We start from the raw sequence: 143,853 nt of genomic DNA on the forward strand, positions 1-143,853 counted from the left end.
AAACTTTCAAAGAAGAACTAATACCTCTACTTTTAAAAGTCTTCCAGAAGATTAAAGACACTGGAATACTCCCTGCCAGCATCTATGAAGCCAACAACACCCTGATACCAAAAGCAGACAGGGACACAACCAAAAAAGAAAACTACAGACCAATATCTCTGATGAACATAGATGCGAAAATATTGAAAAAAATTCTAGCCAACCGGATACAGCAGTATATCAAAAAGATTGTTCATCATGACCAAGTGGGGTTTATCCCAGGCATGCAAGGTTGGTTTAATATACATAAATCAATCAATGTGATCCACCACATCAACAAAAGCAAGACCAAAACCACATGGTCATATCAATAGATGCAGAGAAAGCCTTTGACAAAATACAACATCCCTTTATGATCAAAACACTACAAAAAATGGGAATAGATGGAAAATTCCTGAAGATAGTGGAGTCTATATATAGCAAACCTACAGCCAACATCATACTCAATGGTGAAAAACTGGAAGCATTTCCCCTCAGATCAGGTACTAGACAGGGATGCCCACTATCACCATTACTATTCAACATAGTGTTGGAAGTTCTTGCCATAGCAATCAGGCAGGTGCAAGGAATAAAAGGCATACAGATTGGAAGAGAAGAAGTCAAACTCTCCTTATTTGCAGATGACATGATAGTATACATGGAAAAACCTAAGGAATCCAGCAAGAAGCTTTTGGAAATCATCAGGCAATACAGTAATGTGTCAGGCTATAAAATTAACATTCAAAAGTCAGTGGCATTCCTCTATGCAAACACTAAGTTAGAAGAAATTGAAATCCAGAAATCAGTTCCTTTTTCTATAGCAACAAAAACAATAAAATATCTAGGAGTAAACCTAACCAAAGAAGTGAAAGACTTGTATACTGAAAATTATGAGTCACTACTCAAAGAAATTGAAAAAGACACAAAGAAGTGGAAAGATATTCCATGTTCATGGGTTGGAAGAATTAACATCATCAAAATGAATATATTACCCAGAGCCATCTACAAATTTAATGCTATCCCCATCAAGATCCCAAGCACATTTTTTAGGAGAATAGAAAAAATGCGACAAATGTTTATCTGGAACCAGAAAAGACCTAGAATTGCCAAAACAATCTTGAGAAAAAAGAACAGAACCGGAGGCATCACACTCCCAGATCTCAAACTGTATTATAGGGCCATTGTCATCAAAACTGCTTGGTACTGGAACATGAACAGACACACTGACCAGACACACTGACCAGTGGAATAGAATTGAGAGCCCAGAAATGAGGCCCCACACCTATGGACATCTAATCTTTGACAAAGGGGCCCAGACTATTACATGGGGAAAGCAGAGTCTCTTCAACAAATGGTGTTGGAAACAATGGGTTGAAACATGCAGAAGAATGAAACTGAATTACTGTATTTCACCAAATACAAAAGTAAACTCCAAGTGGATCAAGGACTTGGATGTTAGACCAGAAACTATCAGATACTTAGAGGAAAATATTGGCAGAACTTTTTTCCACATAAATTTTAAAGACATTTTCAATGAAACGAATCCAATTACAAGGAAGACTAAGGCAAGTATAAACCTATGGGACTACATCAAATTAAAAAGCTTCTTCACAGCAAAAGAAACCACTACCCAAACCAAGAGACCCCTCACAGAATGGGAGAAGATCTTTACATGCCATACATCAGATACGAGTTTAATAACCAACATATATAAAGAGCTTGCCAGACTCAACAACAAGACAACAAATAACCCCATCCAAAAATGGGGGGAGGACTTGGACAGAATATTCACCACAGAAGAGATCCAAAAGGCCGAGAAACACATGAAAAAATGCTCCAAGTCTCTGATTGTCAGAGAAATGCAAATCAAGACAACAATGAGATATCACTTCACTCCTGTGAGAATGTCATACATCAGAAAAGGTAACAGCAGCAAATGCTGGAAAGGGTGTGGGGTCAAAGGAATCCTCCTGCACTGCTGGTGGGAATGTCAATTGGTCCAACCTCTGTGGAGAACAGTCTGGAGAACTCTCAGAAGGCTAGAAATGGACCTACCCTATGACCCTGCAATTTCCCTCCTGGGGATACATCCTAAGGAACCCAACACATCCATCCAAAAAGATCTGTATACACATATGTTCTTGGCAGCACAATTTGTAATAGCCAAAACCTGGAAGCAACCCAGGTGTCCAACAACAGATGAGTGGCTGAGCAAGTTGTGGTCTATATACACAATGGAATACTACTCAGCTGTAAAAAATGGTGACTTCACCGTTTTCAGCCGATCTTGGATGGGCCTTGAAAAAATCATGTTGAGTGAAATAAGTCAGAAACAGAAGGATGAATATGGGATGATCTCACTCTCAGGCCGAAGTTGAAAAACAAGATTAGAAAAGAAAACACAAGTCGAACCTGAAATGGAATTGGAGTATTACACCAAAGTAAAAGACTCTGGGGAAAAAAAAAAAAAAAAGACTCTGGGGTAGGTGGGTGGGTGGGGAGAATACAGGTCCATGAAAGATGATGAATGACATAGTGGGGGTTGTACTGTTAAATGGGAATCTGGGGAATGTTATGCATGTACAAACTATTGTATTTACTGTTGAATGTAAAACATTAATTCCCCAATAATAATAAAAAAAAAACAGGAAAGCTACCAGGGGAGAGAATGGGATATGGAGTTCAGGTGGTGGGAATTGTGTGGAATTGTACCCCTCTTATCTTATGGTCTTGTCAGTGTTTCCATTTTATAAATAAAAACTTAAAAAATATATAGTCTGGGAGTATGGATCAACCTGCCAATGGCCAGATCCAGCGGAGAAGCAATTACAGAAGCCAGACATTCCACCTTCGGCTCCCCATAATGATCCTGGGTCCATGCTCTCAGAGGGATGATGAGTGGGAAGGCTTCGAATAGAGGGGAGGGATGTGGAATTCTGGTGGTAGGAATTGTGTGGAATTGTACCCCTCTTATCCTACAGTATTGTCAATCATTATTAAATTAATAATAATAATAATAATAATCAGTACAATAATCAGTTAGAGTACAGCTTCATGCCTGCAGCTCCAGAGGTCGCAAGTTCAATCCTAGCACCATCTTATGCCAGAGCTGAGCAGTATTCCTTCCTACCCTCCACTCTCATTCTCTCATGATAAATACAATTTTAAGAAAGAACCAGTAGTGCTTCTTGAAACTTTTATTACCACCTTTATGTGTGTATGTATAAATGCACATGTCCTTATAGTGATGTAAAATTAACTGATAAGTGAATTACATCTTCCCATCCATCCATCCATCCACCCACCCACCCACCCAACAAGTATTTATTAAGCAATCACCACAGAACAAATCTAATGACAACTGCTTCTAGAGTGGGAGTTCTTGAGGGGGGTGACATTCATTTGCACAATCCAAAACACAGCCTAACCTCATTCTAGTCTAAGCTAGAATGGTAATAAATTGTATTATTATGAACAAAGAAATCAGACAAGGATCAGGAATACAAAACACACCTCCTGGGCAGGGTGGTGATGCACCTGGTTGAGCACACATGTTACAGTGCTCAAGGAACCAGGTTTGAGTCCCCAGTCCCCACTTGCAAGGAGAAAGCTTCACAAGCGGTGAAGCAGGTCTACAGGTGCCTCTCTTTCTCTCTGTATCTCCCCTACCCTCTAAATTAAATAAATAAAGATAATAAAACACACCTCCTAGCTTTGAATCACAACCCGTGATTTATGAGACTGATGTATAATATACTTAAGTACCCTTCAAGCAGTAAAAGTTAAGGGAGTAATTATGACAGAGAAATAATATAGTTGAACTATTGAAAACGAACATGTTCACTGCCATCTAAAAGGAAAATGCCTAATTTGAAGCCCAGGATACATTACAACCCACCTAAATGTATCCTCCTTACTTTATCTAAATTGTTCCTACAAAAAAAAAAAAAAAAAAAAAAGCAAGGGGGAGAAACTATATTTAGGAAAATCATTTGTCAAGGAATATTCTGCATGTTAGTTTTTACTCTCTGACCAAAAATGAGTGTGCAGCCCATGTGGTGGCATGATGATCAAAACACTGAAGATAACAAGCATGAGGTCCTAAGTTTGATCCCAGGCATTGCACATGCCAGAGGGATATGCCGGTTCACTTTCTGTCCTACCAATGATAAACAAATCTAAATTAAACAAACAAACAAAAGATATAAAAATTCCATTTTTAAAAAAGTAGTTGTTCATAAGATTAGAGCCTTGTTTCATCAAAAGTTCTCTACCTCAGTATTTCAAAAGTTATTGTAAAGAGCCCGTGCTCGTGGTCTGGGAGGTGGCGCAGTAGATAAAGCACTGGACTCTCAAGCATGAGGTCTTGAGTTCAATCCCTGGCAATACATGTACCAGAGTGATGTCTGGTTCTTTCTCTCTCTCCTCCAATCTTTCTCATTAATAAATAAATAAAATCTTTATTAAAAAAAAAAAGAGCTCATGCTCTTGGAACATACCTAAAATAGACTTCCTAGCTTCTTCCTGCACAAATACCCCTAACTTCATCTGCTCTATTCCTACCATTGGATTCCTGTTTATTAATTTGTCCTGCCTGTATATCTTACTGCTTTTCAGACACCATGCTACAGATGATTCCATCCTGACATCCCTGGGCAGGCAACCTCACCGATGTGTCACGGAACCCCACCTCTCCAGAGCCCTGCCCCACTAGGGAAAGATAGAAACAGACTGGGGCGTATGGAATGACCTGCCAACATCCAAGTCAGGTGAAGAAGCCATTACAGAAGCCAGACCTTCCACCTTTTGCATCCCATGAAGAATTTTGGTCCAGACTTTCAGGAGTCCAAGATAAATTCTAAACTGAGGGGAGTAGGGCAGTAGCGCAGCGCGGGTTAAGTGCATGTGGCGCAAAGCACAAGGACCAGCATAAGGATCCCAGTTCGAGCCCTCGGCTCCCCACCTGGGGGGGGGGGCACTTCACAAGCAGTGAAGCAGGTCTGCAGGTGTCTATATTTCTCTTCCCCTCCTCTCTCCATTTCTCTCTGACCTATCTAACAACGACTACATCAATAACAACAATAACTACAACAACAATAAAAAACAACAAGGGCAACAAAAGGGAAAAATACATAAAGGAAGAGGGTTGTGTGTTTTTTGTTTACCAGAGCACTGTTCAGCTCTGGATAGTGGTGGTGGAGGGGGTCTAATCTGGGACCTTTTGCATGTAAATCCTGTGTACTCGGGCTAAGCTATCTCCCTGGTCAGTTAAAAAAAAAGGGGGGGGGGAGTGCAGGGTCTGACACACATGCAATTTCATTGCTCCCAGGCCACTTTTTAATTTAGATAGAAACACAGAGGGAGAAATACCATACACCAGATGTCAATGGTTCTACTACATGTTGCCAGTGACTCAAACCTAGGATTCATGTGGCAAGGCAGGCACCTTATCCAATGAGGTATCTCTGCAGCCCACAAATCATGTATGCTGAGTCATTAATCCCTACACTGAATTTTAAAATAGTCACTTGGGCCAGTGAAATAGCATAATGAGTTATGAAAGAGACTTTCATGCCCGAGGCTTCTAGATCCCAGTTCAAGTCACAACACCATCATAAACCAGAGCCAAAGAGTGCTCTGGTAAAGGGGGAAAAGAAAAATTTACATACATAGATAGATGCATGTATGCCTATGGTCTTAAAAAAAAAAAGATGGTTTCATTCATGTGGAATCTTGAGATCTGATTTACATGAACTTACAAAAAAATTACAAACAAAAACAGAAGCAAGCAAACAGTAAGACTTGTGAGAACTTGGTGGTTATCTTTGGGAGGTGAGAGGGTGGGGACACAGAATTTAGGTGGGTGGGTATAGTGTGGAGCTATACAATGTAATCTTACACTCTTGTAACAAACTACCACTAATAAATATTATTCAAAAATAAGTAAAATATAGTCATTATATTTTGTTAATTCCTCTAATGTGTCAGATGCTTATGTTCATATTTCAAAAAACAAGAATCTTAAAATTCATGTCTTTTTTTAAAATATTTTTATTATCTTTATTTATTGGATACAGACAGCCAGAAATCAAGAGGGAAGGGGGAGATAGAGAGGGTAAAAGACAAAGAGATAGAGGGAGTCGGGCGGTAGCACAGCGGGTTAAGCGCACATGGCACAAAGCCCAAGGACCTGTGTAAGGGTCCCAGTTCGAGTCCCCAGCTCCCCACCTGCAGTGAAGTCGCTTCACAGGCGGTGAAGTAGGTCTGCAGGTGTCTATCTTTCTCTTCCTCTCTCTGTCTTCTCCTCCTCTCTCCATTTCTCTCTGTCCTATCCAACAACAAGGACATCAACAACAACAACAACAATAACCACAACAATAAAAAACAAGGGCAACAAAAGGGAAAAATAAATAAACATAAAAAATTTAAAAAAGAGAGACAGCAACACCTTCAGCCCTGCTTCACCACTTGTGAAGATTTCCCCATGCTGGTGGGGGCCGGGGGATTGAACCCGGGCCCTTGCGCATTGTGGTGTGTGTGCTCAACCAGGTGCGCCACCACCTGGCCCCTTAAAATTTAGTTCTATATAGTACACTTACTTCAGTCCTTCTTCCCTAGAAGCATCCAAGGAAGCACGTCTAAGTCTACAATCTGAAGAACAAACTAAGAAAGATCTTTTGCTACCTGGCCCTCTTACTCACCCCCTTCCCCTAGTATTTTCTCTGTCTTTCTCTATCCAATAAATTAACCGAAAAGAAGAATAGAGCAGGGCAGTGCTCTGGTAAAGAGGGAGGAGGGACCAGGTGGTGGCACACCTGGTTAAGCACGCACACATTACAGAGCACAAGGATCCAGGTTCAAGCCCCTGGACACCACCTGTAGGGGAGAAGCTGCACAAGTGGTGAAGCAGGGATGCAGGTGTCTCTCTGTCTTCCTCTCCCCTCTCAGTTTCTATCTCTATGCAATAATATGTAAAATATGAAAAGGGGGAGGGAAGAAAGCAACTGTGAACTGTGATAAAATATTGACAATTACTGAATTTAAGTAAAATGTATATGGGTTATAATGAAGCGGAGGTTGTTCAGCAGATAAAGTACACGACTCCTGTGCACAAAGCACTAGTCCCTCTCATTCTATGTCTTTATATGTACACACACACACACACACACACACACACAGTTATGGCTACTGTATTCTTGCAACTTTTTTTTTTTTAATCTATTTTATTTTATTTTATTTATTCCCTTTTGTTGCCCTTGTTTTATTGTTGTAGTTATTATTGTTGTTGTCATTGTTGGATAGGACAGAGGGAAATGGAGAGAGGAGGGGAAGACAGAGAGGAGGAGAGAAAGATAGACACCTGCAGACCTGCTGAATTCACCGCCTGTGAAGCGACTCCCCTGCAGGTGGGGAGCCGGGGTTCGAACAGGGATCCTTATGCCGGTCCTTGTGCTTTGCGCCACGTGTGCTTAACCCGCTGCGCTACAGCCCGACTCCCTCTTGCAACTTCTTATTTGTGAAATCTTTCAAAAATAAACCATTGTAAAAAAATTACTTCTAAATTTCAAGAGATTTTAAAGTATGCAAATAAAGCACATAACACAGTACTGGTATTAGGTGAGTCATTATTATCATAACTGGCATTATTGTTACCTTTCTACTTTTTATTTTTTCTTTTTAAAAAAATTTTTTTTAATATTTTTTATTTTATTTATTTATTCCCTTTTGTTGCCCTTGTTGTTTTATTGTTGTAGTTATTATTGTTGTTGTCGTCGTTGTTGGATAGGACAGAGAGAAATGGAGAGAGGAGGGAAGACAGAGGGGGAGAGAAAGATAGACACCTGCAGACCTGCTTCACTGCCTGTGAAGCGACTCCCCTGCAGGTGGGGAGCCGGGGTTCGAACCGGGATCCTTATGCCGGTCCTTGCGCTTTGCGCCACCTGCGCTTAACCCGCTGCGCTACAGCCCGACTCCCTTTTTTAAAATTTTTATTTACTTATTACTGAATAGAGACAGAGAGAAATTGAGAGGGATGGGGAGATAGAGACGGAGAGAGACAGAGAGACAGACACCTGCAGCCCTGCATCAACACTAGTGAAGCTTTCCCCCTGCATGTGGGGGGGACCAGGGGCTTGAACCCGGGTCCTAGTGTGTGCCCGCGCTTAACCAGGTGCGCCACCGCCTGGACCCTATTGTTACCTTTCCAAAACAGTGTCAGTGATACTGCTCTCTCTAGAACTGGGCTAGAAATGTGTGCGGGGGCGGCAGGGGAGAAGGCGCACATTTTCATGAAAGTGGACTGTGTTCTAACAATGACCATCCGTAATCCTATAGTCTTAGAATACCTTAATGATTTCTTGGGACCAGGCAGTGGAGCACGTGGTTAAGTGCACACATCACAGTGTGCAAGGGCCCAAGTTCGAGCTCACGGTACCCACCACAGCAGGAGGAAAGTTTCACGAGTGGTGAAGCAGGGCTGCAAATGTCTCTCTCAGTCTCCCCTTCCCCTCTCACTTTGTCTCTATCCAATAATAAATAAAGACATTAAAAAAAAAAAAAAAGGATTTCTTGGGGCCGGGTGGTGGCGTACCTGGTTGAGCACACATGTTATAATGCACAAGGACCCAGGTTTGAGCCCCCGATCAAACACGTGCCGGGGGAAAGCTTTCCAAGTGGTGAAGCAATGTTGCAGGTATCTTTCTCCCTCTCTATCCCCCACCCCGATTTCTGATTGCCTCTATTCAACAAGTAAATATATATATATATATATATATATATATATTTAGAATTTTTAAATCTTTATTGGAGAGAGAGAGCCAGAAATTGAGAGGGAAGGGGATGTTAGAGCGGGATAGAGACAGAGAGACACCTGCAGCTCTGCTTCACCACTTGTGAAGCTTTCCCCCTGTAGGTGGGGAGCCGGGGGCTCGAACTTGGATCCTTACGCCAGTCCTTGTGCTTTGTGCCACCTGCGCTTAACCTGCTGCGCTAACACCCGACTCCCAATAAATATAATTTTTAAAGAAATGTAAAAAGGATTTATTTAAGCAAGCACTTGGTGGACGGAGGGTAGATAGCATAATGGTTATGCAGAAAGACTCTCATGCCTGAGGCTCCAAAGCCCCAGGTTCAGTCCCCCACACCACCATAAACCAGAGCTGAGCAGTGCTCTGGTAAAAACAAACAAAAAACAAACAAACAAAAAAAAAAAAAACGGGAGTTGGGCGGTAGTGTGGTGGGTTAAGCGCAGGTGGCGCAAAGCACAAGGACCAGCATAAGGATCCCGGTTCAAGCCCCATGCTCCCCACCTGCGGGGGCGTCGCTTCACAGGCGGTGAAGCAGGTCTGCAGGTGTGTCTGTCTTTCCTTTCCCCTCCTCTCTTTCTCTCTGTCCTATCTAACAACGACATCAATAACAACTACAACAACAACAATTAAATTTTTAAAAAATGCACGTAGTGAGCTTCTACCATATGCCAAAGCTTGTTCTAGACTCCAAGCAGAAGAGGGGCAGAAAAAGACACCTGCTTACATGATACTTCAGGATTACCAGTGAAGCAAGACGTCTTAGCAAGTAAATGGAGTATGGAGACTGCTGTACCAAAAAGTCCTAAGTGCAATGGAATAAAATTAAGCAGGCAAAGCCAAAGAGAGTGGAGAGGGATTACAGTCCAGCGGAGGGAGATCGCGGGCGAGTTCAGGGAAGAGAATACTAGGAATTCAGAATCAACTGAGAGCACTGGGGAAGCTGGCAGGCAAGGTCAAGGTCTGGCGTGGCTACCAGCTGCGAACCTGGAGGAATGAGCTGCGGGAAGCGGGGGGAGTCGAGTTGAAATGGGGCGAGGGGCTGCCCACACATCACAGAAAGGGTTTTGCCCTTTAGCCCGAGGGTTGTGGGGAGCCACCGCAGGTTTCATCCTGGGATGAGAGCATCTGAGACACCTTGCCCAGCCGACTCACCTGAACGGCTGTTGCCAATGCCACCCCCCCCCCCACACACACACACACACTGTGCGGATAACCTTGCAGCTGGAGTCGACCATGGTAGGGGACAGCTGCAGCAAGGAGCGTCCCTTCTCTCCCGGCCCCCCAACCTGCGCAGAGACCCCGCAACACAGAGAGATCAAACCCGACACGCCAACACACGCCTTCCCGCAGCCGCGCTCCGCACACGCTCCAGACAAGCACCTGCCGGACCAGACTGTGGCCGACGTCGGCTCCCCGGCAGGCCGGACCATCGCCAGCACACTCACCCTCAGGTTCCCCTTAGTCCGCTGCTTGTTCTTCCCGCCCATGGTTGCGGGTCGCCGCCGCACTTCCAGCCCGCAAGCCCCCGGCTGACTCCTCCGGGCCACAACTTCCGGCCCCTGGCACCGGATGTGGGTCCACTAGAACAATTTTCCCCGGGACCCTCCCCTTCCGCCACCCGCCCCGCCCTCCAGTAACCCTACTTCCGCTCCCGCCTCCCAGCAGTATCTTTAAGCAGCCAGCCAGCCACCAGCCGCCGCAGACTTCATAATTAGAATCACGCCTGTCCGAGTGATGTCATCCCTGACCAATAGGAAGCTAGGCATTGACCAATAGGAACCTGGGCATTGGACCCCTGGACTCAAAAACTGCCTCCTGAGCTTTTGGGGGAGCGAAATATAGTCCCTTCCAACAAGACAAGAAAGAGGCTGGGAAGCAGTTTCACTCAAGCAAAGTCATACAGTACTACATCTTTTAAAATTCAACCTCTCTGGCCAGCAGAGAATTTTGCTCAGTGGGTAGAACATGTACCTAGGCCCTGGGTTTGATTCCATCCAGCACCATGGACAGCATCAAAGCCATTGTAGGCACTTCATCTCTCTCTTTATATTTCCTGTCTCCCTCCATCTCTGGATCTCTTAGAAATATAGAATAGTGGCCGAGGAGGTGGCGCAGTGAATAGGGTGTTGGCTTCACAAGCATGAGGTCCCAAGTCTAATCCATGACATTGCATGTGCGAGTGATACTTTGGTTTTCACCACCCCACCCCTCCCCCAATAATAACCAACTCTTTTTTAAATTAAAAATATAGAATAGGGTGAGGACGGTAACATAATGGTTATTTTAAATACTTTCATGGACTCTGAGGTCCCAGATTCAATCTACCTTACCGCCAGAGCTATGTAGTGCTCTGGTTAATAATAATAGTAGCATGAAGAAATCATGTTAAGTGAAATAAGTCAGAAACAGAAGGATGAATATGGGATGATCTCACTCACAGGCAGAAGTTGAAAAACAAGATCAGAAGGGAAAACACTATGCAGAACTTGGAATGGAGTCGGTGTATTACATCAAAGTAAAAGACTGGGGTGGGTGAGGAGAGAGTTCAGGTCCTGTAACAGGATGGCAGAGGAGGACCTCATGGGGGTTGTATTGTTGTGTGGAAAGCTGAGAAATGTTATACATGTACAAATTACTGTATTTACTGGAAACTGTAAAACATTAATCCTCCAATAAAGAAACAAAAAAGAAAAATAATAATATAAAATTGGAGGGCAGGGATAGATAGCATAATGGTTATGCAAAAAGACTCTCATGCCTGAGGCTCTGAAGTCCCAGGTTCAATCCCCTGCACCACCATAAGCCAGAGCTGAGCTCTGGTTTATTAAAAAAATAATAATAATAGGGAGTTGGGTTAAGCGCAGGTGGGGCAAAACGCAAGGACCCGCTGCGTAAGGATCCTGGTTCAAGCCACCGGCTCCCCACCTGCAGGGGAGTCCCTTCACAGGCGGTGAAGCAGGTCTGCAGGTGTCTATCTTTTTCTCCCCCTCTCTGTCATCCCCTCCTCTCTCTATTTCTCTCTGTCCTATCCAACGACGACGACGACAGTAATAACTACAACAATAAAACAAGGACCAAAAAAGGGAATAAATAGTTTTAAATAATAAAATAATAATAACAAAAATAAATTAACAAAATTGGACCAGGTATGCATGAGGCATGTACATGAAAGGCCCTGGGTTCATTCTCCAACACTGCAAATATATACATGCAGACTCTCAGACCCAAGGCAGAACTAATGAATCAGATTTTGCACCTTAATAAGATTCCCAAGTCTTTTTAAAAGATAAATTTTGGGGGAAGCAGGTAGTGGAACACCTGGTTAAGTGCACACATTACAGTGTGCAAGGACCCAGTTTCAAGCCACTGTTCCCCACCTGGATGGGGAAAGCCTCATGAGTGATGAAGTAGTTCTGCAGGTGTCTCTCTCCCTCTCTACCTCCTCCTCTCTCTCAATTTCTCGATGTTTATATCCGATAGTAGATAAATAAAAAATGTATTTTTTTCATTAGTGAGAGAACTAGCACATGCAATACCAGGGATTGAACTTAGAGCCTCATGCTTGTAAGTCTAGCACTTTAACCACTGTACCACCTTCCCAAGTCTAATGAAAGTCTGAAATTTCTTCTCTAAATTCCCCCATCCAAACACCCCCTCCCTGCCCCTATAGCAAATGTTAGGTGCAGGGTTTCTTTTTGGGGGGGAGGGAGGAAATGAGGCAGTTTCTGTTAAAGATTGAAATGTGCAACTCTGTCATTGTCTGGACCTTTTATCTTTTACTGTTCAGCTCTGAGTTATGGTACTGCTAGAGATTGAAGCTGGAATTTAAGCACTTCAGGCATGAAAGTCTTTTTTTATTTAATTTTTTGATATTTATTTATTTATTCCCTCTTGTTGCCCTTGTTGTTTTTTTTATTGAAGTAGTTATTGATGTCATAGTTGTTGGATAGGACAGAGAGAAATGGAGAGAGGAGGGGAAGACAGAGATGAGGAGAGAAAGATCTGCAGACCTGCTTCACTGCCTGTGAAGCGACTCCCCTGCAGGTGGGGAGCCGGGGGCTCAAACCGGGATCCTTCCGCTGGTCCTTGCACTTTGTGCCACATGTGCTTAACCCGGTGCACTACCGCCTGCCTCCCTATGAAAGTTTTTTTACATAATCATTATTATATCTCCTCAGGCATGAACCTTTAAACTTTTAAATATTATTTGATTTGGAAATAATATCTTTCCAGGTTCGTTATCGCTATCTATTGATGGCTCCAGTTAAAGCTATGTATCAAAACCATACACTGACATTATCACTGTGCAATACGTATCTATAGGATCATACTGATGTGCATAATTATTGGTTGAACTCTAAGATAGCTCTATCAACCACATATGTAATATTTAACTACATATCTTAGTCTTTAACGTCTCTCACATTACACAATGTAGGCAAGTCCATCTCACTGCTGTATATTTGTGTGTTGGTTTGTTTCTTGGTTTTTGTTTTTTTTTTAAGATTTTATTTATTTATGAGAAAGACAGAAGAAGAGAGAAAGAACCAGACATCACTCTGGCACATGTGCTGCAAGGGATCAAACTCAGGACCTCATGCTTGAGAGTCCAAAGCTATACCACTGTGCCACCTCCTGGACGACATTGTTTCTTGTTTTTAAACTAAAGCACAGCTCGGGTCTGATTTATGTTGGTATTGGGAATTGAACTTGGGACTTCAAATCCTCAGGCATAACAGTCAGCTGCATAAGCAGAATGTTAACTCCCCTGTCTCTGCTGTGTGCTCTTCTGATGAATCATACATTTGCATCCATTTTAATAGGAATTTATTAATCAAGAGGTTGGAAAGTTCTGTATTATTTTGTTTACTAGGTCTTCATAATCTAATACTTAAATTTGGAAGGAATACCTGAGGGATGGGGAATCTATTTAGCTATGTCACTACCGTCTCTTTGTTGTTGTTGTTGTTGTTGTTGTTTTTAGACAGAGACAGAGATAGAAGAGTGAAAGAAACCACAGCACTGAAGGATCCTTCAATGCAAAGGGGGCCTGGATCAAACCTGGATTGTGCACATGGCAAAACCACACTATCCAAGTGAGCTAGTCTGCCATCCCTGTCTGTGTATTTATATTAGACTCAAGAGCTGTGTATCTCTACACATCAATATGTATTTTTAATGTATAAATGTTGAAAGGGATTATTAAGCAGTTTAGTCCTGATAAAGGTAGTGTGGACAACACCTGGCCCATCTGAGAGCCTCTTGAGACAGGCCTCTGATAGTCAGGCCTCATGCTCTGTGTAGTATTTCAGTCAAATCTGGAATAGTCAGGGCTTCTGGATAAATAGATGATCCATCTGCTTTGTGATGGCATCAGAGAAAGGATTAGCAGCTCCAGGGCAACTGACAGCATGGCGAGGTGGCAGTAGTGATGGAGTCTGGGGATATCCAAGATTCATATCCAGAGGCTGGGGAAAGAACTCAAGCTGGTTGAGCTCAGGACTCAGGTGCCTGAAACTCTTACTTCCATCCTTCATACCACAGTGGTGCTCTGGTCATGTCATATGAAATAAATAAAATAAATCCTGGGGCCAAAGAGTTGTCACTATTGGTAGTGCAACAGATTTTAATGACTTAAGCCCCTGAGGGTCCATATTCAGTCCTTGATACCACCATAAGCCAGAGCTGAGAAAGGAGATGAAGGAGAAGGAGAAAGTGGTTTTGTAACCCAGAAAGTGGCAGAATAGGTACTATCTTGGACTTTACATGCATGAGGCCCCAGGTTCAGCCTCTCACTCTCTCTATCTCATTAATAAATAATTAAAAGGGAGTCGGTGGTAGTACAACAGGTTAAGCGCACGTGGCACAAAATGCAAGGACCCGGGTTTGAGGCCCCAGCTCCCCACCTGCAGGGGAGTCGCTTCACAGGTGGTGAAGCAGGTTTGCAGGTGTCTGTCTTTCTCTCCTCCTCTCTGTCTTCCCCTCCTCTCTCCATTTCTCTCGGTCCTATCTAACGACATAAATAACAACAACAATAATAACTACAACAACAATAAAAAAAAGACAACAAGGGCAACAAAAGGGAAAATAAATAAATAAATAAATATTTAAAATTTTAAAAATAAATAAATAATTAAAAAACAAAATAAGTCTTTTAAAAATATTTATTCATTTATGAGAGAACCATATGAATATGACTCTGGTACATACAATGCTTGCGGCTGAATTTAACAATCCAGTGTTATGCTACCTCCCCAACACACACACACACACACACACACACACACAAAATCTTTCCTCCCTTCCTCCCCTTTCCTTGTTTCTTTCTTTATCCTTTGCCAGAGCACTGCTCAACTCTGGCTTACGGTGGTGCTGAAGATTGAACCTGGGAACTAAAAGCCTAAGACATGCATCAAAGTATTGCTGTATAACCATTATTCTATCACTCCAGCCCAATAACATAACTTAAGAAAAAACAAAAGTTCTGGTAGACAAAATGGTTCATTTGGGGTGATGCCTGCTGTGCAGGCTACCCATGTTTAAGACTCAGCTCCTGACACTGGACAAACATTTGGTGCTGTGGCTCTGTCCCTCTCTCCCTCTGTCTCTCCCTCCCTTTCTATCTGAAAAAATTCAATCGGGAGCAGTAAAACTCCTGCAAATCATCAGAGCTGAAAAAAGAAAAAGGGAGTCCGGCGGTAGCGCAGTGGGTTAAGCGCGAAGTGCAAGGACGGGCGGAAGGATCCCGGTTCGAGTCCCCGGCTCTCCACCTGCAGGGGAGTAGCTTCACAGGCGGTGAAGCAGGTCTGCAGGTGTCTGTCTTTCTCTCCTCCTGTCTTCCTCTCTCCATTTCTCTCTGTCTTATCCAACAACAACAACACCAGTAACTACAACAATAAAACAACAAGGGCAACAAAAGGGAATAAATAATAAAATATTTTTTAAAATAGGTTCTTTTTTATCTCTAGGGTTATCTCTGGGGTGCTGGCAATTTGAATCCACTGCTCCTGGTAGCCTTTTGTTCCCATTTTATTTGATAGGAAGTTGAAAGAGGAGAGGGAGATAGAGAGGAAGACAGAAAGATAGACACCTGAAGACCTGCTTCACCACTTGTGAAGTGTCCCCCCCCCCCCCCCGCAAGTGGGGAACTGAGGGCTCGAACCCAGATCCTTGAGCCAGTCTTTGCACTTAGTATTATGTGTATTTAACCAGATGAGCCACTGCCTGACCCCTGACATATTAAATGTTATTGACACATTTCAAATGTCGCAGATACTTTGCCTCCCCCACCCACCCAAATGTTCTGGAATGGGACAAAAGTAAAGTCATGGGTGGGCAGATAGCATAATGGTTATGCAAAAGGACTCTCAAGCCTCAGGCTCCAGAGTCCCAGGTCCAATTCCCCAACAATAAGTAAAATCACTTAATATTTTAGGGAAGAGTTGGGGAAATCATAAGGCCAAGACACACAAGTTACTTTTCACTACTCCTCTTGTTCATTGTCCTTCCACACCAAAGAACATCTGAAAAACATCTGCACACCCTTTAAGATTTAAAAACTGATACAGCTGACCAAAGTCCATGTGGTTTCCTCTGGCTCCGTTGACACTGAAGACTTTTTCTTCAAACATTGAAAACTTTTTATGTCTTTCCATCTCATCATTCACACCATCAAAAGGAATATCCTCTCGGTGGCGGATTAAAATTCTCTTCCAGTTTAATTTTCTGAGCCTGGAAAACATTGAAGTAGAAAATTTAAGAAATAGGTTGTACTTTCTAGACAGCTACAAATAGAAGTCATAAAACAGGTTCCCCCATTCCATGTCCTACTAGTAAATAAACGTACCTTTTAAACATTTTTTTTATTTATTTATTTTCCCTTTTGTTGCCCTTTTTTATTATTGTAGTTATGATTGCTGTTGTTGTTGATGTTGAACAGGACAGAGAGAAATGGAGAGAGGAGGGGAAGACGGGGGGGGGGGGGGGGGGGGGGCGGGGAGAAAGATAGACACCTGCAGACCTGCTTCACCGCCTGTGAAACAACTTCCCTGCAGGTGGGGAGCCGGGGGCTCCAACCGGGATCCTTCTGCCTGTCCTTGCGCTTAGCGCCACATGCGGTTAACCTGCTGCACTACCGCCCGACTCCCAATAAACGTACTTTTATCTCACAAGGATTTAATCAAATTGGAGTCTCTCCATAGCCTCATCCCAAACTCACTGATTGCCATTATCACTGTCTTGTGATCCGAATGTTGGAAAGGTGGAATTCACTGAGTCTCTACTCCCAAAAGGAAATCAGAAATTAGAAATCTTATCTCGGGAGTCGGGCGGTAGCTCAGCGGGTTAAGCGCATGCAGCACAAAGAGCAAGGACCATTGCACCAAAGTAAAAGACTCTGGGGTGGGTGGCTGGGGACAATAGAGGTCCATGAAGGATGATAAATGACATAGTGGGGGTTGTATTGTTAAACGGGAAACTGGGGAATGTTATGCATGTGCAAACTATTGTATTTACTGTTGAATGTAAAACATGAATTCCCCAATAAAGAAATAAAAAAAAAAAAAAAAGAGCAAGGACCGGCATAAGGATCCCGGTTCGAGCTCCGGCTTTCCACCCGCAGGGGAGTCACTTTACAGGCGGTGAAGCAGGTCTGCAGGTGTCTATCTTTCTCTCCTCCTCTCTGTCTTCCCCTCCTCTCTCCATTACTCTCTGTCCTACCCAACAACACCAACATCAACAACAATAAAAACAAGGGCAACAAAGAGAAAATAAATATTTAAAAAAGAAAGAAAGAAATCTTATCTCAAGCTGATGAGGAGCTCACTTAGATAGTGTGGTGACCCACATTCAAACCTGGTCCCCAGCACTGAAGCAAGTTCAGGGCTGTGTTCTCTCTCCCTCTCTCTCTTTTTCTCTGTCTCTGTCTCTGTCTGGAAAAAAAAAAGGAAGGAGAAAAAAAAGGAGAAAAAAGAACTAAAGACAAAAATGAATCGGGTGGGGGCAGATAGCATAATGGTTACGAAGAGACTCTCATGCCTGAGGTTCCAAAGTCCCAGGTTCAATCCCCTACACCACCATAAGCCAGAGCTGTGCAGTGCTCTGGTTTAAAAGAGGGGTGATGGTGGGGGAGAAGAAATCTCATTTCACAGGATAAATTTAGCTTACAGCATCACAAAGATGATGGAAGATTCAGATTCATGGGGATGGAGTGGACTGTAGATAACATCTTAGCAGGGGCTCAGTTCAGTACCTATAAGCAATCTTCAGTTTACACTGTCAGGTGAAGAAAGGGAGACTGGTAATACTTGAATCCTGTTTTGACCACTGACTTGAGACTGAATCCCCTTAAGTTCCAGGGCTATCCTCATTTCCCCACCTCAAGTATCTTCTATCTTCCTAAAATAATTGACTCAGCACACAACATTAATGAAAGCAAACCTTGACCAAAATTCTTCACAGGCACTTTGTGGGCCTTCGACACAAACCACACCAGGTTTACCAGGCATGCTGAACCCAGTGAGGGAAAGCTCCTTGGCCCACTCGACAATGCTCTTTCTTTTGCATTTGTTATATATGTGATGGCTGTAGATCCAGAGTCGCGTGAGAAAGAGGTCGCCTGGCTGGACTGCAGTGGCCGTGACGGGGGAAGGCGTGGTGTCTCTGCTGATGTAGTCAGAGCCATGTTCTCTCACCCACTCGGTGGCATTCAATATGCAGACATCACCGAGACAAGTCTTTTGCAGGTATTCTGTCAGATCTGTGTTTAGCTGATTCTGTTGTGATCTACTCAGTAATACCGATCTAATGGAAAAAATACGGGATTAAAAAAAAAAATCAAATCAGTAGCCTGGGAAGTGATCCAGTGGATAAACTGTTAGCCTTTTAAGCATGAGGTCCCAAGTTTGATCCCTAGTATTGCACTTGCCAGATTGGTGCTCTGTTCATATATATATATATATAATAAAATCTTTTTTTTCCTTGCAACAAAAAAACAAACATAGGACTTTAAGTCTCAATTAAATTAAAAAAGAAATTTTAATATTTATTTATTCCCTTTTGTTGCCCTTGTTTTTTATTGTTGTACTTATTATTGTTGTCATCATTGTTGGATAGGACAGAGTGAAATGGAGAGAAGAGGGGAAGATAGGGGAGAGAAAGATAGACACCTGCAGACTTGCTTCACCACTTGTGATGCGACTCCCCTGCAGGTGGGGAGCGGGAGCTCGAACCGGGATCCTTACACCGGTCCCTGCACTTTGTGCCACCTGCGCTTAACCCACTGCCCTACCGCCCAACTCTCAATTAATTCTTTAAATATTTATTTATTTATTTATTTTCCCTTTTGTTGCCCTTTTTTAAAAGATTTTTTAATATTTATTTATTCCTTTTCGTTGCCCTTATTTTATTGTTGTTGTTATTGATACAGTTGTTGGATAGGACAGTGAGAAATGAAGAGAGGAGGGCAAGACAGAAAGGGGGAGAGAAAGATAGACACCTGCAGACCTGCTTCACCGCCTGTGAAGGGACTCCCCTGCAGGTGGGGAGCCAGGAGCTCGAACCGGGATCCTTACACGCCAGTCCTTGCGCTTTGCACCACCTATGCTTAACCCGCTGCACTTCGTCTGACTCCCTACCCTTGTTGTTTTTTATTGTTGTTGTTATTGATGTCGTCGTTATTGTTGTTGTTATTTATGTTGTCATTGTTAGACAGGACAAAGAGAAATGGAGAGAGGAGGAGAAGAAGAGAGGGGGAAGAAAGATAGACACCTGCAGACCTGCTTCACTACTTGTGATGCAACTCCCCTGCAGGGGGGGAGCCAGGGCCTTGAACCGGGATCCTTACACTGGTCCTTGAGCTTTGCGACACCTGCACTTAACCTGCTGCACTACCACCCGACTCCCAATTAATTTTTTTTTTAAGTATACATATTCAGAGTCAGGAGATAACTCAGCAGGTAGAGTGCATACCTAGGTTAGAGCCTGGCAGCAATGGGAGTGTCATGGCATTGAAGAAGCTCCAGTGCTGTGATATCTTTTCCTCTTTGTGTGTTTGTCTCTACCTGAAATAAAAATGACTAAAAATCTGGCCTCTGAGAAGTGAAATCATATATGCAAGGGCTAGGCACCACCAAAAATCAGTTACTCAATTAATAAGAGAGAGACAGAGACAGAGAGACAGGGGAGAGAGAGAAAGAGAATGAACACAGGTCACTCCAGCACATACAATGCTGGGAATCAAACCTATGGCTTACTTTAAAATTAATTAATTAATTATTTATTTATTTATTTTAACCAAAGCACTCCTCAGCTCTTTCCAGTTTATGGTGGTGCTGGAGATTGAACCTGAGGTCTTGAAGCCTCAGGCATTAGAGCCTGTTTAGATAACTATTATGCTCTGTCCCCCACCATATGGCTTATACATATATGCCCTGCACTCTACTGCTGATACACCTCCCTAGTCACTCTCAGGGTTTTTGTTTGTTTTGAATTTATTTGTTTGTTTATTTATTTATTTATTCATTCATTCATAAGAAAGATAGGAGGAGAGAAAGAACCAGCCATCACTCTGGTATATGTGCTGCTGGGGATTGAACCTGGGACCTCATGGTTGAGAATCCAATGCTTTATCCACTGTGCCACCTCCTGGACCACTTGTTTTGTTTTTGATTTTTCACCAGAGCACTGCTCAGCTCTGGCTTATGGTGGTGCTGGGGATTGAACCTGAGGCCTTGGAGGACCTGGCATGAAAGCTTTTTGAATAACCATTATGCTATCTCCCTAGCCAAAACTCTCAAGTTAATTTTAACTTCTACAGTGGACCCGTGTCTATAGCCTACCTGACTGTAATCTCAGGCAGGACTTCAGGGTATTTGAAGGGAAGGATACAAGCCAGTGAAAACATCACCTGATTAAAAAACAAAGAAAGAAATGAAATGCCCTAAGTACTGTTTTAAACTTTAACATGTTTCAATTCTTCCAAAAACCAATTTGTATTACCATTGCCTCCTCAGACATATCCAGGCTTATGTTGATTGTAAAGTACACTTTGGAAGATCGTCCCTCCATTGACCTCTTTTCAATACAATCTTTCAGTTCCGCTAGAGCCAGCTGGTCATTCATTAGGAGTTCATTCTCACCTGGGAACATACTGGCTAGCAGGTCTAACTCGGAGAGCTGGGCCTCGGCCTGTTCAATCTCGGTCATTTTCAGATATCCCTGAGCTTCTACAGAGGTAAGGACAAGAGAGACATGAGCATGGACTTCAAGTTGCTTTCCCCTCAATTATAAGATAATTCTTCCAGGTGGAGCTAGATAGCATAATGGTTATGCAAACAGACTGTCATGCCTGAGGCTCTGAAGTCCCAGCTTCAATCCCCCACACCACCATAAACCAGAGCTGACTAGTGCTCTGGTAAAATATATATATATATATATACACAAGAGGATACACAGATAGCCATTGGGGAAATGAAAAAAAATGGCCAAATCCATTTGTTATTAAGATTATTATTGGGAGTCGGTAGCGCAGTGGGTTAAGCGCATGTGGTGCAAAGCGCAAGGACCTGCGTAAGGAACCCGGTTTGAGCCCCCGGCTCCCCACCTGCAGGGGAGTCACTTCACAAGTCGTGAAGCAGGTCTGCAGGTGTCTATCTTTCTCTCCCCCCCCCTCTGTCTTCCCTTTCTCTCTCCATTTCTTTCTGTCCTATCTAACAATGACGACATCAATAACAACAACAACAATAATAGCTACAATAAAACAAGGGCAACAAAAGGGAATAAATTCTAAAAAAAAGATTATTATTATTGGGCAGTAGTGCACCAGGTTAAGCGCTGATGGCGCAAAGCCCAAGGACCGGCATAAGGATCCCGGGTTGAGCCCCCGGCTCTCCACCTGCAAGGGAGTCGCTTCACAGGCGGTGAAGCAGGTCTGCAGGTGTCTATCTTTCTCTCCCCCTCTGTCTTCCCCTCCTCTCTCCATTTCTCTCTGTCCTATCCAACAACAACAACAATAATAACTACAACAATAAAAAAGGGCAACAAAAGGAAATAAATAAGTATTTTTTAAAAAGAGTATTATTATCATGCTGCTGCTGCTGATTTCAATTTCACTATTAGGGTAAAGCTAATCAAAACCACGAGGAGTTATTACTTCACACCTCTAAGAATGACACACCTCAGAAAGACCGGAAATACGTCTTATTAAAAGTGCAAAGCAAAAGGATCTCTTGTACATTGCTGATAAGGATGTGTATGTAAGCAGCCATCTGGGGGACAGTAAGGAGATTCCTTACAAATTAAAAAGAGAAATCCCATATAATCCAGCAATTCTACTCATAGGTCCTATTTATTCAAAGGCTACACCGTAGCACTGCTCCATGTCCCTTGGAGCTTTTCCAGAGCTTCAGTGCTATTATATGATGCCAGCACTCAGACCTAGCACTTTGGGCAACACATCTGGCCAGTGAACGCTCTCCTAGTCCTTAGTATTCGTTTTTTATATATATATTTATTCATTCCCTTTTTTTGCCCTTGTAGTCATTATTGTTGTTATTGATGTCGTTGTTGGATAGGACAGAGAGAAATGGAGAAAGGAGGGGAAGACAGAGAGGGGAGAGAAAGATAGACACCAGCAGACCTGCTTCACGGCTTGTGAAGCGACGCCCCTGCAGGTGGGGAGCTGGGGGCTCAAACTGGGATCCTTATGCCTGTCCTTGTGCTTTGCACCACGTGTGCTTAACCCGTTGCGCTACAGCCCAACTCCCCTTAGTATTCATTCTTTTTTTTTTTTTAATTTATTTAGTTTTTATTTATTCCCTTTTGTTGCCCTTGTTGTTTTATTGTTGTAGTTATTATTGTTGTTGTCGTTGTTGGATAGGACAGAGAGAAATGGAGAAGAGGGAAAGACAGAGAGGAGGAGAGAAAGACAGACACCTGCAGACCTGCTTCACCGCCTGTGAAGCGACTCCCCTGCAGGTGGGGAGCCGGGGTTCGAACCGGGATCCTTATGCCCATCCTTGTGCTTTGCGCCACCTGCGCTTAACCCGCTGCGCTACAGCCCGACTCCCAGTATTCATTCTTATACTATTCACAAGTGTATGCAGAGGGAAAGAGAATTCACCAAATTATTCACCACTGGCTAAGTATACAGAGAGGGAAGAAAGGAAGGACTCCCACCTTCTAATTCACATTGTAGCACTTTTTAAATAACGTGGAAAGCTGCGTGGTGTCATACCTGGCTAAGTGCACACATTACAATGGGAAAGGAACGGGGGTTCAAACACCTGGTTTCCACCTGCAGGGGGTAAACTTCAGGAACAGTGAAATAGTACTACAGGTGCCTCTTCTCTCTCTCAAGTGGTACTATAAGTGTTCTCTCTCTCTCTCTCCAGCTCCCCCCCTTTCCTCTTGATTTCTTCCTGTCTCTAGAAAATAAATAAATAAATAATAAATGTGATTTTTTTTTTTTTTACAAGAGCACTGATCACCTCTGGTTTAGGGTGTTGTGGGGGATTGAACCTGGGACTTTGGAGCCTCAGGGATGAGAGTCTTTTTGCATAAACATTATGCTATCTACCCCTGCCCAAAATGATTTTTTTTTTCCTAAATAAGGGCTAATATTTACGGAGGGAGAAAAAAAAAAAAGAACAGAACTCGGCCTTCCTTGCTATAAAGGAGAATTTGCCTTACCTTCTCAAAGACAATTTACTTTGTGGAATCAAATCCCATCACTTAGGTTAGTGGTGTCTTGGGATTTATTTTCTTCTTTGGCAAAGATGTATTGAGCAGCTACTATAAGGAGAACTTCAGCATTCCTTCCCATAGGTTTCTAATTCTTTTGACAATCAGCAAATTCATCTAGTAAGATCTAAAACAATAAAAATATGACAGAGGACCTAGTGGGGGTTGCACTGTTATGTGGAAAACTGAGAAATGTTATGCATGCACAAACTGTTGTATTTACTGTTGACTGTAAAACATTAATCCCCCAATAAAGAAATTATAAAAATAAAAAATAAAATAAAACAGTAAAAAAAATAAAAGACTAAGTGCTAAATGGCCAGCGTAGATAGTTACTCTCAAGGAGATTGAGAGTGTGATCATTGAGTAGCACTCTGGCATTTGTAAAGCCAGGGATTAAACTTGGGACCTCATGCTAGAGAGTTCAACACTTTATACACTGTGCCATCTTTCAGGCCATAATTTGGAATCATCTAAGAGGGAGGCAAGGTCTGTATTAAAGGGAAGGTAAATTTTACATAAGAGGGAAGCACAGTGAGGAGAGAAAAAGAAATGTTAACCAGGCAGAAAAGTTTCAGAAAAGATCTGATCCTGCATCTTTGCATAATCCAAGCTCCAGGCTAGTCCCGTCATCTGAGTTACTTCCGCTTGTGCTAGTTTCTTTTTGGTATAGCCCCTAAGTCCACTGTTGGTTCTTCTTGTCCCTGGGTCGTTATAACTTACAGCAGTTGATTCTTTTCATTTTTTTTTTTTTTATACAAATTTTATTATCGGGAGTCGAGCTGTGGGTTAAGTGCAGGTGGCCCAAAGCGCAAGGACCCGGCATAAGGATCCCGGTTCGAACCCCGGCTCCCCACCTGCAGGGGAGTCGCTTCACAGGCGGTGAAGCAGGTCTGCAGTTGTCTATCTTTCTCTCCTCCTCTCTGTCTTCCCTCCTCTCTCCATTTCTCTCTGTCCTATCTAACAACGACAACAACAATAATAATAACTACAAAAATAAAAAAACAAGGGCAACAAAAGGGAATAAATAATAAAATTTAAAAAAAATTATTATCTTTATTTATTGATTGGATAGAGACAGAAATCAAGAGGGAAGGGAGGGGTAGAGAGGGTGAGAAACAGAGAGACACCTGCAGCACTTCATCACTTGTGAAGCTTTTCCCCTGCAGGTGGGGACTGGGGGCTTAAACCCAGGTCCTTGTGCATTGTAACATGTGTGCTCAACCAGGTGTGCCACCACCTGCCTCCTTCATTTATTTTTCTTAATTCTATTTTATTTATTTATTTATTTACTTATTTTCTTTCCAGAATACTTCTTAGTTCTGGCTTATGGTGATGTGTGGGACTGAACATGAGACTTTAGGGGGCCGGGTGGTGTTGCAGCTGGTTAAGTGCACGTTACAATGCACAAGGACCTAGGTTCAAGCACCTGGTCCCCACCTACAGGGGGAAAGCTTTGCAAGTGGCGAAGCGGTGCTGCAGGTGTCCCTCTTTATTTTCATTATTTATTTTGGACAGAAGTAGAGGACAGCTGAGAAGGAAGGAGGATATCGAAGGAGAGTAAGACATTTGCAGCACAGTTTCACTGCTCGTGAAGCTCCCCTGCCCCTGCAGGTGGGCGCCAGGAGCTTGAACTTGAGTCTTCATGAAGTGCCCTGGAATGTGTGTGCTTAAGCAGATGCGCCACTGCTTGGCTCTCTATTTTAATTGTTTTCCCATGATCAAGGTGAGAGAGGTAGAGAGGCAGAAGGAGAGGGAGAAAGAGAAGAGATTCTGCTGCTTGTGAAGCCTTCCCACTACAGATGGGGACCAGAGGCTCCAACTTGGGAATTCACATATGGTAACATGTGCTTTTATTAGGCACACCACCACTCAGTCCCCCCAGGGACAGGTATTTCCTGTCTACCTTATCTCTACTTTCAGGGGATTCTGACAAGGACTATGATCCTCTAAGCCCAGAGCTTCTAGGCTAGATATTCATCCTCAGCTCCAGCATTTGTTTTACAGACAGGAATAGTTAAGATGCCTTTAAGCCTGGCTACATCTCTATCCTTATCTTTAAAAGTCTCTTTGAAATTTCAAAGTTCTAGTATCTCTAATCTTTCTTATTTGGATGCTGCCTCTAACATCAACCCAACATTATACTGATTGTATAACAGAAGTATACAGAAAACAGATAAGAGAATAGTTTACCCAAAAGGATTCACCTAGTTGGTGAATTGAAAATGGTGGTATGGGGGGGGGGGGGTCAAGTGGCAGTGCAATGGGTTAAGAGCACATAGTGCCAAGTGCAAGGGCCAGCTTAAGGATCTGGGTTCAAGCCCCCAGTTCCCCACCTACAGTGGGGTTGCTTCACAAGTGGTAAAGCAGGTCTGCAGGTGTCTGTCTTTCTCTCCTCTCTCTTTTCCTCTCCTCTCTCAATTTCTCTCTGTCCTATTCAACAACAACAATAATAACAAGGGCAACAAAAATTGGGGGAAAAAATGGTCTCTAGGAGCAGTGGATTTGTAGTGTAGGCACCGATAACCCTGCGATAACCCTGGAGGCAAAAAGAAAAAAGAAAATTGGTGGTCTGGAGGTGGCTTCGTACTGTGTGGATAAAGCACTGCACACTCAAGCATGAGGTCCTGAGTTCAATCCCAGGCAGCACATGTACCAGAGTGATGTCTGACTCTTTCTCCTCCTATCTTTCTCATTAACAAATAAAATATTTTTTTAAAAATGGTGGTATTGTGGTCCAGGAGGTGGCGTAGTGGATAAAGCATTGAACTTTCAAATGTGAGGTCTCAAGTTCAATCCCTCGCAGCACATGTATCAGAGTGACGTCTGGTTATTTCTCTTTCCTCCTATCTTTCTCATGAATAAATAAAATCTTTTAAAAAATTAAAAATGGTGGTATTGCAGCCATAGGAGGAGGAGTATAATGTTAGATTACCACAGGGAAGGCCATCTAGTTGATGACCCTGATTGCTAGTGGGGTCAAGACTGACTTTATCCCAGTTTATAATTTGGTTTAGCTTTTGCTGACTTTGGTAGCACGAAATTAGGCAAGCACTCTGAGTGGATCCACTTCAAAAAGGTTTCCTTATCAAGCCCTTTTTGTCATGTCTTCTTTATTTTATCCAATAAGCTGAGTCACTTCTTTCATGTCAGAAAGTGGATTTATGTGGTCTGGAAGGTGGCACAGTGATAAAGCTTTGGACTCTCAAACATGAGGTCCTGAGTTCGATCCCAGCATCACATGTGCCAGAGTGATGTCTGGTTCTTTTTTTCTATCTTTCTCATAAATAAATAAAATCTTAAAAAAAAAAAAAAAGAGGGGAGTCAGGCTGTAGCGCAGCGGGTTAAGCACAGGTGGCGCAAAGCACAAGGACCGGCATAAGGATCCCGGTTCGAACCCTGGCTCCCCACCTGCAGGGGAGTCGCTTCACAGGCGGTGAAGCAGGTCTGCAGGTGTCTATCTTTCTCTCCTCCTCTCTGTCTTCCCCTCCTCTCTCCATTTCTCTCTGTCCTATCCAACAACCACGACAACAACAATAATAACTACAACAATAACACAACAAGGGCAACAAAAGGGAATAAATAAATAAAATTAAATATTAAAAAAAAACTATAAAAAAAAGAAAAAAAAGAAAGTGGATTTACTTGACAATTGAACTAGTTCACTGTATGTTTCTTTAAAAGAACACATAAATAGATATCCAGTGTGTGATGGAGTGATGTTTTGGTGTATCTCCTTCTTCTATTTCTTTCTCCAGTTATGCAGGGGAAAAAAAAAAAAGTTGGGCTGTGCAATATATTAACAGTAACACAATCATAGTAGGGGACTTCAACACCCCATTCTCTCAACTTGACAGATCATCCAGGCAGAAAATCAATAAAGACATAAGGGAGCTAAATGAAGAGATAGATAAACTATAACTACTGGACATTTTCAGAGTCATTCATCCCAAGAAACTGGAATACACATTTTACTCAAATCCACATGGGTCATTCTCAAAGACAGACCATGTTAGGCCACAAAGACAGCATCAGCCAATTCAAGAGCATTGGAATCATCCCAAGCATCTTCTCAGACCACAGCAGAATTAAACTAACACTTAACAATCAACAAAAGATTAGTAACAGTCCCAAAATGTGGAAGCTCAACAGTACACTTCTTAACAACTTCTGGGTCAAAGAGGAAATCAAGGAAGAAATCAAAATGTTTCTAGAATTCAATGAAAATGAAGACACAAGCTATCAAAATATTTGGGACACAGCTAAAGCAGTCCTAAGAAGGAAGTTCATAGCTATACAAGCACACATTAGGAAACAAGAAAAAGCACAAATAAACAGCCTGATTGCACTTCTTAAAGACCTAGAAGAAGAACAACGAAGGAATCCAAAAGCAACCAGAAGGACAGAAATCACTAAAGTTAGGGCAGAACTAAATAACATTGAGAATAGGAAAACCATACAAAAGATCAACGAAAGTAAATGTTGGTTCTTCGAAAGAGTAAACAAAATCGACAAACCTTTAGCCAGACTCACAAAACAAAAAAGGGAGAAGACCCAAATAAATTGGATAGTAAATGAAAGAGGAGATATCACAACAGACACCACAGAAATTCAACATATCATGCGAGGCTTCTATGAACAACTATATGCCACCAAGCTAGAGAACCTGGAAGAAATGGACGATTTCCTAGATACCTACCAACTTCCAAAACTAAGTAAAGAGGAAGTGGATAATATGAATAGGCCCATCACAGCTAATGAAATTGAAACAGTTATCAAAATCTCCTCAAAAATAAAAGTCCTGGACCAGATGGTTTTACAAATGAATTCTACAAAACTTTCAAAGAAGAACTAATACCTCTACTTTTAAAAGTCTTCCAGAAGATTGAAGACACTGGAATACTCCCTGCCAGCTTCTATGAAGCCAACATCACTCTGATACCAAAAGCAGACAGGGACACAACCAAAAAAGAAAACTACAGACCAATATCTCTGATGAACATAGATGCGAAAATATTGAAAAAAATTCTAGCCAACCGGATACAGCAGTATATCAAAAAGATCGTTCATCATGACCAAGTGATGGTTTATCCCAGGCATGCAAGGTTGGTTTTATATACGTAAATCAATCAATGTGATCCACCACATCAACAAAAGTAAGGCCAAAACCACATGGTCATATCAATAGATGCAGAGAAAGCCTTTGACAAAATACAACATCCCTTTATGATCAAAACACTACAAAAAATGGGAATAGATGGAAAATTCCTGAAGATAGTGAAGTCTATATATAGCAAACCTACAGCCAACATCATACTCAATGGTGAAAAACTGGAAGCATTTCCCCTCAGATCAGGTACTAGACAGGGCTGCCCACTATCACCATTACTATTCAACATAGTGTTGGATGTTCTTGCCATAGCAATCAGGCAGGAGCAAGGAATTAAAGGGATACAAATTGGAAGAGAAGAAGTCATACTCTCCCTATCTGTAGATGACATGATACTATACATAGAAAAACCTAAGGAATCCAGCAAGAAGCTTTTGGAAATCATCAGGCAATACAGTAATGTGTCAGGCTATAAAATTAACATTCAAAACTCAGTGGCATTCCTCTATGCAAACACTAAGTTAGAAGAAATTGAAATCCAGAAATCAGTTCCTTTTTCTATAGCAACAAAAACAATAAAATATCTAGGAGTAAACCTAACCAAAGAAGTGAAAGACTTGTATACTGAAAATTATGAGTCACTACTCAAAGAAATTGAAAAAGACACAAAGAAGTGGAAAGATATTCCATGTTCATGGGTTGGAAGAATTAACATCATCAAAATGAATATATTACCCAGAGCCATCTACAAATTTAATGCTATCCCCATCAAGATCCCAAGCACATTTTTTAGGAGAATAGAAAAAATGCGACAAATGTTTATCTGGAACCAGAAAAGACCTAGAATTGCCAAAACCATCTTGAGAAAAAAGAACAGAACCGGAGGCATCACACTCCCAGATCTCAAACTGTATTATAGGGCCATTGTCATCAAAACTGCTTGGTACTGGAACATGAACAGACACACTGACCAGTGGAATAGAATTGAGAGCCCAGAAATGAGGCCTCACACGTATGGACATCTAATCTTTGACAAAGGGGCCCAGACTATTACATGGGGAAAGCAGAGTCTCTTCAACAAATGGTGTTGGAAACAATGGGTTGAAACATGCAGAAGAATGAAACTGAATCACTGTATTTCACCAAATACAAAAGTAAATTCCAAGTGGATCAAGGACTTGGATGTTAGACCAGAAACTATCAGATACTTAGAGGAAAATATTGGCAGAACTTTTTTCCACATAAATTTTAAAGACATTTTCAATGAAACGAATCCAATTACAAGGAAGACTAAGGCAAGTATAAACCTATGGGACTACATCAAATTAAAAAGCTTCTTCACAGCAAAAGAAACCACTACCCAAACCAAGAGACCCCTCACAGAATGGGAGAAGATCTTTACATGCCATACATCAGATAAGAGTTTAATAACCAACATATATAAAGAGCTTGCCAGACTCAACAACAAGACAACAAATAACCCCATCCAAAAATGGGGGGAGGACTTGGACAGAATATTCACCACAGAAGAGATCCAAAAGGCCGAGAAACACATGAAAAAATGCTCCAAGTCTCTGATTGTCAGAGAAATGCAAATCAAGACAACAGTGAGATATCATTTCACTCCTGTGAGAATGTCATACATCAGAAAAGGTAACAGCAGCAAATGCTGGAAAGGGTGTGGGATCAAAGGAACCGTCCTGCACTGCTGGTGGGAATGTCAATTGGTCCAACCTCTGGAGAACAGTCTGGAGAACTCTCAGAAGGCTAGAAATGGACCTACCCTATGACCCTGCAATTTCCCTCCTGGGGATATATCCTAAGGAACCCAACACATCCATCCAAAAAGATCTGTATACACATATGTTCTTGGCAGCACAATTTGTAATAGCCAAAACCTGGAAGCAACCCAGGTGTCCAACAACAGATGAGTGGCTGAGCAAGTTGTGGTATATATACACAATGGAATACTACTCAGCTGTAAAAAATGGTGACTTCACCATTTTCAGCCGATCTTGGATGGACCTTGAAAAAATCATGTTGAGTGAAATAAGTCAGAAACAGAAGGATGAATATGGGATGATCTCACTCTTAGGCCGAAGCTGAAAAACAAGATCAGAAAAGAAAACACAAGTAGAACCTGAAATTAAATTGGTGTATTGCACCAAAACAGGTCCATGAAGGATGATAAATGACATAGTGGGGGTTTTATTGTTAAATGGGAAACTGGGGAATGATATGCATGTACAAACTATTGTATTTACTGTTGAATGTAAAACATTAATTCCCCAATAAAGAAATAAAAATAAATAATAATAATAATAATAATAATAAAAGTTGTGCTGTGGAGACAGCTAGTTACTATGGTGTATGCACAAGGTCCTAGGCTTATTCCACAATGTGGTATTAAAGAAAAGGCTAGGGGTGCACGGATCCCGGTAGGAGCACTCAGCTCCCCACCTGCAGGGGAGTCAGGCGGTGAAGCAGGTCTGCAGGTGTCTATCTTTCTCTCCCCCTGTTTTCCCCTTCTCTCTCCATTTCTCTCTGTCCTATCCAACAAGGACGACATCAATAACAATAATAACCACAACAATAAAACAACAAGGGCAACAAAAGGGAAAATAAATAAATTTTTTTTTTAAAAAGGGCTGGGAAGATAACATCATGGTTATGCAACAACTTTCATTCCTGATACTCTAAGGTCCTAGGTACAATCCCCAGCAAGACTGTATGCCAAAATAGAGCAGTGCTCTGGTTAAAAAAAAAAAAAAGGAGTGGGGTTGGGGGGGGCAGGAAGGAAGAGAAAACAAAGAAAGGAGAAACAGACAGACAGACTAAAAGAAAAAGAAAGCAGTGACCTGGCAATCAGTAGAGATAGAACTTTAGACTTTTTTTAAAAAAAGATTCTATTCATTTATTGATGAGAAAGATAGGAGGAAAGAGAGAAAGAACCAGACATCACTCTGGCACATGGTGCTGCCGGGGCCTGAACTCAGGACCTCACGCTTGAGAGTCAAGCATTTTACCGAATGCGTCACCTCCCGGACCACAGAACTTGAGACTTTTTAGCATGAGATCCTGAGTTGAATTCCAGGCACCACACATAAGCCAGTGTGCTATTCTGCTCCTTTTCTCTCCTCTTTCTTTCTTTCTTTTTTAATGTTTACTTATTCCCTTTGGTTGCCCTTGTTATTATTATTGTTGTTATTGATGTCATTGTTGTTGGATAGGACAGAGAAATAGAGAGAGGAGGGGAAGACAGAGAGAGGGAGAGAAAGATAGACACCTGCAGACCTGCTTCACTGCCTGTGAAGCAACTCCCCTGCAGGTGGGGAGCCGGGGGCTCAAACCGGTTCATTACAGGGTCCTTGTGCTTTGCACCATGTGCGCTTAACCTGCTGCGCTACTGCCTGACTCCCCTTCTCTTCTCTTTCTTACTGATAAAATGAATAAAATCAAATCTTTGGAGGGCAAAAGCAGCCAGTAGCACGTACTGATGATGCTTTATATGCCAGGGCAGTTATTGGAGGATGTATTTGCCAATCATTCTGTGTTCCTGTTTTTATCAAATACTCTATTTAATTTAACGAGATACAGAAAGAGAGAAACCAGGGCCAGCAGCAGCACCGGGTTAAACACACACAGTACGAAGCACAAGCACCGGTGTAAGGATCCTGATTCAAGCCGGGGCTCTTCACCCGCACCGGGGTTGTTTCACAAGCAGTGAAGCAGGTCTCCAGCTGTCTTATCTTTTTCTCCCCCCTCTGCCTTTCCTCCTCTCTCAATTTATTTCAGTCCTGTCCAGCAGTAACAACAATGGGGGGAAAAAAAGGCTCCTAGGAGCAGTGGATTTGTAGTGCAGGCATCTAGCCTCAGTGATAACCCTGGAGGCAAGAGAAAGAGAGAAAGAGAGAGAGACAGACAGACAGATAATTATACTGCTTATCTTTGACGTGTGGTGGTGCTGGGGATAGATGCTGGGACCTCAGAGCCAGAGGCATGAAAATATTTTGCATCACCATGATGGTTTCTCTTCAGCTAATTCATTCATTCTAACAAGGAAATCTGAAGCTTGAGTTTAGACATACCAAGACACTAAATACAGTAGTTGTGCCATTTCTGAGATATTCAGTTGGGAATGTAATTTGGGGAGCAATTATTACTCATTTTTTGAACAGATTTATTCCTTTATTTGAGGTGGGGGCAAGAGCCAGAGCATCACTCTGGCACATTTGATACCATGGTTCAAACTCCAATCGTGCAGCAGAGGCCAGGGCTTTATACACTTCACCATCTCCCAGGGCCGAAATCACCAATTTTTAAAAATCACTTTTTATTTTTTTACATGACATGCAAAGGTATTTCATTTTATTGTTTCAATTCCAATAAAACTTTATTGAGAAAATGTTGATTTATACGATTTCGTTATGAGAAAACCATCATTTACGTAGTTGCTTAGCCACCCAGGGAGGATGTGACACTGGGTAGAACGCCACCGTTGATTTTGGAGGTCTGGAAGATGAAATAAAAACCGGACAGGGTGATGTCACAAGGAAGTCATTTATCAGCCAAGTATCTTCAGAAAAGAGATTTCTGTCTTTAAATGAAAAAGGGGTCGGGTGGTGGCATACTCGTTTAGCACATATATTATCATGTGCAAAGACCCAGATTCATGCCCCTGATGCCCGCCTGCAGGGGAAAAACTTCACACACAGTGAAGCAGTACTGCAAGTGTCCTATGAAAGATAAAATAATAATAATAATAAAGTAAAAAAAAATGTCATGAGTAGTTTTAACAAGAGAATGAAACTCTTGAGTGGAATCACATTCTTAGCTCCGTAAATTTTTCTTTCACAGAAATATTTTTTCAAATTTATTTTGCCTCTCAATTTCTTTCGTTTTCTATCCAAAATAAAATGTTAAAAAAACAAAACATGTGGTCCAGGAGGTGGCGCAGTTGGATAAGGCTTTGGACTCTCAAGCATGAGGAGGACCCAAGTTCAATCCCCGGCAGCACATATACCAGAGTGATGTCTGGTTCTTTCTTTCTCTCCTATCATTTCTCATGAATAAATAAGTAGAACTTAAAAAAAAAAAAAAAAAAAAAAGGAGCAGAATCTGAACTACCTACTGGAGGCCAGCCCCGCCTATTGCGCAGGCGCCGTCGCCCTTAGCAACCAACTCACCCCCCCCCACAAAGAGAGGGCCTTGGGTGTGGGCGGGGTCAGTAAACGTCACGCCAGTTCTAGCCAATGAGCAAGCGCGTACCCGGGGGAAGGCGGTGTTTTCACCTCGCTAAGCGCCAGACGGGAAAAATGGCTCCTGCAGTGAAGAGAACCCCTAGGTCCACTCCGCCTTCTTAGGCGGAGCACTCACCTGAAACCATGAGCACTTTTATTGTCGTCCCCTTCGGCTTTCTGGCTGTAGGAGCAGCTCACCTGTCACCGGAAAGTAACCCCACAATTCCAGCTCGGGGAGACTGAATGCTCACCGGCGGCAGTGGCGCTGAGGCCCAGCGGAAGTGAGCGGGCGCTCCCGGCAGTGCCCGCGCGCCCCGGAAGCTGGCGTGGCCCGGGAATGGGGCGCAGCACGGGGCTCCACCAGCGGCCTGGGCCTTCTGTGCTGCGGCATGTTTATTCTGCTCCATTGGCATTTCCAGGCGCTGACACTACCAAGAAATAGAGCTGGAGGGGGAGAGAGAGCTCACAGGGTAGGGTGTCTGTCTTGAGCCCAGGCTCCAAGAGAGCTGTCAAAAGCTTTTGGTGCCTGGCACTGAAAGGAAATTGTCTTTTTTTTCTTTTTTTCCCCCTCCTCCTGTTTCTCTGAGTGAGATGAGAACACGTGGTGGCGCTCCTGGTTGAGCGCACACACCACAGTTTACAAGAACTCAAACTCAAGCGTATTTCCCCCACTTGCAGGGAGAAGACTTCACAACACAGGGTCAAACAGGGCAGCAGGTGCCTCTCTCTTCCCCTTCTCTACTTCTCTTTCCCTCTCAATTTCTGTCTCTATCCAAAATAAATAAAAATATTTAAACTAAAAAAAAAAGAGGGAGGAGAAAAGTAGCTTTAAGAGATGTGTGAAGTGCACGAGGCGCAAAGCGCAAGGACCACGGTAAGGATCCCTGTTCGAGCCCCTGGCTCCTCACCTGCAGGGGAGTCGCTTCATAGGCGATGAAGCAGGTCTGCAGGTGTCTTTATCTCCCCCTCTCTGTCTCCCCTCCTCTCTCCATTTCTCTCTATCCTATCAAACGACGACGACATCAATAACAACAGCAATAATAACTAACTACAACAATAAAACAACAAGGGCAACAAAAGAGAATAAATAAATATTTTTAAAAAACCTGTGAGACCCCTGTTGTACCAATGGAGAAAGAGAAACAACAACAAAGCCTACAGCCAGTGCAGCTTGTTGGGTCACGGGATGCTCTATTCAGATAGTGCAGTTGTTCTTCTTCTAGTGTTTGCCCTTCTTCCATAGCCAGTCAACAGCGTTAGGTTGAACCTGATGTAAAGTTTCGAGACCTCCTTTGAATCTGGAGAGGTGGCAGTCGTTGACTATGTGGGTCATAGTCTGTCTGTAGCCGCAGGGGCAGTTCGGGTCGTCTCTGGCTCCCCAGCGATGGAACATAGCGGCGCACCGGCCATGGCCTGTTCGATAGCGATTGAGGAGGGCCCAATCATAACGTGCTAGGTCAAAGCCGGGTTGACGCTCGCAGGGGTCTGTGATGAGGTGTTTGTTCTTGACCTCAGCTGACTGCCAACTCTGTTTCCAAGAGACTGGAACAGAGAAGTTCAGTGTAGGCGTAGGGGACCAGATTGGGTGACGAGATGTCAAGCGTTGGACAGGGTGGGCGAAGATATCTGCGTATATTGGCAGGTCCAGTCGAGCGTAGACGTGGGAAATGAACTTAGATGATGCCGCATCCCGACGAATATCTGGCGGGGCGATGTTGCTGAGAACTGGCAGCCATGGAACCGGGGTGGAACGGATGGGGTTCCAGAAATTATCCTCATGGAGGAATATAATTTGGAATCGACCAAGTGGACATGGGGGCTACAGAACCATCCTGGGGCACAGTATTCTGCAGTGGAATAGCATAATGCCAGAGAGGATGATCGTAGTGTGGAAGCGCTCGCACCCCATGAGGAGCTGGCCAGTCTTGCAAAGATGTTATTCCTCGTGCCCACCTTTGCTGCAGTTTTTATGAGATGTTCGTGAAATGACAGAGTGCGATCGAGAGTAACGCCAAGATAGACTGGCTGGGCTTCATGCCGGATTCTCGCATCGCCAAGCTGCACATTAAGCTCACGCGAGGCCGAGGCATGGTGTAGATGGAAAACAGATGATACCGTTTTTGCAGTGCTAGGGATTAGTCGCCATTTTTTACAGTAATCAGATATCAGAGACATGTCTTTCGTGAGTGTTTCCTCGAGGATGTCAAACTTTGATGCCTGAGTTGCACAGCAGATGTCATCAGCGTAGATGAACTTCCTTGAAGAAGTTTCTGGGAGGTCATTGATGTAAATATTAAATAGCGTAGGAGCCAGAATACAGTGTTATTCCAATCTGAACATGCCTTAGAATTTTTAAAAAGATTTTATTTATTTATTAATGAGAAAGATAGGAAAGAGAGAGAAAGAACCAGACATCACTCTGGTACATGTGCTGCCGAGGATTGAACTCAGGACCTCATGCTTGAGAGTCTACTGCCTTAGCCAGTGCGCCAGGACCACACCTCAGGAATTTTATGATATAATACAGACTAGGCTTCCAGAGATCTCGGTGGAAGGAAACCTAGAGTCTGCCTTCCTGAGATTACCCGCAAACTACTGCAGTTCTGTTTCCTGAACTAGAGCTAGTGCCTGGTATGTATCAGTCTGGAGACAGCTGGATTCCTCCCTTGTCATCTTTACCTTTTAGCACCTTTGTCTCAGGCCTGTTAGTTTAGCAACGTGGAGGAGAGGTGCGCTAGCAACTACAGCCACTGTTTTAATTGCCAGGAGAGCAAACACAGGAAATGTAAATGAGGTCTTGGGCTATGTCTCCATATCAGAGAGGAAAGCATGTCTCCACCAGGCACGTAGATTAAAATATCCACACAGGGTAAATCAGGAGAGTATGCACTCTGTGTTCATCTATTCTCTATAAAAACGTGTTCTTTCTTCTAAGATTGATTTCTTTTTTTTTAATATTTATTTTCCCTTCTTGTTGCCCTAGTTTTTTATTGTTGTTGTAGTTCTTATTGTTTGTTGTTCTTGATGTAGTCGTTGTTGGATAGGACAGAGAGAAATAGAGGACAAGACAGAGAGGGGGAGAGGAAGAGAGACACCTGCAGACCTGCTTCACAGCCTGTGAAGTGACTCCCCTGCAGGTGGGGAGCTGGGGGCTCAAACCGGGATCCTTACACCCGTCCTTGTGCTTCGCGCTATATGCGCTTAACCCACTGTGCTACCGGCCGACTCCCTAAGATTGATTGATTTCTTTTTTTTTTTTTTTAAAGATTTTATTTATTAAGGAGAAAGAGAAAGAGCCAGACATCACTCTGGTACATGTGCTGTTGGGGATTGAACTCAGGACCTCATGCTTCGAGAGTCTAGTTCCTTAGCCACTGCACCACCTCCCACACCACTAAGATTGATTTCTTAACAGAAGAGGGTGAGCCATAGGATGCCAAGGTTCATCTTGTCAAGTTCGGCACTGTAGCCACTGTGCCATATCTCTGGCGGATGCATTTACTTATTTATTATATAGTGGTGCGTATTTTATAAGTTTCATCAATTTGGCTTTTTGTAAATACTGATGTTCATTGATCTCCGGTATTACTGGTAACTTATACAACTATCCCCCCGCTGTCAGGGGCTTCATGTCAGCACATTGAACCTCTTCCAGTGGTGAGAGGCAGAGAGAGGAAGACACCACAGCACCTAGTAACTGCTCCCGAAGTTCATTTTTTGCATAACCACTATGCTAACTCGCCAGCCTGACGTTTCCTCTTGGTGTGGTGCTTAGAGGCTTGATCCTGAGTTCTCATGCATGGCAAAGTATGAACTCTTATGTGTGAGCTTTCACTAGCCCCTTCTATGACTTTTAAACAAAAAATAATACGGGCATATAGGTTTTCATAACTGCATTTTCTATATCTTATTTATGGTATTTACCTTTTTTTTTTGCAGCTGTCAGGAATAGGAAAACTATGCATACAGCAAATGGAAAGGTTTTTTTTGTTTGTTTTTTTTTTTGTCTCCAGGGTTATCACTGGGTTGGGTGCCTGCACCACGAATCCACTGCTCCTGTGGCCATTTTTCCCCCCAAATATTTGGATAGGAAAGGATTTGAGAGAAGAGGGGGAGACAAATACACCTACAAACCTGCTTCACAGCTTGTGAAGAGACTCCCCCTTGCAGGTGGGGAGCCAGGGGCTCCAACCGGGTTCCTTATGTGGGCCCTTGCTCTTCTTAGCATATGCGCTTAGCCCAGTGTGCCACCACCCCGGCCCCCTAAATTGTGAGAAATTTTACAGGGAAGTAGCCCTTACAGGACAGAGAAAGGGGACATTTTAGCCCCGCGATGGGACATCTGCTAATGTTTAAGAACAGTTGGGTTTCTCTTACAGATTTATGAGAGACAACACCAAAGCGTCACTCTGTCATATGGGATGCCAGGGATCAAACGGTGGAACCTCATGCTTGAGAGCTCAATGCTTTTTCACTGTGCCACCTCCCAGGCCACTTCTGTCACCTATAAAGCTGCTACTGGGGAGACTGCGTGGTGATGTAGTAGGTCACAAAAGTTACACTGCACAAGGACCTGGGTTTAAGACCCCAGTCCCCACCTGTAAGGAAGGGGGGGGGCAGCCTCCAGAGCAGTGAAGTAATATAGTAGGTGTCTTCTCTCTCTCTTCCTCCCTCCCCTTCTTTATCCAATTAAAAAAAAAAAAAAAAGATGGGGAGGGAGACAACCTAATGGTTACACAGAAGAACTCTCATGCCCGGGAAATGAACAGTCTGTAGGCTCCTGATGGACCCCCACTTCTGCCTTCCAACGTCCAGAGTGGCGGTCTCTGATGGTAGCCCACCTGCTCTCACCTTTATTGTCAGCGCCTTGCTGGACTTTGTTTCTAACCAATCAGTTTGTGCCCCACCCAGTTGGAAACTGATACAAGCTGGGTGCTGCCGGACAAGCGTGTGCAGGTCTGGTGGGAATCATCCTGACGGCCGTTAACACAAAATAAACCTAGCTCCCTGCCCTCCACGTGGCCTCGGGTCTCATTCTTTGGTTACTTTTGAGCTATAATATGGATTTTTTTTTTTTTTACTATTACACCTGAGGATCCAAAGTCCAAGATTCACCCCCCCCCCACCCCTGCACCATCGTAAGCCGGAGCTGAGCAGTGCTCTGGTAATAAATAAATAAATAAATAAATAACAGAATAAACTAAATAAAATGCTACTGACATCTAATGACTATATAGTGCCTCGGTGCTGCTCAACTACCTACAAAAGCAAGTCGTGTAGTGGATGCTGAGATCCAACCTGAGCAGCGCACTCGCCAAGTGAGCAATTTGGTCACACCCATTTCAGAGGCATGTAAAATGTGTCCCTAAAACAACCTTACTATAACCACAACAAAACTTCTCCCTCGTGGTCACGGAGGTGGCACAATGGATAAAGCACTGGATTTTTAAAAAAATATATTTATTGATTCCCTTTTGTTGCCCTTGTTTTATTGTTGTTGTTACTGATGTCGTCGTTGTTGGATAGGACAGAGAGAAATGGAGAGAGGAGGGGAAGACAGAGAGGAGGAAAGACAGACACCTGCAGCCCTGTTTCACCACCTGTGAAGTGACTCCCTGCAGGTGGGGAGCCGGGGGCTGGAACCGCGAGCATTGGATTCTCAAGCATGAGGTCCCGAGTTCAATCCCCGGCAGCACATGTACCAGAGTGATATCTGGGTGTTTTTTTTTTTTTTTTTTCGCTCTCTCTCTGCCTTTCTTTCTTATTAATAAATAAATAAAATCTAAAAAAAAAACCATCTTAGTCCACGTTCAGGTAGAAGCTCCAGGAGGTCGGATCACCACCAACAGGCATTTCAGAAACGTGGAAAATTATAACTCCAAAGTTACAGCTGCAGGTGGGAAACTCGGGACTGTCCACCTTCTGGCAAGAGCCCAACCACGTGGTGACGTGATCCCTGGACTTCCGGCGCGGGGGCGCCGAGTTAACAAGTGTCGGAGCCCGGAGCCCACTTCCCAGAATGCCGCGTTCCGGAAGTTGCTGCTTTCCAGGAGCCTTTCGGGCTTCGCTTCTGTCGCTCTCAAATCGTCACCCAGAGGAAGTCGGAGGTGACCGTCTAGCTCAAAGGCACACGGGGAGATGCAGTTATGGGCGCTGTTGCCGTGGGTGAGTTCTGGGCTCATGGCCCCGCGGTTCACCGCCCACACCCTGCCGCTGCCTGAGCCTGAATGTCTGGCCTCTGCCCCAGTTCTTGTCGCTCTGATCCCCCTCATCCACGGGCACGTTACTCGGCCTCTGCCCAGTGCCGCCTTCTGATTGGTTCCTCGTCCTGTCAATTCCAGGGACTGGCCAATGACCTATCGGTGTTGGTGCCCTGCTCGGCACCCCTCCACCCACCCAGGGTTCGCGGGTGGGTGCAAAGCAGTTGGAAGGGGACAGGGAAGGGGTGGCGGGGTGTCGCGGCACCTGGGAGCGGGGGCCACCCCACGGATCGGGGCGGGTGTGCATCGTCACATCCCTGTGGCGGTGGGTAGGAAAAACACCTAACAAACGTCCCTAGGTGAGGACAAATCTTCGCAAGACCTGAAAAGCCTGCTTGAGATTCGCTGATAAAAAGTTTTGCAGATGCTTCCAGTTTTTACGGGGGAGGGTGAGACTGGAAGGGAGACCTGGCTTAGAAGGAGTCAGCAAGAGTACCTTTGATTTGCGATGCGTGTGGAGGCCTGCCAAGAGGGCTCCTTTTCATCTGAAAGATTCGCTTGAGAAACTCCCTAGATCGGAGCGATGCACCGCCCTCTTGGGGGCTCATTAGATGCACTTGAGTCATCGTTGTTTCTCGGGTTTCTGTCCACAGCACTGAAGTGTCACCCCCCCTCCCCAAACACATACTCTATATTGTCCTCTGCCTGCAGCCATTCTTCCAAGTTTTCCTTTGGAGCCTGGGCTACTGCAGTCGCCAATCCCGACGTGGTAGTGCTGTCTGCCCCTACAGACTTTTTTTTCCTTTTCCCCCTCAAGGGTTATTGCAGGGGCTGGTGCCTTCACTATGAATCCCCTGCTCCTGGAGGCTATTTTCCCCTTTTGTTACCCTTGTTTACCGTTGTTGTTCTTATTGCTGTCGTTGGTGTTGGATAGGACAGAGAGGGGGAGAGAAAGACAGACACCTGCAGACCTGCTTCAGTGCCTGTGACGCGACTCCCCTGCAGGTGGCGAGCCAGGGACTGGAACCCTGCTCCTTGTGCTTTATGCCACGTGCGCTTAACCCGCTGAGCTCTATCCCCCTCCCCACCCACTTCTTCATTCTTTACCTTTCCCCCCCTTTCCACCGGGAACTTGTTTGCCTCATTCTTACCTTCCTACTTTTACACCTTTATAACCATCCTTTATGACTCAGGTACAATTTCCCCCCTTTTCTATTTTGACTTACGAGGTATTTCTGGAGGATCTAGCCTGTTGTTAAACTGTATCCGGCGTTATAGGCCATTCAGAAGTCATGCCTCGGTATATTTCACTTGTTCTTAGAGCCTTGGATTCCCGATGGAGAAGTAACAGGTGATCAGGTTAGAAATGCAGACATCTCTAACAACGACGAACATCGATAACTTACAACAACAGCGAAAAACAAGGGCGGCAAAAGAGAAAATAAATAAATGTTAAAAAATTTAAAAAAATAAAAGCAGATCTTATTGTATCAGACCAGGGTACACGATAAATAAATCGTCCACACTGAACACGGGGGATGTTCAGTTGCGAGGGCTATCTTGAGTAGGATGGCAGCCTAAGTCTTCTTTGGAAGGGAAGATTCTTAAAATTTGGATCAGGTGGAGAGGACACCTCAGCTGGAAGTCAGACATAGAGGTAAGAGATAGCATAATGGATATGCAAAAAGACTTTGATATGTGAGGTTCATGTGAGGTTCCTGAGTCCCAGGTTCAATTCCTGGCACCACTGTAAGCCAGAACTGAGTAGCGTTCTGGTTGTTTAAATAAATAAATTAATAATGGGGCCGGGTGGTGGCACACCTGGTTAAGTGCACAAGTTACAGTTCCCGAGGACCCAGGTTCAAGCCCCCAGTCCCCACCTGCAAGGGGAAAGCTTTGCAAGTGATGAAGCAGTGTTGCCGGTGTCTCTCTGTCTTTCCCTTTCTATCACCCCCTTCCCTCTCAATTTCTGGCTGCCTCAACCTAGTAAATAAAATAAAGATAATAAAAATAAAATTAAAAAATAAATAAAAAATCTAGGCTAGGGAGACCGCATAATGGTTGTGCAAAAAGGCTTTCATGCCTGAGGGAGCACAGGTCCCAAATTCAACCCACATAAGACAGAGCTGAGCAGTGCTCTGGTAATAAATAATTCTAAAAGCGGGGCCGGACAGTGGTGCACATGTAACAGTGCTCAAGGACATGGGTTCTAGCCGTCCATCCCCACCTGCAGGGGGAAAGCTTTGTGAGTGGTGAAGCAGGGCTGCAGGTGTCTCTTTGCCTCTCTGTCTCCCCCTTCTCGTTTTCTGGCTATCTCTTATCTAATAAATAAAGATGATTAGAAAAAAAAGAATCTTAAAAAAATAATTCTAGGGCATGGGTAGATAGCATAATGGTTATGCAAACAGTCTCTCATACCTTGAGGCTCCAAAGCCCCAGGTTCAATCCCCTGTACCACCACAGGCCAGAGTTGAGCAGTGCTCTGGTTAATAAATAAATAAATAAACTAGACAATTATTAAAAAAATAATTCTGAAAAGCATAGAAGTGTATGCAAGGTGTTTTGGAGTGGCGAGTGCTGTAGAAACTAAGTTGATTGCAATGGAAGAAGAGTGGTGGTCTGGGAATTCCAGGTTTTTTTTTTTTGTTTTTTTTTTTTAACAGAACACTGCTCAGCTCTTGTTGATGGTGGTGCGAGGGATTGAACCTAGGGTCTGGGAGCCTCAGGCATGAGAGTCTGTTTGCATGACCTTTGTGCTTTTTCCCCCACCCATCCAAGGTCTTCTTAATCCGTCACTGTCACTTTAATCATTTTGTTTCTGAGTTCCCTCCCTCTGAAATCCTCCATTTATCAACAAGTAGTTGTGGTGGAAATAAAATAAATACGGGGTTGGGCAGTAGCGCAGAGGGTTAAGCGTAAGCCATTATGTTATCTCTCCTGCCCTGTATCACTTGTTATGTATGACTTTGTAATTAAAAAATATTTACTGGGAGTCTTGAGATAGCAATAGCAGAAGGGTTAAGCATACGTGGCGTGAAGCGCAAGGACCAGCGTAAGGATCTGGGTTCGAGCCCCCGGCTCCCCACCTGCAGGGGAGTCGTTTTATAAGCGGTGAAGCAGGTTTGCAGGTGTCTATCTTTCCCTCTCTCTGTCTCCTGGCCCCCCAAAATGCTTATAAGACTGTACGTCACGACAGTGGTTACAACTAAGTATCAGAATTGGAAAGTGGCAGGAACATTCTCAGGTCCTACTTTTCACTTACATAAACAGAATTTTATTTTATCTTAATGATTTATTTACTTTTGAGAAAGAACCAGAGCATCATTCTAGCACATATAATACTGGGATCAAACTCAGAACCACATCCTTGAGAGTCTAATACCACATCTACTCCATCATCTCCCAGGCTGCATAAACAGCATTTTGATAACAACCTGATGTAAAATGATAATTACAGACACTTTCATCATTTTGATGAGTTATTCTAATGTATGTAAGTTACACCTTTTCAGAATTATTGTAGTATTTAATATTACATGACCTGGATATGCTTGGAACACTTTGCACCTTTCTTTTTTTAATTTTATTATCTTTATTTATTTGTTGGATAGAGACTTGTCAGAAATCGAGAGGGAAGGGAGGGCTAGAGAGGGTGAGAGACAGACACCTGCAGCACTGCTTCACTTGTGAAGCACTTTGCATCTTTCTAATTTTGTATTTTTTTGAAAATTTTTATTATATTTATTTATTGGATAGAGACATTTAGAAATCGAGAGAGGAGGGGGAGATAGAGAGGGTGAGAGACAGAGAGACATCTGCAGCCCTGCTTCACCACTTGTGAAACTTTCCCCCAGCAGGTGGGGACTAGGGGCTTGAACCTGGGTCTTTGCACATTGTAACATGTGTGCTCAACCAGGTGCGCCACCACCCGGCCCCTCTAATTTTGTATTGTTGACTAAAGAGGTGAAGATTTGATGTGTAGTTACAGTTATTTTTTTAAATATTTATTCCCTTTTGTTGCCCTACCTCTTTTGTTGCTGTAGTTATTATTGTCATCATTGTTGGATAGGACAGGGAGAAATGGAGAGAGGAGGGGAAGACAGAGAGGGGGAGAGAAAGATAGACACCTGCAGACCCGCTTCACCGCCTGTGAAGCGACTCTCTTGCAGGTGGGGAGCCGGGGCCTCCAACTGGGATCCTTACGCCCGTCCTTGTGCTTTGCGCCACATGCGCTTAACCCGCTGCGCTACTGGCCTACTCCGGTGTACTTAGATTTACAAAGGTTTTCCAAACCAAACTTGAGAATAATATACTGTACTAGTTGAGAGTGCAGTCATAACTCTCAGTTTTCTGAGGAGAAGTTAGTGTCAAAACTTGTGCAACAGTGCTCTTTATTAATAATTTATTCATTTATTTTTAACCAGAGCACTTACCTGATTTATGATGGTGAGGGGGATTGAACCTGGCACCTCAGAACAACCAAGTTTGAAAAGCTTTCTGCATAGCCATTATGTTATCTCTCCTGCCCTGTATCACTTGTTATGTATGACTTTGTAATTAAAAAATATTTACGGGGGGGGAGTCGGGCGGTAGCGCAGTGGGTTAAGCGCACATGGCGCAAAGCACAAGGACTGTCTCAAGGATCCCGGTTCGAGCCCCCGGCTCCCCACCTGCAGGGGAGTCGCTTCACAGGCGGTGAAGCAGATCTGCAGGTGTCTATCTCTCCCCCTCTCTGTCTTCCCCTCCTCTCTCCATTTCTCTCTGTTCTAACAATGACTACATCAATAATAACAACAATAAAATAACAACAATAAAAAAACAACATGGGCAACAAAAGGGAAAATCAATAAATATAAAAAAAATTAAAAAAAAATTACTGGGAGTCGTGCGGTAGCAAGAGGGTTAAGCGCACGTGGCGGGAAGCGCAAGGACCGGTACAAGGATCCTGGTTTGAGCCCCCGGCTCCTCACCTGCAGGGGAGTCGCTTCACAGGCGGTGACGCAGGTCTGCAGGTGTCTGTCTTTCTCTCCCCTTCTCTGTCTTCCCCACCTCTCTCCATTTCTCTCTGTCCTATCTAACAACAACAATAAAAAAGGGCAACAAAAGGGAAAATAAATAAATATAAAAATATTAATTTATTAATTAGAACCAGAGCATTACTGTTGCATATACAAGGTTGGGAATAGAACTTGGGATTTCATGCTTGACAGGCCAAGGCCTTATCTATACTGCATCACTTCCCAGGCCTCAGTTTAATATATATATTTTTAACTCTCATGTATGAGATTGCCTTCAAAATTGTTTCTAATATATCTTTTTTTAAAAAATATTTTATTTATTCCCTTTTGTTGCCCTTGTTGTTTTATTGTTGTTACTGATGTTGTTGTTGGATAGGACAGAGAGAAATGGAGAGACAGAAAGGGGGAGAGAAAGACAGACACCTGCAGACCTGCTTCACCACCTGTGAAGCGACTCCCCTGCAGGTGGGGAGCCGGGGGCTCGAACTGGGATTCTTACAGTGTTCCTTGCGCTTTGTGCCACCTGCGCTTAACCTACTGTTCTACCACCCAACTCCCGTTTCTAATATATCTAACTTCAGGTTATCATCAATTAAGTTTCCATAAATGGTTGAGATGAGAAAGGTAGCATAAAAGGAAAAGAGATTATCTTAAATATAAAAGTCAAATTCCTGTTTAGTGTTTAGACTTGTCTAGGGATAAATTTTCTTTTTCTTTTCTTTTTTTTTTTTTTTACCAGAATACTGTTCAGTTCTGGCTTATGGTGGTGCGGGGGATTGAACCTGGGATATTGGAGCCTTAGGTGTGAGAGTCTTTGCATAACCATTATGCTATCTACCCTCCGCAAATTTTCTTAACTTAGGAAAAACAGGGACAATGGAATTTATTCGGTGTATTTTGGGGATACTACTGAAAACTTCAGTGATTGACTTTGTAAATTATAGTCATGTGAAATACTACATGTCACTCAGTTATATTACTTTTTCCTGGAGAAATATATCAAACTCTTCTTGTCAAGCTAACTTTATCTTGTTTTCTAGATTGTTATTTTGTGTCAATAAGTAATCCGTAAAGTGCCAACATGGGAAAGAAACGGACAAAGGGAAAAACTGTTGCAACTGATGATTCTTCTGAATCTTTAGGTATATTTCACCAACTGAATCCTTAGTACTTAAATTCCTATGTGGAAATATATGTCTTTGTTAAAATGTGATTAAAGTCTTTATTAATTGTGCAATAATTTGCCTTTTGGTTTTGTGTTTTTATGCACATTTCAGTCGGTCGTCTTCTGTTTTATTATTATTATTTTTTATTATATTTATTTACTAGAGAAGGAGAGAAAGGACACCAGAACATCACCGACACATGAAATTCTAGGAATTGAACTTAGAACCTCAAGTTTGAGAGTCCAATGCTTTAGTCTCTGCTTTATCCCAGGCTGCTTGTTTTGTTTGTCTGTTTTGTTCTTTAAATTGTTCATTGCTGGGGCTTCACCATTCTGGGCTAACTTTTCAGTTAGAGAGAGAGAGAGAGACAGAGACAGACAGACATAGAGAGGGAAAGACATTGCAGCACTGACGCTTCCTCCAGTACAGTGGAGGCCAGGCTGCAAACTGAGTTGTTCACATGGCAAAAGCAGACACATTATTCGCGAGAGCTATTATACTAACCTAGTCTTCTCTTTAGTGGCATGCCTGCTATTTCTCAGGGAAGTGGAGCCACCAGTAAAGTGTTGGATTCTCAAGCATGACGTCCTGAGTTCAGTCCCTGCCACTATATGTGCTAGTGTGATATTATGGTTCTCCTCTCTCTTACTTAAATAAATAAATCTCTAAAAGTAATGACATGACTTTTTTTTTTTTTAACCAGAGCACTGCTCAGCTCTGGCTGATGGTGGTACAGGAGATTGAACTTGGAATTTGGAGCCTCAAGCATGAGAGTCTCTTTGCATAACCATTATGCTATCTACCTCTGCCCATGACATGACATTTTATTGACAAGAATTTCATGATTTATTTAGGTAATCCCTTACTGTTAGCTTTGGGTATTATAAATGGAGCAAGAATACACTTTTTTTTTTTTTAGCCAGAGCACTGCTCAGCTCTGGCTTATGGTGGTACGGGGGATTGAACCTGGGACTTGACAGAGACTCAGGCATGAGAGTCTGTTTGCATAACCATTATGCTATCTACCCCCACCCAAGAGTACACATTTTTGCACATCCAGTTATCAGCTTAGTCCATTTCCTAGAAGTAGATTTGCTGAAATAAGTACTCTAGCTTTTTTTTTTTCTTTTACCAGAGAGCATTGGCCAGCTCTGGCTTATGGTGATATGGGGGATTGAACCTGGGACTTCAGAGCCTCAGGCATGGGAGTCTCTTTGCATAAACGTTATGCTATCTGCTTTTCATATTTTCAGTGCTCCTTTGGTTATCAAATTTCCCTCCAGAAATACTTGGCCAATTTTTACTCTGCTTCCTTAAACCTAAAAAAGGGCGTCCTCTTTTGTTTCGTTTGTATGTCTTTGAGCACGACCCAGCACTCAGTAATTTTTTTTTTTTTCCCACACGATTGCACCTGCATTTATGTTCTCTGGGTACCGGGTCCTTGGGGGTGAAGCTAATAGTGCCACTTGACTGAAATCTAAATCTCCAGGAGCCTTGAATCAACCAACGCCCTAGAGAGTGGCTCACTTTGCTTACTCAGCAGTGTTTGAGTCTCACATCTAATTGCTCATTCTGAGTCCAGTTTCTGGCATGATCACTTAGTAGTTGTATGGGCCTGACACCAAGTCTTAACGTGTTCTCAGTGAGAATTACAGTGTCTTCTTGGGTGGTTGAAGTAGTACATGTAAAACTTTTAGCACAATGTCAGGTTCACAGTGCTTAAACCCTAATGTTATTTCCCCTGTAAAACTTTCATAGACATAAACCTCTCTTCTTGTGTTGCTATGACAAATTTTGGATATTCTCTCCTGACAGAATTTGAGCTACTCAGAAGAGCTATGACTTGATAACTTTTAGATTCCCTGGCATCTGCCACAGCACATAATATACATGACGAAGGACCTTGATATGAAACAGATAGTTACATAAACTGAAGTGAATTTGGGATGGTGGTGGTTATATATGTCATTTCTAAAAAGGGGCGGGGGAATTTTAAATTTATTTATGATACCATTCTATTCTATTCTTTTTTTTTTTTTTTTAACCAGAGCACTGTTCAGTTCTGGCTTATAGTAGTACGGGGGATTGAACCTGGGACTTCAGAGCCTCAGGCATAAGAATCTCTTTGCATAATCATTATGCTATCTACCCTCTGCCCTATGATACCATTCTAATATCATAATATTCAGTTCTCAAATAAAATGTCAAGTTTCAGATTGTCTTAACAGTTTACAGCTCAAGAAGTTCAAATGATGGGTAAGTTTTGGGATCAGCTGAAGAAGGCCATATTTCAGCTCATGTGCTCTTTGATTATTTTTTTAATAGAACCTGTGTGTGGACATATTAAAAAAGGATTGGAACAAGGTAGTTTGAAAAAGGCTTTAGTGAATGTGGAATGGAATATTTGCCAAGATTGTAAAACAGACAATAAAGTAAAAGATAAAGCTGAAGAAGAAAGCGAAGACAGTCCTTCAGTCTGGCTGTGTCTTAAGTGCGGCCATCAGGTATGCTTAGCTATTGATCAGTATGGAATTTCATGAACTCTTCTTTTAAAGTAAATGTTTATTTTAATTATTTTTAAAACCTTTTTTATTTTATTTATTTTTTTTTACCATAGTACTGGCTCAGCTCTGGCTTACGGTGGTGCAGGAGATTGAACCTGGGACTCTGGAGCTTCAGGCATGAGAGTCTGTTTGCATAACCGTTATGCTATCTACCCTCCACCCTATTTTAATTATTGAGCATTTTTATCAGCATATAATATAAAATATTTATTTACTAATTTGTGATAAAGAGACCAGAGCACTGCTCAGCTCTGGTTTCCAGTGCTGGGGATTCTACCTGGGACCTGAGACCCTCCGGTATGAAAGTCTTTTGCAGAACCATTATGCTGTCTCCTCAGCCCAGAATTTCATAAACTCTTAATGTATCATCTAGAAACACAGTCTGGGTGACAAGGGGGCTGCTATAGGTTATATTCCCTGGGAAGAGATTCTAAGACTAAGATGTACATACAGGTGGTTTATTGGGGAGCTTTCTCAGCCACTACCCCAGGAGAGTGTTTGTGGAGCATGATTAGGCAGAGGATGAAGTTAAATTGAGAGATTGTAGGGGGTAAATAGCATAATGGTTATGCAAAGAAATTCTCATGCTTGAGACTCTGAAGTCCCATACCACCATAAGCCAGAGCATGATTATATTAGGCAGAGGATGAAGCTAAATTGAGAGATTGTAGGGGGTAAATAGCATAATGGTTATGCAAAGAAATTCTCATGCTTGAGACTCTGAAGTCCCATACCACCATAAGCCAGAGCTGAGCAGTGCTATGGTAAAATAAATAGAGAGAGGAAGAGAAAGAAAGTAAAATAAGGGGCCCTCATGTTCAGAGTTCCATGATTCATGATAGCCAGAAGATGAAAGCAACTTAAATTCTCATTGACAGATGACTGGGTAAAGAAGATGGGGGTGGTGGGGGGGGGCGGTAGTGCAGCGGGTTAAGTGAACGTGGCGCGAAGTGCAGGGACCGGCATAAGGTTCCCTGTTCAAGCCCCTGGTTCCCCACCTGCAGGTGAGTCGCTTCACAGGCGGTGAAGCAGGTCTGCAGGGGTCTATCTTTCTCTCTCCCTGTCTTCCCCATTTCTCTCCATTTCTCTCTGTCCTGTCCAACACGACAACAACAACAACTACAACAACAATAATTTAAAAAATGTCAACAAAAGGGAAAATAAATAATAATAATAATAGAAGATGGGGATTGGGGAGATAGCATAATGGTTATGCAAGAAGTCTTTCTTGCCTCAGGTACCAAAAGTCCCAGGTTCAATCCCCAGCACCACCATAAGCTACAGCTGAGTAGTGCTCTGGTAAAAAGAAAAAAAAGTTGTAAGACTTATACTGAGTGGGGTACTACTTGGAGAGGGAAAGTAAACTTGAACAAGATGGTTCACTCCCATGGAGGATAATTTCCCTGGCTGGAGAGGCTGAACAATGAGCAGGTTACATTCCTGACAGCTGAGGGGACAGTTACTTTGGCCTTGCTGGGAGTAAGGCAAGCCTGGGTGGCAAACTAGCCTCCAGAACTTCATGGCACTAAAGGCCAGGACCTTAGAATCACCCTTAGAGGCAGTAAGACTGTATGTTAGTAGGAAGCCAAGAAAGGACCTACTAGGCAGTCCTATCAAATCAGGCAGGAAAAAAAAAACCAGTCAAGAAAAATGCCCTTTTAAATTGGGGCTTGAACATTGTAACATTATGACGTATAACAAGTGCACTTAACCAGCTGCCCTCTACCAGGCCCCCATATTTGATTTTTAAAAATAGTTATTTATTTGTGAGAGAGCCCAAGCATCCGTCTGACACATACAATACCAGGGATCAAACTCAGGCTCTCAGTTGGATTCTCTGAGTCTTTTTTTTTGGTTTGAATTCTTTTTTAAATATTTATTTATTCCCTTTTGTTGTCCCTGTTGGTTTATTGTAGTTATTGTTGTCGTTGTTGTTGGATAGGACAGAGAAATGGAGAGAGGAGGGGAAGACATAGACGGGGAGAGAAAGACAGACACCTGCAGACCTGCTTCACCGCCTGTGAAGCGACTCCCCTGCAGGTGGGGAGCCAGGGGCTTGAACTGGGATCCTTACACTGGTCCTTGCTTAACCCGCTGTGCTGCTGCCCGACTCCCTGGTTTGAATTCTTAATATGATTTGTGATTGTGATTATTCAGGGCTGTGGCAGAGATTCTCAGGAGCAACATGCCCTGAAGCACTACTTGACGCCAAGATCTGAATCTCATTGTCTGGTTCTTAATTTGGACAACTGGAGTGTATGGTGAGTTTCAGTTCCTGTGCCCATTGACTGGAAATTATTCAACTTATGAAATTAAATGGAGGTGTTTAAAAATGTTGAAGAAACAAAAGAAAGTTAAAATATTTGTAGTATGTTGTTTAAATACCACCATTTTCAGAAGGCTCGAAAATGTTATAAGAAGCTCTTGCTTAGTAATGTATTAACTCAGAAACGTTAGCATATAGAAGAAAACTTTGCTTGTGGTATGATAAAGCATGTGGTGGAGTTTTATTTTTACTTAAGCTTTATGTATTGACTGGGTGCGGGTGGGGTAAAACATGACTCTGGCACATAGGATGCCGGGTATTGAATCTCATGCTGGAGATTCCCATGTTTTTATCAACTGTACTGTCTCATGGACTCTTCTCTTTTTAAAGAAAAATTGGGTCACTAGGAATAAATTTTTAGATATATATATATATTTAAAATTTTATTTATAAAAAGGAAACATTGACAAAACCATAGGATAAGAGGGGTATAACTCCACACAGTTTCCACCACCAGAATTCTGTATCCCATCCCCTCCCCTGATAGCTTTCCTATTCTTTATCGCTCTGGGAGTATGGACCCAGGGTCATTATGGGATTCAGAAGGTGGAAGGTCTGGCTTCTGTAATTGCTTCCTTGCCGAACATGGGCGTTGATAGGTCGATCTGTACTCCCAGCCTGCCTCTCTCTTTCCCTAGTGGGGAAGGGCTCTGGGGAAGCGGAGCTCCAGGACACATTGGTGGGATCATCTGTCCAGGGAAGTCTGGTTGGCATCATGCTAGCATCTGGAACCTGGTGGCTGAAAAGAGAGTTAACATACAAAGCCAAACAAGTTGTTGACTAATCATGAACGTAAAGGCTGGAATAGTGCAGATGAAGCTTCACAAGTGGTAAAGCAGTCCTGCAGGTGTCTCTCTGTCTCTCTCCCTCTCTATTGCCCCCTTCCCTCTCATTTTCTGGCTGTCTATCCATTAAACAAAGATAATAAAAAAGACTCTTGAGATCTATAATTTGATATTTGTGTAATAGATTTTTGACCAGTGTGAGGAGTAAATTGATATTTTTCCACATTATTTATATGTATCTATGAATAGCCTTTTTAAAGCAAACAATTATTATTTTAGTTTCTCCAATAGAGTAATTTGGGGTTACTTATTTTTGAGTTTCAGAAATTATGGCGTCTTCCTTTTTTGTTGTCAAGTTGTCCTTTTTCTTCTCTAATCTTTTGGAGTGCAGGTGTTACTTATGTGATGAAGAGGTACAATATTGTAGTACCAGTCAACTGGGTCAGGTGGTTGATTATGTTAGAAAACAATCCAGTATTACAGCTTCAAAACCAGGTAATAGTTACTTGTTTCTTAATATGTACTGTACTGTTAATTAGTATGTCTACTAAGATGTATTTATTGTATTAATTAGCATTATATACATATAGTAGAACAACATTAGTTATGGTATAAACTATAAAACTTTGATTAAGGATCTGATACATAGGGCCTGGTGGCCGTGCACCTGCTTGAGTATATATGTTGCAATGCCCAGAGACCCATGTTCAAGTCCCCAGTCCTCACCTACAGGAGGGAAGCTTCATGAATGGCGAAGCAGTGCTGCAGGTGTCTTTTCCTGCCTCCCCTTCACCTCTAGTTTTTCTCTGTCATATCACATAAATATATGAATAAATAATCTGAAACACTGAGAATATAGGTTATACTAAGTCTGTGTAGTAACGCCCTGTTTTTTTTCTGTGGCACAGGGGCTTATAGCTGGCCAGTTTTATATTGCAAATACTTTATTACAGCTGTTTGGATAATAAAGTGAAGAACTGTTAGCTCCTTCAGGGTTTTGTTAGGCATAATTAAATTAATTTGGTTGGCATAAGCTTGTTTAGAGTTTGCTTGAAGCTTGCTTAGATTTATTTATTTATTTGTGGATAGAGAACCCAGAGAAATTGAAAGGGAAGGAAGAAGTAGAGAGGGAGAGAGACAGAGAGACACCTGCAGCCCTGCTTCACCACTCATGAAGCTTCCCTCCTGCAGGTGGGGACCAGGGGCATGAACCCAGGTCCTTGCGCACTGTAAGGTGTGCACTTAACCAGGTGTGTCACTGCCCAGCCCCACTTGTTTAGATTTTTATAGTCATGAAATATTTTAGACTGAGGAAGACTTACCTGCTCATATAGTTTTTTGGCTCACACTCGCTTAAAATTTATTTCATGTACATGCTTTTTACTCAGTTCCTTTCTTTACTTTCACGAGGTATAATACTCATTTGTTAAAAAAAAAAAATGTTGGAAGTCCAGCAGTGCAGTGAGTTAAGCACACGTAGCATGAAGTGCAAGGACTGGCGGCGTAAGGATCTGGGATTGAGCCCCCAGCTCCCCACCTGCAGGGGAATTGCTTCACAGGTAGTGAAGCAGGTCTGCAGGTGTCTGTCTTTCTCTCCCCCTCTCTGTCTTCCCCTCCTCTCTCCATTTCTCCCTGTCCTATCCAACGATGATATCAATAACAACATCAATAATAACTACAGCAATAAAACAACAAGGGCAACAAAAGGGAATAAATAGATATTTTTTTAAAATGTGCATTTGGACAACTTTTCCCTACAAACACCTTTATTGGCTTATGATATGAAAAGGAAGATATATAGTAGAACATACTGTTGGTTTGTTCCTCACACTAATGTGTATATTAGCTATATTTCTTTCATCTTGTTTTTTAAATATTTATTATTTGCCATCAGGGTTATCACTGGGGCTCAGTGCCTGCACAGCCAACTCTTTGCTCCCAGTAGCCATCTTTTCCCTTCTTTTTTTAAAAATTTTTTTTAAATATATTTTCCCTTTTGTTGCCCTTGTTGTTTTTTTGTTGTAGTTATTATTATTGCTACTGTTGATGCCATCCTTGTTGGATAGGACAGAGAAATGGAGAGAGGAGGGGAAGACAGAGAGGGGAAGAGAAAGATAGACACCTGCAGACCTGCTTCACCACTTGTGAAGCGACTTCCCTGTAGGTGGGGAGCCGGGGGGCTCGAAGTGAGATCCTTACGCCTGTCCTTGTGCTTCGTGCCACGTGTGCTTAACCGCCGTGCTACCACCCGACCCCCTTCTTCTTTTTTTAATTGTTCTTTCTTTTTTCTTTTTGATAAAGGCAGAGAAATTAAGAGGGAAGGAGAAGAGAGGGAGAGAGCAAGAGAGACACCCACACCACTGCTTCACTGTAACCATATGTGCAGTTTTACCTCTGCAAGTGGGGACTGGTGGCTTAAATCCGGTTTCCTGCTCTACCGAGTGTGACCTTCTGAACAACTTCTCCTCTTCTCCTCCTCTACCTCCTCCCCTTTGTTTTTTAGATGTATCTTATTTTAATGCAATAGATACATATATATATATATATATATATACACACTTATCTGCCTATCTACCTGTCTTTCTGTATCTCTCATAAATTAATGAATTTTAAAGAGAGAACAGACCACTGCTCAGTGTGGCTTATGGTGATGTGGGGGATTGAACCTGGGACTTACCACTATGCTGTCCTCTCCACCTAAATTTCTTTTTAATGTGGTATTAGTGATCATGTTGTCTACTGCTGAGCCACCTTTCTTGCTCATTGGTTTTCCTCCTCGATGATAACTAACTCACTTATATGTATTAGAAAACATATAATGTCAGATCACAGATAATGATATTTGGTCCAAATCACAAATTCTAGTATTCTGTACTTAGTGTAACTGCCTTCTGATGACTGTTTTATATATACATCATGCTAAATCTGTTTTTTCCTTTTTGTCTTTGCGCAGCAAAAGATAATGGAAACATTGAACTTGAAAACAAAAAATTAGAAAAGGAGAGTAAAAATGAACAAGAAAGAGAAAAAAAGGAAAACATGACTAAAGAGAACCCTTCCATGAATTCTGGTGCTCAGATCACTGTGAAAGGACTCAGTAATTTGGGGAATACATGCTTCTTTAATGCCGTTATGCAGGTGCTAATGTTAATTTCTTGTCTGTTTTTAAAAAACTAGATTTTTTTTTCTTCATGATAGGATGTTTTTCCTCTTTTAAAAAATATTTATTTCCTTTTGTTGTCCTTGTTGTTTTATTGTTGTTGTTATTGGTGTTGTTGTTGGATAGGACAGAGAGAAATGGAGAGAGGAGGGCAAGACAGAAAGGGGGAGAGAAAGATAGACACCTGCAGACCTGCTTCACCGCCTGTGAAGCGACTCACCTGCAGGTAGGGAGCCAGGAGCTCGAACCGAGATCCTTACTTTGATCCTTGCACTTTGCGCCCCCTGCGTTTAACCTGCTGTGCTACCGCTCAACTCCCAATAGGATGTTTTTGTATATTTGTTTTAATGTTCCTCCCCTCCCCCAAGTGACTTGTTTCTGTGTTTTCAAAGGCAGTTCCTCCTGAACATAAATAACAGTTACAAACTTTCCTGACTGCTAGGGTGCAACAGTGGTCAAGCAAACATAGTCTTTCTTCATAGAATCTGCACATGGTTTGGAGGAACACTGACTAACTTTATAAAAGAACAAAAAAAGCCTAGTTAGAAATTATGGTATCATGCCCTGCAGGCAGCACTGGAGGTGTTGAACTCTCATTGCATGTGCTAGAGCAATGCTGTGATTCTCTTATTAATAAATAATCTTTTTTTAATATCTATTTTCCCATTTGTTGCCCTTGTTGTTTTTTCCTTGTTTTTGTAGTTATTGTTGTTGTTATTCATATTGTCATTGTTAGATGGGACAGAAGTGGAGAGAGGAGGGGAAGACAGAGAGGGAGAGAAAGGCGGACACCTGCAGAACTGCTTCACCATCTGTGAAATGATTCCCCTGCAGGTGGGGAGCTGGGGGCTTGAACCGGGATCCTTGTGCCAGTCCTTGCGTTTTGTGTCATGTGCACTTAACCCACTGTGCTACCGCCCGACTCCCATAAATAATCTAAAGTGAATGGGAGAGAATGGTGGAGGCAATGCAGGATTACAGTCAGGGTGACTACATCAGATTGGGTGGTGGGAGAATTGCCTTCAGAGGGAGTGAATGAGCTCAGAACTGAATTATTTTTGAGTCAGATGGAGTGGTCAGCAAAGTTTGTCTTAACTTTTTTTAATCTTTATTTATTTATCTCTGGATAGAGATAGCCAGAAATCGAGAGGGGAGGGAATGATAGAGAGGGAGAGAGACAGAGAGACACCTGCAGCACTGTTTCACCACTCATGAAGCTTTCCCCTTACGGGTGGGGACTGGGGCCTTGAACCTGAATCCTCGTGCATTGTAACGTGTATTCAACCAGGTGCCATAACTTTTTGTTTCCCAAGATAGATACAATAAAGATTGCAAGTTTTAGTTGTGATTTTTTGTTCTGATAAAATAGACACTTGCAAAATATTTCCGTGATATAGGGGTTGGGCAGTGGCACACTTGGTAAGACACATATGCAACAGTTGATAAGGACCCAGGTTCAAGCCCCTAGTCCCCACCTGCATAAGGGGAAACTTACTGGGAGGTGAAACAGCATTGTTGGTGTCTTTTTCTTTTTCTAAATTTATTTATTTATTCCCTTTTGTTACCCTTATTGTTCTGCTGTTGTAGTTATTATTGATGTCGTTGTTGGATAGGAAAGAGAGAAATGGAGAGAGAAGGGGAAGACAGAGAGGGGGAGAGAAAGATAGACACCTGCAGACCTGCTTCACCGCCTGTGAAGCGATTCCCTTGCAGGGGTGGAGCTGGGGGTTCAAACTGGGATCCTTATGCTGGTTCTTGTGCTTTGCGCCACATGCGCTTAACTCACTGCGCCACTGCCCGACTCCCGCCAGTGTATTTTTCTTTATCTCCCCCTGCCCTCTAGATACCTCTGTTCTGTCTGATGAATTAATGAATGAATGAATATGCCAGTGGATTGATTTGCCCCTAAATAATTTCTCATCTCATTTTTCAGAATTTGTCACAAACACCAGTACTTAGAGAACTATTGAAAGAAGTAAAAATGTCTGGAACAATTGTAAAAATTGAACCACCTGATTTGGCACTAACGGTATGTACTTTAAATTTCATTTTGCAGTCAGTAACTTTCTATCTCCTCTAAATTACTTTGAAGAATTGATACTCACTTCCTCCTTAATTATGTGTCAGGCTAATTGAAAATTAAAGTTATAAGGGGGGCATTTACATGTATTTGCTGTTTTATGCCATGTTTTGCTCTGTTCTTCTTTCTTTGGAACATTGTTAGAAGTAGTGAATTACTCCGAAAACTTTTCTTTCCTTTTTACAAGAGAACTACCCAGTTCTGGTTTATGGTTGTGCCTGGGAATGAATCAAAGGCCTCAGTTTCTTGATGACATGGAGCTGCCTCCTTGGATCAGTGTGTGTGTGTGTGTGTGTGTTGCCAGGGGTTCACATATGTGTAATGTTACCACTTCTTGGTCAGTGTTTTTTCACTAAGGAAGAAAGGCAGTGACATCACTGTGCTGGAGCTTCCCTCAGTGCTGTGATACTTCCATGAGGTGGCAGGAGCCTGTGCCTGTGCCACGCATGTGACAAAGCATTCCCCCCGTCCCGTGAGCTATTTCTCAGGCCCAAGCCCATTCTCCTCTCCCCCCCCACCCCCCCGCAACCAGGGTTATTGATGGGGCTTGGTGCCATCCTTATTTATTTTTTTCCCTGATAGGGACAGAGAAATTTGAAAAGGGGGAGAGACCTACAGCACTGCTCTGCAGCTTGTGAAGCTTCCCTCCTATAGGTAGGGACTGGGTACTTGAACCCAGCTCCTTGGGCATAACAGTATGTGTGCTCTACTGAGTGAGCCACTGCCCAGACCTATCCTAGTGTTTATTCCATATCCATAAGGAGGAAGAGATGGAGATGGGGAGAGAGTCACTAAAGTACCACTTCACCATCTGTGGATCTATCCCCCCCTCCTGTGTGCTCCCACTTGGGCCTAGGGGTCTAACCCAGGGCCTCACATTGTAAAAACATGTACTGTACAGACTGAGCTATCTTTCAGCTCCTATTTTTAATATATATTTTTTTATTTCCCCTTTTGTTGCCCTTGTTTTTTATTGTAGTTATTATTGTTGTTGTCATTGTTGAATAAGACAGAGAAATGGAGAGAGGAGGGGAAGACAGAGAGGAGGAGATAAAGAAAGACACCTACAGATCTGCTTCACCGCCTGTGAAGTGACTCCCCTGCAAGTGCAGAGCTTGGGGCTTGAACCGGAATCCTTCTGCTGGTCCTTGTGCTTTGCGCCATGTTCGCTTAACCTGCTGCGCTACCGCCCACTCCCTATTTTTAATATATATATATATTTTTTTTATTTAAGAAAGGATAAATTAACAAAACCATAGGGTAGGAGGGGTACAACTCCAGACAATTCCCACCACCCAATCTCCATATCCCACCTCCTCCCCGATAGCTTTCCCATTCTCTATCCCTCTGGGAGCATGGACCCAGGATCATTGTGGATTGTAGAAGGTGGAAGGTGTGGCTTCTGTAATTGCTTCCCCTCTGAACATGGGCATTGACTGGTTGGTCCATACTCCCAGTCTGCCTCTCTCTTTCCCTAGTAGGGTGGGTCTCTGGGGAAGTGGAGTACCAGGACACATTGGTGGGGTCTTCAGTCCAGGGAAGCCTGGCCGGCATCCTGATGACATTTGGAACCTGGTGACTGAAAAGAGAGTTAACATACAAAGTCAAACAAATTGTTGAGCAATCATGGACCCAAAGCTTGGAATAATGGAGAGGAAGTGTTAGGGGGATACTCACTGCAAACTCTAGTGTACTTCTGCTTTCAGGTATATATTTTGCAGTAGTTTATGGATACGTGTGAATTTTTAATATTTTTAAGGTGACTTCACTGATGTGTAACCAAATGAATATAGTCAGTTTTTATCATTTACATTTTACTAGGACTGTTTTAGTTATTTTTAAATTTTTTTTTTATTTCTTTATTGGGGAATTAATGTTTTACATTCAACAGTAAATACAGTAGTTTGTACATGCATAACATTCCCCAGTCTTTTTTTTTTTTAATTTATTATTTGCCACCAGGGTCATCACTGGGGCTCGGTAGCACTATGAATCCACCATTCCCATAGGCCATATTTCCTTCCTCCCCCCCCTTCACTTTATTACATAGGAAAGAGAGAAACTGAGAAGGGTGGGGGAGATAGAGAGCAGGAGAGAAAGACATTTGCAGACCTATTTCACTAAGTGTCCCCTCTGCAGGTGGGGTGTGGGGACTCAAACTTGGGTCTTTTTGCTTGGTATGTGTGTGCCTAACCTGGTACATCACTGCCTGTCCCCCTTCAGTTTTTTGTTTATTTGTTTGTTTGTTTTCCTTAAGATTTATTTATTTGCAAGAAAGGATAAGAGAGAAACCCAGAGCATCACTCTGGCACAAGCATTGCTTAAAATTAAGCTCAAGAGCTCATGTTTGAGAATTCAGTGTCTTAATCCACTGTGCCACCTCCCAGGCCTTGGCTATTTCACTTCTCAGGAAGTTAATTTCTGGCAAAGTTGAAACAGTAGAACTGAATTTTTTAAGATATATATATATATATATACATATATATATATATATATATATATATATATATATATATATATAACCTCCAGGGTTATTTCTGGGGCTCAGTGCCTGCACTACAAATTCACTGCTTCTCAAGGCCATTTTCCCCCTTTTTGTGGCCCTTGTTTATTGTTATTTTTATTGTTGTCATTACTGTTGTTGGATAGGACAGAGAGAAATGGAGAGAGGAGGGGAAGACAGAGAGGGAGAGAGAAAGACAGACACCTACAGACCTGCTTCACCGTTATTGAAGTGACCCCCCCTGCAGGTGGGGAGCCGAGGGTCTCGAACCGGGATCCTTAAACCATCCTTGCACTTTGTGCCATGTGTGCTTAACCTGCTACGCTACTGCCTCAGCCCCCCTAAATATTTTATTTATTTATTTACTGGATAGAGACAGAAACTGAGAGGAATGGGGGAAGAGAAGAGATACACCTGTAGCCCTGCTTCACTCGCAAAGCTTTCCCTCTGCATGTGGGACTAAGGGCTTGAACCTGGATCCTTGAGTATTTTAACATCTTCTCTCAACCAGGTGTGCCACCATCCAGCCCCAAAGTGAATTCTTTTTTTTAAAGATTTTATTTATTTATTCGTGAAGATAGCTGGAGAGAGAGAGAGAGAGAGAGAGAACCAGACCAGAACCAGACATCACTGTGGTACATGTGCTGCCGGGGATTGAACTCAGGACCTCATGCTTGAGAATCCAATGCTTTGTCCACTGTGTCACCTCCTAAACCACCCCAAAGTGAATTCTTTATAAAACAATCTTGACCAGAAAGTTTCCCTATCTTTTGATTTGCATTTTAAGTGGGACAGTTTTGTGAGGAACATTGGCATTATGGCTTGACGGGTTACATTTTAGTAAATGACTGTTGAATTTGACTGCAGAAAGTAATTTTTATTTCCATATTCAGGAACCCTTAGAAATAAATCTTGAGCCTCCCGGCCCTCTTACTTTAGCCATGAGCCAGTTTCTTAATGAGATGCAAGAGACCAAAAAGGGAATTGTTACTCCTAAAGAACTCTTTTCTCAGGTCTGTAAAAAGTGAGTATCCTCTTTGATTGTGCTTTCCACGCATCAGTAACATGCTAAGAAATAAGAATTAAAAAAATGAGTAGTACTGGAGTGAACCAGTATATAAATACTAAAGTCTAGCTTGGTTGATTTGGATTTACAAAACAATGTACTTAAAAATTAACTGCCAGTGGTGTTACTGGGCTAAATAGAAATCATGAAGTCAAGAGATTTGGGGATACGGTGATTTTGTGAAGTCAGTGTTAAGTGAACCACATAATTTCTTTTGTCTTTTTTTCACTTAATAGAGCAGCGCGATTTAAAGGATATCAGCAGCAAGACAGCCAGGAGCTGCTTCGTTATTTATTAGATGGGATGAGAGCAGAAGAACACCAAGTGAGCATATGTACAACTACTTTTATTAGTGATCCAGTGATGGCTCACGAGACTATAAGGTTACCGGGGTAGAGTTCAGCACCGCCCACGTGTACTCACCGCCCACGTCCTGTGCCCTTCCCTCCCCCAACTTAGCCTATTTTGACCTATTGTGTTTTGTTTTATTTTATTCTGTAAATGCTAATTGTGTACTTAAAATTTTTTTTAAAATTATTTCTATTTATTGGATAGAGACATCCTGAAATCAAGAGGGTAGGGGGAGATAGGGAAAGAAAAAGAGAGACCCCTAGCACACTGAGAAAGTCTCAGTACTGTGGTGTCTTTCTCTCCCTGAAAAAGTCTCTTCAAAGCATTGAAGCCCCAATGATGAAAGCCAAGAAAGACTTTTTTGAGAATTGCCTGGATATAAAGTAAAAAATATGTGGATGAGAATATAATTAATAATTGTGAAAACATACTGATAGCAACTAATATTGAGGTTAAGCAATTCTCTCAGTGTTTTATGTGAACTGCTATATTCAGACTTTATAGCTATTTTATGAGTAGATAGTGTTATTATTTTCTTATTCTATAGCTGTTGTTGCTTGGGTATAGAGATGTTCTGTGACCTGGTCTAGGATCATTAGGAATAATGAAGCTTTGAGCGCTGGATTCTGTCAATAAAGCTGTTGCTTAGCCACTCTGATTATTATAGGACATGAGCTGTTACTGGTCTTGCTAAAGGAGATGGGCATGTCCTTTTAAGTTTTGGTTTAAATAGGTTAAAATACTGAAATGATTAGACATTGTCTTTATTTAGGATTTTAGTCATCTCCAGGCTGACTTTTTCAGATAGAGTGTGTGTTTGTGTGTGTGTGTGTGTGTGTGTGTGTGTGTGACAGAGAGAGAGGGAGAGGAGAGGGAGAGGGAGCGGGAGAGAGACAGAAAGAAACCACAGCACCAAAGTTTCCTGCAGTGTGGGCTTGGCTCAGATGTAGGTCACAAAGCATTACACTGTCTTGTTTTAATTTTTATTTATTTATTGGATAGAGACCATCAGGAATTGAGAGGGGAAGGGAAGATAGGAAGAGAGACACCTGCAGCCCTGCTTTACCACTCGCACAGTTTTCCCCCTGCAGGTGGGGAGCAGGGGCTAGAACCTGGGTTCCTGTGCACTGCAACATGTGCACTCAGCCAGATGTGCCACCACCCAGCCCTGCATTGCACCATCAGTGTGAGCTATTTTGCTGACCCAAACAGCATCTTTATTCAGGGGGTAGTGATTATTTATTTATTATTATTTTTGCTGCCAGGGTTATTGCTGGGGCTTGTTGCCTAAACCACGAATCCACAACTCCTGGAGACCATTTTTTCCCCTTTTGTTGCCCTTGTTCCATCATTGTTGTTGTTATTATTATTGTTGTTGTTGTTGCTGTACTTGGATAGGACAGAGAGAAATCCAGAGAGGAGGGGAAGACAGAGGGAGAGAGAAAGATAGACACCTGTAGACCTGCTTCACCGCCTGTGAAGCGACTCCCCTGCAGGTAGGGAGCCAGGGGCTCGAAATGGCATCCTTCCGTCGGTCCTTGCGCTTCGCGCCATGTGCCCTTAACCCGCTGCGCTAGCGCCCAACTCCCTACTATTTATTTATTTATTTATTTATTCCTACTATTTATTTTTTAATGAAAGGGAGATACATAGAATGAGAGATAAGAGCACTGCTCAGCTCTTAACGGTGGTCCTGGGGATTGAATCTGGGGCCTTGGAGCTTCATGCATCAGAGTCTTCCACATAACCACTATGCTGCCTCCCCAACTGTAGACATATAATTATTTTTAACTCCTTTGATTATTTTTGAAAAGGTAATTTTAGAAAAAAAAATCTTTAGTAAATTTGGGTGTTCATCTTGACCACTTTCTTGATGTGATTGTCTATTTTTAAGGGAAATACTTATAAAAAAGCTTAGTAAATTAAGTAATTATAATTAATCACCTAATAAACATTTTAAATATATGTTTCATTGCTTTTAGAGAGTGAGTAGAGGAATTCTTAAAGCATTTGGTAATTCTACTGAAAAATTGGAAGAAGAACTAAAAAATAAAGTTAAAGGTAATGTCCCAACTTCTTGAACTAAACCATTATAGATAATTTCCTCTGTGCCTTAGGCCTGTATTGCTGGCATTTGTATTTCAGATCCATAGTTGCTGATATACTTTTCTCTTTTCACCATTTATTAATAATACTAAGTTCAGGGACTGGGTTGTGGTCCACCTGTTAGAGCACACCCCTTGCCTGGGCTCCAGCCTCAGGTCCCCTCTTACTGGGGGTGGGGGGTTTGGAGTTCAGGAGGTGGTGGCGCAGTGCTGCAAGTGTCTCTCTTTCTCTCCCTCTCTGTCTTTCTCTGTTGCTCACTCACCCTCTGAAAAAGAACGAAAAAGAGAGAAAACTGGCCACTGGGAATGGTGGAGTTCCGCAGGCACTGAGCCCCAGCGATAACCCTGGTGGCCAAAAAGAAAAAATATGATGAAAAAAAGGTGAATATTTTAGAAAAATGTAACTTTTGATGTGCTTTTTTTTTTTTTTTTTAAAGTATTTGTTTCATTTATTTCTCATGAAAGTGGTAGGTAGGTTGAGAGGGAGGGAGGGAGTAAGAGAGGACAGAGTGTGTCACCCTCAGAACCTCATGTTTGTGAATCCAGAGCTCAACTGCTGCTCCACCTTCCCAGCCACTTCACGCGTTTTCTTTTAAGCTGATACTGTCATAGAACCTAGAAAGCTAGTAACGTTCAGTGACTTTCACTTTATTTTTCAAAAGCTTTATTTTTTACACAGTGATATGTGAGTTACACTTGTCTGTGAATTATTGGTTGTTAGCTTGTTAATTGTGGGGATAATTCTCTTAATCTTGTGTGATAATTTAAGGATTTAGCATGATTTGGCCAGTAGAACCTTTTCTGATGATGGGCCTCTTCTACCTCTCTGCTACCTAGTACAGTACCTACTAGCTGCCAGTCCTGGTGAGCCTTTAAGAGGTACTAGTACTTTTGAGCACCTACATTTGTATTTGGCTTTAATTAATTTAAATCTAAATGACCATTATACTAGAAATCACAGTTTAGCATCAACATAGCATCTCTTTGCCCCCTTGGTGCTCTTTAGTTAACAGAGAAAATTGTGCTTCTGCGACTTTATTAAAATAGCTATTTTTGTATAAATGGACAACTTTCATTTGAGAAGTCTTACACAGTTCATGTATTTCTTTTTTCCTCAGAGACAGAAAACTTAACAAAGCATTTTGTCTGAGCATTTTCTTGAACTGTTTTTTGTTTGTTTTTTATTTTAACTGGATTTCAGTCTTAAGGGTTTACAGAGCAAGTTAGAACTCCCCAAGTGTGAAGTTGAATGTTAGATGTGACTTAGAGGACAACTGGCCTGTTTTACTAGTGGAGATGCTGACATGCAGAAAGTCTTACTGACTTGCAACATTTACCTTTACTGACTGGATCTTGGATAAGAACTTCTTTTTTTTTTTTTTTTTCCTTTTTCTATGAGATAGAAAAGAATTTTATAAAAAAGTGTGTGACTGACTATAAAAATAAAGTTATGAATAAAGAAAAACAAGTTTTAGGAAGTAAGAGAATCAGAATAAAAGTTTGGGGTTAGTGAGGTAAGTAGCTTATATCTTAATCAATTATAAAGAGTAATTGATACACTTTTTTTTTTTTTTTTTTGGGTATTGATACACTTTTTCTCCATATAGATTATGAAAAGAAAAAATCAGTGCCAAGTTTTGTGGACCGCATCTTTGGTGGCGAGCTCACTAGTACAATCATGTGTGATGAGTGCAGAACCGTAAGTGGATTGATTGACTGGTATTGATAGTACAGTGTACTAGGTGCTTCTTTCATAAACAGGATGTCTAGTTTCCTAAGATATCTCTGTTGCACTGTGCAAATAGACATGGTTTTTTATAGGAACTATCATCACTCTATCTTTTTTTTTTTTTGTCTCCAGGGTTATTGCTGGGTCTCGGTGCCTGCACTATGAACCTATTGCTCCTGGAGGCCATTTTTTCCCCCTTTGTTGTCCTTGCTGTTTTATTGTTGTTGTGGTCACTACTATTGTTATTGATGTCGTCGTTGCCTGGTAGGACGAGAGAAATGGAGAGAGGAAGGGAAGACAGAGAGGGGGAGAGAAAGTTAGATACCTGCAGACCTACTTCACCACATGTGAAGCAACCCCCCCCCCCCCCGCAGGTGGGGTGCCGGGGGCTTCAATCAGGATCCTTACTATGGTCCTTTCCGGTCCTTGAGCTTCGAGCCATGTGCCCCTAACCCGCTGTGCTACCACCCGACCCCCCATCACTCTGTATCTTGAACAAAGTTAATTTAGCGTTTCAATTTATTCCCTGAACCCGTGTTCTCCATGTCATGCAACATTTGATTTCTTTAAAATTTTTTTTTAATTTTTAAAAATATTTACTTATTTATTTTCTTTCGTTTAAGTTATTGCTGTAGTTATTATCCGTTGTTGTCACTAATGTCATTGTTGTTGGCTAGTACAGAGAGAAGTGGAGAGAGGAGGGGAAGATAGAGGGGGAGAGAAAGACTGACACCTGCAGACCTGCTTCACCGCTTGTGAAGTGACTCCCCTGCAGGTGCTCAAACTGGGATCCTTATGCCGGTCCTTGTGTTTTGCACCACCTGTGCTTAACCAGCTGCGTTACCACCTGACTCCTGATTTCTTATTTACTTTTTTAAAATATATTTTTTAAATTTATTTTCCCTTTTGTTGCCCTTGTTGTTTTTATTGTTGTTGTAGTTATTGTTGTTATTGATGTTGTCGTTGTTGGATAGGACAGAGAGAAATGGAGAGAGGAGGGGAAGATAGAGGGGGAGAGAAAGACAGACGCCTGCAGACCTGCTTCACCACCTGTGATGCTTCACCATTCTGCAGGTGGGGAGCCGGGGGCTCGAACTGCGATCCTTAGGGCAGTCCTTGCGCTTTGTGCACGTGCGCTTAACCCACTGTGCTACCACCCGACTCCCTTGATTTCTTATTTTCTTAACCTACTGCTAGAGCCCAGTACCTCTTTTCCCCCACTCAGATGATCTTACTATTTAATGTTTACAGTGAATCATCTCTGTTTTCTCTCTTTTTTTTTTTGGTTAAGGTCTCCTTGGTTCATGAATCTTTCCTTGATTTGTCTCTTCCAGTTTTAGATCATCAGGTAAGACTTATCAACTTGATTTAAAGTAACTCCTCTCCCCATTTGACTTTATGAGTGAAGTCTTAACCACCTTTTCTGAGTTTATTACCTATGAAGAAGTTGTTCTAAACCTAGTTGACATAGAATACATTTTTAGATTGAATAAAAAAAAAAAGTAGTTTTGGGGAAAAAAAAGTCTAGGTATGCCTAGAAATCTTTTGCTTTTCTTTTTTTCCTGATTCTTTTTGGGGCTATAGGTCTTGTTAGATGCACAATAATGCTGCTTCTGGATTGATTTTTTTCTTCATTTTTTTAGAAAAAAAAATTAGTTCACAAGAGTGAGGAGAGAGAGACACAGAGATGGAGAGACGCCACAGCAGCGTTCCAGCATTTGTGGAACTTTTTCTGGTGCTTCCATGTGGTGCCAAGGCTTGAACCTGAAGCTTCCAGTATGACAGGAGGCAGGCTGTCTCTCAGCCCATTTCCCCACAGGTTTTTCTTTTGTTTTGTTTTTAGATTTATTTGTCTAATGAGAGAGGGAAAAGGAAAGAACACTGAGAATAACTCTGGCACATGAAGTGCCAGGGATTGAATTCAGACTTCTGTTTGTACGTCCAGCACCTTATCCAGTCAGAAATAATGGTCAGAAATAATGGGCTAAAATTCTTTGTAGATTATTAGCTGTTTTTATTCAAATGTGGGGAAATATTCTCTTTATATTAGAAATTGCTGTGGTTTTTTTTTATATATTTATTCCATTTTGTTGCCCTGGTTGTTTTATTATTGTAGTTATTACTGTTGTTATCGTTGTTGGATAGGACAGAGAGAAATGGAGAGAAGAGGGGAAGACAGACAGGAGGAGCAAATCTGCTTCACCACTTGTGAAGCGACTCCCCTGCAGGTGGAGAAGAAATTGCTGTTTTTATTAAGACTAACTACAAATCCCTTTTTAGTTTTAATTTCATTAATGTTTTGTAGAGAGTATTTCAATTTTTTTTTCTTTTTTTTTTTCCTCCTCCAGGGTTATTGCTGGGCTCGGCGCCTGCACCATGAATCCACCGCTCCTGGAGGCCATTTTTTTCCCCCCTTTTGTTGCCCTTGTTGTAGCTTCGTTGTGGTTATTATTATTGCCCTTGTTGACGCAATTTGTTGTTGGATAGGACAGAGAGAAATAGAGAGAGGAGGGGAAGACAGAGAAGGGGAGAGAAAGACAGACACCTGCAGACCTGCTTCACCGCCTGTGAAGCGACTCCCCTGCAGGTGGGGAGCCGGGGGCTCGAACCGGGATCCTTACGCCAGTCCCTGCGCTTTGCGCCACATGCGCTTAACCCACTGCACCACCCGCCCGACCCCCTTCAATTTTTTTTTTAAGATTTTATTTATTCATGAGAAATGATAGAGAGAGAAAGAACCAGACATCACTCTGGTACATGTGCTGCCAGGGTTTGAACTTGGGACCTCATGCTTGAGAGTCGAAAGCCTTATCCACTGCGCCACCTCCCGGACCACGAGTATTTCAATTTTAAGCTGTGATAATTTACTTCCTTTATACAGTGATAGGAAAAAAAGAGAACATGTAAAGACTCTTAGATAAATCATTATTCAAGTGGTTTGGGAGTTGGCAGTGAATAAAGCCTGATGTCCTAAGTTCAGTCCCTGGCAGCACATGTACTGGTTATTTCTCTCTCTTTTTAAAATTAATTAATTAATTTTTGTATAGGGATGGTGAAATTGAGAAGGGAGAGAAACAGAGAGACACCTGTAGCCCTGCTTCATCACTTGTGAAGCTTTCCCTCTGCAGGTGGGGACCAAGGGCTTGAACCCGTGTCTTTGTGCACTGTAATGTGTGTACTTAATCAGTTGAGCCACTGCCTGGCCCCCATGTCTGTTTTTTTCTTTCTCTCTCCGCCAGTCTTTCTCATTATAAAATCTTAAAAAAAAAAAAAAAAATCATAAACACTAAGCAGAACTTGGCCTGGAGTTGGGGTACTGCACCAAAGTAAAAAGCTAGGGTGGGGGGAGGATTCAGATCCTGGAACATGACGGCAGAGGAAGACCTAGTGGGGCCTGTATTGTTATGTGGAAATGTTACACATAAACAAACTTGTATTTTACTGTCAACTGTAAACCATTAATTCAATTAAGAAAAAAAAGATAAACACTTTAAAAAAACATTACTCAACTTAATATGGACTACGGACCCCACTGATTAATGCCTTACCAAGCTTAATTTATTCTTTCTCTGAAACTATTATTTACTTTCAAATATATATAAATTTTTTCTAGCCCATTAAATTTTTTTTTTTAATTTATAAAAAGGAAACATTGACTAAACCATAGGATAAGAGGGGTACAGCTTCGCACAATTCCCACTGCCAGACCTCCATGTACCATCCCCTCCCCTGATAGCTTTCCTTCTCTTTAACCCTCTGGGAGTATGGACCCAAGGTCATTGTGGGATGCAGAAGGTGGAAGGTCTGGCCTCTGTAATTGCTTCCCTGCTGAACATGGGCGTTGACAGGTCGATCCATACTCCCAGCCTGCCTCTCTCTTTCCCTAGTGGAGAAGGGCTCTGGGGAAGTGGAGCTCCAAGGCACATTGGTGGGGTTGTCTGTCCGAAGAAGTCTGGTTGCATCCTGCTTCTAGCCCATTTTTTGATGGTAGGTGCCTTTACTCAGTGTGCCACCGCCTGGCACTTTAGCTCACTTTTTAATTTGCTTAATCTTTTGATAGAGACAGAGAGAAATCAAGCGGGATGGGGGTAAATGAAGAGAAAAAGACACTTAAAGCACTGTTCCGCCACTTGTAAATCTTCCTCCCTGCAGATGGGAACTGGGAACTTGGACCTGAACCCCTGTTCACAGTAACCTGTGTGCTCTGCTGGGTGCACCACTGCCAAACCTTTCTAACATACAAATGTGCAAAAGAATAAAAAGGAATACTTGTACGCTGGCATATAAATCACTTATAAACAGAACATTCATTTAAAAATGAACATAAGAGGCTGGGTGGTGGTGCATCTGGTTGAGCACACATGTTACAATGTGCAAGGACCCAGGTTCGAACTCCCGACCCTGCCTGCAAGGGGGAAAGCTTTGTAAGTGGTGAAGCATGGCTGCAGGTGTCTCTGTCTCTCTCCTTCTGTATCTCCCCTTCTCTCAGTTTCTGGCCGCCTCTACCCAATATATAAATAAAGATAATTAGAAAATTTAAAACAATAAAATGGACATAGTTATGACATAACATAGCATCTATGTAATATACAGTAACTTATATTCTTTCCTATTATTCTTGCATATAAAGTTACATTTTTCATTTATTTTCTTGGTTTTATTTTATTATTTTTTTAATCTTTATTTATTGGCTAGAGACAGCCAGAAATCAAGAGAGAAGGGGATGATAGAGAGGAAGAGAGACAAAGAGACACCTGCAGATTCACCTGCTTCACCACTTGCAAAGCTTTCCCCCTACACCTGTGGGCCGGAGTCTCAAACCTGGGTCCTTGTGCATTGTAATGTGTGCTCAACCAGGTGCAACACCACCTGGTCCCTTTGTATTTTTTCCTTAGTATGTGAAGATTACTCTCTAGTTTATAAGATAAATGAATTTATATTTCATATTTTTTTTTCAAATGGTATGGGAAATAAATCCAGTATAAAAATGGGAGTAGAAACATTTAGGTGGCATAAAATCTCTATTCATCAAATAGCATTCGTGAATTTTTTTTTTTTTGACATGTTTTCTCCATATTTTTAGAGTGGTAAGAAAAGTATAAATGACAAAAATCTGAAAAAGACAATGGAGAATGAAGATCAAGACAGTGAGGAAGAAAATGACAATGACAGTTACATGAAAGAGAGGAATGATATTCCTTCAGGAACAAGTAAACATTTACAGAAAAAAGCAAAGAAGCAAGCCAAAAAGCAAGCCAAGGTGAGTAATTTGGAAGATAACCATACTTTAATAATTTTATATGTTGAACTCTTGAGTTTGAGCTCTGAATGATACAGCCTTTTCCTTTGTTTTATATGTGTATTTATTTATTGGATCAAGACAGAGAAATTGAGAGGGGAGGAGACAGAAAGACACCTGTAGCCCTGCTTTACCACTTGTGAAACTTTCCCCCTGCAGGTGGAGATCAGGGGCTTAAACCTGGGTCCTTGTGCTCTGTAACATGCGCATCTCAACCAAGTGCATCACTGCCTGGCCCCTCTTTAAATTTTTTAACATTTGATTGATTTTTTTTTTGGTGTGTTATTCTGATTGCTATTTAGTATCAGAATTCCATGACAAAACCTTCAAATTGTGACTGTGTTTTCCAATTTTTTTTCTCTCTCTCGCTCCCTCCCTTTTCCTTCCCTCCTTCCTTCCTTTTTTTTTTTCCTTCCTTTTTTCTTTCACCTCTTCCACATTACTGGACCAGGTGAAAGAATCCAATGTAGGGGAAATATTTATGTTTAGTATATTTCATATCTATGTATATATAGATATGTATATATCTATATATCTGTGTACAAATATCTTTTTGGTATATCTTTTTTATGTTTTTTAACTTATTCCTTTTTGTTGCCTTTGTTGTTTTATTGTTGTTATTGATGTTGTCGTTGTTGGATAGGACAGAGAGAAATGGAGAGAGGAGAGGAAGACAGAGGAGGAGAAAAAGACACCTGCAGACCTGCTTTACCACTTGTGAAGCGACTCCCCTGCAGGTGGGGAGCCAGGGGCTCGAACCAGGATCCTTAAGCCGGTCCTTACGCTTTGCACCACATGTGCTTAACCCACTCCGCTACCGCCTGACTCCCTTTTTGGTATATCTTATCTAGAATGGGATTCGAAAGCAGTGGGCTCTATTCTTACAATGGTACAATTCTGCAGAGATAGAATCCTAGTCCCAGCTCATGAATCATGCCAGCATAAGCATAGCATTGGAGAAGGTACTAGCTCCCGTTACAATCAAACAACGAGGAACAAAAGCCTGCCTGAGAACTGAAGGCCCCCAACCCCAGCTTGTGCCTCCTTTTCCTCTCTCATCCACCCTGAAACCCCAGGTTAGAATCTTGGCTTGGTGCCTGGAGTAGGTGGGCATGGCTTAGTGTCAACGATGGCCCAATTGCAGAGGTGCCATCAAAGAGTTAACTAGGATGTGCGAGTATGTGGATGTGGGATAATTGGGAAATAAATTCTACAAATATCCCGAAAGGGGAAAAAGACCTTTGATCTTTCTATAGAGAGGCAGACACCATAGACAGAACCGCCTTCTGGGGCCTGCACACCTCTCAGGCTGGGTGGCGGATGGCAGCCCTCTAAGAAATCAGATGGCAACTGATTCCATCAGGATCATCTTAACCGGTCAGAGGGGAGAGAGGGAGTGAGAAAATAATTAAATCTGCAGTGTGCCAAGCATGGACAGTGTGGCTTTGAAATCACCTTTTCAGGAAGTTTTACGATTTGCTCATGGCCGTGTACACTGCAGACTTAAGATTTTTCTTTACGCGTCTTTGATTGATGTAAGGGGTTAATAATATCTGCGTGTTCTCTGTCAAGGGCTGGGGCCCCTGGCTATTTCTGATTTTGCAAATTTGACACTTATGTAAAGAAAGGTTTGTAAGACTTTTTAAAAATCTTACATTATTTTTGATAACTCGATGTTTTAATTGATTTTTAATTTTATTTGTTTAAAAAAGTTTTTATTATCTTTTATTTATTAGATAGAGACAGCCAGAAATCAAGAGGGCAGGGGAAATAGGGAGGGAAAGAGAAAGACACCTGCAGCTCTGCTTCACCACTTGCAAAGCTTTCCCTCTGCAGGTGGGAACTGAGGGCTGGAACCCGGGTCTTTGAGCACTGTAACATGTGCGCTCAACCAGGTGCGCTACCACCTGGACCCTTACTTATTTTTTTTAACCACAGCACTGCTCTGTTCTAGTTTATGGTGGTGCGGGGGTGGGGGGGTGTTTGAACCTGGGACTTTGGAGCCTCAAGCATGAGAGTTTCTTTGCATAACCATTATACCCCCTTAATTGATTTGTTATATTCCTTGAGTTAATACATTGACATGCAAATTTACTCTATTTTAACCAGAACATTGCGTAGCTCTGACTTGTGGATTGAATCTTGAACAGTGGAGCCTCCAGGCATGAAAATCTTTTTGCATAACCATTATGCTATCTTCCTGCCCCTACATTAACTTTTTTTTTTAATATAAAGCTACTATTATCTTCCTTTTACTCCTGTCCTTTTCATTGATAACCACTTTTTTAGTCTCTTGTATGTTTTTGGAGTTTTCTTTGGAAAATATGCTAAAATGCAAATGTGTAGTCTTGGCTTTCCCTCCTCTAAAAAAAACCATACAAACTATTCTTATCCTCAAAGGGATTGCTCTTTTGGTGATAACCCAAAATTCTAACCTCTTGAGTCTTTAGACATTCATTCCAATAACAGGAATCTTAATGATTTCCAAGAAAAGAAAAGAATTGGAAAGAGGCTGTAAATGGTGAACAAGAAGGGGTGGGGGCTTTACTGTCCTCTGGCTTTCTTGTTTCCTGCTTAACAGGGTCCGATGTTTCCCCAGATGTTCTCTGGTCCACTGCCCAAAGCATTCCTGTGCTTGTGCATCTTTATTTTTGACTTTTCTGTTCCCTTAGTGAAACTTAAATAACTGTGATTCATATGACTGTAACTGTTGCTGTTTTGTGAGTAGTCATACCCTCCAGAAGGGTTAATAATTGGCCACTTGGGTTCAACAATCTTATTTCTCTATCTAGGTCCCTTCTCAGGGGATCATGTCTTGCATTCTTTTGACAGTTTTCGATGATTTATGATGATTTACTCCTTAAAAGTACATGACACCTTTTCACTGTGCATTTGACCCTTGATTGTAAAGGAGCCTTTAGCACCAGAAATCTGGGAGGGAATGCTAATTATTTATTACTGATTGCTAAAGAGAAAACCTGGCGTGCTATAGCAGTGTGTCTTTCTCTTCCTCCTGTTTGTTTTGTTTTTTCTAAAGAATGTTTTATACCTTTTTACACAGAACCAACGAAGGCAAAAAAAATTTCAAGGGAAAGTTTTTCATTTAAATGATATCTGTGCCATTGACCATCCTGAAGATAATGAACACGAAGGGGAAGGGCATCTCCAAGAAGAAGTGGATGTTAAATTCAACCATATTTCAGAAGAGGAAGTGATGCATAAACAATATTGTGTTAGTTCAAAAGATTTGAATGAGCAGGAGAAAATACTAGAAAGTGTAGCTGACAATGAGAAAGCCATGGAGGAAGCAAATGAGGAAAATGTTAGCATGGATAATAATCTGGAGGTGTTGGCATCTTCTCCCCCAGAATGCCCTAGGAACGTAAATGGTTCCTACCTGATGGAAGAAAGCAATGGAGAAGTGGACATCTCTAGTAGTTTCAAAAACCTTAACTTGAATGCTGTTCTTCAGCCTGATGAAATAAATATAGAGATTCTGAATGACAGCCATACATCTGGGATTCCAGTATATGAGATTATAAATGAAGATCCAGAAACTGCTTTCTGTACTCTCGCAAATAGGGAAGCTTTCAGTACCGATGAATGTTCAATCCAACATTGCTTATATCAATTTACCCGAAATGAGAAACTTCGAGATGCAAATAAACTGCTTTGTGAAGTATGTACCCGGAGGCAGTACAGTGAACCAAAGGCAACTATGAAAGGTATTTAGAGACTCACAGAGAAAAGAAAATAAGTATACTAGGGGGCACATTTTGCAGTACATACGTGGAGTTCCTTTTTGTAAACATGTTAAGAGGATGGAAGAAATCGACCTCTACTGAAGTGGCTCGTACTCAAGAATGTGTCAGTGGCACGGTTTGCTTTCTGACACCCCCCTTGTAGGCAGCTCATCCCACTCGGATGTTATGACAGCAGGGGCCTTATGGACAGTGGCTCTGCACCCGTTGTTTCCCAACAAAATTGTGATGACTTTCCTCTCCCTTTTTTTAAGCGGCCCCTATTTAAGACTGAAGTGCACTAGTGTCATGCCCAGTGTGGGATACTGGGAGGACAGAGCTTTCTTACAATCTCCCGCAAGTAGCACTACATTAATTGATAATTTCCCTCTACCCTTTTATTTTGAACTTGGAAGGTAGAAAGAGAAGTCACGGGTCCCTAACGACTATTGCTAGAGCTCCTGAGCTATTAGGTTGTTTTTTTTTTAAATTATTTATTGGGAAATTAATGTTTTACAGTCGACAGTAAATACAATAGTTTGTACATGCATAACATTTCTCAGTTTTCCATATAACAATAGAACTATTTATTAGGTTTTGTTGTTAATGCATGTTTACATATTGATGCAAAAAGGTACCTTGTGTTAGATGTTTCAGTCTTTTTATTGATTTGTTACAACAGGCACTGGCAAACTACATCCGCTGACCAAACCTGGCTTATGATCTGTTTTTATGTGGTCTGTAAGGTTACAAAGAAATTACTAGGTGAATATCTAGAAATAATCTAGTGATAGGAAACACTAAATTTTGAGTCCCAACTAAGTGAATTTTACCTCTCCAAAATCAATTCCAATGTTCTTTTCAGTAGTCTGAAATTATACTCAGTTGTAATGATCACTTTTGAATCTCATTAGTAATAATTTGTGAGAAAAAAAATCCCCTCATTTAAATAACCTGCAAAGTACACTTGAATTTTTGCTTCTCGGTCACATTTAAAAAGTACTTATTGACTAATCCTTTTCAAAAATGTACTAATGCTGTTTGAGATGTTTTAAATGACATTACAGCATATGAATGCTTTCTCCGGTGATTTTTAACACCGCCAAAATGTCTTTCTTTAGGTGAAAGGAAACATGTTTACACCGATGCCAAAAAGCAGATGCTGATTTCTCTTGTTCCTCCTGTTCTCACTCTCCATTTAAAGAGATTTCAACAGGTACTTGTATTTGTTAACCTGAAATCTGTGTCAGATATGTGACACCTACTTTGTTTTTGCCTTATCACATGACCGTGTTTCTTTGATTTGTTGTTCATTCTAACTTGAGAGAGAGAGGAAAGTAAAAAAGAGGAAAAAAATATGTAAGTCAAGTTTGAAGATGCATGTCAAGGTTGAGGAGAAATCTTGGTCTGGTCCCTCTTCAGTTTTACTTGTTTTCACGTTATATTATAGAAATACTGGTTGTTGGCTCAGTGGCAGAGCACAGAACAGGCATGCAGGAAGTCTGGAGTTTGAGTCCCAGCAAAGTCTGGGAGATGCTCTAGTTCTCTCTCTCTTCTCCTCTTAAATAAATAAAAAAAAAAAAAAAAAAAAAAAAAGAAATACTAGCATTTAGTTCTAATTTTTATTTCAGGTTTAAAAAAAAGACCAAAGTTATAGCTCACACTTAGGAATTTCAGTGATTTTTATTTTATTTTCCTGGTTTGTATATAGTCCCTGTTTCTTTTTCTTTCTTCCTCTCTTTCCTCTTCTTTTTTTAATTTGTTAGATAGAGCAGGAAGGGGAAGTAGGGAGACAGACAGACACCTGCAACACTGCTTCACCACTCACAAAGCTTTCCTCCTGCAGGTGGGGACTGGGGACCCGAACCTGGGTCCTTGCACATTGTAACGTGCACTCAACCAGGTGCGCCACCACCCGGCCTCGACCCCGCCTATTTTTACTGAACCTTGTAAATACATGTAGCTTGGGTTTTCGTCACTTGGTCACTCCATCTTTGGCGGAAGATACTTTCTGTATTAGCAGTCCTAAGTTCAAGTTTAGTCAGTTCCCAAAAAGTGCCTTAAGGTTTCTGTTGAGGGAGAGAAGGACCACCCAGGAATGGGGGTGGTTGTAGGTGTAGGTGGGGCCTTTGGCTTTAAGAAGACTTGTCCTCTGGGGGCACACTCTTTGTCCTGAGACCACCATGTGAGCTATATGTAAGTTTTCAGTCCCCTTGCTTTTCTCCTTTTTTCTTTTTCTCTTTCCTGACATGTTTTTGTGTCCAGTAAAGTGTAATTTACCCAGATAATCATGTTTTCCACCAATTCTTTGTTGGGAAAAGGCATGGCAAACTCAGAATGGGGAACAGAGGCTGTTCCTGGTCCCCCCCCCCCCCTTATTCCTTTAACATTTCCACTCTGTAAGTGATGTGTATTTGACTCTGGACAGCCCACTAAGCTTGGTTCCAAGGTTGATGCTGAAAATGTGTTCTTCAGAGTATTCTGCTGTTGCTGAATCTTAGACATGAAAACTAGTCTAGTCTGGCTCTTCTAGATGACTGAGAATTTCCTCATAGGAGCACCTTTCTTTACATATATATATATATTGTATATATTTTTTATCCTAATGAGATAATGAGATGCAACAAGAAAGATACAGGGACCAGAACACTGCTCAGTGCTGGCTTATGGTGTGTGCAGAGAATTTAACCTAGGCATGAAATTTTTTTTTTTTTTTTAATTTTTTATTTAAGAAAGGATTAGTGAACAAAAGCATAAGGTAGGAGGGGTACAACTCCACACAATTCCCAACACCCAATCCCCATAACCCACCCCCTCCCCCGATAGCTCTCCCATTCTCCATCCCTCTGGGAGCATGGACCCAGGGTCGTTGAGGGATGCAGAAGGTAGAAGGTCTGGCTTCTGCAATTGCTTCCCCGCTGAACATGGGCGTTGACTGGTCGGTCCATACCCCCAGTCTGCCTCTCTCTCTCCCCAGTAGGGTGTGACTCTGGGGAAGCTGAGCTCCAGGACACATTGGTGGGGTCTTCAATCCAGGGAAGCCTAGCCAGCATCCTGGTGGCATCTGGAACCCACGATGCGGTCAGAGCGCTCGCTGTCAGCAACTTCTCAGGCCGCCATCTTCCTCTCACTCCCCCCATTTAGTGTTCTCGAAATTTTTTTTTTTAATTTATTTATTCCCTTTTGTTGCCCTTGTTTTATTGTTGTAGTTATTGTTGTTATCGTTGTTGGATAAGACAGAGAGAAATGGAGAGAGGAGGGGAAGACAGAGAGGGGGAGATAAAGATAGACACCTGCAGACCTGCTTCACCGCTTGTGAAGCGACTCCCCTGCAGGTGGGGAGCCAGGGGCTCAAAGTGGGATCCTTACGCTGGTCCTTGAGCTTTGAGCCACCTGTGCTTAACCTGCTGTGCTACCGCCCGACTCCTTGTGAATTTTTTTGCATAACCATTATGCTACCTCTCCTGCCCCAGGAGCAGTTTTTAATATATTGAGGTGTTTATGTGTGTACCTAGCAAAAACTAATTAATTTGAGATGCGTTGGTAGTCAGGAATAAGTTTCCGGAAAAGACTGAACTAGCTGGTGGTGGGTATGGTGTGGAATTATACCCCTATTAATAATTTTGTAAGTCAATATTAAATCACTAATAAAAAAGTTGAGCTAGGGTTGCATATTGTTCTTTTGGGTGTCAGTGTGAGATTGTGGGGTACTGAATACAGCTTTTAGAGAAGAACTCAACTTATCCTCTTGTTTTTTTCCAGGCTGGTTTTAATCTACGCAAAGTTAACAAACACATCAAATTCCCAGAGATCTTAGATCTGGCTCCTTTTTGTACCCTTAAATGTAAGGTAGGTAAACAGTATCTTTTTGGAAAAGGCTGTTAAAGGCGAACCACAGTTTACTGAATATTCCCACCAGAGATACTTAAATATGAAGTTGTAGTCATCATTTGAATGAGTCTTTGACCTTTTTCTGTCTTTGTAATTTTCAAGATCTGTTATGATTTTGATCATTAGGGTGTTAATTCAACATTTTTGAGACTCTCCCATTACTATGACATTGTCTTGATAGCCAAAGGCATGAAATTAACACTTATTTGTGAATAGATACATTAATGCCCAGCATGTTGGTGGTTCCCTGAAGGCTCCATGAAGTAGATCATTAATTCCTCAGCTACTAGTTGGCTATGACTCACAAAATGTGATGAATCTAGAGGCAACAAGTTTTCTAGACAGAAGGGCATAATGGGTGCTGGGACTGGCAGTATAACCCATTCCATAATTTGTAAGGTCTAATCAGCATTGGGGGATGACTTTGAAAAGTAAATTAAAGTTCACATGGCACGAAGCACAAGGACTGGTGTTAAGGGTCCTGGTTTGAGCCCCCAGCTCCCCATCTGCAGGGGGAGTCGCTTCACTAGCCATGAAGCAGGTCTGCAGGTGTCTTTCTCTCCCCCTTTCTTGTCTTCTCTTTCCACTTCTCTCTGTCCTACCCAACGGCAACAGCAATAACAATGCTAACAAAGGCAACAAAAAGGAAAAAATAGCCTCCAGGAGCAGTGGATTTGTAGTGCAAGCACCGAGCCCCAGCAATAACCCTGGATGCAAAATAATAATGATGATGATGATGTCTTGGAGCATTATCATAGGGACATGCAGTAGAGAGCAACTGGGAAGTTTAGAACAGGGAGTGATGTGACCAGATTGTGTATTTCATAGGTTACTTGATGAAGCACGGAGGCTAGATTTTTAGATGAGAAACTAGAGGCAGGGAAGCTTGGATGCTACTAACTAGCTCACTAATTAGATGATGAGGGCATAAACTAGGGAGGTAGAAAAGGTGATTGAATGTATATTCCAGCAGACAAAATCAACCAGGCTTGTGGTTGATTTTTGGAAGAGGGAGCAGAGGTGTGAGTTGAGGGCCAGGCTTGAGTGAGCAGGCAAATGAAACTATTGGAAATTGAGGTTAGAAATACAGGAGGAAGAGCGGACTGGGAAGTAGAGAAAGTTGGTTCAGTTTTGGATATTCATTTGTAGGTATTTTGGGGGCTGTTCATGTGAATATATTATACTCTGAGTAGAGAGATTAGGGCTAAAGATCAAAGTCTGTGATTGTGGTGAGCATGAGTGTAAGAGGAATAGCTACCAGAGGACACCAATCTCAGATGTCTCCATGTTGAAGAGTTTGGTGAATCAGGGAAGCGACACAACCTTGTCATAAACATATCGCTCACGTCATTACTTGTGTGTAAAACCTGATGTGAAATTCTCTTTCCTCACTTCGGAATTTTGGTGGGTAGGTGAGAGTTGCTTAAAGGTTAGAGAATCCAATATATAAGTTGAAAATTGTCTTGCTAGCATGTGAATGGACTAATTGAATTCTGTTCATTTTTTAAAAGAATGTTGCTGAGGAAAATACAAGGGTGCTGTATTCCTTATATGGAGTCGTTGAGCACAGTGGGACTATGAGGTCAGGGCATTATACAGCCTATGCCAAGGCCAGAACTGCAAACAGTCATCTCTCTAAGCTTGTCCTTCATGGTGACATTCCACAAGGTAAGACATTTTGGAGAATTCTGGTATTCAGCTATGTATGGCAAAACCAAAATCCAACTTGCATCTCCATTATTATTATTTTTTGTCCCTCCTACAGATTGTGAAATGGAATCAACCAAAGGGCAGTGGTTTCACATCAGTGACACGCACGTGCAAGCTGTGCCTACAGCTAAAGTACTAAATTCACAAGCTTACCTCCTATTTTATGAGAGAATACTGTAAGTTTCCAAAAAACCTCCTCTGGAAACGTTCGTCCATGGCTTTCTATAATGGCTATCTTAATAAAGAAGACTTACTATAAATCATGTCACTTAAAAATACATGTCAAATGAAATCATGTATATTGAACTACTAGCAAGAGGGAAAACACCTGAAAATTTGCAATGGCTTTGTATCACCATAGTGATTTTTATTCCCTTTCCCAGCTTCTGGAAAAGACTGACCTCTGTGTTTGTTTGGATGTTGGGGTACCTCACATCAATAAACTGACTTATCCCCCAAGATTTGTTTTATTACTTAAAAAAAAAAAAAACAAACCCTTTTCATTATTCCCTTTGTTGCCCTTGTTTTATTGTTGATATTATTGGATAGGACAGAGAGAAATGGAGAGGGGAGGGGAAGACAGAGGGGAAGAGAAAGACACCTGCAGACCTGCTTCATGGCTTGTGAAGTGACTTCTCTGCAGGTGCGGAGCTGGGGGGCTCGAACCAGTATCCTTATGGCAGTCCTTATGCCATGTACACTTAACATGCTGCACTACTGCCTGATACCCTAAAGCAAAGTCATTGATTTGCCCTAATGTTCCTTTAAAAAAATGAAACACACTAAAATGTAGGAAACTTCAGGGACAGTCTTTTTGAATACCATGCTTTCTGCTAGTGTCCTAGAGAATGCCTGTGAGTTATCTTTTACTTTTTTTTTTTTTTAGAGACAGCCAGAAATTGAGAGGGAAGGGGGTGAGAGGCAGAGACATCTACATCCCTGCTTCATCACTTGTGAAACTATCTCCAAAAGAAACATACTGGGGACTTGAACCTAGTTCCTTGAGCTCTCTAACATGTGTGCTCAACCAGATGCATCACACCCTCCTAGTAATTTTTTTTTTTTTTAAAGATTTTATTAATGAGAAAGATAGGAGTAGAGAAAGAGCCAGACATCACCTTGGTACATGTGCTGCTGGGGACTGAACTCAGGACCTCATGCTTGAGTCTAGTTCCTTAGCCACTGCGCCACCTCCTGGACCACCCTAGTAATTTTTTTAACCTTACAACTGAGCAGCATACAACCACATGAACTTTAAGAATATCAAGCAGACCTCCTTTAAGGTTCTTTAACCATCAGTCAATTTGACAGTGACAAGTTTATTCTATCCAGCCAAGGATACAAACACAACACTTCTTAACTTAAGGAGAATGTGAAAACATCAGGCGATTCTTTGATCACTACTACAAACAGCAGCCTTTACCTATAGTAAAAATTAAGCCATTCAATCATTTTGGTCATCATCCCAATCTTTCTTCCCACTTGGAGGTTTGGGCCCACCGGCTGGTTTTGCCATAATGATCTGCAAAACAAAACAAACCACATCACACACACAAATTCAATCTCTAGAATTAAAAAGAATGCTGTGCTATCAGCTTGCATCAAGACTAACAATCCTTGAGGTGGACATAACCTATATATAATCTACACATAAAACAGGAGGATAAGGTCTATTGGCTTCCAGCACTGAGTTCCCAGCTTTTGTGGGCAGTAGTAGCAAAATCCACACATTAGTGGAGGACATTCCAGGACATGCACTTCAAAAACTCCACAAAGAGCTGAATGCAGAACTCTGCATGTATCACGGGTATAAGTAAGTCAGTCTGGCACCTGATTTGCTATTTATATGTAAGACTCATCTTGCCAACCATCTTTATCCCAACTTCCTTGTGGTTTAGGAGCTTTAGGTCCACCTGCCAGTTTTGCCATTATAATCTACAGTGGTTGATACATAAACAAGTTAAACTCAACACTGGGCTTTTCTAATACTATTCAAATGGGAAGTGTGCTCCTGAGTTAAACATGCTGGCCTGCCTGAAGAAACAGCGTAGCAGCTTAAGACATTCAATCCTAAGCACACCAAAGAGTCCAGGTTCAGTATCCAACACCTGCAGTGTACTAGTTAAAATGAATGAACACCAGCTTCTCACTGACCGAGTCTGCGCCAATACAGCATTTCCCGAATACTGCAGCCAGTGTGCGCACACACTTGTTTCTGTATGCACGCAGGCATGCATGCATTTCTCAGTGCAGCACTGCTCAGATCTGCCTTGTGCTTGTGCCATGGATTGAATTTGGAATCTTTGGTGCCTCAGGTGTAAAGGATTTATGTCAGGTAGTAGGAACAGTAGTTTTGGGATCAAATTTAAAAGAAGCTACAACTAGTTGGGTCTTCTCCAAAATAGAACTCTCAAGCTCTTATAACACACTGATTCCTAAAATGCTCAGTGAAAGGATGTAGTACTTCCCAGATATTATGAGTAAAAGCATATTTATCTTATTTTCCCTTTTGTTGCCCTTGTTTTATTGTTGTTACTGATGTCGTTGTTGTTGGATAGGACAGAGAGAAATGGAGAGGAGGGGAAACAGAGAGGAGAAAGACAGACACCTACAGATCTGCTTCACTGCCTCTGGGGTGGGGAGCCGGGTACTTGAACCCGGATCCTTATGCTGGACCTTGCACTTTGCGCCACGTGCGCTACCACCGAACTCCCTAAATCTGCTATTCTTGAAATAACATTTTACTAGCTGAAGTTTGGATTGGCTAGGCCAGCTGACCTTTAAGTGTAATTTCAGAACTTATTTGCACCCAAATTATATTTATTTTCCCTTTCGTTGCCTTTGTTTTTTATTGTTGTTGTAGTTATTGTTGTTAATGATGTCATTGTTAGGACAGAGAAATGGAGAGAAGAGGGGAATACAGAGAAGGGGAGAGAAAGACACCTGCAGACCTGCTTCACTGCCTGTGAAGTGACTCCCCTGCAGTTGGGGAGCCTTAATGCCGGTCCTTGCGCTTCATGCCACGTGTGCTTAACCCGCTGCGCTACTGCCCAACTCCCGCCACTTACTTTTTTTAAAAAGATTTTATTGATTGAGAAACAAAACTGGGAAATGTTATGCATGTACAAACTATTGTATTTACTGTCAATGTAAAACATTAATTCCCCAATAAAGAAACTAAACAAACAAAAAAAAGAAATATAGGAGGAGCAAGAGAAGGAACCAAAGATTAATCTGGCACATGTGCTGCTGGGGATTGAGCTCAGGACCTCCTTCTTGACAGTCTAATGTTTTATCCACTGCACCACCTCCTGGACCACAGAACCACTTACTTTTTTAAAAAAATCATTTCTTACATGAAAGTTTCACACAAGACAGGCAAATCACAGCACCACTTTGGTACACGTGATGCCAGAGACCGAGCTGGGAAGCAAAGATAAGTGAAGTCTGGTGCTCCACTAGTTTAAGGTATTTCTTTTCTTAAATGTTATTCATTCATAAGAAATGATAGAAGAAGAAAAAACCAGACATCACTCTGGTACATGTGCTGCTGGGGACTGAACTTGGGACCTTATGCCTGAGAGTCCAAAGCCTTATCCACTGCACCACCTCCCGGAATACTAGTTAAGGTATTTCTTAGCCACTAAGAGGGCTTCTCACTAAGATACAGGTCAAAAAATACTCCTTTGTACAGTGAGAACTGTGTTGTCCCATAATCAGGAAATACACCACTGAGATATCTATTTAAAGATCAAGACTTCACGTTCACTCACCTGATCCACTCTAAGCACAGTGACGGCAGCATTAGTAGCCAGTTTGATAGCCCAATATTTTCCAAGATAAGTATCTAGAATACCAGCTTCTAACATGTCCTTTACAGCAGGGACTTCAGGCTGTCAACACAAAGTATGCATTCTTTCACATCCAATTCTTTTATGTGAAAATATTTACACGGTGATAAAGATGTGTACATTTATTTTCCCTTTTGCTGCCCTTGTTGTCCCCCACCCTTTTAAATTATCGTTATAGTTATTATTGTTGCTATTAATGTTGTCGTTAAGATAGGACAGAGAAATGGAGAGAGGAGGGGAAAACGGGGAGAGAAAGATAGACACCTGCAGACCTGCTTCACTGAAGCCTGTGAAGCAACTCCCATGCAGATGGGGAGCGGGGGGCACGAACCGGGATGCTTACTCCCGTCCTTGCACTTTGTGCTGCGTGCTTAACACACTGCACTACTGCCCAACTCCCAAGATGTATACATTTTTTTAAAAATAGTGCTGGAAAAACAACTAGGTAAAAAGACTAGTTATTAATGAAACAGAAGGAAAATTAAATTCCCCATCAGATGAACTAAAAGCCTAATAGCTAATTATATCATTTGCTTCCAAGGCAGAACACTCTCTCAGACATTCCTTTTAAACTTATTACTATTCTCTTTAGGCTACACATACACAAAATTATATACTATTAATTAAATATATATTTCCGCAGTGTTTTGACAAATACCTCAATATCTAATCCGACGTTTTTATTTCCTTCTTGATGTACTGCATATAGTTTAGAGATTATTTCATTGGCCTTAACTCCTGAATTTTCTGCCAGTGCCCGAGGAATAGCTTCGAATGCTTCAGCAAACTTCTTAATTGCATACTGCTCCAGTCCAGGGCATGTCTGAAACAAAAATGTTATTAGTATTATAATCCATTCAGGGAATTAATGGAAAGTCAGTTTATGCAGTGAAAAATTTACCTCTCCATATGATGTAATCTGTTTGGCTAATTCAATTTCTGTTGCTCCACCTCCAGGCACAAGGCGTCTATCCTAAAATAGTACCAAAAAGAGATTACTAAGAAACACTGCAGTGTTCCAATCTTTTCAAATTCTAGTACTCCACAAGGCTGGAGTGCAAGTACAAATCACAAATTTTATAAAAGTTAAATGATTTGGACAAATCATCTTACTGTACAATGTCTGGTATATATGAAAAAGGAGGGACTCACCATATGAGTCTACACTTCCACAAATGGAGCACAGTAGTGATTACACAACTGAAGGAACATTATCATCAAAAGAAACAGAAGCTATCCCTCTAAAACATAGTTCCACATTTTAGGAAATTAAGCCTAGTATCAAGGGGGGGGGGAGATCCTTTGAAATTCTCAGAATGCTTAGGAATTTGAGAACCATGTTCTGGGCTCTCAGAAATTACGAAAGATTCATGTTACCACTGACCCTGGTGAGAACTTTGAAAGTATTGACACCATCATCTATAGCCCTTTCTATATCATCCATGAGATTGTCTGTAGAGCCTCGAAGCACAATGGTAGAGATGGCACCGTCTTCTTTTTCTGCCAATAAAATATATCCAAGTATTAAAATAAGAAAAGAAACATCCCCATGTTTATAGCAGCATCATTTTATCATTATAACATACCATGCTTAAAAACCACCACCTGTGTGTCTCCAACTTCTGAGAGGTAAACATTATCACAGTGCCCCATTTCTTCAAGGACAGGAGGAGTCTGTGAAAAAGGAGCTATTATAACAGAGCTAATTCAAATAGGTTGGACTGCTTTTGAATGCTGTCCATAATACCTACCAATCTAGGAAGAGCTGTTGCACCAACTGTTTTGCACAGTCTTCTGAGATCCCACTTGGAATTTAGCCTTAAAGACACAAAAACAAAGACAGATGTTGAAATTCCATAAGACATCATCTACAAAGATTTTAAAAAATCTTTACTTATTGGATAGATAGCTGGCAATTGAGAGGGAAGGGGAAACAGAAAGGGAGATAGGGGAGTCAGGTGTTAGCTCAGCAGGTTAAGCGCACTGGGTGCAAAGTGCAAGGACCAGAGTAAGGATCCTGGTCCGAGCCCCCGGCTCCCCACCTGCAGGGGAATCATTTCATAAGAGGTGAAGCAGGTCTGCAGGTGTCTTTCTTTCCCTCCTCTCTGTCTTTCCCTCCTCTCTCCATTTCTCTCTGTCCTATCTAACAATGTTGGCATCAATAACAACAATAAGAACTACAACAACAATAAAAAACAAGGGCAACAAAAGGCAAAATAAACAAAATATTAAAAAAAAAAAAAAAAGGGAGGCAGACAGACACCTGCAGCCCTGCTTCACCACTCACAAAGCTTTCCCCCTGCAGGTGGGGAGCAGGGGTTCAAGCACCAGTCCTTGTAAGGCGCGCTAAACGAGGTGCACCACCACCCGGCCCTGACATCATCTACAAAGAGATTAAGTAGGTGATGTTTAGAGATCCAAGTTAGTCTTGTGACACTGAAGCTTCAAATTCAAATTGTGTAATTCAGACATAAGCAATCATGGTACTATTCAGAACTGGGAAATCCAAGTCTCCTCAGAGTACTAGGCTTTTATAGTTCTAATCAGGTAAGAACTAAGCATTCTGCAAAATTCGGCTTTACTGTGGGTTATCACGTTCCGTGATTAGTTAGAACAGCAATCCCCCCACCCCTGCATGTTACACTAAGTGCCAGGAGCTGTGACTGGGTAGGTGTAGTCTAGTGTGCTCCTAAGTGTTCACGGATTAAGAATTATGCTCCCGATTCCACATTCCAGCGGACAGTGGGGACCAGGTTTGTGCCTGGTTTCTTCTCTTGCTTTGAATGTTTTCCCTCTCCTTTATTACGATACAGGTTAACAGAAATCAGCTCACCTCACCAGCATGATATTGTACTTGTTTGCATAATGAAGAGCCATGTCTGCCACTTTGCCACCTGTTACTATGACATTCGCACCAGCGTCGGCAATAGCTTTCACTTGTGAATCCATGAGATTTTCTTCTCCTTTACTAAAATTCATCAACTCTTCAGCAGTCTTTATTAATACCGTTCCCTAGCAAAACAAACAAGTACTGTGATTAAACCAATCCACCGCCCTTCTCTTAGCCTTTTGAGTTACAAAAGTAGGTGTAAAACCATTTTACTACTGAGCACTGGATCATATAGTTTCCTATTGATGAGTTGGGAGAACACAGGAAGATAAATACACACTCACAGTGAAGAATTTGAAATCTGCATGAAACGCCCATCTAGTTTGAGCCTAGACCTCTTACCCTCACCCCACCCCTCTGGCACTTATTCCAGCGCTTTGCTGGAAAACACTGCCTTTAGGTACGCTGGGCACATATCCCAACATTAACCTTCTGAGAAATACCAACAAATAGTGTAGCACCTAAGCAATCTTCTAAAGTTTAAACTAATGACCACAACACCTATTAAAAAACTATGTCCCAGATCCCAACAACTTTAGGGATAAAGCCAGCAGTGACCTATATGTATAAACTTCAAAACAGCCTAGTTTAAAAAGCACATTTGTAAATTTCAAATTCAATAGCCTATTTTATCTTAGGATGCTACAGAATCTCAACATTATGTTACGGTCTTATTACATATTAAAGTATTCAACATGAAGATATTCAAAGAATGCAAATGTAATTTAAAAACAGATATGAACCCGCAGTTTTCTTTTTATCTTTTTTCTTCAGAACACTGCTTCAGCTCTGGCTTCTGGTGATGTTGGGTATTGAACCTGGAAATTCAGAGCCTCAGGCACGAAGTCATTTGCATAACCATTATGCTATCTTCCCAGCCCCATATCCTATAGCCTTTAGTAATAGGCAGTATTTATTCACTAGATTAATAGCAACTCCAAGGAGCAATCATAAGTATTTAATTTTAGGGGTATGAAGTCTGCATACCTTAGTTTCTGTTATCATGCCATCAAAGGGACAAGAATACACTGCGATTTTTGCATCTTTGACAGATGTTACATCACCTTCGGTTTCCTTCTTGAAAACCATGCCATGCAATACTGAAGAGGAATAGATTCCAGAGCCCTAGGGAATTTAACACCAATATAGTCAGTGATCTCTTAATATGAGTTGATTTAGTGTGTAGCAAAAGTATCCTTTTCTGATTTTGGTGATAGCCTAAAGCAGGGATTCTTAGGAATACAGGGTGCGGGGAGGTGGTAGGCATCTCACGTATGTTGGCTGAACAGCTACATTAACAACATGCCCATGTGCTAAGCCACTACACTTATCAGCTGTAATATACTGATCATTACTGGTTTTTTATTGCCACCAAATTATCACTGGGGCTCAGTGCCTGCCCAACAAATCCACTGCTCCCTGTGGGTATTTTTTCCTTTCTTTTTAACGCACTCAACTGGGTGTTAACCACTCAGCCCTAAACTATTTATTTTTAAAAACTTGTTTTTTAATATAAGCATTTAACTGTGACTTTTATAATGGTACAACTATTCAACACTCCTCCCATTTAGAAACTTTTTTTTTTTTTTTTCTTAACAGAGCACTGCTCTGCTCTGGCTAATGGTGGTGGTGGTGGGGGATGACTGAACCTGGGACTTTGGAACCTCAGGCCTGAGTCTCTTTGCATAACCATTATGCTATCCAACTCCCCATCTCTCCCACTTAGAACTGTCTTATAATTCAACATATGTGAATGCAAAATTATTATTACTGTGTTTAAATAGTAAGCTGTCATACAAAAATTGACTACCCTTTGTGACTATCCTTTTAATACAGCAGTTACAATCTAGCAATAACAAAATGCTATAAATAGCAGGAAGTGCACAAATCTGGGATACAACTAAGACTTAGATGAACATCAAGTTTCTTTTCTTGCAAAAGATAATCACCCTATCTAGATTACATTTTTGTAAACTCACCAGGATTTTACAAACTCTGATGTTGTCAACATTGAAATGGCCAGAATCGGGGAAAATAGATACTGTTAAAAAAGAATGGAGTATTATCAGAAGGTATACTAGAACAACAACAGAAAGTCACGAGAAGATAACTCTATGAGGAATCTTTTCATTTACTGGTACTCACCACATGCCTGGGCAATAAGGTTGGCCAGAAACACTTCATTACCGTATTGTTTACTCATTACAGAGGTGCGGAGTAGAGACGACACCTCATCAACATCTCGGAGACTTTTTGCTGAACAGCATACCAAATCAGGAAGAATCTCATGGGCTTTTCTGCAGGCTATCTCATAACCTTCTATGACCTTCAAAGTAAAGAGCATAAAAATTTCTGTAAGTGGGGGAGCACAGCGGGTTAAGCACAGGTGGCGCAAAGCACAAGGACCGGTGTAAGGATCCCAGTTCGAGCCCCTGGCTCCCCACCTGCAGGGGAGTCGCTTGGTCTGCAGGTGTCTTTCTCTGCCCGTCTTACATCCTCTCCATTTCTCTCTGTCCTATCCAACAAAAAACAATAACTACGACAATAAAACAAGGGCAACAAAAGGAAATAAAAAGAAAAAAAAATTTCTTTAAATGGCACGATCCTGACAAGACTTAGTAGCTTATTTTGATAATGCAATGAATTAAGTAAGCTATACGTCTTGAAGGATACCCATAATATAGCCTACAGTTTCAGAGTGGAGGTTTTGCTGTTTGCCTCAATTTGAATCCTAAATTGGCCACTCATTAACAAGGATTTCAAGTCCAAAAAAATTTTTTCCCCACTTGTTTCATGTCCCCCACCTACAATAAGGGGGTGTTTTGTGTAGAATTAGGGCCTCACACATGTCCAATTTCACTTCATTTGGGTTGCTTCCCCATTCAGACAGAGATAGACACCGCAACAATGGAGCTTCTTCTGGTACCGCAACATCTTCCATGTGCAGGGGCTTAAAACTGGGACTTGCACATGACAGCATAGTCACTCAACTCAGTAAGTTATTTCTCTGGCTTAGAACAGGGTTAGTTACAGTAGGCCTTAGGCACAGAGTTCTTGCAAGGACAGAATGAAATAGTGCTTGTGAAGCAAGTGTATGTGTGTATACACTCTGCAATACTTGGGATGCAGTGGATCGACCTTCTCGTGGTGCATCACGTGAGTACCCAATTCATTGGGGAAACTGACGATCCTTCCTAGCCGACTGAATCCACATGGATCCCAGTCACTTTCAAAGCCAGCAACAAGCAGCTCCTGACACCTTTCAACCTGACGCTGTTGACTGGCTACGGAAGAAGGGCAAACGCTAGAAGAAGAAGAACTGCAACACTGACTTCTATTTAGGTTTGAAAAACAGGTGTATATACAGCCAGGCAAAAATTAAATAGTATTAAAAAAAAAAACTAAACAGCATTACACTGTAAGATGAATATACTTGCCTCTGAGACTGACAGGCCAATTCTCAGAAGCTCTTCAGCTAATTCCAGAAGAGCTCCAGCAAACACCAGAACAAAGTTGGTGCCGTCGCCGACCTCTTGCTCCTGCATGTGCGAGGCCATCACGATCATTTTTGCGGCAGGATGCTGAACCTGGAACGGAGGATTTGAGTAAGTATCAGCTGAAAAGGTCTGATCATAAAGGTAGTAGAAAACTGCTCTTTTTCACCTTTTATGAAATTATTAGACCCCAACCTCAGTGGTTCAAGTGGCTTCATTTTGTACACACTGTTCCAAACTACATACAGCCTCACAAGAAAATCCTACTCCCTCTAGAGTTATGGGCAAAAAGTGCATCACGATAAATGAAATATCAAAGTGCAGCTTCTTTTGATGGTCACTCAGTGCACTAAGTTACCAAGTAATTTGACCCACTAAACTTAGGTAGTAAAAATGAAGAAGTACAGGGCTAGGCGATGGCACACCCAGTTGAGCATATGCGTTACTAAGCGCAAGGACCCAGGTTCAAGCCCCACTTCCTACCTGCAGGGGGCATTTCCCGAAAGCTGACCACCTGTGCAGGTCTGTCTTTCTCCCTCATTATCCCTCCCCCCCACCAATTTCTCTGTTCTACCAAAAAATAATTTATACTAAAGAAAAATGAGTAAATAAAGCTAGGGGGACTAAATTAAGCCATGAGCCTCAATTTCCACATTTTTCTTTTTTCTTACAGAGCTACAAGGGATCACACCTGGACCCAGAGAATGTGCTCTCCAACTGAGCCCTCCCCTCCTGCTTAATTTTTTATTTTTTATTTTTCATGAGACACAGAGAGATGGGAAGAGCAAAGATTGAGAGAGACACATCAACACATCAGAATATCCACCATTCCATAATGGACAGAGTTCCACTTGTCGCTGACCTTGTTCTCATGTGAGGCCAGGAATGGAACGCAGGACCTCATGCACAGAAGGCCTGACCTTCATAAGTGAGGTCACCCTCCCTGGTCCCACTAAATATATTACTGCATATATCAAGGAAAAGGAAAAAAAAAAGAATATAAAATGCTTCTCGGAGGAAAAAGGGCTATAAATACTTTTAAGTGTTTCTCCCTCAGACTCTAGATACTTCTGCATCTAGAAAACAAGGCTAGTAGTGTGAAAAGAAAAAGCTTAGTTACTTCTGAACACCATAGTGAACACAAAAATTCACAATCACTTCTTCTCCCACAAATTTCTCACAAAATCAATTTATTTGTGTCAGCATATTCTTTTAACATATGATTATTTAGGACTTTAGATAAACGTTAACTTACAGATTCTCATTTTAAAATGACTTACGTCTGGAGTTGTAAGACGTAAGCTTAGATCCCTGAGGCAAATTACAAAGCAGTGTTAAGGGGGTAAGGAAAACCTTCCTCACAACCCAAGGGCAATATATATATATATATATATATACATAGCCTAGCTAGAACATCAAAACTGCAGGTAAACAAAGCAAAATTTACTTAAATGTTCACCCCCCCCCCCACACAAAGTTTTAAGTATCAGTCATTTCTGCATGCTGGAATGAGTCACAGCAGTGTCAGACTCTACGGAACAAGAAACATTCAATTTGTTATCAGCAAAAACAACCTTAATATTCAGTCTAAAAAGGCTCCTTCTACTAAAATATACTTAATTTTTTATGTCACCCAAACCTCTGACTTTGAGATAACTTACCTGAAGCTCTCTTAAAATGGTCGCCGCATCATTAGTCACAAACAACTTCTCCAGGTGGTTGATGACCATTTTGTTCATTCCTCAAAAAACAAAAATTAAAGAAATTAATTGCTACTCAGACCCTTCCTCCAAATACCAAACATTTACGTTCACTTAAAGAAACAAACACACGGGAGTCAGGCGGTAGTGCAGCAGTTAAGCGCAGGTGGCACAAAGCACAAGGACCGGCGTAAGGATCCCGGTTCAAGCCCCTTGCTCCCCACCTGCAGGGGAGTCACTTCACAAGCAGTGAAGCAGGTCTGCAGGTGTCTATCTTTCTCTCCCCCTCCTCTCTCCATTTCTCTCTGTCCTATCCAATGATATCAATAACAACAACAATAATACCAACAATAAAACAAGGGCAACAAAAAGGGAAAATGAATATTAAAACACACACACACACACACACACACACACACACAAAACCAAAATACTGAAAGAACTGTACTGCCATCTAACAGACCCAAGGCTTTCCATGAAGGCAAGGCTACAGTCTCGTTCCTTTTATTGTACTAGAGCACCGCCCAGCTCTGTTTATGGGGGTATGGGAGACTGAACCTGGAACCTCAGAGCCCAGGCATGAGCATTCTTCTTGCATAAACATTATGCTATCCCCACGCCCAGTCTCCTTCCTTTCTACTCTCCAGGACAGCCACACGTTACTTAGGGATATTTCACCATGTGCGCTTAACCCGCTGTGCTACCACCCGACCCCCACTTATTTCGAAGAACACGTATGACAGAGGTCCCAAGAGGCTATCCCATTCAGCCTAGGCGTGTAGTAGATGGCTTTACCATCTACATTTGTGTAAGCACACTCTCAGGAGTGAAACACAAAAATCTCTGTGAAATAGGATGAGGAGGGAAAAAAAAAGACCCACATCACTGCCATCAATCAATGTTTGATTATGTATACCACTGAGGATGCTCACCTTTCTGGCCAATAAATATAAATTATATTAACCTGTGAAAAGATAAATATAGTGGTCCAGGAGGTGGCGCAGTGATAAAGCTTTGGACTCTCAAGCATGAGGTCCTGAGTTCAATCCCCGGCAGCGTATGTGCCAGAGTGATGTCTGGTTCTCTCTCCTATCTTCCTCATTAATAAATATCTTTAAAAAATATAGACAAATATAATGAGCCAGGGAGACAATATAATGATTATGTAAAAGATTCTTATGCCTGAGGCTCCGAAGACCCCAGGTTCAATCCCTAGCACCACCAGAAGCCAGAGCTCAACAGTGTTCTTTATCTCTTTTGGCCTCTCACTGTATCTCTTTCTTAATAATAAATATAATCCAGTAAAAATATACCTACTTTTGCTTGTCCCATAATTCTGTATCAAGTATATTCAACTGGCAATAGGCCACTCAATGTAATAAAGGAACTTTTTTATCCTGTATGGACCCTCGCGACCTACATCACACCGAGTCTCCTCCCTACCTATAGTATCTTCTTAATATTTTTTATTTATTATTTATTTATTGGATAGACACAGTCAGAAATCGAGAGGAAGGGGGAGACACAGAGGGAAAGAGAAAGACATCTGCAACCCCGCTTACCACTTGCAAAGCTTTGCCCCTGCAGGTGGGAATTGGGGGCTCAAACCCGGGTACTTGCACATTGTGACATGTGCACTCAACCAGGCGTGCCACTACCCAGCATCTTTTCAGTACCCCGATAGTATCTTTTTTAATGTAAAAGAACTGGTTCGGTATCTGAACTGTAGGCACTATCTCCATAGCAAAAGTGCCAGCGTTTTCCGACTGTTTGAAGATGAAGGATAATATTCTGATTCTCATTTTTCTTTTTCTAAATATTTATTTATTCCCTTTTGTTGCCCTTGTTGTAGTTATTGTTGTTACTGATGTTGTTGCTGGATAGGACAGAGAAAAATGGAGAGAGGAGGGGAAGACAGACAAGGGAAGAGAAAGATAAAGACACTTGCAGACCTGCTCCACCACCTGTGAAGCGACTCCCCTGCAGGTGGGGAGCTGGGGCTCGAACCGGGATCCTTACTCTGGTCCTTGCACTTTGCTCCAGGTGCGCTTAACCTGCTGCGCTACCGCCCGACTCCCCCCTCATTTTCCTTAAGAGGTAAGTGGCTGCTTAAAAACAGGAAAAGTTACCTGGATTCCATTAAACTGTACTAACTTCCAAAACTTTTGGTTCATAGGTATTCTCAGAACAAGTTTAAAAGACTATCACTGTATCTTACAAACTCAGAAATTACCATTTGGTCCATATGCTGTTCGAGTTGTTTGGGCAAGCTCCTTGCAAGCCTGTATGTTCCTGTACACAGCCTCTTCCAATCCTGAAAAATGCTGTGAAGAAAATTTCCAATTAGACAAGACATTGCTTCATCTGTAAAATGGGGATAAAGGTAGTAACAGTACTTAACTCAAAGAACTGTTCAAATAAAATAGAAGCAAAGCGAAGCATGGGAGGTGGTGTAATGGACAAAGCACGAGGCCAACCTGCCAGTGATGCTCTAGTTCTCCCTCGCTCTCTTCCTCAACAATAAAATTCTCCTTAGGAAGAAGTAAAGCAAGGGACTTGATATTCACAAATGGTAAGTTTGATCACTAGTTAATTGAAGAACTAGTTGAAGCATGTTATTTCTCTCAAAATATAAGGCCTATAATTCTTTTTAAAAATACAGTAGAAAAAATACAGAGAAAAGTGCTCATGCTAATTAAAGAAAACTATCTCAAAAAAAAATATCATTGAGTTTATCAATTCTTTGTAAAAACTGAACTGTGGGGGGTCGGGTGGTGGCACAGTGGGTTAAGCACATGTGGTGCAAAGCGCAGGGACCCCGGTTCGAGCCCCTGGCTCCCCACCTGCAGGGGAGTCGCTTCACAGGCGGTGAAGCAGGTCTGCAGGTGTCTCTCTTTCTCTCCCCCTCTCTGTCTTCCCCTCCTCTCTCCATTTCTCTCTGTCCTATCCAACAATGAACATCAACAATGGCAATAATAATAACCACAATAACAAGGGCAATAAAAGGGGAAAAAATGGTCTCCAGGAGCGGTGGATTCATGCTGCAGGCACTGAGCCCTGCAATAACCCTGGAGGAAAAAAAAATTGAACTGTGGCATTTATGTTTCTTACTGTCAGAAACTGCACTGTAACAGCAGTTCTAAAAAAACTGACTAATTTAAAGGGGAGAGGCAAAACACAAAATATTCCCAAAAAAAGGTGATCAAATCACTCTCTAGTTAAAACCCCCCAATTTTCACTGAATTTTGGTGTTGGGGTTTACCCAGGGCCTCAGGGAGGACTCACACTTACCGATTTAGTGACTCTATCCAATACAGAAGCCACGAGCAGCCACACATGGCTAGTTAAAATTTCAAGTAATGGGGGTCGAGCGGTGGCGCTGTGGGTTAAGCGCACTTGGCGCAAACCGCCAGGACCGGTGTAAGAATTCCGGTTTGAGCCCACGGCTCCCCACCTGCAGGGGAGTCGCTTCACAGGTGGTGAAGCAGGTCTGCAGGTGTCTGTCTTTCTCTCCCCTCTCTATTTCTCTCTGTCCTATCCAACAATAAAACAAGGGCAACAAAAGGGAACAAATAAAAATAAAATGAGTTTAAAAAAAATTTCAAGTAATTTAAATAAAATAAAACATTCAGTCCCTCAAGTTCTCTAGCCACAGAGCAATTGCCTCAGGTGTCTACTAATACGGTATAAAGCACTGTTGGTATAAAATATGCCCACCACTTCTATGGGACACTATCATAACTTTTATTTATTTAAATAATTAAAAAAATATTTATTTATTCCTTTTTGTTGCCCTTATTTCATTGTAGTTTTTATTGATGTTGTTGTTGGATAGGACAGAGAGAAAATGGGGAGAGGAGGGGAAGATAGAGAGGGGGAGAGAAGGATGTGACACCCGGAGACCTGCTTCACTGCCTGTGCAGCGGCCTCCTGCAGGTGGGGAGCTGGGGGCTCGAACCGGGATCTTTACCTTTGTGCCACCTGCGCTTAACCCGCTGCGCTACTGCCCTTTCAGTCTGGAACAATTACCCTCTTTTACCCTGGTAAGAGCCTTCTGTCAACTCAGCAAGTCTTGTTTTCCCCTAAACATCTCCCTTGATTGTTCTCCCCCCCTATAGGGGGGTGTGGCTTTGTTATTCTTTATTACAGTTAGGACTTATTTCCTTTATCATGATGTGAGATGATCATTCTAGTTATCTTTATTATTCTTGCCTCAAAAACAATGAAGAAGCTTTCGCTGTTAAAAAAAAAAAGAGGTGCTGTCATTTTCTGCAAAGGTGTATCACTAACGTTGACATTAAACCCGAAATTCACTCTGTATATTCATATTATCTTTAAAGTGCATCCTTAAAAAAAAAAGAAAAAAAGTTCTAGAAATACTGATCCAGCCTGATCTTGTATTTCAGAAGCTTGGGGGTATGTGTGTGAGGTTTACATAAAGCACCGTCACCATCTGACCGGACCAAAAGACAAGTTTATCAGAAATGTATGCGAATGCTTAAGGGGGGGTGGGGGGAATGCACACATCATAGTGCACAAGGACCCGGGTTCAAGCCCCTGGCCCCCACCTGCAGGGAGGAACTTCACCAGTGACGAAGCAAGGGCCGCAGGTGTCTCTTTCCCTATCTTCCCCTCCACTCTCAATTTCTCTGACTCGATCCGATAAAAAAATTAAAATATTAAAAAATAGAGAGATGGGAACCGGGCGGTTGTACAGCGGGTTAAGCGCAGGTGGCGCAAAGCTCAAGAACCAGCGTTAAGGATCCCGGTTCGAGCCCTGGCTCCCCACCTGCAGGGGAGTCGCTTCACAAGAGGTGAAGCAGGTCTGCAGGTGTCTGTCTTTCTCTCCCCCTCTCTGTCTTCCCCTCCTCTCTCCATTTCTCTCTGTCCTGTCCAACAACAATAGTAACTACAACAATAAAAAAGAAATAAGGGCAACAAAAGGGAAAATAAATAAAATTTTAAAAGAGAAAGGGAGAAAAAAAAAAAGAATGAAAGAAAGAACATGCTCTTGAAAACATTCAAGGGGCCGGGCGGTGGCGCACGGGGTTGAGCGCACATGTTACAGTGCTCAAGGGGTTGCATTGGATCGACCTTCCCGTGGTGCATCCCGTGAGTCCCCATTCATTGGGGAAACTGACGATCCTTCCTAGCCGACTGAATCCACATGGGTCCCAGTCACTTTCAAAGCCAGCAACAAGCAGCTCCTGACACCTTTCAACCTGACGCTGTTGACTGGCTACGGAAGAAGGGCAAACGCTAGAAGACAGTGCTCAAGGACCCGGGTTCGAGCCCCCGGTCCCTAACCGCAGGGAGAAAGCTTTGCAAATGGTGAAGCAGGGCTGCAGGTGTCTCTCTCCCTCTCCCCTAGATTTCTAGCTGTCCCTAACCAACAAATAAAGATAATAAAAATTAAAGGAGAAAAAAAAAAGAAAACACACTGAAGACTCAGTCGAAAAAAAAAAAAAAAACACTTGGATCTGGCCCAGGGTTAAGTCAGACACTAACGGCTCCCCCAGTGGCATCTGGAGATCCGATCCTCAATTTAAACATGAGGCAGCGAGGCCCGGGCGGACCTCACGCGGGGCCAGTGGGATGAAGCACTGACTTTCCAACGATCTGAATCCCTCCGTCCTCCCAGCCCAGCCCCCGCTAAACGGGGAGCCCCACTTCCCATCGGACAGAAAGCTGCCCAGCGACGGCCCCTCTCCCGGGTTGCATGTCTCCACCATCGCCCGCCCCCTCGACTTCCCGCTCACAATGAGCCCCCGCTTAGGGATGGCGGAACGGATGTGCCCCCGGGCCGCCGCCCCGGCGGAGAGTCTGGAGGACGCACCTCCCTCCCCTTCCGGAACCTTCTCTTGCCCTACCCCCCCCCCCAACCCCGGGAGCACGCCCGGCCCGTTAGTTAGCCCTGGGCCGCGCCCGTCGAAGCCCTTCGCTGACTCCCCCCCCCCGCCCAGCTCTCGATCCCCCCCCCCCCGCCTTTTCCCTCCCTGCCTTACCTTCGCTCCATCCTTGAGCATTTGGGCAAAGCCCGGGGCTTTGGGAACGTGAAGCGCCATGGCTAACCCGCAGGAAGCCGCTCACGCGCCCGTTCACCAGATGCCGCAGGAAACGTGGGCCTCGCACAGCCTCCTGGGAACGCAGCGTGCCGCGACTTCACGCTCCTCCCCCTCCCACCAGCCCCGCGCTGGGGCGGAGGCCTCGCGAGAAAGAGCGGTGTCTGCTGCCAGGACTGAGTTGACGATTCTCGATCAGATCGATAGATCGGGTCGCTTACGGAGCGCGCCTTAGGGCTTTCCGACTGACGCAAGCGCAGACCGCCTGCGTGCTTGTACGCACGCTCCAGACAGTCCCAATGGTTGTGGATCCTCGGTTGCGGGCATTGGAGGTTTGTCATTTCAGACCTGGAAGCCACGCCCCCAAGGTAACTTCCACGTGGTCTTCCAGAACCAATCGCAGCACGTCCCCAAGCTCACAGCCTTGGTCCCATAGTGGAGCATTAAGCTTGTTCAACTGGTGCAATCTGCTCCCTTTGGCATTGTAGGAAGCATCGGGGACATGAAGTGAGCAGTGAAAGTCTGTAGACAGCCCTATACCCGAGTGATCACGTGTTGGATTCACTTTCAGTTTTGCCATCTCAGCTAATGTTCAGTTTTAAAAGCATATGATTTATTTTAAGTAGTCTTTAATTGTTTTTTTTTTAAAGCATTTATTAGGCTGAGGAGATAGTATATATAGGTATGCAAACAGACTGAAGGTCCCAGGTTCAACCCCCAGCACTACCATATACCAGAACTGAGCAATGCTCTAGTAAAATAATAATAAAGTTTAAATATTAGAAATGATTGATAGCCAGAAATTATTAGTCCTGTGCAATTAGATTGGGTGGGAATGCTGAAGAGGAACAGAATTAAAAAATAAATAGCATTTACCTACATTGTAAAGGTTTGCCACGAGCGAGAGGGGCACAGAGGGAGACTGGTATAGGGAGGTGCTGGAATTGATCCTGGGCCCTCAGGCCGGCAAGTCTTGTGTGTGCTAACACTGTGTTGTCTCTAGTTCGTGTGTGTGTGTGTGTGTGTGTGTGTGTGTGCGCGCGCGCGCGCGCGCGTGATTGTAATTATTTTTTATTTTAAAAATTATCTATTTATTTATTTGGATAGAGACAGAGAAACAGATGGAAGGGGGAGACAGTGAGAGGGAAAGAGACCTGCAGTACTGCTCCACCACTGGTGAAGTGTCCCCCCTGGGGCGGCACGGAGACTTGAACCTGGGTCCTTGCACCTTATAACATGGACGATCAACCACCCAATCCCCGTATAATTATTTTTAGATAGAAACAGAGACAAGTAGAGAGTTAGACAGACATCACAGAAACCAACACTCCCTTCACTGAAGTGGGGGCTGGACTTGAACCGGGGTTGTGCACATGGCAAAGCAGTGCATTAACCATGTGTGCTATTTCACCTGTCCTGTTATAATTTTGTAAGTCTATTTCATATATATAAAATTTATTTAATGAGATACAGAGAGAGACCAGAGCGCTGCTCAGCTCTGGCTTATGGGTGGTGCTGAGAACTGAATTTGGGACCTCCAAGCCTCAAGCATGAATGATTTTTGCAGAACCATTATGCTGTCTCCCCAGCCCTGTAAATCTATTTTTTGAGAAAGCATGTGGCTTATAGCTGCGTCACAGTCATCAGACCTCTGACATCAGGTATGAAAATCCTGTGCTCTTAACACTGAGCTGTCTCCCCTATACTTCCAGTTTATTATTACCTCTATTTAGTAGGAGGGGAAATTAAAACTTACAAATGGCAAATAATTTATCCAAGAATACATGACTGCTAGTGATAAAGGTAGGTAATTGCTACTCAGATCAGACTGATAGCAAAATATTTTCTCTCTCTCTCTCTCTTTCTCTCTTTTCCTTCTCTTCCTCCTTTTAATATTTTTCTTTTTCCTTTCCTTTCTTTTCTTTTTTGGCATGGCTGGAGTCTCACTGTTTCCGGCTTCCCCTGTTGCCAAGGGGATGGGCCATTCTTTGTTGTTGTTAATGTTAATAGTACCTTGGGCTTCAGAGCTTCAGGCCAACTTTTTTTCCTAATAGACAGAAAGATACCATATTACTGGAGCTTTCTTTAGTATGGCACTGGCCAGGCTAGAAGAGGTCAGGTGTTTTTAACCACTTGCGACGGACAGCTACAGCTGAAGAGCAGCAGGAAGGATCATGGAACTTCAAAGGTGACCACCAGGTGGGTCAGGAGTCGGTGCAGCGGAGAACAGAATACACCACACTCTGTTAGAGGGTGAATCTGAACTCCAGTTTTATTCAGCCAGTGAGAGTTTAGTCTTACATAAACAATATCTGGAACAGAAAGTAAAGCTCATTTCTTGATTAGATGGCCTTGCGGTTTTACACAGAAATATAGTACTTTATCAGGTGATGCATTTCTGAGTAATAGGCTTAGCAGATAGTGTTTTATGTAGAGTTTTAACATATTTCATAAGAGGAGGTGAGTAAGTATTACTAAGAATTTTTCCTAAAACTTTATGTGTTTGATGACCCATAACTTTGTCCACCTCATTTTCTGTTCATCTGTATCTAATCTGGGAACAGGGGCTGTTCATCCCCGATTACACTGCATCATTACCATGTACATAATGAAAACAATAATTAGAGTTTCCAATTTAGATCTGCTCAGGATGCCAAGACCCACTCCCAGAATTCTTCTTCCTTGAAGAGAGTTTTCCGGGGTGCTGACCCTATCAGACCCATCATTCTGGATTTGAGTGGGGTGTGGCAACCACTCTTTTTTTTTTTTTTACCCTGGAAATTGCTCTTTCACTCTTCTAGAATTTCAATATCTCTCTCTCTCTACACACACACACACACACACACAAACACACACACACACACACACACACACACACACATTATTCTTGTTTATTTCATGGAAAGAAACCCAGAGATAGATACCAAAGCACAGCTCAGATGATGATGCTAGGGACTGAACCTGGGACTTCAGAGCCACAGGCATGAAGGTCTTTTGCAGAACCCATTACGCTATCTTCCCCAAACCATTTATAGAATCTTGTAAAAACTTGATTTCTGGGAGTCGGACAGTTAAGTGCAGGTGGCACGAAGCGCAAGGACCGGCTAAGTATCCCGGTTTGACAACCCCCCGGCTCCCCACCTGCGGGGTAGTCGCTTTACAGGCAGTGAAGCAGGTCTGCAGGTGTCTGTCTTTCTCTCCCCCTCTCTGTCTTCCCCTCCTCTCTCCATGTCTCTCCGTCCTATCCAACAATGACATCAATAACAACAGCAATAATAACTATAACAATAAAAAACAAACAAGGACAACAAAAGGAAAAATAAATAAATATTTTTTTAAAAATTGCAAAAGTAAATTAATTTGGGGAGCCAGCCAGTGGTGCATCTGGTTAAGTGCACACATAATAATGTTCAAGAACCCAGGTTCAATCCCTTGGTCCCCAACTTCAGATAGAAAGCTTCACGAGTTGTGAAGTAGGGCTGCAGGTGTCTCTCTCTGTCTCTTTCCCTATTCCCTCTCCCTATGAAATTTCTGTCTCTATCCAATAAATAAATATATAAAATTTATAATACAAAAACTTGACTTCTGTATTTTCAAGTAGATTGAATGGTAACTGAGGAATTTTTTTAAAAAAATAATTAATTAATTAATTAATTAATTTTACTTTTTGTTGCCCTTGTTGTCTTTTTTAATTGTTGTTGTAGTTTAGTTATTATTGTTGTTATTGCTGTTGTTGTTGGACAGGACAGAGAGAAATGGAGAGAGGAGGGGAAGACAGAGAGGAGGAAAGAAAGATAGACACCTGCAGACCTGCTTCACCGCCTGTGAAGCAACTCCCCTACAGGTGGGGAGCGGGGGCTCGAACCGGGATCCTTAAGCTAGTCCTTGCGTTTTGCGCCACATGCGCTTAACCCACTGTGCTACCGCCCGACTCCCAACTGAGGAATTTCTAAAATAATTTCACACTGGTAAAAGAATTCACTCCTCTTGCAGAAAAATGGCAACAAAATGTACAAAGAAAAAATAGGAACAACAGAACACAGAAATACTTACCTGAAAAGACCTATGCACATCCATGTTTGTGGAAGGGCTATTTGTAACATGTGCGCTCAACCAGGTGTGCCACCACCTGGCCGCTGGCAGGGCTATTTGTGATAGCCAACATTTGTCTAAGAACAAATGAATGGCTGAGGGGAGAAGATTCAGTGGGCATTGGGAACTTGGGGCAGATGATTGGAGGAGGACCATCGTTGTTCATAGGAGTGGTGCACAGACACCTATCATGGAAAGATAAGAAATTATACCCATGTAACAGCAACTGCCCTGTAAATCGTTATTTTCTCTCATTATTTTATTTTTTGCCTCCAGGGTTATCGCTGGGGCTCAGCGGGTGCCTGCATTATGAATCCACTGCTCCTGGTGGCCATCTTTGTTCCATTATTGTTGTGTTGCTGTTATTGTTGTTGCTGCTGCTGTTGTTGTTGGATAGGACAGAGAGAAATTGAAAGTGGTGGGGAAAACCGGGAGGGAGAGAGAAAGATAGATACCTGCAGACTTGCTTCACTGCTTGTGAAGCGACCCCACCTCCACCCCTCCAGGTGGGGAGCCGGGGGTTCAAACCTTGAGCAGGTCCTTCAGCTTCACACTGTGTGCACTCATCCTGGTACACCACCGCCTGGCTGCCATTTGTTTTATTATTTTATTTTATTTTTTAAATTTTTTTCCTTTATTGGGGAATTAATGTTTTAAAGTCAACAGTAAATACAATACTTTGTACAGGCATAACATTTCTCAGTTTTCCACATAACAACCCCTACTAGGTCCTCTGTCATCCTTTTCCAGGACCTGTACTCTCCCCCACCCATCCACCCCAGAGTCTTTTACTTTGGTGCAATCCATTTGTTTTTATTTAATGAGAGAGGGAGATAGAAAGATCAAGCCTCAGGCATGAAATTCTTTTTGCATAATCATTATGCTGTGTCTCCCCACCCCTTTCTTTCTTTCTTTCTTTCTTTTTTTATTTTAAATATTTTATTTATTTATTTATTTATTTATTAATGAGAAAGATAGGAGAGAGAAGGAACCAGACATCACTGTGGCACATGTGTTGCCAGGGATCGAACTCAGGACCTCCTGCTTCAAAGTCCAAAGCTTTATCACTGCGCCACCTCCTGGACCACTGATCCTGTTCTCTGACACTGCACAAAGGAGTAGCTGAAATTCGAGCACTGCTGCAATTGCTGTGTTACTTTTCAATTAGTAACCACTTCAAAACTCAATGGTTTAAGACAACAGCCATTTATTATTTCTCACTGGCTGGCCACACTGGCTGATCCAAACTTGGCTTTGTTGTACAGGAAAGGCATGCTTGTGTTTCTGCAGTCAGCTGCTAGCTGAGCTGAGCCTGGACAGGTTCTGAAGACTCAGGTGGGACATATCAGCTCTGCTTCAGTGATCTCATCTTCCAGCAAGCTACCTGGGTGAGTAAATCAATGTGCTAGTAGTCTGTGAAATTTGCGGAATATTAGCCCTAGTATGTCACATGATTGAGCCCGCAATCTGGATGCAGAGATGGTTTCAAAAAGTGTAGACTCAAGGGAGCATGCAAACTGGACTACTGTGTAATCTACTACAGTCATTCAAACCCCACTCATCCTTTGTGGCAAGAGTTTTCCAACATTCATTTGCTTTGGATTAAACAATTTCACCCAACCAGTGATCTTAGAAAAATATTGGAACCAATTTATTTTTTAGTATACATTGGCAAGCACTTAAGATGTGTGTGTGGGGGTGTGTGTGGGACAGACAGTGTAATGTTTATGCAAAAAGGCTTTTCTGCCTGAGGCAGCACAGGTCCCAGGTTCAATCCCCAACACCACCATAAGTGAGAGCTGACTAGCTCTCTGGTAAAAAAAAGAAAAGAAAAAAAAAAGAGAGAAGAGAAAAGAATATATCCTGGGGCCAGCCCCAGCAGGTAATTAGGGTAACCTGAAAGAGGAGGGGAGTCGGCATGGAATGAGGGAGAGACGAGTGAGTTGATGTTGAATCAAGCTTAAGCAGAACTTTATTTTTATAGTATCATAAGGCTTAGATCATTAAAACAAAAATCACCAAGGTATAGATTATTAAAACAAAAATCACCAAGTAAGAACAGCACAGGTAAGGAACACCTCCTGCTTTGTGGAACATTCATATTCCAGGGGCACTTGTCTCCCTAGAGATCACATCACAGTTTCTATGTTTTTTGTTATTCCTGTACCTGTGTGCTAGGCAGATGCCCTATTGATTAAGATGAATATTCTACCTGTATGTTTATGCCATTCTCTTGTCCCTCTGCATCAGAAGCATGGTTCATAGAAAGTTCAAGCTTGTATGTTCTAGGGGCCTTAAACAAATTGAACAGCCCATTTTTCATAAAATCTGTTCCATTGTTTGATCAAAGAATTTTGTTTTGTTCCTTACTGAGAAGGCACCAAGGTGGTGCTGACCTGGCCAGCCTCTCCCTAAAGTTAAGCTCTCTAGCTGGAATCCTCCTTCTGTGTATGCTCACTATGTGACCTAGGTGTCGTATGCTTTACATTGGTTTGTTCTAGCCCTCCCTCGCCAAGAGAATTGGATCAGTCCTATTAATTTCGCAGGCCTGCTTGGCCCCGCCCCAAGGAACCCCGAAAGTGAATCTGCGTGAGAAGCCACCTCCGGATGGTGAACCCCCCCCACAACAACTAAGACAGTACAGATTTAAATTCGTTTTTAAAATGACATGTCTTCGTAACAAAGGTTTCTCTCCTTGTGTATTAATGACCATGTTTATGTGTATGTTTAAAGTTTGGTAAACAGTAGCTTTAAGGCTAAATTCTTACTAGTCAAAGTTAAATGAAAAAGGTTTTCAACGTAATTCTCATAAAGATAAAAATTAACTTACATTTAAAGTCTGAGGTAAAAATTAGTTAACAATCAATATATTTTAACTAAGTTGGTCTAAACAAAAGGTTAAATAGACTTGTTGATATGTAAAACACTACCTTCTCTATTAGAAATGGTAGATCGCATAATGGCTATGCTAATTATTCTCATGCCTGAGGTTTCCTCTCCGGCCCACACCTAGGGTGTGTCTCCATCTTGAATAAGGAGTAACAAAATGAATAAGGGTGTAACAAAAGGTTAAAAGACGTTGTTGATATGTAAAAGTCTCAAACTCCTTCTCTATTAGAAACGTTGGATGGCGCAGTAGATATGCTAATAACAAGTTTTGTTTCATAGTAAGTAAGTTGCAGCCAGCTGCCTGTGGGATTCTAGGCCGTTCCCCGCCCCCATGCAATTGCCCATCGAGGCAAGTAGCCCCCCAGAGGCAAGAAATGTTTTTTTTTTTCAGATATGGCCCTCTCAGGCCTTCCCTTGGCAACATGCTGGTTTTTGTTATATATGTTTCTGTTCACCCCACACCCTTCATACTATAGTCATTTAGTTAAAAAGAAAAGGGGGAATTGTCGTATGCTTTACATTGGTTTGTTCTAGCCCTCCCCCGCCAAGAGAATTGGATCAGTCCTATTAATTTCGCAGGCCTGCTTGGCCCCGCCCCAAGGAACCCCGGGAGAGGGTTCCTGAGTTCAAGAGTGCGAGAGTTTCAGAGGGTTCCCCAGTACGAGAGTTCCAGAGTTCCAGAGTTGGAGAGTTCCTGAGTTCAGAGTAAGAGGGAGTGCTTGTGCCGCCGCAAAGAGACAGCAGAGTTCTGTTTGGTGATTAGTTTGTCTTAGTTTATGAATCGTTGTTCCTGAATAAAGAAATACAGCTTCTCTGCCCAGCCGTTGTCTCCGCGTCTCTGTTACCCGCCGTGAAGGAAGCCAGCCCGGCCGGCAAGAGCCTCCGAAATTTTAACAACACCTAGGTTCTCGTGTACTATTCCTGCGTAAGGAAGTGGGAGCATAGTGGTGGATGGCAGATTAAAAGGCCCATTGTATCTAGGCAGGTACCATAGCTTTCCATTTATTAATTATGCTATGTAAGGTGGCCCCTCCATTGTGGAAAGCACCAATCTTTCCCTATATTTTAGTGGGAATACTAAAGGAAGTGGTGTAGGTAAAGGGGGAAACATTTCTCTTGGAGCCTCCTGAAAAATTCTGCATCACTGATACTGCTTGTTCCGTTATGATCTATCTTAGAGAGTGCAGTGCAGGTTTTATCATTACTTTTGTTATTGGTCAGGCTCTGAGCCTGGCCATAGGTAAATATTATTAAGACCACACAGAGCTTAATCCCAAGTCTTATACATGGCAAAAGGCGAGATGGTTTCAGTTTGGCCTTGGATAGTCCAGCCATGCTAAACTCCCTATGAAGCTGGTATCATGGCAAGCAGCTTGCATTGGCAGCGCCTGCAGCAAATATATGTGTGTGTAACTGAGAGTTTTTTCTTTTTTTGGTTGAGACAGAGATAGAGAGAGAAAGAGAGAGGACAGCACCAAAGCTTCCTTCAGTGTGCTGGGGGTAGGCCTTGACCCTGTATTTCACACATAGCTAAGTAGCACACTACCAAAGTGGGCAACTGGATCAGTCAGCAATTTTTCTTGGACCACCATGAATGACTGATATATTGAAAACATTCAGGCTAACATTTTATGCATTTTTTAATATACTAGGACCTTGGTGCCTTTGCTATTTATTTTTCCTTTGCAATAAATTCAGCAGTATTTGGAGAGTTCTATATTGCTTCCTTCTAAAGGTATTTAGCTCTTTGCTTGGGTTAGTTTCTTAATTTTTTTTCTGCTTTCCTTTTCTTTTTCTCCCCCCCCCTTTTATTTTTGTCTCCAGGGTTATTGCTGGGGCACTACGAATCCACTGCTCGTGGAGGCCATTTTTCCCCCCTTTTTGTTGCCCTTGTTTAATCATTGTTGTTGTTGTTATTGCTGTCATTGTTGTTGGATAGGACAGAGAGAAATGGAGAGAGGAGGGGAAGACAGAGAAGGAGAGAGAAAGACAGACACCTGCAGACCTGCTTCACCACTTGTGAAGTGACCCCCCTGCAGGTGGTCCTTGTGCTTTGCCACAACCTGTTATGCTAACACCCGGCCCCCTCTGTTTGCCTTTTCTATACAGACTATTACTAGTAGGGAGTCTAGTTTAAGAATATAATCAAACTTTCCTTTATCCTGCTTGGGAAGAAAAAAAAATAGTTGGGAAAAAAAAGTATATTTGTAGGAAATTCCCTGAGTACAATACAGGATGTTCTTATTTAGCTGGTAAATTTTGCCCTGAAGTAAGCTAGATCATCAGTGCTTTACTTCTTTTGAGAACTGAGTTTGACACATTGTGTTTTGGTATCTTATAATAAAGGACAGTGAAAGGAACAGCCAAGTGTAACGGACTGTTGTCTTCACTCTAGGCCTGTCTTTATGGATGTCAAACATTTCATTACATGGTATTTTTTTTTTTTATATGACCAGTGGGGGAAACTTATGTCATCATTCAACCATTGTTTTTATTTTATGATCTCTATAAATCTCACAACTTTCTGGTTTTTCTTTTAAACTGCTAGAAATTTTGAGCCAAATATATAATCCCACTCTGTCAACCACATAAAAAACTATGGTGTGACATTCCTGCATACTGTTCTCCACACAGGAGAATAGTATTCTTACCATCTTGTCCTTCCTTCTTTTCTCTTTCTTCCTTACTCCACGATTATCTCAACAATACCAAAACACACAACAACAACAAAACACTATATTTAAAAAAAAAAACTTTTTATTTTAAAAATGCTGTGTTTTCTCCAACCTGAAGATTTCTCAGAACATTAGAAATGGGCCTACCTATGACCTGCCAATTCCTTTCTTCAGGATTTATCTTTTCCCTCCTCTCTCCATTTCTCTCTGTCCTATCCAACAATAACATCAGTGGCAACAATAACAATAATAACAACAAGGGCAACAAAAAGGAAAAAATAGCCTCCAGGACCCCAATGAGTTTGCTAATAAAGTAGAAGGAATTTATTGTTTTTGCTTGAATGAGCAACACAGCCACACTATAAGTAGCACAGCACCAAAGAGCAAACCACCGGCAGCCTTCTTATTCTTCTTATTTACTATATCCAGGTTCCCTTAAAAATATTAAAGGAACCTAAAGGATCCTTGTAGAATTTGTAGAAAATGGTCTCTAAGTTCTTTGAGGAACTAGGCCCATGATCCTGCACTTTTTGTTGTAGTTGCATTAATAAGGATGCTGGATGGTTAAATGCTTCTCAGCCCTTGTCCTTCTCACTTGTCCTATTCTTAATGTCTCAGCTATTTTTGCTACAGTGATTTCCACTAGGATTTTCTTTAGGTTCAGTCATTAGCCTCTGGGGAATAAAATTAAGTAAGGAGCTAGGTGTCTATTTCTGTCGAGGTTGGCCAAAGCAATTACATTTTCTCATTGCTATTTGACTTATGTTTTCTGCTCCTGAACAGATACCCAACTCTTCTGATTCTATGCCGAATTACACCTTCAAGGTGAAAACTGCAGCACGTCAGGAATCCTGATGTAGGAGGGCAGTCGCCACTGAAAATACTTCCCCAAATAACAGCTTATTGTTCTTCATCATCAAACAGGAATCATCTCCTCTCTCCCTCCTCCCTCCTCCTCCTTCTTTTCTTCTTCTTTTAACTTCTTTTTTAAGCATTTATTTATTCCCTTTTGTTGTCATTGTTACCTTTTTTATTGTTGTAGTTATTGTTGTTGTTATTGATGTCGTCAATGTTGGATAGGACAGAGAGAAATGGTGAGAGGAGGGGAAGACAGAGAGGGGAAGATAAAGACAGACACCTGCAGACCTGCTTCACCGCCTGTGAAGCCACTCCCCTGTGGGTGGGGAGCCGGGGCTCGAACCGGGATCCTCACATCCGTCTTTACACTTTACACCACCTTCACTTGACCCGCTGTGCTACTGCCTGACTTCCCCCCCCCCCTTTTTTTTTTTCAGGCTGGGCACTAGTGAGCTCTGGTTTATGGTGGTGCTGGGGATTAAACCTGAGACCTCAAAGCCACAGGCATGCGAATCTATTTGCATAACCACTATCTCCTTCCCCTCTCTTTATTTTTACTTGATGTATGAAATGACTTTTGGGCCTTCTGTACTGGGAATTGTTCTGAAATAATGTCATTCATTTCCATGTTTCTCACGGAGAACCAATGAGAACAAATACAGGAAATATTCAAGATGAGCACAGTTGGATCTACCGATAACAGGAAGAAATAATAGGTAAGGGTCTGGTATACTTAAAGGACATTTGAACTGGACAGACTCTCTTGGGGGTTGCTTAATGGGGGTTGTTTAATCCTCATTGCATAGGTAAACACAGTAATGTGGGGATCACTGGCTGTGAATATCAAAATAAATATCTGATATAAATGGTCTCTGAACTTATAAAAATACACTTAAATTCTATTAAAAATAACAAAAATAAAACAAAAACAAACCACCATCACCACCACCACCACCAACAACAAAAAAACCTTTTTACCCAGCGCAAGGCAATGAACCCAGCATCTGTGAATGTGTTATTCCACTGGCTAATGGCCCAATTTTTTCATTCTTTTCTTTTGATATCTTTTGAGAGACAGAAGGGGAGCAAGAGTGAGAGTGAAAAGAGAGAGAGAAAGAGGGAGAGACAGGAGACACTACAGCACTGCTCCACCATTTGTAAGACTTAACCCTAGCACACTCCACGCATACCCAAGTGGTGGTGCTAGGCCCTAGGCTTCATGCACAGCAGGATGTGTCCTCTGCCAGGCATTTTCTCTTTTCGTTCTTTGATTAAAAACAAAACAAAACAAACAAAAAACAGCTATAAAATGTCTTCTGGTTCTTGATAAGCAGCTTTCTTTAATAGGAAATATCATTGATAAAGAAAACCTCCCTACTCTGTAATCATCACCATCATTATTATTAAACTAAATTGAACATAGAAAAATGTCTTGGGGGGCCAGGCGGTGGCACACCTGCTTAAGTGCACACATTACAGTGTGTAAAGACCCCGCTTCAAGTCCCTAGTCCCCACCTGCAGGGGAAAGCTTCACTGGTGGCAAAGTAGGGCTGCAGATATCTCTCTATCTCTATCCAATGATAAATAAGTAAAAATTAAGAAAAAACAAAAACAAGAAGTATACCATTCAGAAAAGTGTCTTGGGTTGAGGAGGCAGTATAGTCTTCTGCAGAAAGCCTTCATGCCTGAGGCTCCATGTTCCCTAGGTGTATCCCCAACACCATCACAGTAAGCCAGAACTATGCAGTGCACTGGTGTCGCTCTCTCTCTCTCTCTCCTTCTCTCTCTCTCGTTTTTCTCTATATATATCTCATTAAAATAAAGTTTAAAAACTGTCTCTGAGGTTTAGGTATGAAAGTCTTTTGCGTAATTTCGTCATTCCCCACCCTAATTTGTTTCCTTTGGTGTCGACCTGTTGTTACATCATTTTTTTGTCATTGGTAATTACTCCTCAGTTTCAAACTAAAAATAAAATAAAATAAAATTAAAAAATGTCTCTGAGATCAGAGATCTTTCATTTCTCAATTAAATGAAAAAAAATCCAACTCCAATATCACATTATTGAGGACATACTGATTTACAAGACTGTTGTCACAAGGTCCATTTCCACATTTCCCCATAAGGCAAGTGTCAGTCTGTCTCACCCTCAATCCAGCCATCACTTTATTCCACCTCAGCCTCCTCCCTACTGTTGTTCCCCCGCTGAGTTCCCGGATCTGTTATAACAGATTACAGTCCACTGAAGATTAACCTTGTAATGTCTTTGCGTCATTTCTTTTATTCAATTAAACTATTTATTTTATTTGTTTACCAGAGCACTGCTCAGCCCTGTTTTATGGTGGTGCTAGGAATTGAGCCTGGCATGAAAGTCATTTGCAGAACCATTATGCTGTCTTCCCAGCCCTGCTTCGCTTCTCAGAGTCCATCTGTGAAGGAGATCATCTGGTCCTTCTTCTACCTTATCTTGCTCAACATGATTCCCTCTAGGTCCATCCTGTAGTAGTATGTTGTTATTTCACCATTTCTGACAGCCATATAGTATTCCATTGTGTATATATGCCACAGTTTTTTTTTTTTTTGGTCTCTGGGGTTATTGCTGGGTCTCAGTGCCTGCACTACGAATCCCCTGCTCCTGGAGGCCATTTTTTCCCATTTTGCTGCCCTTGTTGTTGTTATTATTATTGTTGCCGTTGTTATTGTTGTTGGATAGGACAGCAAGAAATGGAGAGAGATGGGGAAGACAGAGAGGGGGAGAGAAAGATAGACACCTGCAGACCTGCTTCACTGCTTGTGAAGCGACCCTCTTGCAGGTGGTGGGGAGTCTGGGGCTGGAACCTGTATCCTTATGCTGGTCCTTGCACTTCACACCATGTGTGCTTAGCTTGCTACGCCACCGCACGGCCCCCTGCCACAACATTTTTGTAACCATTTATCTGTTGTTGGACATAGGTTGTTTCCAAATGTTGGTTATTACAAATAGCATGGCCATGGCCATGGCCATGGATATATATATATCTTTTTGGACAAGTGTTTCTGTGTTCTTAGGATAGATGCCTAGGAGAGAAATTGCTGGTCATACAGTAAGGTGATTTATTCCTTTTTAAAAAATTAGTGATTGTGATCCGGGAGGTGGTCCTGTGGATAAAGTGCTGGACTCTTAAGCACGAGGTCCTAAATTCAATCCCCAGAAGCACATGTACCATAGTGATAATGTGGTTCTTTCTCTCTCTTCCTACCCCTCTCATAAACAAATAAATAAATAAATGAATCTAGTCTTCTTCTAGCGTTTGCCCTTCTTCCGTAGCCAGTCAAAGCTGTCAGGAGCTGCTTGTTGCTGGCTTTGAAAGTGACTGGGATCCATGTGGATTCAGTCGGCTAGGAAGGATCGTCAGTTTCCCCAATAAATGGGTACTCACGGGATGCACCACGAGAAGGTCGATCCAATGCATCCCAATGAATCTAGTGATTTGGAAAGTCAGCAGAGAGAGAAATGAACCTCAGAGGTCTTTTAGCTGAGAACTGCTGTTGACAGTGGTTGGGCCAAGCAGTGGAGGCCGGTTGCCTGTCTGTGAAGGTGCTGATTGAAACTCTGGGATGCTGCTTCTTTCCCTTAATACAAACCCAATTCAAGCCAAGTCACTCAAGACCTTTTGAAAATGGACTTTAAAATAGCATGTGATATCCGGAGGGGAAAAAATAAACCATGATTTAGTAAACCAATGACCCAGGGAGTAAGGATCGCTTTATATGGTGTGTTCACAGAAAGAAAGCACAGATGATAAAGTCTGGCCAGGAAGGAAATCTTTAAAAAAATTTTTTTTATATTTATTTATTTATTTATTTATTTTCCCTTTTGTAGCCTTTGTTGTTTTTTATTGTTGTAGTAGTTGTTGTTGTTATTGATGTCGTCGTTGTTAGATAGGACAGAGAGAAATGGAGAGAGGAGGGAAAGAGACAGAGAGGGGGACAGAAAGATAGACACCTGCAGACCTGCTTCAACACCAGTGAAGCGACTCCACTGCAGGTGGGTAGCCAGGGCTCGAACCAGGATCGTTTTGCCTGTCCTTGCGCTTTGCGCCACGTGCACTTACCCTGCTGTGCTACCACCCGACTCCCAGGAAAGAAGTCTTTGGCATGTGTGTTCCAAACAGGAATGGACTTCTCCATGTCCATAGTCCAGAAAGCATTTGCTGCCCACCAGCTCTGGAAAGTTGGTGGAAGGCTTCACACCAAACCAGGAAAATAAAAAACCTACCACCCGATGGTGTTCTAGGGGAAACTGAGTGACACTGTGTGACTGCTGCATCTAGTATTGTTCCTTCTGAGTCATTTTGTCATTTCAGTTCAGATGACCAAAATCAAGACTGCTCAACAGTGGTGGCCCCAAACTTGACTTAATATATGACTTTGAAGGTATAAATGAATAGTTTACTGCCAAGTGCTCCCCCAATACTGAGAATTTGGTTTTCTGGTGAGTGACTCGTTCCATCCTTGACACAGGCCTGTTTTCATCTTGTTAATCTTGCAGAGAGAGGTTAACCTTAACATCATTTATCCCCGAGTTTAGTAAGAAAAATCATTGATGTGTGTGGGGGGGATTTGGAGGGCTAGGAGATGGCTCACCTGGCGGAGCTCAGGCCTTGCCACATGGGGGGAGGTTCTGGTTTTGAGCCCTGGTACCACATGGGAGCACCATGGACGAAAATGGGGGCAGGGGTATGGGTGCTGGAGTAGTGCTGCACTCTCTCTCCTCTTTCCTTCTCCACAAATAAACTGAAAGCTGAGATACAGGGACCGTTCAGAGGTGATATTACACATACATGAGGCCTTGGTACTGTATCAAAAACAGGCAGAGCTGGGGAACCAACATAATGGTTATGTAAAAGACTTCCATGCCTGAGGCTCTAGGCCCTGGGTTCAATCCCCAGAACCACCACCATAAGCCAGGGCTGAACAGTGCTCTGGTCTTTCTCTCTGTGTCTCTCTCTCTCTCAAAATAAAAGTATTAAAATAACCCCCAAACAAACATGTTGAGTTTCACAGTATTACATAAGATTTATGGTAGTATGATGAATCATTTTTTGAAATATTTATTTATTTACTCCCTTTTGTTGCCCTTGTTGTTTTATTGTTATAGTTATTATTGTTGTTGTAATTATTGTAGTTATCATTGTTGTTGTTATTGACGTCATCATTGTTGCATAGGACAGAGAGAAATGGAGAAAGGAGGGAAAGACAGAGAGCGGGAGAGAAAGATAGACACCTGCAAAACTGCTTCACTGCCTGTGAAGCAAACCCCCTGCAGGTGGGGAGCTGAGGGCTCGAACCAGGATCCTTACACCAGTCCTTGTGCTTTGCGCCACCTGCGCTTAACCCGCTGCGCTACCGCCCGACCCCATCGTTTTCTTTTTGAGTGTTTATTCTGTGTCAGATAATCTGGCAAGAGCTTCACTTATGTTATCTCATGTATTCCTCTCGAAAAATTTAAGGCTCCATTTTTTTTTATTTTATTTGCTTTCTTCCCTCCTTTTGTTGCCCTTGTTGTTTTATTGTTGTAGTTATTATTGTTATTGATGTCATTGTTGTTGGATAGGAGAGAGAAATGGAGAGAGGAGGGGAAAACAGGGGGGAGAGAAGGAGACACCAGCAGACCTGCTTCACCACTTGTGAAATGATTCCCCTGTAGGTGGGGAGCCTAGGGCTCAAACCGGGATGCTTACAATGGCCCCTGCGCTTGGTGCCATGTGTGCTTAACCTGCTGTGCTGCCTGCCGCCCCCCGCCACTCACACTTTTTTTTTTTTTTTTTTTACCCCAGAAAGTGTCAGAAAGGGAGACGTAGCACAACACCAGAACTTCCTCAGGTACAGTGATGCTTCCATGTAGTGCTAAGCATGCGCTCTACCAGGTAAATTATATTCCAGCTCCCTAGAATGTGTTATCTTTTAAAAAAATATTTATTCCCTTTTGTTGCCCTTGTTATTTTATTGCTGTAGTTATTATTGTTGTTGTAATTGATGTCGTCGTTGTTAGATAGGACAGAGAGAAATGGAGAGAGGAGGGGAAGACAGAAAAGGGAGAGAAAGACACCTGCAGAACTGCTTCACTGCCTGTGAAGCGACTCCCCAGCAGGTGAGGAGCCAGGGCTCGAACCGGGATCCTCAGACCAGTCCTTGCACGTTGTACCACCTGCACTTAACCCGCTGCACTACTGCCCGACTCCCAGAGTGTGTTATCTTGATCATTATGCTATAAGACATACTAACATATCTATATAGTGTCAGAGCTGGATTCATAGAAGGGTTATAGCTGAAAGCTAAGCTTATGAACAAGGAGAGAATTCTGTATCATATTTCATTAAATAAGAACTTTATCAAGCTACTTACTATGCACTCGCTGCTACTCATTTTTCACAAGTGCTTTCTTTCTTTTTTTTTTTTTAGAATTTATTTATTTATTCATGAGGAAGCTAGCAGGAGAGAAAGGACCACACATCACTCTGGTATATGTGCTTCTGGGGATCGAACCTAGGACCTCATAGTTGAAAATCCAATGCTTTATTCACTGCGCCACCTCCCAGACCACAGTGCTTTCTTTTCTTTCTTTCTTTTTTTTTAAATAAACATTTTAAATAAACATTTTAAATAAAATTTTTATTAATGAGGGAGGGGATATCAGAGGGAGAGAGCTAGAACATCACTCTGGTACATGCAAGGCTGGGGATCAGACTTGGGACTTCAAACCTAAGGGTCCAGTGCTTTATTCACTGCACCACCTTCTGGGCTGCAAAGTGCTGAATTTCAAGGTTGTGTACGCAGGAGACAATCACATTTCGAGACTATTTCATTTATGTTCTGCTAATCCTGATCAAGATAGATTCTCTAATTCCTTTCAGTAGTTTCACTGTGAGATGCGGAACTTGAATAGATACACATTTAGGCTGTTCTAAATATTCTTGATTAAGAAGCTTAAAGACATAAGAACCAGCAAATAGTAGATGCTATCACCTGTTTGTGCTCTCCTTCAAGTGTTCATTTGAAAACATGTAATCCACATTTGACAAAAAGTGCAGAGGCTTGCATTACATTTTCATCATGTTCTGAGTTATGTGCAAGGAATACATATAATTTCTGGATTCTTCCCGGCTCCTTCTCATAAGCTCTCTTTCAGTTACTTCACATCCTGCAAAGCTTAATTTAACCAGGCTAGTTTTATTTGATATGTTAAAAGGAATTAAATTGGTTTTAAAATAAATTATGCTGCAAATAATAAGAAGGCTAATAGGAAATATATTTCACAGCACTAGTGTTGTATTTCTTGACACTACTGAAGCCCAGTTATTATTATCATTATAGACAGCCTTAGCCTGCAAGTGATCAATTTGTGAAATGAATTTTACTTTATTATTATTATTATTTTTTACCAGAGCACTGCTCAGCTCTGGCTTATGGTGGTGCTGGGGATTAAACTTGGCACTGTTGAGCCTCAGGCATGAAAGCATTTTGCATAAACATTATGCTATTTTTTTCTGGTCCCTCAGAAATAAGTTCTGGTGACAAAGGGAAAAGTTTACTACTCTTTGGTAGAGTAGAAATGAAGGAGTTGCATATGGTGCAAAGCGCAAGGGCCGGCATAAGGATCCTGGTTCGAGCACCCAGCTCCCCAACTGCAGGGAGTCACAAGCGGTGAAGCAGGTCTGCTGGTGTCTGTGTTTCTCTCTCCTTTGTGTCTTCCCCTCCTCTCTTGATTTCTTTCTGTCCTATCCAACAAAAACAACAGTTATGACAACAATAACAACCAGAACAAGGGCAACAGAATGGGAAAAATGGCCTCCAGGAGCTGTGGATTCATAGTGCAGGCACTGAGCCCCAGCAATAACCCTGGAGGCAAAAAAAAAAAAAAAGAAATGAAGGTGTTATTAGTAGCCTATCTTGGATATATTATAAGTCAATGTGTGTGTATTCTCAAATGGAGACAGGAATGTAATAAATTTTTTTTCTTTTTTAATTTGTGATTAATGTTTTATAATCAATAGTAAATACAGTAGTTTGTACATGTGTAACATTTATCATTTTTCTTTTCTTATTCTTTTTTTTTAAGAATTTATTTATTTATTCATGAGAAAGCTAGGTGGAGAGAAAGAACCAGACATCACCCTGGTACATGTACTGCTGGGGATCAAACTCAGGACCTTATGGTTGAGAACCCAATGCTTTATTCACCGTGCCATCTCCCGGACCACACATTTCTCATTTTTCCATACAACAATACAACCCCCCCCACTAGGCCTTTTGCCATCCTATTCCAGGGGGAAAAAATTTCTAATTCTAAGCAACCAGCATATAAACTGGCTTTGAGTTAATAGTTCTTTCTAAAGTTGAGGACTGCTTTTTAGTCAACACTGAACACTATCCACTGTGTAGTGTGATAGTCAGTGAATGTTTGTGGTCTTAAGGTTTTTTGAATTTGTTTGGCAGACTGAGGTTGGACACATGAATGAAATGGTAACCTCATAGAGAAATCATAGAGATATCCTGTCACCTTCCAGACACCAAGTTGCAGATGCTACCATGTTTCCATCCTGATATCTCTGGGCAGATGACCTCACCAGTGTGTCCTGGAGCCCCACCTCTCCAGAGCCCTACCCCACTAGGGAAAGATAGAGACAGGCTGGGGTTATGGATCGACCTGTCAATGCCCATGTCCAGTGGCAAAGCAATTACAGAGGCCAGAACTCCTACCTTCTACACCCCAAAACAATCTTGATCTATACTCCCAGTGGGGGAGAAATGATAAGAGGAAGAGGAAAAGAGGGCTCTGGACTCAAGCTCCGTTAGGTCCCAGAGAGAGAGAGGGGAAAAAAGGCGAGAGATAGTTGGATGAAGTAATAGGGTTATGTGTGGCACGGAAGGAAAGAGAGGACTGGGCCAGGAAGAAAAAAATGGGGGAATTCTGTACAAATGTAGACATATAGCTGCAGAGATGATGGTTAACCCATATCTGCAACATTGAGGGAGCTGCGGTAGACTGTAATGGAGAAATCATAGATTCAGGACTCTGGTGGTGGGAGCAGTATGGAATTGTACCCCTGTTGACAGGTAATTCTGTAAATTAATATTGAATCACTAATAAAAAGTTTAAAAAATAAAAGAAAATGAAATCATATAGAAATATGCAGTGTAGGGGCTGGGTGGTGGCACACCTGGTAGAAGGTATATGTTATCATGTACAAGGACCCGGGTTCAAGTCCCCCATCCTGCAGAGAGAAGCTACCTGAGATATGGAACCACTGTGCTTCATTCAGGTTTCTCTTTTTTTTTTTTTTCCTCTCTCTCTCTCTCTCTCCATATTTCTCTCCATCTCTATCAGAAATAAGAAAGGAAAACAAAATGACCTCTGGTATTGGAGTAGAGGTTGTAGCCAATGAGGCCCAGTGGTAATCCTGATGACAAAAAATTCAACAAGTGAATAAATAATAAATAAATGAAATGAAATAGGCAGTGTAAATTTCTTTTTTTAAAAATTTTTTATATTTATTTATTTCCCCTTTTGTTGCCCTTGTCTGTTATTGTTGCTGTAGTTATTATTGTTGTTATTAATGTTGTCGTTAGATAGGGCAGAGAGAAATGGAGAGAGGAGGGGAAGACAGAGAGGGGGAGAGAAAGACACCTGCAGACCTGCTTCACCATCTGTGAAGGGACTCCCCTGCAGGTGGGGAGCCAGGGCTCAAACTGGGACCCTTACGCCAGTGCTTGTGCTTTGCACCACATGCGCTTAACCCACAGCGCTACCGCATGACTCCTGGTAGTGAAAATTTCTAAGTTGAACTAGACTTTGTGATTTCTGTTTTTACTTAGGATAACAATGGTGTGTCTGAGCTGTTCTAAGAGAGAAAATAAAGAAGATAGAAAGGAAGAGGGAGGGACCTTGAATAGAAGAAACAACAAAAAACATTGATATAAGAGTTGCCCTTTATCAAAAATATTTCCTGGCCTTTAGTTCCACCCTTTTGGTATTCATGATAAAAGCTGTGACTGCAAGGAAGTGGAATGTAATTGGTTCATTGATGCACCCGCTACTTGTATTTGATTTTCCCAAGGTAAAGTTGGCTTACAGGACTGTACATGTTTTAGGGGTTCAACTCTACCTCTTAACAGACTGTGTATTACCACACCATGTTCTACATTACTTGTACACTTTTTCACTATGTCAACTTTTCTTTAAAAATACTACTAGGCACGGGGGTTGGGGGGAGGGTTGCCATGTGGATGGAGGTGAAGTTACACAAGCATATACTTTGGGAGGTATGAAACTGTATCTCTGAAACAACACAGTCTAGTTAAACAGTATTTCCTCACTAAAGGAAAGAATGTATGTGTGTATATATAATATCATGCAGCCTGTAGAGGGTGCACTTTCCATACTTTCGATCTTAATAAACACCTTACAAAATGAAGTCGGCTAGTAAGCTTCAATACTTTATATAAGTGGAAAAAAAAATGAAGGAAGATCAAGAGGAGGCTGGGAAGGTGCTGAACTTGAACGCAAAAGGTCCTGAGCTTGATTCCCTGCACTGCATGAGCCAGAGCTATGCCCTGGTACTCTTGTTCCCCAGTTCGATAATGAATAGATCATGCTAGCAGTCCCTGAGTTGGTGCAATGGATGAATTGTTGGACTCTCAAGCATGGGGTTCTGAGTTTGATTCCCAGTATTACATGTGTCAGACTGATGCTCTCTGGTTCTTGATTCTTCTTCTTCCTCTTCCTCCTTCTCTCATAAATAAATATATCTTTAGAAAAAAAAAATCTGGGGGAGAGGGGAATACAGGTCCAAAAAGGATGACAGAGGACCTAGTGGGGGATGTATTGTTATGTGGAAAACTGGGAAATGTTATGCATGCACAAGCTACTGTATTTACTGTTGAATGTAAAACATTAATTTCCCAATAAAGAAATTGAAAAAAGAAAACAAAAGCATAAAAAAAGAAAAGGAAGAAAAAAAATCTAAAAAGAAAACTCAAAGAGGTACAGTTTTCTCTTTTCTTTCTTCTATCAAGTGTTATAAAATGGGATATGTAAGAGGCATAAAGGATGCAACAACTTTCAGCTTTTTTTATGTTGACAGAAAAATCTAGTTTGATGACCTCTTTCCTATGTAGATTTAGGACCATCAAACCTGCATCTTCCCTCCTGAAATTATTTACTTCTTTCTTTCTTTCTTTCTTTCTTTCTTTCTTTCTTTCTTTCTTTCTTTCTTTCTTTCTTTCTTTCACTTCTCAGTGTACTTCTCAGCTCCGGCTTAGGAGGATTGAACCTGGGACCTGTGAGCCTCGGGCATGAGTGTTTGTTTGCATAACCATTATGCTATCTCCACTGCCTCTTTTTTCTTTATTTATTAGTGATCTAATAATGACTTTTAAGATTATAAGACTACATGGTACAGTTCCATGTAGCACCTATCACCAATTTCAGAGACAGAGAGAGTGAGAAGAGATAGAATGAGAGAAATTGATAGAGAAGGACAGACACCTAAGCACTGCTCTATCATTCATGGAGTTTCCCCTGGTGCCAAGTGTGGTGCCCTAAAGTGCAGTTGGGGGTTTGAAGCAGGTCCTCTTAAGCTATTTCCCAAAAGCTCCAAAGATGCAGCAAATTAAAACATCGCCAGTTCAAAAGGGAGGATGCAGATTTGAAGGAAATTCAACACTATCCACTCAGTCACTGCCTAGGCCACTTTATTTACTTTTTAAAAATTAGATCTAGTTTAATTAAAAACATTTACTTTCATGAGAAAGACCAAAGCCTTACTCAACTCTGGCATGTGAGCCTGAGATTTGAGACTGTGGCCTCTGGGCCCTCAAATGTGAAAGACCAGTGTTCTAACTCTAGTCTATTTTTCCCCAGCCCTGTATTTATTTAAATATTAGGAAATTGAGAGAAGTTGCCCAGTGAGACCCACCCAGAGCATAGCAGAGTTAGGGTTTCACAACAGGTCTGAATCAATCCAAATCTTGGCTTCTTTAACTTTATGCATTGTTGTTTCTTGAGTCATGAGTATATTAGTTATACACTTAGGTTGTCAGGAAAGAGTAAATTTCTACAAGTGAAAGGAATCCTAGAGTTCCTATAATCAAATCTATCTTGTCAGAAATGAAAAAAAAAAATACAAAAACCAAGTCTGGGAGCAAGGGTAGCCCACTGGTTTCTGCACTGAACGTCTAGCACTAAAACCGACTGCTTTCTGACTCCAAGTCCAGTATCTCTCATCCTGTTAGAAAAGTTTCCAGATGGGAGTCAGATGGTAGCACAGTGGGTTAAGCACAGGTGGCACCAAGCACAAAGACTTGCATAAGGATCCGGCATAGAGCCCCTGGCTCCCCACCTGCAGGGAAGTCACCTCACAGGTGGTAAAGCAGGTCTGCAGGTGTCTCTCTTTCTCTCTCCCTATCGTCCCCTCCTCTCTCCATTTCTCTCTGTCCTATCCAACAACAATGACATCAATAACAACAACAATGAAACAAGGGCAATGAAAGGGAATAAATAAAATAAATATTAAAATAAAAGAAAAGTTTCTAGATTTATTTTTTTAAAAGAATCTTAAGTTTTAAAAAAAATTTTACTTATTTATTATAGGATAGAGACAGAGAGAAATTGAGAGGGGAGAGGGATGTAAAGAGAGAGACAGAGAGACACCTGTAGCTCTACTTCACCACTCATGAAGCTTCCCCCTACAGGTGGAAACCAGGAGCTCGAACCTGGGTCCTTGTGCACTGTAGTGTGTACACTTAACGAGGTGCACCACCGCTGGCCCTGAAAAGTTTCCAGATTTAAACTCCAGCTCATAGCATCATCAGCGATTCTCTATAAAGAAAAGGCAAGAGGTTTCAAATTCTTCTCCGGGTAAAAACACACTGACTTTAGAAGAGTTGCTTGGGGTAACTGGGGTAATTTGTCTCATCGTGACTTTGACTTGGCCTTGATCTTTATTTAGTGGTTCAGTTTTATGCTCTGCAACAAGTTTGGCCATGTCCGAGGACCATCCAAAGGTCAGCAACTTGCTGGCAATTGGATGCATACCCAGTAGCCAAAGTCTATTACTGTGTCGGTGGAAATCCCCAATGCTCCTCTGAATAAGCATTGCATCTTCTCTTTGGAAGCTGTGGGCTGTGGCACTGATTTGGAGTCCAACATACTCCCTCTGGGTTCTAAGCCGCCATTTTGAGATTTTTTTTTTTCCTCCAGAGTTATTGCTAGGGTTTACTGCTTACACTACAAATCCACTGCTCCTGTGATCATTTTTTTCTTTTTTTTTTGGATAGGACAGAGAGAAATTGAGAGAGGAAGATAGAGAGGAGGAGAGAAAGATAGACATCTGCAGACCTGCTTCACTGCTTGTGAGGTGATCTCCCCCTGACCCCGCAGGTGGGGAGCTGGGTGCTCGTACCTGGATTCTTGAGCAGGTCTTTGCACTTGGTACTATGTGCTCTTAACCCGGTGTACCACCACCTGGCCCCCTATTTTGAGAATAAAATTTTTTTTTTAAATTTTTTGCTTGGGGGATTAATGTTTTACACTCGTCAGTAAACACAATAGTTTGTACCTGCATTTTTTTTGCCCTTGTTTTTATTGTTGTTGTAGTTATTGTTGGTGATGTCATTGTTGTTGGATAGGACAGAGAGAAATGGAGAGAGGAGGGGAAGACAGAGATGGGGAGAGAAAGACAGACACCTGCAGACCTGCTTCACTGCCTGTGAAGCGACTCCCCTGCAAGTGGAGAGCCAGGGGCTGGAACTGGGATCCTTACATTGGTCCTTGTCCTTTGCCACGTGCGCTTAACCTGCTGCCCTACCTCCTGACTCCCTGTACCTGCATTTTAAGGGAAAACTTAACTCTCTGTTGATGACTCTGAAAGGTCACTTACTTATTATAAGAACACCCACTTTCTCATTTCTCCTTATTAATAACCAGGAAAGAGCATCAACATCTTGTTTTCTCCTTTTAGTTGATTAGGAAAGAGTCAGGGAAGAGTTTGGAGAAGTTTGCATAGGTACAAACTCAACTAGTCACATCTGGTTACCAGTGGCAGAGAATTACATATAAAAGGGAAACTGTTTACTAGCTGAAGTCCCAGTGAGCTGAGCTGGCCTTCCGTGCAGTGAACTGAGACCGTCCTAGTTCTTTCCTTGCTCTTTTGCTCCCCTGTACTTCCCTCTATATGTCAGTCTTACTACTCCCATTTCAGAATCTCCCCATGGTTGTAAAGTAACAGCATGACTAGATTCAGTTCAAGATTTATAGCCTCTCAATTTTCCTTCTACAAAGGAAAATGTTTTGCAATATGAAGTTTGACTCTGAAGAGTGCTAACTGCTCTTTTTATGTGGACATGTATCACTTTATTATTCAATCTAAATGCATATAACTACAATACTATTTTATTGCGGGGGGGGGGAGAAGATACACAATGGAGGGTGGAGGGAAGGCCACAGACCACTTAAGATGGTGATGCTTAAGGTGGAGGCTCAGTAAAAACACTATCAGATGAACAGCAGTGGAGTTCCAAACAGTTTCCTTCAAACTGTCGATTCTCAGGGACAAAGGGTGGGTCCCTGGTGGTCCTCACTGGAGAAGTTTTTAAAACCAGTCCAGAAGGCTTCTCAGGTCTGATCCAATTTGTTGCCCAGCTGTATACCATAATTCAGAGGTGTGTTCACATTCATTCATTTTTAAATTAGATGAGATCTTTCACACAGTCAGGATTTTATAATATCTGTTCTTGCTTTTTCACATGTCTATTTACACTGGTAACATAGACTGGCGAAACAGCTCACTTAGACGGCGTGGTGCTTTGCCATGTACACAACACAAGTTTGAGCCTGGTCCTCACTACATTTAAAGATGACTTTGGTGCTATGGTTTCTTACCTCTTTGTCACTTACCTTCAAACAAACAAACAAACACGAAAAACAAATCAAGGGGGCCTGGCGGTCGTGGAGCGTAATGATGCGAAGCCCAAAGACTGGTTTGATCCCCCTGCTCCCCACCTGCAGGGGGTTTGCTTCACTGTCAGTGAAGCAGGTCTACAGGTGTCTATCTTTCTCTCCTACTCTGTCTTCCCCGCCTCTCTCAATTTCTCTCTGTCCTATCCAACAACAATAACAGCAATGGCAACAGCAACAACAGTAACAACAAGGGCAACAAAAATGGGAAAATGGCCTCCAGGAGCAGTGGATTTGTAGTGCAGGCACTGAGCCCCAGTCATAACTCTGGACAAACAAACAAAACCCAAAACAAACAACAACAACAAAACACTGATATCATATTCTTTCTCTCCATTGACCCCACCATTGCATCAAAGGGTATTGTTCTATAGTAATGGTCCCCACCATTACACTGATTCCATGAACATGGATGACAATCCCATGTCAACACACAAAACACTTATGTCAGGATCGCATCAGCACTATACATATCACCTTTCTATCAGGACACATGTAACACCACAAGTAAGAACTATAATTGAGGGACCACGGGGTGGTGCACTCAGCAGAGCACACCTACTGTAATGCACAAGACCTGGGTTCAAGTCCCCAGCCCTCACCTACAGGGAGAAGGCATCACGAGCAATGAAGTATTGCTGCAGGTGTCTCTCTTACTCTCTCTCTCTCTCTCCCTTTGTAATAAACATTTTAAAATTATCTTTATTTGTTTATTGGATAGAGACAGCCAGAAATTGAGAGGGAAGGGGGAGATAGAGGGGAAGAGAGACAGAGAGACACCTGCAGCCCTGCTTCGCCACTTGTGAAGTTTCCCCCTACAGGTGGGGATCAGGGGCTTGAACCTGGGTCCTTGGCGCATGGTAACGTATGCTCAACCAGTTGCGCCACCATCTGGCCCCTATCTCTCTTACTCTCTATCTCCCTCTGCCCTCTTAATTTCTCTCTCTCTAAAAAAAAGATATATTTATTTTGCCTTCAGGGTTATTGCTGGGGCTCCTGCCATGAGCATCATGAACCCACTGCTCCTGGAGGCCATATTTTTTCCCCTTTTGTTGCCCTTGTTATTGTAGCCTTGTTGTGGTTATTATTGTTGTTGTTGATGTCATTTATTGTTGGATAGGACAGAGAGAGATGGAGAGAGGAGGGAAAGAGAAAGACAGACACCTGCAGTCCTGCTTCATCGCTTGTGAAGCGACTCCCCTGTAGGTGGGGAGCTGCGGGCTCAAACTTGGATCCTTATGCCAGTCCTTGCGCTTTGCGCCACGTGCGCTTAACCCACTGCGCTACCGCCCGACCCCCTGAACTCTAATTGTTTTATGCACCATTATAAGTCAATGGGTATTGCTAAGGTATGGGAAGAATACTATGTTTAATTAGTCTATTCAAAATACAAATAGCAGGGAAGAAATAATAGATTATGAAGAAATAAGTTACAGTTATCAGAGAAAAAGGAACAAACTGATGCTGAGTAGGGAAAAAAACCAAAAACAAACAAACAAACAAACAAACAAAACCACCTCACTGGGCTGGGTGGTGGCGCACCTGGTACAATGAGCGCACATGTTACAATGCCCAAAGACCCAGGTTCAAGCCCCCAGTCCCCACCTGCAGGAGGAAAGCTTCACAAGTGGTGAGGCAGTGCTGCAGGCATCTCTCTACCTCTAATTCCCCCTCCCTTCTTGATTTCTGGCTGTCGCTATCAAATAAATATAGATAAACAAACAAACAAATAAAAATGGGGGGTCAGGTGGTGGCTTGCCTGGTAAAATGCACATGTTACAATGCGCTAGGAGCTGGGTTCAAGGGGGAAAGATTCACAAGTGGTGAAGCAGGTCTTCCCCTCCCCTCTCTCTCTCCCTCCCTATCTTCCTCCTCCTCTCAGTGACTGGCTGGCTCTAGCCAATAAGTAAACAAAGATAATAAAAGAAATTTAAAAAGAAAAAGCTCCCTATAGTTGTGTAGTGGGAATATGGAGGAAGAAACAGTATGATATAGCAAGACTTTAGACTTTTTTAGACGCCACTTAGACTGAAGCTTGGTTTTGAACACATTGTTTAGATGTATGTCAACTAAATGCCATATATATATATGTATGTCAGCTAAATGCTGTATGTATGTCAACTAAATGCTATATATATGTCAACTAAATGCTACATATATGTGCTCTCTCCATATATATACATATACATATACATATACATATACATATACATATACATATACATATACATATACATATACATATACCCAGCAGATAATTCCTTAGGAGCTTGTCTAAAAAAATGTGAAAAGATGAGAGAACAACTTCAGCAAACTGAAAATGTTAAGTATTTTATGCAAATAAGGGAAAGAACTTTTTTTTTTTCAATTTTGATATCACCTGTATAATACCCCTTTGAGTCAACCTTGAAATATTGGCTGTCTTGTATCTATGGAGTGATGTGAATTCCAGTTCTAGATGACAGTCAGATTAATTGCCAGTTTGTTTACATCATAGCCTTCCTTCAAAGTCATTTGAAATCAACTTTTCTTCCTTTTGGTATTATGGGCATGTAACATAATATGTAGTTACTGTAAAAATTGATTTCACACAAATTACATAGGAGACCAGTACTCCAATGTAATTAGAACTTTGCAAGGATAAAACTCATATGATGTCTACAGATCTTTAATATTATACTATCAGGCTTAACAGAAGAGTCTTAATATTTTTAAAATTTTATTTATAAAATGGAAAATATCAACAAAACCATAAGATAAGAGTGGTACAATTGCACACATTTCCCACCACCAGAGTTCTGTATCCCACCCCCTCCACTGGAAGCTTTCCTATTCTTTATGCCTCTGGGAGTATGGAGCCAGGATCATTATGGGATGCAGAAGGTGGGAGGTCTGGCAACTGTAATTTCTTCTCTGCTGAACATGGGCATTGGCAAGTGGATCCATACTCCCATCCTGTTTCTATTTTTCCCTGTGGAACAGGACTCTGGAGGGGTGTGGGGGGGCACTCCAGGATACATTGGTGATGTCGTATGCCCAGGGAAGTCAGGTTGGTGTCATAGTAGTATCTGCAACTTGGTGTCTGAAAAAGCATTATGATATAAAGGAACAAATTGTTTAATAATCTGAAACCTAAAAGCAAGAATATAGCAGATGAGATTTGGGGCCTCTATTTTGGGAAAAGTTAGTAGGTCCATTTTAGGTATTTGGGATCAAGGGACCTAACTTTTGCCTGAGCCTGATAGCTAACATGCAGGTGGGCCAAAGGTATTATCTGGGGAGAGGGTGTCAGGGCTGGAAATAGGACTAGAAAGCTGGATCAGGGCAGAGAGAAGTTCCCAAATCTGGGATAATTATATAGATATTGTTAACTGTAAACCCTATCAGTTTGATCTGGGGCCTATATTCGGTGCAGGAGTCTGTGTAACCTCTGCATCCCTGTAGGTCTGAGCTCACATTCTGTGGTCATAGCTAGGAACATTCTAGGTTGGTTGCACCCATTGCCAGACCCATCTTCCCTTCCGAGAATGGGGCAGTCCCTACCATTTTTAAAAAAAATTATTTATTCCCTTTTGTTGCCCTTGTTGTTTTATTGTTGTAGTTATTATTGTTGTTATTGATGTCATCGTTATTGATGTTGTTGTTGTTGGATAGGACAGAGAGAAATGGAGAGAGGAGGGGAAGACAGAGAGGGGGAGAGAAAGGTAGAGACACCTGCAGACCTGCTTGTGAAGTGACTCCCCTGTAGGCAGGGAGCTGGGGTCTCGAACCGGGATCCTTCTGCCCATTCTTGCGCTTTGCACCACCTGCGCTTAACTTGCTGTGCTACCGCCCGACTCCCCCTACCAGTTCTGATCCACATTGAGGGCAAGGTCCATTGGGAGCCCACGTTGGGGTCCATTATGTTGTTCCTGATGGAGATGACCAGTGGTGGTGGAGAGAGAGATCTATTAGAGGTCTAAGCCCACCATGTCTGTGTGTGAAGCCCAGGATTCCCTGACTAGGGCCCGGGGAGATGAGGTGGCCTGGTAGTAAGCAAAAGAGCCATCTTTAAAGTATGCCAGTCTCTTGCCCATATCCAGCTTTTGTAGTCCTTATTTTGTCTGACAAGTTTAGCCTTGGAGTGATTGAAGGAAGTGAAATAGGAAGTAGGTGAGGAGAATATCTAGGTCTAAGTAGAAACTTAGACCTAGATAGAAACTTAGACCTAAGTAGAAACTTTGATTAAGTATTTTGTGGTGTCTTTTAAAAAAATATTTATTTGTTTTATTTATTTATTTTCCCTTTTGTTGCCCTTGTTTTTTCATTGCTGTTGTAGTTATTGTTGTTGTTATTGATGTCGTTGTTGTTAGGTAGGACAGAGAGAAATGGAGAGAGGAGGGGAAGATAGAGGAGGAGAGGAAGATAGACACCTGCAGACCTGCTTCACCGCTCGTGAAGTGATTCCCCTGCAGGTGGGGAGCCAGGGGCTCAAACCGGGATCCTTATGCCGGTCCTTGCGCTTTGTGCCACCTGTGCTTAACCGCACTACCGCCCGACTCCTTTTTTTTTTTTTTTTTTTTTACATCTTTCTGCTTACTTGCTGCACTTATTGGGTCACTGCAAACTATTGTGTACTTTTGCTTTAAGGTATAGATGTCCCCCTCACTTATGGATACATGTGTACATGCGTTCTGTCTCTTGTGCCCTGGTTCATATCTAGGTGTTGGAGCTTTATTAGGAAGTGCACCACCAGAAATGGAATTAAGGGGTCCGCTGAGCTAGGAAAGGTCATCTGTGGACACAGTCTAAAGTGAAACATGTGGAGGTGGGACTGATTGCATTGATTAGGTTGAGATCAGCAGATGCCGTATCAATTGATATGGGTCTAGAGAAGCCTGCTGAAAAATGAGTCAGGCCCCCAAAGCTTTCAGGACTGTGAGAAATATGGATTTTATTAAAGAGAATGTGAAGGGTCCCTGCTGGCTTAGGGTTTAAGGAGGCAATAGGTAGTTATTATTACAACCAAGTTATTTGAAAATTTGGTTGACTTTGAAAATGCCATTGTTAAGACTTTCTGTATCATACAAGACCTCACCATGATTGATGTCATTTAATGCTAATTACATGTAACTCTTTCTAATATAGTGACACAGCTAGTAGCTTCTGGTCTTTCTGGCCTAAGATTAGAGATGATTTAATATTTCAAAAAAAAAGTCATTATTAGAAATGTATTAACATTTCTATTAAGCCCACAATTAAAATTCAATCAGGTTACCAATTAGAAGCCTTAAGTGCTTAGGTTAAAGGAATATATACGCAGAACTGAGGTCTGTGCATAAAAACATTTGAGATATTCAATCTATTTTCCCCCTCTCATATTGATAAAAGTGATTTATAGGACCATAAGTTAGTAGGAGTGTGTATTAATACCATTCCTGCCACCAAAGTTCTATGTCCCTACCCCCACCTCCCTATAGTGAAGCTGAAAATCTACCCTCACCCTCCATCCGGAGTTTTTTTTTTACTTTGGTGCAATATATATATATATTAAATATTTATTTATTCCCTTTTGTCATCCTTGTTGTTTATTGTAGTTATTATTGTTGTTATTGATGTTGTTGTTGCTGGATAGGATAGAGAGAAATGGAGAGAGGAGGAGAAGTCAGAGAAGGGGAGAGAGAGATAGACACCTGCAGACCTGCTTCACCGCTTGTGAAGTGACTCCCCTGCAGGTGGGGAGCCAGGGGCTTGAATGGGATCCTTATGCCGGTCATTGCACTTTGCACCATGTGCGCTTAACCCGCTGCGCTACCGCCCGACTCCCTGGTGCAATATTCTAAACTTAGTCAAATTCTGCTTTGCAATTCCCTTTCTGTTCTTCTTTCTCAACTTCTGTTTATGACTGGGATGATCCCATACTCATCTTTGTCTTTCTGGAGTCATGATATTTTTGTGTCAAATTTTTAGCTGACTTAACAAAAACTGGGTGAGTAGTTTAGACAAGGCCATCAAAATGTGTGCAAAAGAAAATTGTAGGTTTAGTAAATTGTGTCTCTAGCTTAAAGGGATTATGGGAAAATCTCGTGGTGATGTTCTATCTAGACTTACAGTATCCAGTCTTCAATGTTATACATTTGGTAGCCTGGGGGTGTCGTGCCTGGTAGAGAGCACACCTTACCATACTCAAGGACCCAGGCTCAAGTTTCCTGTCCCCACCTTTGGGGAGGAAGCTTCACAAGTGGTGGTGGAGGGTGGTTGTGGGCGTCTCTCTTTCCATCTCCCTTCCTCCCTCCCTCTCTTCCTTCCTACCTTCCTTTCTTCCTTCCTTTCTTTTAATAAAATTTCTTTTATTATCTTTATTTATAGGATAGAGACAGCCAGAAATCAAGAGTGTAGGGGGAGATAGATGGGGAGACAGAGAGACACCTGCAGCCCTGCTTTACCACTTGTGAAGCTTTCCCCTGCAGGTGGGGACCAGAGGCTTGAACCCAGGTTCTTGAACATTGTATTGCATGTATGTTCAACCAGGTGTACCACCACCCAGTCCCATCCATCTTCCTTCGTATCTCCCCCTTCCCTTTCAGTTCTCTCTGTCGCTATCAAAAAGAACGTATATGTATATGTATATGTATATGTATATGTATATGTATATGTATATGTATATGTATATGTATATGTATTTAACAATGCAAAATATTAAACTCTAGCATACTCAGGAATATCCACTATACACAAGGCCTATACAGAACATTTCTACGACCACGGAGGATTCTATTTGACATGCTAAGCTAGACAGCTTTACAGCGACAGTTATTGTGGAAATATGTACTTTTGCCAGTATATCTCTTGGCCAATAATATACAATAAGAAACCCGCTTTTCTTCTTTCTTTCTTTCTTCCTTCCTTCCTTCCTTCCTTCCTTCCTTTCCTTCCCTTCTTTCCTTCTTTCTTTCTTTCTTCCTTTCTTTCTTCCTTCCTTCCTTCCTTCCTTCCTTTCTTTCTTTCTTTCTTTCTTTCTTTCTTTCTTTCTTTCTTTCTTTCTTTCTTTCTTTCTTTCTTTCTTTCTACCATAACACTGTTCAGCTCTAGCTTATGGTTGTATGGGGGATTGAGCCTGGGACTTTGAAGCCTCAGCATAAGAGTTTGTTTGCATAACCATTATGCTATCTACCTTCCGCCCACCTGTTTTTCTTCTAAGACAGAAACTGCACTCCTCTTTCAGCCTCTGAGGGGCAGCACTGAGACATAGAGGAAGTGGTCCTCTTAGTTATGTAAACAATGGGGCTTCATTCCAAGCTTCAGTGATTTTCAACTTACATGAATTTTTTTTTTTTACTTTAATTTTTAAAATTATCTTTATTGACGTATTGAATAGAGACAGCCAGAAGTCGAGAGGGAAGGGGTGATAGGGAGAGAGAAAGAAAGACTCTGCTTCACCACTTGCAAAACTTTCTCCCTGTAGGTGGGGACTGGGGGTTCGAACCCTGGTCCTTGCACATTGTAACATGTGCACTCAACCAAGTGCACCACCACCCGGCCCCTCCCATGAATTTCTTTAGCTAAGTCAAGTGATCTTCAAATGCTCCGTCCTCCAACATTCCTTCAAATAAAAATCACTTACATTTGTTTACTGGGATTGTGGATAAAGGAGAGGAGGGGTATGGAATGTTCTAATATTAGAAGAAAATACTTTGTTTCAGTCTCTAACCTTGCTGATGAGGAAACTGACCACTAAAGGACTGAAGTAATTTTCTTCAGGCCATAGAGCTAGATCAGGAGTAACCTTAAGGGGACATCTTGGTGGAAAAGGGAATGAGATGTGTAGCCATATCGGATTTAAAATTCCAATCTGGGAGGAGTAGGGCAGTAGCAAAGTGGGCTAAGCACATATGGCACAAAGTGCAAGGACCAGCACGAGTATCCTGGTTCGAGCCCCCCCCACCTGCGGGGGGGGGGGTCGGTCGCTTCACTGACAGTAAAGCAGGTCTGCAGGTGTCTATCTTTCTCTGCCCCTCTCTGTCTTCCCTTCCTCTCTCCATTTCTCTCTGTCCCATCAATAATAATAATAATAATAATAATAATAATAAAATTCCAATCTGGTTATTTATTATTATTATTATTATTTTAGGACTGGGGACCCAGGGCTTTAATCTTAGCAGACAGGGAAGAGGAGAGGGAGAAGGAGGGAAAAGGAAAAGAGAGGAGGGGGAAGAAGAGGAGACAGAAGAAGAGAAGGAGGTAGTGAGGGAGAAGGAAGGCAAAGGGAAAAAGAGGAGGAGGAGGAAAGGTCCAATCTGGTTATTTACTTGCTGGTTTAAAACTGGGAAAATCACCCCAAAACTTTGAGCCCTGTTTCTTCATTTTAAAATTTCAAAATTTTATTTTGGGTGGAGACATAGATAAATTGAGAGACAAGGAAGTGATAGAGAATAGAGGAAATCATCTGGGAAGCGGCACAGTGAATAAAGCACTGGACTCTCAAGCGTGAGAACTCAAGTTCAGTCCCCAGCAGCACACCCTCCCCTGCAGGTGGGGACAGGAGGCTTGAACTAGGGTCCTTGGGCTTGGTAACATGTGTGCTCTACCAGGTAAACCACCACCTGGCCCTGCTTCTGTTTCTCTATTTGTAACAGTCATGATAGGAGCCACCTTAGAACCAAATTCTTTAGACTTGACTTTCAGATGCTTGGCGTCCTAGATAACAGATTGACTGAGACCTCATGAAAACCAAAACCAGCCAAAACTGCTTCCAGACTTCTGCCCCACAGAAACAATATGAAGTAACAGATATTTGTTCCTTTAAGTTAGGGGCATGAAAACTATAGATTGAAGACTAAGTCCTGCTTATGGTCTGTTTATATAAATAATGTTTTATTGTAACATGTCCATTAATTTACACATTGCTAATGGCCACTTGCCCATTACAATTACAGGATTGAGTCATTGTAACAGAGACTGCATAATGGACAAAAATGAAGATATTTATCTTGTGGGCCACTACCTAAAGAAAGCTTGCCAACCCTTGCTTTAAAGGTTGTCTTTTGGGATGAGGTTTTTAGTTTGTTTTATTTAATTATTTAAATATAGTTTATTTATTTACTTATTATTGGACAGAGAGAAATTGAGAGGGGAAGGGGAGATAGGTAGAGGAGAGAGACAGAGAGAAATTGAGAGGGAAAGGGGAGATAAAGCGAGAGAGAGAGACAGAGAGACACCTACAGCCCAACTTCACCACTTGTGAAGCTTTCCCCCTGCAGGTGGGGAGAGGGCGCTCAAACCCGGGTCTTTGTGCACTGTAATGTGAGCACTTAAGCAGTTGTGACACCACCTGGCCCCTTGGATAAGGTTTTTACATAGCAATAGATAATACTAGAAAATTAGGGAGTTGGGTGGTAGCGCAGTGGGTTAAGCGCACGTGGCACAAAGATGGCGTAAGGATCCCTGTTTGAACCCCGGCTCCCCACCCGCAGGGAGGTCGTTTCACAAGCGGTTAAGTAGGTCTGCAGGTTCTATCTTTCTCTCCCCCTCTCTGTCTTCCCCTCTTCTCTCCATTTCTCTCTGTCCTATCCAACAATGACAATATCAATAACAACAATAATAACTACAACAATAAAACAAGAAGGGCAACAAAAGGGAATAAATAAATATTAAAAAAATAAAATTAATATTATCTCATAATTTTGTAAATCATATTAGATCACTAATAAAAAATGAAAAAAAATACACACACCATTAGAGAAAGAGAGGAAATGGGGCAGAGAGAGAAAGACACAGAGAGAGAGACAGAGAGAGACAGAGAGAGAGAGACAGACTTGGGAAATTGCTCAGATTCTGCTAGTAAGAGGCTAAGAACCATGTCTATAGACAACAAGTCTGAACAGGAGAGGACTACAAACCCCAGATACTTCTTCCTCTTGTGTTGGAAATCCCAGATGTCTGCTGCCCTTGGTACCCTAGATATCAGCATGATCAGGGTAAGGAGGAGTAAGGAGATCCCAGATTACTGGACAGAAGTTACAAGCTGATCCCCAAACCCTGTTTGTTCTGTAAAAGCTGAGGTTACCAGTTCAGAGAGCAGACTTAGACTTTTTTTTTTAAATTAACCTCAAGGCTTCTTCTTCATCTAGATGCCTCTCTTAGAACAACTAACGCTCCTTCTTTCCAGATGATGCCTCAGCTAAATTCATATCCTGGAATAGACAAGATCCAACTACTTTTTTTTTTTTTTAATAAGAAGAGGATAGTGTGCTAAGTGAAAGAACTAGGAGAAGCAAGCACTATGTGACTTCATTTATTTGTGATATCACATATATGGAGACAGAGAGAGAGAGAGAGAGAAGGAGAAAGCAGATACTAAATTAACTTTTTAGACTCTTCTGTTTCTCCCTCTCTCCCTCTTTCCCTCCCTCTCTCCCACCTTCTCTTTCTCTCTTTCATTCTGCCTTTCTATTTTAATATGGAGTCAACCAGGAGCAGTGAAATCACATGTGTTGAGACTTGACTATCAAAAATAAAGAAACAAAGCAAGGAAACAGAGAAAACTCAACTGAAATGAGACCTTACAACCTTACTGGAGAACTGAGGTCACCAAGGGGGAGGGAGTTGGACAGATGGAGATGGACTCCTGGTGTTTATTTTGCTCCACTCATTGGGCATTAGGATTTATATCAGTAGGTGATTCAGATATGAAATTCTTGAACTGTAGCCATTTTTCCTCAAAACATTTTTGTTTCATGTTTTCATTTCTTTGGATAGTTCCTTTTCTTTAAGGTATTTATTCTACTAGATATTGTACACTGATTTTTTTTTTCTTTACTAAAGCACTGATCAGCTCTGTACCCTCTGGTACAGGGTATTGGACCTAGGATTCGAGAGTCTCAGGCTTGAGAGTGATTGTTTTTTGTCTGTGTTTTTTTTATTTTATTTATTTTCTCTTTTGTTGCCCTTTTTTATTGTTGTAGTTATTATTGTTGTTGTTACTGATCACATCATTATTATTGTTACTGATGTCTTTTTGTTAGATAGGACAGAGAGAAATGGAGAGAGGAGGAGGAGACAGAGAGGGGGAGAGACAGACACCTGCAGACCTGCTTCACTCCCTCCCCATGTCCCACTCTCCCTCTCCTCTCCCTCCCCATGTTCCCCTCCCCTCCCCATGTTCCCCTCTCTCTCCCCATGTTCCCCTCCCCTCCCCATGTTCCCCTCTCCCTCCCCATCTTCCCCTCTCCCTCCCCATGTTCCCCTCCCCTCCCCATGTTCCCCTCTCCCCTCCCCATGTTCCCCTCTCCCCTCCCCATGTTCCCCTTTCCCTCCCCATGTTCCCCTCCCCTCCCCATGTTCCCCTCTCCCTCCCCATGTTCCCCTCCCCTCCCCATGTTCACCTCTCCCTCCCCATGTTCCTCTCCCCTCCCCATGTTCCCCTCCCCTCCCCATGTTCCCCTCCCCTCCCCATGTTCCCCTCCCCTCCCCATGTTCCCCTCTCCCCTCCCCATGTTCCCCTCTCCCTCCCCATGTTCCCCTCTCCCCTCCCCATGTTCCCCTTTCCCTCCCCATGTTCCCCTCCCCTCCCCATGTTCCCCTCCCCTCCCCATGTTCACCTCTCCCTCCCCATGTTCCTCTCCCCTCCCCATGTTCCCCTCCCCTCCCCATGTTCCCCTCCCCTCCCCATGTTCCCCTCCCCTCCCCATGTTCACCTCTCCCTCCCCATGTTCCTCTCCCCTCCCCATGTTCCCCTCCCCTCCCCATGTTCCCCTCCACTCCCCATGTTCCCCTCCCCTCCCCATGTTCCCCTCCCCTCCCCATGTTCCCCTCTCCCCTCCCCATGTTCCCCTCTCCCTCCCCATGTTCCCCTCTCCCTCCCCATGTTCCCCTCCCCTCCCCAAGTTCCCCTCCCCTCCCCATGTTCCCCTCCCCTCCCCATGTTCCCCTCCCCTCCCCATGTTCCCCTCTCCCTCCCCATGTTCCCCTCCCCTCCCCATGTTCCCCTCCCCTCCCCATGTTCCCCTCCCCTCCCCATGTTCCCCTCCACTCCCCATGTTCCCCTCTCCTCCCCATGTTCCCCTCCCCTCCCTATGTTCCCCTCCACTCCCCATGTTCCCCTCCCCTCCCCATGTTCCCCTCCCCTCCCCATGTCCCCCTCTCCCTCCTCTCCCTCCCCATCTGTCTCCCCATTTCCTTCTTCCTCTCCTTGTCCCCCTCTCCCTCCCTCTCCCTCTCCCTCTCCTCTCTTTCCCTGTAAAAAACAAAACTAAAGCAAAACAAAAATCCATTAACAACTTTCAGCCCATTGTTCCAGTTTCAAGCTGGTGACAATGGACCATTAAAACAACCATGAAGCCAGAATATTTCCCATCCTAGGGTGAATGAACCATCCTTTTGAGTTCATGGGTTTTAGTCAAAAGGAAACACCTCTTCAGCTGAGAAAAAAAATGATAGAAATGGAAAAGGCTGAGTAGGAAACTCAGAGAATTAAAGGAGGCCAAATTTTCTCCACAGAGAACTTGACCTTTGACTTAAAGCCCTCAGGAAATCTTGTGTCTTTTCTTTAGTGCTTGCTTCTCAGCTGATGCAAGTCTTTTATTTATGTTTGCCCATTGGATGACATGGCAGTTGGACTGTTTTGATCAAGTCTATAAAAGGCAGTGGGAGTGCTTCCTTTGAAGCACCCCGCCTCAGGGTGGCATCACTATTCCCAGCTAACTTGGTTTTCCCCATGGAGGGATCTGGATCCTACTCCTAAAAGCTCTAATTTGGGGATCAGAGCCTGAAATAGCCCCCAAAGGTATCCTGTTTAGCTTGTCATTTAAAAAAAAAAAAACTAAGCCCTGCCATGGACATTAAAAACCCTCTCCTTTTTCATCTAGCTAAGCAGTTCTTTTTTTCATATGTGGCCTGTTTGTGAATGCAACATCTCTTTTTTCTTTATCCACTGCAATTCTGCATCTATAAAAAGCTTTGATTGAAGGGGGAAAGAGTGAAATCAACATTCTTTTTAGTGAATGACCTTAGTTGTGCTTACTGAGTATCTGTACTTCCAACCTTTCTCCCTCAAGGAGCAGAGGGTGTGTGTGAATGCTAGATTGTGGAGGTCCACACATCTCCAGTGATGATTAGCTTTTGGTCCTTGGGCCTGTTACATAAATCTTTCTCTCTGTCTCTCTCTTTAATTTTTTAAATTATCTTGATTTCTTTATTGGATAGAGACAGTCAGAAACGGAGAGGGAAGGGAGGGGTAGAGAGGGTGAGAGACAGAGAGACACCTGCAGCACTGCTTCACCACTTGTGAAGCTTTCCCCCTGCAGGTGGGGCGGGGGTCTCGAACCCTGGTCCTTGTGTTTTATAACAGGTGCACTCAACCAGGTGCGCCACCACCCAGCCCCAGAAATCTCTCTTTCTCTCTCTCTTTTTAAATCTCAGTATCTACTTCTGTAAAATGGGAGTGATAGCGGCTTTTATCTTACTGATAGAACTGATTATTTAATTTGTGGAGCCCTTTGTTTAGAGTTCAAGAAGGTCAACATGATGGTCCCTTTTTTCCAATTTCAAGATGGAGATAATAGGCCATTAGCACAACCATGGAGTCCCTCTGAGCCTGGGGCTCTATGTCACTGGACTTCCTTTCCCACCATCTCATGGTTATTGTGGCCATTAAATGAATTATGGTACCAAAGCCCTTAAAATGGCAAGAGGCCCATTACACAATTTACGTAAATGTTAGTTTAATCTAAAAAATGGCAGGCTAATTTGAGAACTGAAGTGATTCTCACTAGTTTAGGAAAAAGAGTGGGTTGATGGTAAAGTGAGATTTAGACCCTGTTCTGTGATTCCCTGCCCAGTTTATTAATACATACTCTGCTTTCTTTAGTGAAGTTCTGTAATCCAATCAGGAGTTTTGAATGCTTTTAAAAATTGCTTTTAATTTTTTTTCTTTTTCTTTTTTTGCCTCCAGGATTATTGCCCGTCTAGGTGCCTGCAACACGAATCCACTGCTCCTGGAGACCATTTCTTCCCCTTTTGTTGCCCTTGTTTTATCATTGTTGTGGTTATTATTATTGTTGTTGTTGCTGTCGTCGGATAGGACAGAGAGAAATGGAGAGAGGAGAGGAAGACAGAGAGGGGAGAGAAAGACAGACACCTGCAGATCTGCTTTACCATCTGTGAGCGACGCCCCTGCATGTGGGGAGCTGGGGGCTGAAACCGGGTTCCTTACACTTTGTGCCATGTGTGCTTAACCCGCTGTGCTACCGCCAGACTCCCGCTTTTAATTTTTATGTGCAGCAATGGAGAGTTGCAATATGTGACTCATGAGTTTTGATATTTATTTAATTTGTCATTTGCTTTTTGGCTACAGTGCTAGAATAGATTTGAGACATGTATCAACTTTATCATTGATTGGCCATGAGATTCTTACCCTATACAGGCATAGGGTAAGAAACATCAAATAAATTACACTGGAATCTTGGGGCCAGGAGGTGGCGCACCTGGCTAAGCGTACACATTACAATGAGCAAGGCCCTGAGTTCAAGCCTCTGGTTTCCACCTGCAGGGGGAAAGCTTCATGAGTGGTGAAGCAGAGCAGCAGGTTTCTTTCCATCTCTTTCCTTCTTTATCCCCCTCCCTTCTCAATTTCTCTCTGTCTCTATCCAATACTAAATAAGTAAAACGATTAAATTACACTGGAATCTTATCATCAAGATACAACCAAAATTTGGAAGTATAAATTATTTACAAAAGATAAATGTAGGTATAAAAGGTGGATAAGTTTTCTTGTGCATTAAACCAGAAGGATGATTTCAGTCATCCAAAAGTTCTAACATTCATCCTATAATCACAAATACTCAATTCTTTCTTCTTATTGTTCATATAGAGATACAACTGACAAGAGTTAAAATTAACCCTCTTTTTTTTTTTTTTCCCCAAACAAGTGAGGAACACTATTCAGGTGAGCTATCTTGCTGACTTGGAATAATTTTCTTTTCCTCTCCCCCTCCTCCCTGCCCTCTCCCTCCTCTCTCCCTCCCCTCCCTCCCCCATCTTTCTCCTTCCTTAATGGGGACTGTGGTGGCTAATGGATTAAAGTACAGGTGTTAGCACATGGGTATACTTGCTTATCTCCCTGTGATAGGTAACTGGAAAACTCTCACCCCCAACTTAGGTCTTTTCATCATCATATACTAGCACCCCCCCATTACCCTATTCTTTTTTTTTTCCATTACCCTATTCTATTTATTGTCCTTAGAAGAACAAAGATTTAGTTAGAGGTGCAGGAGATGGTGCAGTGAATAAAGTATTAAATTCTGAAATATGAGGTTCAGAGTTTTGTCCCCTGCCAGAGTGCTACACTTGCTCCATTCTTTTTCTCTCTCTCATTAATGAATAAATACATAATTAAAAAATTTACTTACTGGGGGTGGATGATAATGCAACGGGTTAAGCACACATGGCGCAAAGCATAAGGAACGGCATAAAGATCCAGGTTTGAGCCCCCAGCTCGACACCTGAGAGGGGTGGGGGTGGCAGGGTCGCTTCACAAGTGGTGAAGTAGGTCTGCAGGTGTCTTTCTCTCCTCCTCTCTCCTCTTTCTCTCCTCTTGATTTCTCTCTGTCCTATTCAACAACAACTAACATCAGTAACAACCACAACAAGGGCAACAGCAAGAGCAACAAAAATGGGAAAAATAGCCTCCAGGAGCAGAAGTGCTGGCACCGAGCCCTAGTGATAACCCTGGAGGGAGGAAAAAAAAAAAAACACTACTGATTTATGAGAGAGAGAGAGAAAGTGTGTGGGACCAGCTGCTGGCACACCTGGTTAAACGCACACATTGTAGTGCACAAGGACCCAGGTTCAAGCCCCTGGTCCCCACTTGCAGGGGAAAGCTTCACAAGTGTTGAAGCAGGCCTGCAGGTATCTCCCTCTCTACCTCCCTCTCTGTCTCTATTCAGTAATAAATAAATAAATAAATAAATAAATAAATAAATAAATAAATAATATTTAAAAAGAAAGAGCATATGAGAAAGAACCAGAACATGATTCTGGTGTACATTGTGCTGGGGTTTGAATTGAGTTCTTCTCAAAACTTCTGTTTTACTGTTGTGTCACCTCACAGATTGCTTTGTTGTTGTTGTTATTGTTGTTATTGCTGTTGTACTTAATGTGACCTTAAAGAAATTTTTAAGAACATGTCAGATCAATACTAGATGAAATTTTCCTAAAAATCTTTATTTTAAAAACCCAGAAAGAGCACAAAATATGACATTGTAATTAATCTTCATTTTCCTGGTACAAATGAAGTGTCACTCTTGGTACTGTGAATTTTAGAATCTGAGTTTAGAAAGAGAATTCTCAAAGCATGCTAATTAGTCTCTGAAGAGAGTTCTTTAAAAAATTGAATATATAAATAATTTACTATTCATGGTCTGAATTAGCTATAGTTAGCCCAGAGGCCTTTTTTTAAAAAAAAAAAAAGTTTCATTTTTTTTTCTCTCATGTTCAGAAATGTTTTCTTGAAAGAAAAGTAATTTCCATTTTCATGGAATGCTAGCCATGAGGGGCTCTGCAGTACAGACTTGTCTAATCTGAATTGTTTGAGTTAATTTGACAACATATTAAGTATCAATACCATGTCTATCTTGGTCAGATTTACCTTGAGTAAGTCTATTTGTTGGTTAACAATCCATGCTGTTATCTCAAATACAAAAGCATTTGGGAGGGGGCTGGGCAGTAGCATACAGGCTAAGTGCACAAGGCACAAAGTGCAAGGACTGGCTCAAGGATCCTGGTTCCAGGCCCAGCTCCCCAACTGCAGAGGGGTTGCCTCACAGGTGGTGAAGCAGGTCTGCAGGTGTCTCTCTCTCTCTCTCTCCCCCTCTCTGTCTCCCTCTCCTCTCTCCACTTCTTTCTGTCCTATGCAATAACAACAACAAAATACAAAAACAACAAAATGGAAAAAAAAAAAAAAAAGTCTCCAGGAACAGTGGATTAATAGTGCAGTTACCAAGCCCCAGTGATAATACTGGAGGCAAAAAAAAAAAAAAAAAGGCATTTGGGAACTCTGTCCCAACTATCCATAGGTTTATTATCTTAAATATATTCTCAGCTCTGCAAAGGAGTTAATCTCCTGTCCTTCACCAGGATTTTTTCTTGTTCCAGGAAAATGTCAGTTTCTATTTGTAGTCTCTTCTAGGAAATCTTCATTCTCATTTAGCTGATGAGAAGCTGCCTCTTCTTGGATGGACTTAACAATGCTATTTCAGTATCTTATTTGAGAGGCTTCGGCAGCCATTCATGTGTGGTTAATACTGTAATTCTTAAACTGTATTTTTAAGAGGGGGACAGAAATGTCTGAAACTCCACTTGCCTTTGAATGCTATCATGGTTCAAGCACACAAGGAATTGTCAGCAAAAAGCTGCTTGTGATGGGGCCGCTCCTCTGAACTGAAAGCGGCCAAACTAAAAAAAGGGAATGGACAGGTGTCTTATTAGGCCTCAGCTATTAGTCATTTTTGTTTCTGCGCAAGTAATTGACACTCGACTGCTAAACAAGGATGGTGCATTTGCATGCTTTCAGGAAGCAGCCCCGCTGGGTGATTTGAATCCACTATTTTTGGATGTGATGGCTTAATTTGAAAACTGTTTTGATGAACAAAATATGATCTCTTCCTGCTTGCTTTTCTGGATGTCCTCCGGTTTCAAAGTATAATGGAGACTGAATGGATTTTAACTTTGGTACGAAATATCTCATGACCAAGTGGGGTTGGCAGTAAAATAGTGGGGGATATTGGTAGCTGGCTTCAACGGGGAAAAAAGATTTTCTTTCTTCCTCTTTCTTTCTTGCCTCCAGGGTTATTGCTAGGACTCAGTGTCTGCACAATGAATCCACTGCTCCTGGAGTCTTTTTTTTGCCCCCTTTTGTTGTCCTTGTTGTTTAACGTTATTGTGGTTATTATTATTGTTGTTGTTATTGATGTCGTCGTTGTTGGATAGGACAGAGAGAAATGGAGAGAAGAGGGGAAGACAGAGAGGGAGAGAGAAAGATAGACACCTGCAGACCTGCTTCACCACTTCTGAAGTGACCTCCCTGTAGGTGGGGAGCCGGGGGTACCTTATCCTGGTCTTTGCGCTTTGCACCACGTGCACTTAACCCACTGTGCCTGACCCCCTGTTCATTTCTTTTCTTGACATTTGTTGTCAAATGTGCTTTTGGTTTTCTTTTTCTTTTTTTTTTATTTAAGAAAGGATTAATTAACAAAACCATAAGGTAGGAGGGGTACAACTCCACACAATTCCCACCACCCAATCTCCATAACCCACCCCCCCCCCCTGATAGCGTTCCCATTCTCTATCCCTCTGGGAGCATGGACCCAGGGTTGTTGAGGGTTGCAGAAGGTAGAAGGTCTGGCTTCTGTAATTGCTTCCCCGCTGAACATGGGCGTTGACTGGTCGGTCCATACTCCCAGTCTGCCTCTCTCTTTCCCTAGTAGGGTGTGTCTCTGGGGAAGCTGAGCTCCAGGACACATTGGTGGGGTCTTCAATCCAGGGAAGCCTGGCCAGCATCCTGGTGGCATCTGGAACCTGGGCTTTTGGTTTTCTTACAAAACAGTTGTCTCTCACTGAATCAAAAGGGGGGGAGCAGATTCTGAGTGTCGTGTCGTTGTTATTGTTATTATTATTTTCATCTTGGAACTGAATCTCTTAAATGAAAGAATTTAGATATAGATATAATAGGAACTTCAGAGAGCATCTTTTAAGAATTATTTATTTATTTTGGCCAAACCACTGCTTAGCTCTGGCCATTGGTGGTACTGAGTTTTGAACCTGGCATCTCTTGCCTGCTGAATCCTATGTACTACTGCTTATAGCAGCCTCACTAGCCTATAGCGAGCTTTACTCTACAAATAACTCCCTTCTCTGATGGGGAAACGGTGGCCCAGAAGCATGCCAATATCCCTGTGGATAAATGAATTAAAGACAGGAGTTACTCTGAGACTCCCACTCTGGCAATTACAAAAGATATTGCCTAACAAAAACAACATGTTTTGAACAGTATTTTGATAAGTGGTTGCAAAAGTTTATTTTGGCAAGTATTGATAAATAGACTCTAATATTTTAACAACTTTTGGAATTTTGGCTGAATCACTAACATTTTCTTTATCTCAGCTTCTTCCTTTATACAGCAGGGATGACAGTAAATGTCATAAAGTGGTGTTTTGAGCAGCGAGTGATGTCAAGTTTACAAAAGGCCTCAGCTGAGTGCCAAGCACGTAGTATTTGCCCATCAAGGTCACTTCCCATCACCATCCTGAAGCCACAATGTCTCGGGGGAGCCTGGCCATCTCTGTGTCGGAAGGTCCTAGCACCGGCTTTTTGTCCCCATTTTTTTTTTTGTGATTAACAGTGGGCTACAAGATTGTAAGATTACAGGGTGTACCTTCCTTTTCTTCCCTTCCCGCCCCATCCTTTCTTTTCCCCTCCAACTCTTCTTTTCCTCCTCCCCACATTTCTCTCCCCTACCCAATTCTCCTTTTTTTTTTCCTGTGGTATGCCTACATTATGTTACCAATTTGGAAAACGATTCCTTCCATACTTTGCTTCCATGACACAAACCTCTTCACTCCTTCAGAAACTGATGGATACAACACTCAAGCTTGGCCAATGCCAATGACTGACCTATTCAAGCAACCTCTTGAAGAAGGTGTTCTCTTTTCACTGGGTTTGTGCAGCTGGTAGGACGATGTAATTTTAAGCAGGTGCTGGTCAGCTCATGGGGAGACTCCATTTAAGATTGGAGCTCACAGAAAAGAGTTGAGCCAACAGCTGGAGAGACACAGTTTTCTTAAATACTTATACCTTTGAACAAGTTCATTTCTGATATAAGAAGACCCCTATATTTCAGAGTTGTAGGAGTTCAAACTAATATTCTATTCATTCTTGACTCTTTAAAAATATTTATTTATTTACTTATTCCTTTTTGTTGCTCTTGTTTTTTATTGTTGTTATTGATGTTGTCATTGTTGGATAGGACAGAGAGAAATGGAGAGAGGAGGGGAAGACAGAGTGGGGGAGAGAAAGAGACACATGCAAACCTGCTTCACCACTTGTGAAGCGACTCCCCTCCAGGTGGGAAGCCGGGGGCTCAAACAGGGATCCTTAGGCCAGTCCTTGCGCTTTGTGCCACCTGTGCTTAACCCACTGCACTACTGCCTGACTTCCTTCATTCTTGATTCTTATGATGAAAAGACTCCTTGCAATGAAAAGAATTCAGAACTAAAAGCTCTTTTTTCTTTCAAAACATTTTAAAAAGCTGAAGTGACATCATAGCATCATCTCAATTTCATGTACATAGCGTCATAAATCACCATTTATATATACTACCTTACGCTCACTGCTGAGAATCTAATTTCCATTCCTCACCGTACAATCACTCATTTTATCCACTCCACTTTTCTTTCCTCGACTAACAATTGTTTTATAGCCTGAAAATTTGCTTTGTTTTGTTCCTTCTTCATCTTTTCTTTACCTTTCACATATGGGTAAATCAATTTGCTTGAGAAATACCATTGGGGTCATGATAGGGATTGCACAAGACATTTTTATTATTTGTGAGAAGCATCGAATATGTGCAGTACAGGTCCTATTTTGGGAACTCTACAGCATCTTTGAAGCATCCTGGGGGTCACTCAGTGCAGTATGGAGGGCTGCATCCTTAAGACACCGAAAATAATGTTAGCAGTTCTGTATTGGGTGCCTAGTTGGAAAAAAA

General features: G+C 42.2%; 4 protein-coding genes and 1 long non-coding RNA gene across 9 annotated transcripts in view; 2 read left to right on the forward strand and 3 right to left on the reverse strand.

Moving 5' to 3' along the window:
* The window catches only part of LTN1 (listerin E3 ubiquitin protein ligase 1), a 70,904-nt gene extending 60,484 nt beyond the window's left edge, over positions 1 to 10,420 (reverse strand). Inside the window, exon 1 of the mRNA XM_060198575.1 lies at positions 10,271 to 10,420. Coding sequence (XP_060054558.1) covers positions 10,271 to 10,312 — 42 coding nt within the window. The 5' untranslated portion in view covers positions 10,313 to 10,420. The remainder of the gene's footprint in view (positions 1 to 10,270) is intronic.
* Positions 10,421 to 16,062: 5,642 nt separating this feature from the next.
* Positions 16,063 to 34,757, reverse strand: RWDD2B (RWD domain containing 2B). Of its 3 annotated transcripts, XM_060198576.1 has the most exons (8): positions 34,051 to 34,757; positions 30,675 to 30,776; positions 23,514 to 23,691; positions 21,998 to 22,090; positions 20,823 to 21,046; positions 20,663 to 20,730; positions 18,264 to 18,626; positions 16,063 to 16,556 (listed from the first exon to the last, which is right to left on the reverse strand). In XM_060198576.1, exons 5-8 carry the CDS (start codon positions 21,027 to 21,029, stop codon positions 16,322 to 16,324), a joined length of 873 nt encoding a protein of 290 aa, XP_060054559.1. In that variant the 5' UTR covers positions 21,030 to 21,046; positions 21,998 to 22,090; positions 23,514 to 23,691; positions 30,675 to 30,776; positions 34,051 to 34,757; the 3' UTR covers positions 16,063 to 16,321. The 3 variants fall into 3 exon arrangements, with proteins under 3 accessions (XP_060054559.1, XP_060054560.1, XP_007528612.1); XM_060198577.1 differs by lacking the exon at positions 30,675 to 30,776 and having other exon boundaries at positions 34,113 to 34,757; XM_007528550.3 differs by lacking the exon at positions 30,675 to 30,776.
* Positions 34,758 to 39,924: 5,167 nt separating this feature from the next.
* On the forward strand, positions 39,925 to 80,066 carry USP16 (ubiquitin specific peptidase 16). Of its 3 annotated transcripts, XM_060198579.1 has the most exons (18): positions 39,925 to 40,079; positions 46,173 to 46,274; positions 48,624 to 48,802; positions 51,020 to 51,123; positions 52,365 to 52,468; positions 54,927 to 55,111; positions 57,067 to 57,162; positions 60,610 to 60,740; positions 61,019 to 61,106; positions 63,116 to 63,194; positions 64,846 to 64,937; positions 66,259 to 66,315; positions 70,051 to 70,227; positions 73,328 to 73,991; positions 75,128 to 75,222; positions 77,769 to 77,855; positions 79,409 to 79,565; positions 79,663 to 80,066. In XM_060198579.1, the coding sequence occupies exons 2-18, from the start codon at positions 46,214 to 46,216 to the stop codon at positions 79,785 to 79,787; spliced, it is 2,481 nt and encodes an 826-aa protein (XP_060054562.1). In that variant the 5' UTR covers positions 39,925 to 40,079; positions 46,173 to 46,213; the 3' UTR covers positions 79,788 to 80,066. The 3 variants fall into 3 exon arrangements, with proteins under 3 accessions (XP_060054562.1, XP_060054564.1, XP_060054563.1); XM_060198581.1 differs by lacking the exon at positions 66,259 to 66,315; XM_060198580.1 differs by lacking the exon at positions 46,173 to 46,274 and having other exon boundaries at positions 39,934 to 40,079.
* An 840-nt stretch (positions 80,067 to 80,906) lies between these two features.
* CCT8 (chaperonin containing TCP1 subunit 8) lies at positions 80,907 to 97,704 on the reverse strand. Its single transcript, XM_060198582.1, has 15 exons — positions 97,548 to 97,704; positions 93,776 to 93,866; positions 91,504 to 91,583; positions 89,786 to 89,935; positions 88,494 to 88,674; positions 88,328 to 88,389; positions 87,336 to 87,473; positions 86,292 to 86,470; positions 85,210 to 85,276; positions 85,045 to 85,132; positions 84,843 to 84,958; positions 84,360 to 84,431; positions 84,117 to 84,281; positions 83,381 to 83,500; positions 80,907 to 81,129 (listed from the first exon to the last, which is right to left on the reverse strand). The coding sequence occupies exons 1-15, from the start codon at positions 97,605 to 97,607 to the stop codon at positions 81,052 to 81,054; spliced, it is 1,647 nt and encodes a 548-aa protein (XP_060054565.1). The 5' UTR covers positions 97,608 to 97,704; the 3' UTR covers positions 80,907 to 81,051.
* A 25-nt stretch (positions 97,705 to 97,729) lies between these two features.
* LOC132540489 (uncharacterized) lies at positions 97,730 to 108,214 on the forward strand. The gene is made up of 3 exons (XR_009551696.1): positions 97,730 to 97,972; positions 102,962 to 103,084; positions 108,044 to 108,214. It is a non-coding gene; the product is annotated as an uncharacterized LOC132540489 (long non-coding RNA).
* The last annotated feature ends 35,639 nt before the right edge of the window (positions 108,215 to 143,853 follow it).

This window comes from Erinaceus europaeus, chromosome 9 (genome assembly GCF_950295315.1).
Source record: "Erinaceus europaeus chromosome 9, mEriEur2.1, whole genome shotgun sequence".
Taxonomy (NCBI): Eukaryota; Metazoa; Chordata; class Mammalia; order Eulipotyphla; family Erinaceidae; genus Erinaceus; species Erinaceus europaeus.

Bases quoted from the DNA above. Each gene is read 5' to 3' on its own strand.
- USP16 (XM_060198579.1), top strand. From the start codon at position 46,214: ATGGGAAAGAAACGGACAAAGGGAAAAACTGTTGCAACTGATGATTCT. The intron at 60,741-61,018 runs GTGAGTATCCTC...TTCACTTAATAG, and splicing joins TTTTCTCAGGTCTGTAAAAA to AGCAGCGCGATTTAAAGGAT. The intron at 66,316-70,050 runs GTAAGACTTATC...CCATATTTTTAG, and splicing joins TTCCAGTTTTAGATCATCAG to AGTGGTAAGAAAAGTATAAA.
- RWDD2B (XM_060198577.1), bottom strand. From the start codon at position 21,029: ATGACCGAGATTGAACAGGCCGAGGCCCAGCTCTCCGAGTTAGACCTG. The intron at 18,627-20,662 runs GTAGGCTATAGA...TTTTTCCATTAG, and splicing joins CTGCCTGAGATTACAGTCAG to ATCGGTATTACTGAGTAGAT. The intron at 16,557-18,263 runs GTTTGCTTTCAT...AATGTTTTCCAG, and splicing joins TGTGAAGAATTTTGGTCAAG to GCTCAGAAAATTAAACTGGA.
- CCT8 (XM_060198582.1), bottom strand. From the start codon at position 97,607: ATGGCGCTTCACGTTCCCAAAGCCCCGGGCTTTGCCCAAATGCTCAAG. The intron at 87,474-88,327 runs GTGAGTTTACAA...TAAATTCCCTAG, and splicing joins TCAGAGTTTGTAAAATCCTG to GGCTCTGGAATCTATTCCTC. The intron at 84,282-84,359 runs GTAAATTTTTCA...TTTTTGTTTCAG, and splicing joins AGATTACATCATATGGAGAG to ACATGCCCTGGACTGGAGCA.